The 144,179-nt window shown below is 41.7% G+C and overlaps 2 protein-coding genes across 4 annotated transcripts in view; one reads left to right on the top strand and one right to left on the bottom strand.

Annotated features, from left to right (window-relative positions):
- ctdsp1 (CTD (carboxy-terminal domain, RNA polymerase II, polypeptide A) small phosphatase 1) overlaps positions 1–44,484 on the top strand; it is a 49,608-nt gene extending 5,124 nt beyond the window's left edge. For all 3 annotated transcript variants that reach the window (XM_080752967.1, XM_080752968.1, XM_080752966.1), the window contains 6 exons: positions 15,796–15,944; positions 26,213–26,314; positions 33,476–33,532; positions 38,045–38,137; positions 40,091–40,276; positions 41,065–44,484. In XM_080752967.1, the coding sequence (XP_080609093.1) occupies positions 15,796–15,944; positions 26,213–26,314; positions 33,476–33,532; positions 38,045–38,137; positions 40,091–40,276; positions 41,065–41,193 (716 nt within the window). In that variant the 3' untranslated portion in view covers positions 41,194–44,484. The remainder of the gene's footprint in view (positions 1–15,795; positions 15,945–26,212; positions 26,315–33,475; positions 33,533–38,044; positions 38,138–40,090; positions 40,277–41,064) is intronic.
- Positions 44,485–52,002: 7,518 nt separating this feature from the next.
- obsl1b (obscurin like cytoskeletal adaptor 1b) lies at positions 52,003–135,257 on the bottom strand (the record flags this gene model as incomplete). The annotated part of the gene is made up of 28 exons (XM_080753464.1): positions 52,003–52,277; positions 54,064–54,330; positions 56,398–56,502; positions 63,331–63,492; positions 66,295–66,448; positions 68,231–68,343; positions 75,604–75,870; positions 78,726–78,992; positions 85,969–86,238; positions 87,799–88,065; positions 89,254–89,316; positions 89,732–90,007; positions 90,431–90,706; positions 92,460–92,735; positions 94,018–94,293; positions 94,762–95,034; positions 98,538–98,733; positions 101,215–101,510; positions 103,462–104,436; positions 105,847–106,095; positions 107,057–107,332; positions 107,801–108,043; positions 108,648–108,923; positions 109,059–109,325; positions 109,950–110,261; positions 110,957–111,217; positions 123,052–123,321; positions 134,243–135,257. The coding sequence occupies 28 exons, from the start codon at positions 135,255–135,257 to the stop codon at positions 52,003–52,005; spliced, it is 8,223 nt and encodes a 2,740-aa protein (XP_080609590.1).
- Between the last annotated feature and the right edge of the window lie 8,922 nt (positions 135,258–144,179).

Genomic DNA, 144,179 nt, shown 5'->3' with positions numbered 1-144,179 from the left:
ATGGGTGGATGGGTGGATGGATGTGGATGGATGTGGATGGATGGACGGATGGATGGATGGATGGATGGATGGATGTGGATGGATGTGGATGGATGTGGATGGATGGATGGATGCATGGATGGATGTGGATGGATGGATGGATGGATGTGGATGGATGGATGGATGGATGGATGCATGCATGGATGGATGCATGGATGGATGGATGGATGGATGGATGTGGATGGATGGATGTGGATGGATGCATGTATGTGGATGGATGGATGCATGGATGTGGATGGATGTGGATGGATGGATGGATGTGGATGGATGGATGTGGATGGATGGATGGATGGATGGATGTGGATGGATGGATGGATGGATGGATGGATGTGTGGATGGATGGATGGATGGATGTGGATGGATGGATGTAGATGGATGGATGGAAGTGGGTGGATCACTGCTGCAACGTAGCTGTGAGCGCCTGCGAAGCAGGCGCGATCTCTAGATGTGAGCGGCCCGAAGGGCCGCGAACCTCTAGTTCCAAGCAATTGACAGACTCTTCCTCCAAAGCTTGAAAGAGGTATAAAAACACCTGTTATGTAATCAGAATGTAGCTAAAGTCTGAAGCAGCTCCACAATGCATGTTTTGTGTAGCCTGCCCATAGAACTGCTGTTTGTGTTTTTGTAACCTACACAAACAGAATTTTACAGACATTGTTATAATCAACTATTTATGAAGAATAAAACATATCTTTTATCTCCATGGAAATCACACCTAACATTTATCTTAGCTTCTTTTTTTTTCTTTTTTTTTCTTTTGTTGTGGTTGTGTTGGTAGTTTCTGAGTATTTGTCTTGTTTAACAATGACAGTGAGATACTTGTTGCACTAACTAGCATTGACTGCTTTGGTCTCTTTTTTGTAAGACACTTTATGTATATATACTTATATTTAATTCGCCCCCTCTATTGATGCACCTTCTCTTTATTGGTACTGTACTGCTCTTTTTTTTACTCTTATCTATCTTTTCCTACTTCTCTGTAACTTTGTAAATAACTGTATACTGCTGTGCTACAACGGGACAACTGAATTTCCCCCTTGGGATAATAAAGGTATCTATCTATCTATCTTAGCAGAAGCAGCTTCAATTGTTAGATTCTTGACTTTGGATTTGGCCTATTGAAATTGAACTTTTATTTTGTAGGCTAATCAGCAAAATAATTCAGTGTTTTTAATGGCAGCTGTTTTTTAAAAACCTGTGATCATGCTGAAAACATAAAACAATTCCCCCTGTCAAGGAGAGACAGAACATTTTTTCGGGGGCACGGTGGCGCAGTCGGTAACGCTCGCCTAGAAGCTAGAAGGTCCCTTGTTCTCTCCTCCACGTCATCAGTGCCCATACCCTAGGTGGGGTTGGCAAAAGGGTCTTTCTGTGTGGGGTTTGCATGTTCCCCCTGTGTCCCCTAGGGTAGATACTAGATACCATCACAAAAACATGCAGTAATCCTGGTCTCTATACTTCCGCACATGATAGAGGGGAAAGGAACGGTTTGGAATAACGTGTTCCTCTCACTCGCAACGTCCTACCGGGGAAACTCCCTCCGGTCAGGTGATAAGATGTGGTGTGCTCACTCCTCATGCACTGAAGGAAGCATGAGCTCAGTTCTCCTCAGGTTGGCAGAGGAAGCAGCACCCAGGATTACAGCTTATAGGCAATTGGCACTGGGTGAAAAATTGGTTACAAAATCGTAGGATAAAAATTTAGAAACATAAAAACGAACATGTTAATTTTGAAGGATATTGTTTCGCTTGTGATACCAAATCAGTCTCCTGCTCTGAGCAGGGTTTATGTGCAAGATTGTGGTGGGCTGTATGTAGGGATGAAGTGATGAAATGGACAATAATAAGGCTGGGTGTGGGTGACATTTTGGTGAGAAACAGCATTTTAAAGCCAATTGAAAAGCCACATTATATTAAAGATTACGTAGAAAATGTTCCTGGAACATTCCTGGATTGTGGATTCACATTTTAACTTTAAGTACAGTGGATTTATTATTTGTGAAATTGAGTTGTGTCCCCCATTTGTATTTCTTACTACTCATTAAGCACCGTAGGCCTACATACGAATAGATGGGAGCTTGTACATCAGGTATTTTTGCTATTTTGCACGCTTATTTCCACTAGGTCAAGGAACAAATGCCACCCTTTTCACATGGCCTGTTTTAGTGCCACCAGGCACAATAACATACCTGACCTGGAGAAGACCTGTGCTTGGAAGAGCACTGCTTCTAGTTTACCAATCATTTCCCTCTAGCCTAGCAGCAGTTATCAGGCACTGAAGTGTGTGGTGGAGTTTACCTGCAACGCACTGCCCTCTCGCTGTGTTTTGACGTTTTCACTGGTTGCTTTGGTAGACCAGTGGTTCTCAACCTGTGGGTCGGGACCCCCTCTCCAAATTATTTTCAAGGGTCCCCAAATGATTAACTTAATGTGCAACATTGTTTTCTCACTCAACAGTAAACAAACCAACATAAAGGTTAAGTGATCTGCACATTTCCAAAGTGACATTAAGGACCTCTAAAATGACAAATTAAACATTGGTCAAATTGTCAAATGTTAGAGGCAGAAATAGTGAAAATAGCAGATCTACATGGCATGCTCACAACGCCTCGCAACGGTCATGTAGATCGGCTATTATCTATATACTGTATAATAGAATCGCGCGTTATAAACAAAATGTAATGCCTCCCCCAAAATGTAATGCCTCAACTCTTAGTGCTCGTCAGGGTGGGGGGTCCCCAGTTAAAATATTATTGGATATATATTATTTTGGGGGTCAGTGAAAACACCAAAATGTAGCGAGAGGACAGTGTGTTTCTGCAGCCTAACACCACCACACTACTCCAGTGGCTGATGTAGAGGTAAATGATGGATAAACAAAATATGTATTATGTAAACATAGGGCAAAGTTACATACAGTACAATGCCTTTTAAAGAGTACCTGCAGCCAGTTGCGTCTTGTCTGAGCTTGCAGTTATTCCACACAGTAAAATCCCCAGTGTTAGTTTAACTCAGATGGAGAATGCCGCATTTGGCTACTTGTAGGCTACCTGTATGAGTGAGTGACGAATAAATGATTATTGATTCATTCAACTTTATTTAGGGATTTTTATGCCTTTTATTGATAGGATCGTAGTTTGACAGGAAATGGGGAGAGACACGCAGCAAAGGCCGTCGGAATCGGGACTCGAACCCGCGACACGCTGTCAGGCTTCATTGAGCCGAGGTGCCCGGACGGAGTGTGATTAACATTTTTATTGTGGTATCAACACCATTTACTGTATTTTGACGGTATCAAAATAATTATTGACCAGATTGATTTATTTGACTTTGTACACAGTAAAGTTCAGAGTGTTAAATTATCTAGTTATAATAGAGTATACAATGTAACCAGATGGACCTGTAGAGATCTACTGTTGTACCCTCTGAGTTAAATGAACACTGAGGATTTTACTGTGTTCAGGTGATAGCTTGTGTGCTCATTTGCATATCATCACTGTCGGGCAGAAACCTCGTATCTCCAAGTTTCAAACTTGTACGTTTTTTCGTAAAGCCCTGCTTAACCATAAGACTGTCGCACAAAACGAGTGAAAATAGCAGATCTGTGTGCTTGTAGATCGGCTCTACTATTCTAAATCTCTACTATTCTAAATCATTTTATAAAATGATAAGTACAAAACGAACGGCTTTGGACATACAAGGTTTCCACTCGACAACAACGACATCGTCCCTGAAACGGTATTGACTTTCAGCTACTGGAATGTTGGCGCTGTTTGATTCAACAGGGTAAATATTGCTTATCGTCAGACAGACAGTGTGGTGAAATGGTTAAGTCATGCAATGGAGTCAGCAGACCACAAACTGTTGACAAACAGACAGACTGAGAGAGAGAGGCCTGCGCACTTCTGTAACTACCCACAAACCCTGTGTGACACAAAAGCGGTTGCCTAAAGCCACGTTAGATAAAAGCCCCTGATACGCGTAGCAATCTTTTTCATCAATATCAACCAGCAACGACCAGAGGCATCAATTGGCTAAAGGGGAAAAAAATAAAATGTACGTCCTAAAACAAATTCATGCCTGTTGATAAGGTATGGCAACATGACTGGTGTCTTGCACGCGTGAAGGCACAAAAAGATTAATCCAATGACGCTGCCAAAGGCCATACCCAATTCACCTTTTGTCAGCCTTCTGATTGGTCCATGAGACTCCCTGACTGGCCAACCAGAAAAATACATTCACTTTTTGCAAGCGGGGGTGGAGTTCTGCAGTCGGAGAAAGTGGGAGCCGTCTTTCACCGGCTGTCCGCACTGCGGAGCACGGCCAGGCCGCTCGCGACCATAGCGTTTGCGATCATTGTAATGAATAAGCTTCAACAGACTAGTTCACATGGACCTTATCAATGGTCTAACTTGTTACGTTTGGGTACATATATTTTAAATGGGCAGAATTACGAAAAGCCAGCCTATTATGTGAGGAGATGTTGGAGGAGAACAGATTATAGTTCTCCTCTTCCTACCCAAGATGCAATGCGCGATTTCTATTCTCTCTCTGATCCAGAGGATTAAACTAATTAAAACATATATTTTCGGGGGAAAATTACTGTTTTGCTATGTAATTACTGTACCTTTTTCTTCCCTTTTTATTAATATCACGTAGATGTGTTTTTTTTGGTACTTTATATAGCTGTAATGAGGCTATGAAGGAAAAAAAAATCCCATCCACTTCCACTATAAAAGAATCTGCAATAGTGATTCTGTCCCACTGGGATTAAACAAATTAAAACATATATTTTCGGGGAAACCCCCTGTTTTGCAATGTAACTACTGTACCTTTGTCTTCCCTTTTTATTAATATCACCTAGATGTTTTTCCTTTGGTACTTTATATAGCTGTAATGAGGCTATGAAAAAATAAAAAATCCCATTCACTGCCACTATAAAAACAATCTGCCCAGGGTTAATGTCCCAGCCTAGTAACAGGGCAGAATGGGGCGGGATTTGCAAACTAGTGAATTGATGCCTCTGGTCATTGCTGGTTGATATTGATGAAAAAATTGCTGAGTGTATCAGGGGGGCCTGCTTGTGACCAAAGTTGCAGGTCTGAATCCCTGACTCAACCAAGGTGTCTTTGAGCAAAGGTACAAAACCACCAACTTTGGTTGGCTGTTATTTCCTATAGTTTTGTATTGGGCTGAACCCGATGATGCTTATTGCTATGGGTTCCCTAACCCAGTGTTTCTCAAATGTTTTTCATTTCAAGGACCACCAGTTTGATATGCATTTGGACACGGACCGTCGGACCCCCAGTTGATTTATTTTTTTTAATCTATGGAACCTCAATCTTCTACACTGTGCAATCCTCAATGCTGTGTAAAAATCAATTTGGTTACATTCTTACAACTGTCAGACTTAAAGAGCTGTAAATGTCCATTTGGTTCCATCCTGACTATCAATTATTTAGCAGGGGACACTTTCAAGGACCCCTGGGGGTCCCATGGATCCCGTAATGGAAAAGGGAAATACTCAACTTAAACAACCCATTTAGAACGGGTACACATTATTGTGTATCATTATTTTATGCTTTAACTATTGAAAAATAGCAGATATACAAGCTCATAGCGCGGCACCGAGTGCCGCGCTGCGAGCTTGTAGATCTGCTATTTTTGAAGAATCGTGAAAATTAGAATTTTGACCCGATTTTGACCCGATTCTTCTTTTGAACCATTCTAAGGTTTTTTGAAAAACCTTTTCACTGGTTAAAGCATTCAATAATTCTAGGCCTAAATGGGTTAAGTAAAAGTACCTCAACATTGTACAGTACTTGAGGAAACGTACTTGGTTACTTTACACCGCCGACCCCTCCTTTCTGCCCCGTTCTACACTCTCCTGTCCAGACAGAAATTAAGACAGACCTCGCGCTTCTCATTTCCTGACTTCAAAATGAAAACAGGGGGAGCATCTCTGAGTGAATGATTTTGCAAACAAGGATGCTAATGAAAAAGGATGGTAATAAAAACCACCAGAAGCACATTCCACCACCATAACACATTCATGTCCTATTAGATCACACATGCACACGCAAACGCGCACACACACGCACGCACGCACGCACGCACGCACGCACGCACGCACGCACGCACGCACACACACACACACACACACACACACACACACACAGACGTGCATGCGCGCGGGCGCGCATAATGTACACTACACAATGGCCTCGCAGATGTTGCCTGAAGACAGAATCTGGTGTTGTTGATCTCCTTATCTCTCCTTATATGGGCATAAACGGGATTTGTTCCCCCTGGCATCACAGGGATCTCTCTAACAGGGCATCATTAATATTGATGACATCAGGGAACTCCATATATGGTTATAAAAGGGATTCTGTTTTTGTGACATCACAGTGAAGCCAGAGCGTGATGTCAGAGCTGCAAATCCATTCCGGTAGAGTGGTTCCCCTGACATCACAGTGACGTCAGAGCATGATGACATCATGATGACCAGGGGCGCTGGAACTCCCAAATCCCAAGGGGAGCTGAGCCTGGAGGAGTTCATGCGTGCGGCCAAAGGCCGCACGCTGAAAAATTCACGTTTTTTATCCGGTTTTGAGTTATTTTTATTACGGTTTCGGGTGCTTATTCCCCGCACAACGGTGTAACAAGGAGCTATATAGTTACTAGTTATTTTAGCACACAGTGCAACACACAGCACGCATGCACACACACAGTCACTCACGCACACACTACAAAATCAGGTATTATTTTTGTAACAGTTTTCTACTGTTTTTTATTCCCCATATACAACGGTGTTAGTTTGCAACAATGAGCCTATAGACAGTTTCTAGTTCTCAAATAAATAGACTTTGGTGTGCCATTAGTCTCGCGTGGCCAGACGGTTGCCTCCGCGATTTGGTCAAATGCTCCCAGCATACAGTCTGGCAGACTGGGGAAGAAATGATGAGTGCGAAGATGAAGCGGAAGTGAAGCCCCCACGTCACTTCCGTTTCCGTCTCACATCACACACATTTATCATTATATAAATAAAAATCATATAAGCGTGTTTAGCTTGCTGCTTAGCAGAAATTACATTTTAAAATATATATTTTTGAACGTTAATGCCCGTTTTCGATACTCGCCGTTTGGGAGCTGCTGTTCCAGACTCTATATAGCATTCGTAACTCGCGCGGCGCTCCGCCGGCCGCGCGGCCCTGGCCCGCTCTTCGCAGCCACTCGCGCCTGCGGCGCTCGGGGGCGAAGAGCAGGACCAAGGTCCGCTGGCCTTCGCGCCGCTTGCAATGTCGTGGACAATCGAGCGGCTCCGCCTGGAGGACGACGTTGTGGCGAGCGCTTGCTCCGCCCCGTGCGGCACCACGAGTGCTCCGTTTCTCGACCGTCCTGTTTCTCTAACAAACCGTGACATATATATATAGACTTATTAAAAAAAAGGAAAAAAAAGAAAAAAAAAAAAAGAAAAAAAACGTTTTTTTTTTTTTTTTTTTTCTCCCCACCACCAGGGGAGCTGCAGCTCCCTCAGCACCCCACTTCCAGCGCCCCTGATGATGACACATCTTTACGGTCTATGGGTTTGCCCATAGAAATGTGTACGCGTCTACACGGACATGGAGAACCTGTGACATTTCTCATGGTAAACTGCAACCTTTGGCCGCAATAAAAACATTTAAAAGTAATAATTCGACCATCAGTGCACACACCTCTACTTCTGTTCCATTATGTTATCCAACTGTTGTGTCTGCACAGTTGTTGTTTTTTTTTGTTTCATCATTTCCACAACTCCAGAGCTTGTGTATTGTTCCCTTGCCTCTTTCTAGTACCTAGTTTGAGCAGAAGGTGGCAGCACTGTCAAGGTAACCTGCACAAGCCAAACTCAGCATGCCCTTAGATCACTTCCTATTGGCCAAGGGTCATGGGCCCAAGACATGGCTGCATTCCAGACTTGAGGAGCCAGAGAGAGACTGGGGGAAGCTGTGTTTGGATCTTTTATTTCACACTGAAAGGCTCCACGCAAATGGAGGGCATTACAGAATCAGAAACTTCATAAAACAATCCATACAGCTTGGAATAGTTTCATCAAATATTTCTTCACACTGGGGATTCCTTGGAAATGTATTCCAGACAATGAACTAGGAATGATTCACAAGTAGAAACTACATACAGCCTTACTGTCGTGTAACCAACATAATTGTCCTATTATTGTGTTTTCCATATTTTATAAGATTGATTTCCTTATCCTACTTAAGATGTAGTTACCCTTTGCACCTAGTGTCAAATTACATTCTTGGTGCATGTAATGGCCTACAACTCGGGTCATTCTGAAATGGAATACATTACACATGTATTTGCATCACAAGCATGTACTGTAGATAGCACACAATGTGGGGAAATATTGAATTGCATTATTCCAGGAAGTGGAGTTCAGACCATTAAGTGACCTTTAATATGTGATGCTTCAATTCAGTCAAAATACATTTATATTTAAAGGACCATACAGTGTTATTGCATGTTTAGCCCACACATTACTATTCTACAATGTTTCAAAGAATACCCAGTTGTAGCTCAAACTTGCAGATGATATGGGAAGCCCACCTTAAATGGATCTGCTTCTACAGCTAATATTCATGTCTGACGAAGTTTTGAAATTGTGTATTTCACAAGCTTTTCTTCAGGGACTATTTTCAGTAAGACTGAAGAAAAACGAATCCACTCCTTTAACTGCATTAAACAACAATAATGTAATTATGGGAGCTAAACATAGTATATTTACCGTATGTGTATATAACATCATAGCAAAAACGTATTTTCCTTTTTTAGGTTATGCATTTCACACGCACACCACACACACGTACACAAAATATTTGGATTTTTTTAGCAGTAATTATCAAAATGTTTGAATCAGGGTGTTGACTACCCATATCAATCTCTGCACCATGAACCTGTCATTCAACTCGCCCTGGAGGGTGAGAAGCATTTTGTTAGATTGTAAGTGCGTATCGAGTGTCGAAGTGGCAGAAAGTCGTCTGTGGGAAGGCCTCATTCTTTCTCCTGTCTGCTCTGGATAGGAATAGAAGTAGCCAAGTAAAGATATCGCATATAAGATATATCACATCCCAAAAAGAGGTCATGCCTACCGTCTATTCCCTCTCAGCCTTATGTTCCCTTAGGGTTAGGCTTGAGGTTAGAGGTTAGGGTTGGGGTTGCATTTGCGTTTAGGAAACATGGGGCTGAGAGAACATACTGTATGTATGCTGCCCCTGAAAGTGACCCAGCACTTGAGTAATATTGTGTGGTATTTGTACTTGACTTGAGTATTTCCAATTTCCAATACTTTCACTTCTACTCCATTACATCTCAGATCCAAATCTTGTATTTTTACTCCACCACTTTTACTTGAGAACTTTGTTAATTTGTATATTGATTGTTACTGTAATAGCCTACATACATTAACCACTCCAACCATTTATACATTTTGGCCATTTGAAAATGGCACAACTGTGAGCTCCTATTTTCAAAAGGTTTTCATACATTTGAAAACTTGAAATGGGACATTCAGCATAATGAGTAGTACTTTTACCTTTGGTACTTTTAAGTACATTTTGATGCCAATACATTTGTACTTTTACTCAAGTACATCTTGAATTCCTATGTCTACAGTATGATATAGTGATATGATATGATATGATATGATATGATATGATATGATATAGTACTTTATTGTCAGTTCACACTGAAATTTGTATTGATACCGCCAGGCAGGATAAAATACAGTGTGTGGATCTGGTGCAATTGTCACTTTCCCTCAAAGTTTGTCACCTCACTGTGACAAACTGTCACTAACTTTACAACTTGGAAGAAGTCGTGTGAGTGATTTTTCATTACTTATGCCCCAAGCACTTCATAAATCGCTCTGAATTAAGAGCGTCTGCTAAATGCCTAAATTGTAAATTGTTCATTGAACAACATAAAGAAGGTATTTAGACTTACAGTAAGGAAAATAATGTGTTGCATTGCATTGCTGTGCCGGTTGTAGATCTGCTATTTTCGCCAATGTAAAAAAACAGTGGCTAAAATGTTGTTTGCCATTTACCAAAAATCAAAACCGTACAATCCAGTTTGGCCTGGATTACATTCACAGGCTGAATGTGGAAAAAGAAAAGAAATATATAAATAACAAAAGAATGAACATACCCCGAAGAGGTTGCAAACTCGCCTCACACCAACTGTCCTGTCTTTCCATTCCTGGGATATATATTGATTGGCATTTTGACCGTGACCTTGACTGTGACCTTGACATTTGACCTTTTTGAATCTCGTTTGGCCAGCATACTGCCCATCCATTCTCAAGTTATTTTATTTACACTCACTCGCACACGCACACGCGCGCACACACACACACACACACACACACACACACACACACACACACACACACACACACACACACACACACACACACACACACACACACACACACACACACACACACACAGATGCAAGCAAAATATGACATCGTCTCTGAAGATTTTGCTACTTATTTCTTGTGAGCTAGAAACGAAATATGAAAACAGCTTTCATAGCCTGGCCTGTATTTTTTTTACCGCTTTCCTTTGGACCGTTGCGGTTGCACACACCAATCCCCTGGGTTTCTGTTGTAGTTGACAACTGCAGTGGCAGGGAACAAAACGGCAGAATGTTTTGATTCTTGATTGAATGAGATGTGATTGAAATGTGATTTTTGGACCCAAAGTCACTGCTTCTTTACTGAAATTTGCGTTTAACCACCATCCCTATTCTGGTGTGAACATTCTGCGAAACAGCAGATCTGCGAGCTCTCAATGAGTCAGGGTTTAATTGCGGTTCTGAATATAGCATTGTCGACTCCCTATTGATTTGAAATTTATACCATGACAACCGACCTTGATACTTGTTTTAAATGTAATACTGTCTTTTTAATTTCCATGTTATAATAGCAACACTATTAACAAAAGGATAGTCCATGCATTCCAGTAAAAGAAAAAGAACACACCAAATGAATCGGGTATCATGTAATTCAGCACACAGCTTAAAGAATCCAGATGAAATATAGATTCTATATTTACAGGCTCACAACGCATCGTGCTGTGACACTTTGTGAGCCTGTTTATCAGCTATTTTCTGTGTACGACACGACAAGCTACAAATCGGGTGTCCGTGTTGCACTTTTTGACCTCTCTAATTCAGACACTCACTCAAAGTACAAGGGGCCAGTGTCGTCTGGGCACCCTGGATTGTGTTTATGTTGACATTTGCGATGTGGACTTGATTCCCCCCCTCTGGGAGCTCCCGGAGGGGGGGAATCAAGTCCACATTTCAAGTCCACATTTAACACCAACTTAAAGCTTAAGTTAAAAAAAGCGTTTATCTCAACGCTGACACTTCAGTGTTCATGTGCGCTGGATCAACGCGCGGCTTAGCAGTTCCTTCCTGTGGTTTTGTAGGTGACATACATTTTTTTTTTTTGTGCCTCCGTTTATGGCCTGATGTGTGTGTGTGTGTGTGTGTGTGTGTGTGTGTGTGTGTGTGTGTGTGTGTGTGTGTGTGTGTGTGTGTGTGTGTGTGTGCGCGCGCAGAGGCGTCAATTGGGTATGGCAAGCTATGGCAGATGCCATAACTTGGCTACGGGGGGAAATAATAAAATGTACTTTTCATTGTGCCTGTCGCTAAGGTATGGCAACATGACTGAGGCGCACGTGCAAGACACCAGTCATGTTGCCATACCTTAGCTTTTTTCAGAACTGACGCCACTGTGTGTGTGTGTGTGCACGGGGGCTATGAATACACAAAGATTCCCAATCATTAACCGCTGTCAGCAGCTGCCGTGACAAGCTATTTTAAGCACTCTTATGTGTAATATCAGAAGAGATGATGCGGAGGCAGCGTGATGTTTTTGAATGCTGCCCCAGTCTCACCTGCCCAGTTCCCTCACCACCATGTTTTCACACAAACCTTTCAAGTAGGGACCAAGACAAGTATGCCGGACAAGCACGGCCCGGGGACATGACTATACTCCAGGGGCCGTAGTCCACTTTTGACCCCATTTGAATGTAGCAGTCATCACCCCCAACACATTGGAAATGGGTCAGATCCTGTTTTGTGGATGAGGGTAAAGCCGCACAAAGCTGTAAAAAAAAAGAAGACAACGTAGTTTAAAAAAATAAATAATAATACGTTTGACTTTTTTATTTGATTTATTTTCACTCTACAGTCATTTGTATTTTTTTCTTCTTCTTTTTTAAGTTTGACTTTTTATTTTCCCTCTACACTCTACAGTCAGTATTTAAAGGACAACTTTAGTTTTTTACTACAAGGGTTCATATTTTAGATTGTAATTAGATAAATTAAAAGATGGGTGTTAAAATGTTTTCATTTACTGCTTTCCATCATTTTAGACATTTTAGTATTTTGATTTCAGTGGGTGGGGGCATGCATACGAGTGGCTAAATATGTATTTTTAGACACATTAAGATGACAATTTCTTTGTTACTATTTACACAGCCCCCATAAGTCACATATCTGCCCATGAAAGATTGTGGTGCATCTTGGGAATGGGCTTGTTGTGTCTACAAATACATATTTAGCCACTTGTCACTTGTCACATCAAAATTGTTAAAATCACTAAAATGATAGAAGTAAATGAAAACATTTTAACACTCGTCTTTTCTTTTCTCTAATGACTATCTAAAATATGAACCCTTGTTGTAAAAAAACAAAGTTGTCCTTTAAGATTAATAGGCTAACTTTGAGGCTACAAGCATCTCTTGGCTACATTTTGCAGGATATAACAAGAATATAGAAGAAGGCAACTTCTGTTACCTTTGTAACTTTGTAGGTCGGCGTTGATCTATGCAATTCATTTAGTTGGCGTGCCATTTTTAGAGTGACTTATGGTGACCTAAAAAGAATCATGTTTCATCAATTATTTAAACTTATTTAATAGTTTTGCATTATTTTTCTTCAAATGGTTTTATTCTTCCTTATTTTTTTTAGCTTTAATTTTAGTTTTTTTGTTCAATGTAATATACAGAAAAGGTTTCTTGATTTTTTTTGAACTCCTGGTTTTTCATTGCCAAACGAGCCTAGGAAATTATTATGTTTCGTTACTGTTACTAAATTATTCAAATGAATGTTTTGTTTATTAATATTTTAAGACCGTATTAATAAGCCATCTCTTTAACATTACGCTTTATTTTAAGCTTTATTTTTCATGTACACACAAAAAAAACTGTACAGTCTCAGTACGGTAATACATCATTATCTCAACAAGGTAGATGTTATGTAAGCAATTTACCCCGAGTGAGAGGACATTATGCTCTGATAATGTCCTGTGTTAGGGTGTTATCGGACGAGGCGAAGCCGAGTCCGATAACACCCTAACACAGGACATTATCAGAGCATAATGTCCGACCCCGAGTGGTAAATAGCTTTTCTACCACTTTTTCCCTTATACATGAAAGAAAACACATAGTTGTAACTTGCAAGGATCTTAAGTTACAATCATTATTGCCTATAAAACTTCCGCGAGACAGCAGATAGTTCCACCAACAACATCTTCTACTCACCAACAGATGGCGCCAACTCCATACTAATCCATGCGTCTAGCTTACAGCTAAGCTAACGTCAGTTAAAAGCACCGTTCCGGCCGTAAATAGAGGCTGTTCGCTTCCAGAAAGGCATAGGTTCAGAGAAAAGGGGCTTTAAAGTTGGCGGATTGCATTGGATCCAAATAAATCGGCGACGATAGTACGCACGTTAGTAAACATAGGACCGCTGCGACCTTCATTTGTTGGTTGGGGGAAAGGTGTTCCGACTACCTCCTGAAGTCCCCGGATGTACACTGAGGCGCATTGATCTCGGACAAGTCATCACACAACTTTGCGGCAGTTGTCCTCTCATAACCTCCGGAATTTAGCCAATCAGAATCCAGTATTTGAACACGTGACTCGAAAAAGTGGTAGAATCTTGAATATCCCAGCAATTATGGCACATTTGCAGCACAAAAGCAGGCTGACAGGTCTGTGATAAGTGTCATGCTGAATTCTGATGCCACAGGTTCAGCGATGTGTGGGCTGCATGCTAATCCTCCATGCTGACAGCTCTGACCTGCCATCCTGGCTCAGCTAATCTGTCAAGATTTTTTCCTGCAAAGAACAGCACTCGTCACTCATCTTGTCACCTGATTTGGGGCCCCCCTCCTCAGCGAATGTGCCATGGAAATGTTAGTTAATTGGATTGTTGCTCTTGAGAACTATATTAGCCACTTTAATATACTTCGTCGCGTGTGTGCATGGCCAATCTACAAGATCAAAACGCGTCACGGTGTGACATGTCGTGAACTTGTGGATCTGCAGTTTACGAAAATGTAAATGTAATACTTGGCTTATAATGACTTGCCCCAAATAGGGGATGCCAGGTTGAATGTGGTCAAAATACATTCCTGGCGATTATTTCCTTTTGTATTATAGGCTACATATTGATTATTGGCAAACATTCAAGTGAAAGATGAACCAGTAGGGTCAGTTGGGGCTGTTGGACCAGCTGGATCGGATACCTTGACCTTGGAAGGACTGAGCGCTAGTTCCCAGCATGTGATGATGATGTTGCGGTTCACTGGCTTCCCTGTTCACACATAACTGGTTGCATAATTGGACTTGCACCACATGAGTTTGTTTTTCCAATATATAATTTCAAGACGGGTCTGCTATGCAAGTTGAAAAGAAACTTGCGAGTTTATTGCATACCAAATGGCGGCGCAGAGTGGAAGTAACATTAGAAAAAGTGTCTGATATTGTTGGTTACTACTAAATGTATTTTATTGATCCCCCCCGTTGCGAAATTCAGGTGTCATAGGGGCAACTGCAGATAGCAAAAAACAGGATAGGTACAGGTCAGAGTGAAGAGCTAAACCCAGATAGATATACCGGTAGGAATAAATACAATTGTTTGACTTCAATTAATGGCACACATTATAGGTACTGTAGTGTAGATGTTACATGTCTAACCCAAAGTTAAAAAAGAATGCATAAATTCACAATATATTTAGGTAGGCAAAAATCTGCATACATAAGCATTTTCAATTTTATCCTATGTGTCACTCTTTGAAATGTCCCCTGTCCGTGGCAAGGTTATTTGTGACTGAAATATACACCTTTTTTAAAATCTGTTATGTCATTTCTTTTTACCCCTTGCTGCTGCACTGCAGGAAATAACCCCAGACAGACAATATGAGATCAATTCTGGCAAGGTGTGAATAGAGCTGTCACAATTATTGCATAATCGTCTAATCGCAATTATTTGAGGTAATCGCAATTATTTTGCATAATCGTCATAATCGTTTCCATGTTAAGAAATGTTAATATAGTTACAAACACTTTCAAAAAGTAGTGGAAATAGCAGATCTACAAGCTCACAACGCGACGCGTTGTGAGCTTGTAGATCGGCTATTTCCACTATCAATGTTCTTTTTTAAGTATACATTTGTCAAATATGTCAGTAATTTCTTTGTATATTTAGGTTATGTGCCATATTGCCATGTGCAACTTCAAAGCCTAAAAGCCAAACAGAAATGTAATTGTCAACGACAAAAAACACAATTAAATCGTTAATCGCAATTATTTGAGTGAAAATTAATCGTCATGTAAAATGTCATAATCGTGACAGCCCTAGGTGTGAATATTCAACTCTCACGTCTGTCCTCCAGGTGCCAATGCAGTGTCTCCGTCGAAGAAGCCCCGCAGCCGAGGCATCTTCCACAGCCTCCTGTGCTGTCTGTGTCACAAGGAGACCGAACCGCCTCCGGTCAACAACAACGCCCCCTTGCTGGTGGAGGAAAATGGGAGCGTTTCAAAAGTAAGTGCCGTCCGTGGTGCCCAGCCCACCTGGCAGACACTGTGTCTGAAGCTTAATTTATACTCGAGACAAGCTTGCCAAAAAGAACTAGTTTTCAAGCCAAGAACGCAAGTTCCTTCTTTTTTGGCAAGCGAAATGCCGTACCATGAAATATAAATTAGGCTTTACTCTTGCCCTTTGGTGGCGATATCATCTATCTCTCGCCGTCCCTCTGCGTGGTCCTTCGCGCCGCAGGTGGTCGACCGTGATTGATGGCCGCATGGTCGGCAGCACATGGTTTCACTGCACAAGACACTTTCATGTTTACAAGAGTGCCGTCGGGAGGCTATATTGCGTATCACTGTTGAAAAGTCCTGAATGTCCATATATCAACCCAGTGGAGTGTGATTCACAGGAAAGGTGAATGTGGCCTCCAGATCAGTGCACCAACCTAAAGTCTAACCTTGTGTACATACTTGCTGCTGTGGACCTACCGCTGAGATGCTACTCTTTCGCACCTTATGTCATACGGGTTAAAGTTCTCAGTCCTGGGGACTGATTTCAGTCTTGAGGATTACATAATCCTTACATAACATACATTTCTGAGATCAGCGCAGATCCGCAAAAAAAATAAGGTGTAGTGATGTAGCGATGGCCGCGGCGTGAATGACAAAGTCCTCAAAACGCTAGTCAAGTGATCTCCAAACTAAAAAGCAGTTATAATTTCAAGATATGAGTATTTGAATTTGGCCAGACTAGCAATAGAAATTCAGAAGATACTTCTATAAAATAAAAAGCATGGATTGGCACACACACATTCAGTGAAGGCAGTGAACTTCAGGGAAACACCCCAAATATTGGTGTGTTTCTAAAATCACATATTGGGACATGATCTGAAAATAAATGTCAGCCTTTTTGGCTTTAACCCCTGTGTCTAAGTAAAGGAAGTATTCTGGTCCCATCCTATTTTACAGTACACTTTAAGATATAATAAGACATAACTAGTAAGACACCTGAGGGTGGAATGCGACCTCATGGTGACATGCGACCTAAGGGCGAGGTCGCGCCAATTCTTGACCATCTGGCCAACCACAGCGTTTCTCTGACGATTCTAGTTGTTGTCATTCTGGGGGGAGTTTGTTCATGTTTTTGTGAGGGTATCAACCCTAGGAGACACGGGGAGAACATGCAAACTCCACACAGAAAGGCCCTATCGCTCACACCCTAGGTTGGGTTGGCGATAGGGCCTTTCTGTGTGGAGTTTGCCTAAACATGGAGATGTGGTACAGAAGGACTCATATATGGGCATAAAAAGTATGTCATGTGACATCACTTCCTGTACAGACAGTCAGACAGACAGCCATTGACTCCGACCTAACAATGGCTACTGTCTATGACGGTAGTTCCATATGACATATTGGACTAGACTATCTCCATATATAGTGTTATCCACATCTCCATGTTAGGACTCATATATGGGCATAAAAAGTGTCATGTCATGTAACATCACTTCCTGTACAGACAGTCAGCCATTGACTCCGGATTAACAATGGCTACTGTCTATGACGGTAGTCCCATATGACATATTGGACTAGACTATCTCCATATATAGTGTTATCCACATCTCCATGTTTAGGCCAAACAGATTCGCTCCATTTCTCCATGTATAGGTCCAAATGCCTAACGTTGAGCTTGACAACGAAACGTTCTTAACCCTTTGCCGTCCGAAATAGAATGGTGGTTGGTAGATTAGCCGTGAAATTTCTATTATTGTATTGTGATCTGAGACATAATATTATGTTTATAAACATGAGCCCGCCGCCCCTCCTCCTTGGACAGCGCCGTTGTTTTTTCTTCTTTTTTTCCCCCCCAGGTCATTAGCTCACCTTGATTTTCTCGATCTCCGTTGGGATAAAGTGGTGGTTTTGGCCGAGCATCGATCTCCCCGTGCGTTTCGCGTGCGCGATCCGCGCGCATAACGATCCATGCATATAGTCCAGGAGTGACTGAACAGTCGATGTGTCCACTTTGGATAGCCTAGCACCTAGCACTCCAGCTCTGCTAGTGCTAACGTCCAAACAACAAGTGGGTGGGAGGAAGGAAGGCTGAAGAAGGAGAGGCCATGAGAGTCACTTCTGTTTCATGTCAGAGCAGCCACGAGCCACCGATGGACGAGCGGTGACTAGGGAAGGTTAGACGATCGCCGATTTTCGGATCAAAATCATTTATTCCGGTTTTAATGACAAAGTCCGGGAAAGTACGGCGTGGCTGAGACTCCTTGCTGGGATGTGCGATATACTACGGTTTTAACATTAAGGGGCTCCCCGTGGCTTACAAAGTGTTAACACAGCCGCCCCCATATTTACTTTAGAAAATATGTTAAATTCTAAGTACGTTTCGAGTACCGGTTTGATACATCGACTTAAAGTTGGATCCAGGCCTAATAACTTTATCTGGCCGCCCCGTTGCCACCTCCTTGTTACATTTTCTTTTCTCCAGGTGGATGGACATTCTTTCATGGACATCCTTTCATAGGTGATCTAAGTCCAGCCGCCCGTATCAGCCATTGACTCCGGCCTAACAATGGCTACTTTCTATGACGGTAGTCCCATATGACATGATGGACTGGACTATCTCCATATATAGTGTTATCCACATTTCGTGTAGCCGCCCCGTACAGGAAGTGATGTCACAACTCGCTGACATCACACTGACATCACAGAGGTTACGGAAGGACACTCAAGCGACACGGTTCTTCAGAGTATATGCAACCTTCGGTCGCAATAAGACAGAATAAAGCCATAATAAGAAATAATGTGTTGGTAATTAGAGCTAATATATTTTATTAGACAGAAACAAAGACAGAATAGTAGAAAGAGCGAATACATTCTCTGGCACGACACCTGCCGCAGAACTGTCGCAGCAGACACTGCCGCACGACCGGCAGTTCGACCAGCAGTCGCACTGCATCGCCGGCGATAGGACCAGCAGTCCCGCCAGTAGGACCGGCGGCTGCCGCACGGACCGGCAGGTCCCGTAGCGGTAAACTGCCCGTCCGTGCGGTGGTGGCTGCTGCGGCAGTTACCAGTGATGCCGGTCCTACCTACCGTTCCGTGCGGCGGCCGCCGGTCCTACTGCCGGGACTGCCGGTCGAACTGCTGGTCCGTGCGGTGGCCGCCGGTCCTATCACCGGCGATGCAGCGTGACTGCCGGTCGAACTGCCGGTCGTGCGGCGGTACCTGCCGCTGCCAGATAATGTATTCGCTCTTTCTGCTATTCTGTCTTAGTTTTTATCTAATAAAATAATATTAGTTCTAATTACCAATACAATATTTCTTATTATGGCTTTATTCTGTCTTAGTATGTGTTATTATGTCTTAAAGTGTACTGTAAAATAGGATGGGACCAGTATTCTCACATCCACTTAATTCGGATGCAGTTGCGCTGGACAGTTAAAACTGATGCAAAATGAAAAAATAAATAATATAATAATAAATAATAATAAAAAGTCTCGCACACTGCTCTTGCTCAGCAGCCATTCTATTTTTTTTTTAAATTGACAGATGTTTCGGCCCTCACTGGACCGCACTTTGCTGCTTTTTAATGGTGTGTAAATATGTAGATATCTTTTGATCTTTCTTTACATGATTGTTCTTGATTTACACGTCTAAACCTGTGATTTTGTGGTGTGGGCACGAAAAGCCAGGATAAATTGTTCTCTGTCATTGAATGGCACATTTCATTAGGCTATATGCGCAGCAGCCGTATTGGAGAGAAGTTGGGTCTCTTCTCACTTCCTTCAAAGGTGTTACCAATGATACTAATGAAGGCTCTGTTCCAGTGGTTCTCAAACCTTTTATTTCAAGGACTCCCCTAACTCTGAGAGCATACCGTATGCTCTCAGAGTTACACACCTTTTAAGGAGTCATTTGGAACCCCCAAGTTACCCTGGACCACACTTTGTGTAGCAGTTTCCAGTGAGCCAACATGCTCAATATCAGCACCCTGACTCTGTTTGACCAGAATGGAACAGAGCCTTCATTAGTATCATTAGTAACACCTGGGAAGGAAGTGAGAAGAGACCCAACTTCACCCAAAAATGGCTGCTGTGCATATAGCCTTGAGGTGATCGGGGTATCGGGGTTAGCGTCACGCGGGAATGGGTCACTGAATACAAGCATGTGTGCTTAGGAGACCTTTCGTAGCTAAATAAAGGTTAAATATAACCAGTTGTAAATCATTGCTTACTGTTAGTGCAGTGATATTGAGTGTAGCACTCTGTGTGAGTGAATGTAGAGATTCTATGTTTCACACCACTGCCTGCTAAGTCACGGATGATCAGTGGCCAATTTGTATACGGAACACCTACTCGGTCAATTGACAATGCCCCCCGTGGTTTTATTGAGCACATACCAGGCAAACAACATGGCAGCTAGCAGTCACAGGCCCGGGGTCAGGTGGCCAAGACGCTCTCGGGTGTCAGTCTCAGATTTATGCCCTACTTCAGCTTTTTATAGAGATTTGATCTTCCAGGAGGAGTTATTTGTCACGCCTCCCAAAATAAATTGGTTGGTCTCCCGTGGCTGGGGGCAGGGGTGTCACACCAAATTCTGTGCCCTGGGTACAAGGGTTCACTGTGGGCCCCCTATGAATTTTGAGCTTTTAACTATTGAATTTATTTATTTTTAAATCTTAACTCTTTGAATATTTCAACTGGCTGTATTTCAACTGGCTGACACCTGCTCGTGAAAAAGTTTGAGCACCACTGACTAGAAACATTAGAAGGATTCTAATGTTTTTAGTCAGTGGTGCTCAAACTTTTTCACGTGAAGGACCCCCAAAATTATATGTATTTGGCCACGGACCCCCATCTCAAAATATTTAGTTCCAGGGACCCCCCAGAAGCAAAACCTTAGTTACAAATGTAACGCTTAAAAAAATATTCAAAGATTTGCAAAAATGTTCACGAATTTTCAAAAATAGCAGATCTACAATCTCGCAGCGCAACACTCGGTGCCGCGCTGTGAGCTTGTATATCTGCTATTTTTCAATAGTTAAAGCATAAAATAATTAAGGCCCCTCCACATTCGGCCCTAGTATCTCAGTCCCACTCCCCCCCCCCCCTGTGACGCCCCTGGCTGGGGGGTTGGGGGTGGAGGGTTGTTTGGGGGTGTATTTGGTGCTGTTCTCAGTGTTGGTTGTGACAGCCCTCACCCCTCTCCCCCCTCACCCTGCCATGTCAACGTGTTGCGCTGCTGCTGCTGCTGCTGCTCTCCCAGGCGAGCTGTGTGTCTGTGACTCCCCCCACCATTGGTCGCGTGAACCCTGCTCTCAGTGGAACCTCGACAGACACCTGCTTGCACTCGGACACTGTATCTGATCTCTGGAGGAAGCACTAGTGGCCTCTGACAGAATGTTTTGATCAGCGCAGAAACTCTGAACGATTAAAAAAGCTTTCTTAAACAAGAGAATCGCAGCTCCTGCTCCTCCAAGTGCCTGGAGTGCATCTGAGCAAATTACAAGCCTCTTCCCGCGAAGAAGAGCCATCTGGTAAAATCATGCCTGCCGAGCACTGCAAGGTCGCCGAACCCATGGAAGTGATGGATTTGACCAAGCCTTCAAAGGGACAACATGTTGAACCCGTGATCAAGGCCCTTGTGGAGTATGCGGAGCAGCAGCTTCTCACAGGAGGGATGGACCCTTCGGTGCACTATGCTGATCACCACAACACTGATCATTTAGATGAGACAGCGTCCTCCTGTGCACACTACGACGGGAATTCGGAAAGCTTCGAGTTGTGCTCGACGAGCGAAGAGTCGTTTGAATTTGACCAAAGTCTAGATCGGTGCGAGGCTTCCGAGTCGAGCGAAGTATCCGGTGAATGTGCTCGACACTGTGAATGCTTTAAACCCCCTGAGTGCTGTGCTAATCGCGGCTTGGCCCCGGAATGTGACCCGTGCTGTGAACATTGCACAGGACACCTCCGATTATCTCAGCAATGCAAGCCATCCAATCAACAGTTTGAGTCGTTTGAGTCAGAGCCAGAGAAATCAGAAGCGAACTCTGAGGCTTTTGGGCAATGTGAAAAGTCTGATTTCCAGCCTGGCTACACTGACCCCCTCATATTATTGAAGCAATGGGAGGCTTGTGATCAGCAATCTCAATATTTTGAGTGTGAGCCAGAGCCAGAGAAATTAGCAGTGAACTGTGAGGCTTTTGGGAAATGTGCAAAGTCTGATTTCCAACCTGGCTACACCGACCCCCTCACATTATTGAAGCAATGGGAGGCTCATGATCAGCAATCTGAATATTTTGAGTGCGAGCCAGTGACATCAACAGAAGACATTGAGACTTTTGACGCATGCAGTAAGGCAGAATTCATACCCGACATCTCTGAATACACTGAATCAATTGCAGATTCATTTGACTATGACCCTGGGCTATGTGAGTACTATGAAAATCAAGGTGAAATTGATTACGGTGCCGACAGTGAAAGCTATCCGTCCGAACAGGAGGACGAGCAATTTGAAATGTGTGAATGTTCTGAGGAAACCGACAAACAGTCTTGCATGTTATCCGAAGAGAACAATCCTTCCCATTTTGGCCCTGGCATTGACCCTGACGAGAGAACACTCACTCCGTATATGACTGAACAGTGTGAGGAAAGCCAGCTCGTTGAGGAAAGCTTCCACCGTGTCACTGAATGCAATGCATCCACACAGTTCTGTGAACTGGCTGAGCACAGTCTTGATGAAGCTGATGAAACAAGTCAACATGAAACAATTGTACAGTGTGACACAAATCAGCCATTTGTCACAAATCTGCAGTTTGGCACAAATCAACAAATTGAGACAAATCAACAGTTTGAGAGAATTGAACAGTTCGAGACAAATGAACAATTTGAGACAAATCAGCAGTTTGAGACAACTGAAGAATCAGAAGAATATGAAAGCAATCAGCAGTTTGACACAACTGAAGAGGATGAAAGCATTCAGCAGTTTGACACAACTGAAGAGGATGAAAGCATTCAGCAGTTTGACACAACTGAAGAAGGTGAAAGCATTCAGCAGTTTGACACAACTGAAGAAGATGAAAGCATTCAGCAGTTTGACACAACTGAAGAAGGTGAAAGCATTCAGCAGTTTGACACAACTCAACAATTTGAGACAAATCAGCAGTTTGAGACAATTGAAGAATATGAAACAAATCAGCAGTTTGAGACAATTGAAGAATATGAAAGCAATCAGCAGTTTGAGACAACTGAAGAATATGAAACAAATCAGCAGTTTGAGACAACTGTGGAAGTAGAGACGAGTCAACAGCATGAGACTTTGGAGCAGTGCAACTCTAGCGAGACCAGCACCGGTCATTATGAGGAGACTGATGAGACCTTGTTGGACCACAGCCCTGAGGTTTGGAGAGAGGAGGATGTCTACTCTGAATGCTCCTCCAGTGAGTCAAAGTCCTTCAAGACTTGCCCTGAAGGCAGCATCCCTTCTGAGCCTTGCTCCCAGGGTTCAGTGGAATCGGACAAAGGGGCCGACGAGCAGACCGAGTGGGAGTCTTTCGAAGAAGACGAGGGAGAAGAATGCCACGGAAGCAAACCCGCCACCAGTGACGTCGTCATTGAGCATTACTTTGACTTTTTCGACCGATCGGACGATTACAGGAAGCATTTTGTCCAAAGGCGGTCTTACACGTCCTGTTTCGATGGGGGAGACGTGGATGAGCACCTGCATTTTGAAGAATTGAAAGCCGAGGTGCAGAAACCTGATGTCCAAGAGATGCGTCCCTCTGAGAAAACCGATGAGGAGCTTCCTCCAGTGGAAACTGGCGTTTCTGACAACACCACTTTTGTTGAGGTGTCCTCATCACACAAGTCGGAACAGAGAGAGGGCGAATGGAATCCACAGAATGAAGTGCAACAGTTCTCTCATGAAGAAAATGAATCTGAGGCTGTGGATGGACAGGTGTTCTATGCAGAGCTCGGTGCAACAGAGAAAGGCGAAGAGAAAGGCAGAGAGACTTTTGTCGAGGAAGCGACCACAGAGAAAAGCGAAGAGCCTTTTGTCGAGGAAGCGACCGCGACTGAGAGCTGTATTGGTGAAGGCGAAGCTCGCGAAAATGACGCCCATCAATTCTGCCTTGAGGAGAACATGTCTGCGCCACGTGCAAACGCCATTTCTGTCGGAGGCGATGCCTATGAGTATGAAAGTCCTGATGCTCAAAATGATGATCATGCTGATGACAACATCCCTAGTGTTAATCTACCCCAAGATGCCGTTACAGAGGGCAAGACGGATGACATAAGTGTTCAAGTGGAGTCGAGTGAGGAGAAACATGATGAATTATGTGACAGCGAAGACATTGTGTTCATGCTGTGTTCAGAAAGGGAGCCGTATTGGTCACTCATAGATAATGGAGAGACTTATGAGCCAGGTGTGGAAGACTACTATGCTTATCAAATAATAAGTATCCAGTCATCTATTGACCGATGGGCTCATAGGAAAGCCAGCAGGGATGCTTCCAAGAGTCCTGTCCTTGCAGAGGAGACAGAATCTAAGGATGGCAAAGATCCAGGTCAAGGCCTGGCAGAGAGCAAAACGTCAAAATTTGGAATTCTCGAAGTCATTGATCTGAGTGAGAGTTTAGTCCCGGTGTCTAATGAGGAAACAACAGCCAACAAACAAAGCGAGACTCCGACGCCTAGCGATCAGTCTGGACTGTCACTGAGTGGCTTAGTGAGGCCCGTTGTTGATCTTATTCACAGTGTATCACAACAGGAGGAAAGCAAGGGCAAGGACACATGTTCACTCGTCACCTCTGAGCAAGGCAGGGATTCAGATGAGGAGCATAGTGAGGATGAGTCCACTGATGCCTGTGAATGCGAGTACTGCGTTCCACCCTCAGAGCAGGTATTACAAAGACTTTGCACCATAGCTGCAAAGCACACGTGCCCCCTTTTTGGTCCATGTTTAGGATGGCCGTGACACCACAAAATAAGTATTAACATAACGTTGTTGCCGGGTGAAAACCTTGTATGTCCAAAACCGTTCATTTTGCATTTTTAATTTTAAAAAGGATTTAAACTAGTGAAAACAGCCGATCTACAAGCACACAACGCCTCGCACCGCGAGGCGTTGTGTGCTTGTAGACAGCCTGTTTTGACTACTTCTGTGCGACAGCCTTGTCTGATGAAGCAGGGCTTTGCTTCACGAAAAAACGTACAAATTTGCAACTTGGAGATATGAGGTTTCTGCCCGACAGTGACGATAATTATGCTCCCCCAAAAAAGGAAAAAGTTGCATGAGTATTTATTTTTCCTCCATGGGTACGTTGAACATAAAACTGCAATAGATTGTGGTTCAGTAAAACACATCCTCAATGTTCTTGTCCTACTTCTGTGACATACATATTTACTACCAGCCTGGGCAGGATTGCAGGCTATCGCCTGGCACACAGACAGCTATTCTTGTTAACCTTTAAAAGATATCTCTGCTATCCTCTTGACCTGATAATTTGCTCTACGGGGATACACACACACACACACACACACACACACACACACACACACACACACACACACACACACACACACACACACACACACACACGCACATGCATTCCATTTTCAACCCATCTGTTATTCGTAGCCGTGTGCCGTTGTCCTCACAATTCAAATTCTACTATACTTCTGGGGACATTTGCACGCACACACACACACACACACACACACACACACACACACACACACACACACACACACACACACACACACACACACACACACACACACACACACACACACAGTGTAGTGGGTAACGCTAGCCTGTTCATTCATGCCAGCTCCTTTCAATAATGGAGTCGGTTTCACCAACACTGCTCTGAACACTTGTTGAGGGAGGAGACAGGCTGTAGTTAGGCCCTTGACACTACTGTGATATTTACACACTCCATCAACAGAGAACAGCTGCTGTGCGCCCCCTCATGGACACACAATCGCACCAGTGTTGTCTCAGGCAACAACAAACACAGCAAATGTATGTCGTGGTGGCTCTACAAATTGAGCCGGTAATTCCTTGTGGCTCAAAAGCAATTTTCAGTCGTCATGCCACATGTTTGTTTTTGAAGTAGGCCACTGCGGCTGTTCTTGAGAGTTCAAATATGAGTTCAAATACATTTTTTAAGTGGGTCACTGCGGCTGTACTCTTTGAGAGTTCATGTGTTAATGTTATAACCTGTTTGATATAATGCATAATAAGTCCGTTTGTTGGTTGTTCTGTGCTCAGGTTCCTGCCAAACCACTGCTCCCACAGATGAAGTCAAAGGATGCGGGGAAGATCTGTGTGGTGATTGATCTGGATGAGACACTAGTGCATAGTTCATTCAAGGTAAGATGGCTGGCATGACCTTTTTTTATCTCCCCACCCTGGCCTGTGGATGGTCTGCCTGCATGCACATGCTGGCACTGGTCTTTGAATGGCCACTCATTAACCACTTAACCCTACAGCAGGGGGTCTTCAACAGGGGGTCTGGGACCCCTAGGGGGTCCTCAGAGTTACTACAGGGGGTCCTCCAAATCTTTGTGAAACTTGAAACTTTTTTCTCTTTTTTCATATTAACCACTTGAACCCTAGTGTCCATATTCTGAGTCGCACTGCGAGGCGTTGTGAGCTTGTAGACCGGCTATTTTCGGCAAAAATAGAGGGGTAAAAAGAGCATACTAAGTACAGAGTGAAAGGTCAAGTTTATTAAGTATTGAAGGTTCAAGTGGTTAAATATCTGAAAACACAAATTGACATGAATACAAAATACACTGATGATTGTGCTGTCAAACGATGAAACTATATGGAATCTATGAACAGGTTGTGGGGGTCCCTGCTTCATCTCTCTCTCAGCTAAGGGGTCCTTGGCCTGAAAATGTTGACCCCTGCCCTACAGTATGTTAAATGAAATCTACGAACTCATCGCAACCCATCGCGTCGCCACATGTTGTGAGCTTGGATATCTGCTACTTTCGAATTATGGAAACTACTGTACTTTTTGCCCATAACAAAAATGAGGGACGCCAGGTTGTTGGTTGTTTAACTAGATCAGTGTTTCTCAAACCTTTTTGACTCGGGGCAGCCCTGTAAATAACATTTTCATCCACGGCTCCCCTGAATTACACTGTTAAAATCTTATATGATTACACTATGGCATCATATGCAAATCTTTCCCTTCTAAGATACAGTATGTCACAAATGAATATCTGTTTCCATTAGAACAGACTGAAAATAACTTTATACTTAACGTTTAACCACTTGAACCCCAGCATCCCTAATCTAGGGGCAACGTTCACCAAAAATAGCCGGTCTACAAGCTCACAACGAGTCACAACGTGGCCTGTTGTGAGCTTGTAGATCTGCTATTTTTGGTGATGAGAGTTTGGGTAGATATAGTCATCAAGTGCAGTGCAACCCCGGTCTGTTTTCCTAAGCACAGAGGCCAGGGTTTAATTATGTGGTATAACTGAAGAGAGATGAATGAACTCCAAATATTATCAAAGTATTCTGCACCCCTGGACCTGCACCACAGCACCCACTTTGAGAAACCCTGTGCTAGAGTACAGTTTACTGGTTTGAGGCCATATTAACCCCTTTCAAAGTGAAAATATGTGTTTGTCTGCTTTGGTCTATAATCACTCTTATTTATAATTTGCACGTTTTGTTTTGCTAAAATGTTTCAAAATGCACTTCTATTCCTTCATGCATATTCTTCAACTCTACTGCTCTTTTTTTATTTGTAAAGGGTCTCAGCGTTATTTTAACTTTAATTTAACTTTTCATGAATCATGACCAAGATTACTCATACACAAACATCTTTGTGCATGGAAAGTAAAATGTCAAACACTCTTCGCTCTCTGAGAGAGAGAGAGACGATCTGCTTCCTTTTGGCATTGATTTCAGCAGATGATGGGGGGGGGGGGGAGTTATTAATAACTTTTTAGCAGCTTTCATACAGGTTATATAGGCTACTGAATGTGTATGTTTTCACGTACGTATCTCTCTGTGGTGCCAACTGTCCTATAAACCTATAGACCTGGTTTTTCAGGACAAGGAACCACTAGCTGTGAGAGAGTTGAAGCAAGTACCCCCACTACATATTGTTTAACATTGTGTTCCAGACTTTCATAGATTTGATAGCTTGTTTGACAGCACTATCATCAGTTTGGATGTTGGATTTCATGTTGGTGTATTTTCAGACTTAAAAAAATAAAAAAATACAATATAAAAAAGATTATTATGGTAGGATTATGGTCCTTGTTAACAGGTACCTCCCAGCCCGTAGGATTACATAAAGTGACAATTATCACCCTCCCTACTCGGCTTCCCTCCCTCGAACATGGGCCAATTTTGTTTGTGTGTTTCTCTTTTATTTAGCTATGAAATGACTTACCTTTTTATTTAATCATGCTTTTTTGTGTTTTTTTTTTATATTTTGAAATAATAATCAAAAACAAAATGTAGGAAACGAAAAAAATGGCCGCGACCCACAAATGGGTCCCGAACCAGTGTTTGGGAACCAGTGGTCTAGTGCATCGTAAAAGGCGACAGAACACAGAAGCCCTCGTTGCTCAGCTGATACTGACAATATGTTCAGATGGTTGGGCAAGCGAAGCTCACCAATGCATAACTAGTGTGCTAAATCACACAAGTCACCCAACATATGTACAGTCTATAGATTTTCTATCGCCACCTGTTAAGTGTGCCTATCACATAAATAAGGCTGAATCTGACCCGAGGCTCCTTGTCGCATACTATCACCCCTTCCCTCTCCTGCCTTTCCAGTCTCTTTCTGACTGTCATTGGCCGGGTTTCCCAAAGCGATTTTAGCCCCGATCGTAGCTCACGCATGGCCGTAAAGACAGATAGGGCTGTCACAATTATTACATAATCGTCTAATCGTGATTATTTGACATTATCGCAATTATTTTGTCATAATCGTCATAATCGTGAATGTTGAAAAATGTCCGAAATAGTGGAAATAGCAGATCTACAAGCTCACAACGCGTCGCATCGCGACGCGTTGTGAGCTTGTAGATCGGCTATTTCCACTATCAAAGTTATTTTTTAAGTAGTAAGTTGTCAAATATGTCAGTAATTTCTTTGTATATTTAGGTTATGTGTCATATCTACCATGTACAACTTCAAAGCCTAAAAGCCAAACAGAAATGTAATTATCAACAACAAAAACACAATTAAATCGTTAATCGCCAATTATTTGAGTGACAATTAATCGTCATGTAAAATGTCATATCGTGACAGCCCTAAAGACAGAGCCCTGACCGTCATGTTCCCGGGTTTACATGGGTTGGGGCAGACCGACTTATTTAGCCTCCTACAACTACACCAACATTCTAACCTGTCTAAATACGGTACGGCATTCTATAATTGTCTATAATTGTGTTCTTTAATAAGAAGCCTTTTTATCGGATTGCTTTCTGTTTTCCCATGTATTTCCTGGTGTTCCCCATGCACACCAACCCCATTGAGATAAACAGAAAGCGATCGGATAAAAAGGCTTCTTATTAAAGAACACGGAGGATACGAGTAATTATAAAATGCTGTACCGTATTTAGACAGGTGTGAGACTTTATTAAGCACTTTGTTTGTGAAATTTAATGTTGGTGTAGTTGTAGGGGGCTAAATAAGTCACTCTGCTCCAACCCATGTACACCCGGGAACATGACAGTCGGGGCTTGGTCTCTACGACCATGCGTGAGCTATGAAGGGTTTAAAATCGCTTTGGGAAACCAGGCCACTATCAAGAATAAAGCAGCATGATTCAAGTTCTATTAACACTTTACATACACTGCACATTGCATATCAATTGAGTAAGTCTGTGGTAATGTAAATTGTTTGCTTGGACATCACGTGGTTTGCTTATGCTCGGGTCAACCCTGATTTTACCTTCAGCCTACAAATAACCAACCTGGCACCTGTTTAATCACTTAAACCCTATAGGCCAATACTTTGTTCACTGGGGTCCCCCAGGGGTCTGTACTTGGTCCCCTTTCCCTCGACACCAAATCTCCTGCGGACAATAGCCTATCTACAAGCTCACAGCTACGTCGCATTGTGAGCTTGTTGATGGGCCATTTTCATCAAATGAGTTACTACAGGGGGTCCTTCAAATCTTTGTTTTAACCACTTGAACCCTAGTGTCCATATTCTGAGAACTTTAGCCAAAAATAGCAGATCCAGCGCAAGGCGTTGTGAGCTTGTAGATCGGCTATTTTCGGCAAAGAGGTTTGGTGTAGAGCGGAAAAAGAGCAGACTAAGTACAGAGGGAAAGGTCAAGTTTATTAAGTATTGATGTTTCAAGAGGTTAAATATCTGAAAACAAAAATGTACATGAATCCAAAATACACTGATTATTGTGCTGTCAAACGATGAAACTATATGGAATCTATGAAAAGGCTCCCTGCTTCATCTCTCTCTCTCAACTAAGGGGTCCTTGGCCTGAACACGTCGAAGACCCCTGCTATATAGGCTTCATGCGTTCAATCGGTTTGATACCTTTTAAGGTAGCGGCTCAGCGAACAGTAACTCATCGATACCATTAGACCATGCTAACAGGTCACGGCAAATGATGTAAGGGATGCCATGCCTTCATCCAGCTCGGGTCACAGTCTGCCTCAAAGGATGTCATTGGATATCACACCCAGCCAAGTGTAAACGGGGTCAGACCCTGTAAGCTCCATGTTTGGTACAAAGAGCCTCATAAAACTGATTTGAAGGCTGACATACTTACTAAACATAGCATGTCGGGAAATGTGGCATTTCTGAGCACCTGAGACGAGGTTATCAGGAGAATGAAAGGAAGTTGCTGTAGGTCATGGGTGTCCAAACTAGACCTCCTGACCAGTGGCGTCAGTTCAGAAAAAGATAAGGTATGGCAACATGACCGGTGTCTTGCACGCGCGCCTTCGCGCGCCTGCAAGACACCAGTCATGTTGCCATACCTTAGCAAAAGGCATGATACATTTATTTTAAGAAGTACATTCTATTTCCCCCCCCCCGTTTCTACGGTTTCTTGGGCTGGATATGGCAGCCTGGAACGGTTGTTCAAGTGCAGCTAAACTTGGCATGTTAGTAAACGTGCCACAATTAACAATAATGCATTGCACCTGTGCAGCTGACCTGCGGAACCTGGGAATATACCATTTTGTCAAGATGGGGAGAATACAAGAGTGGAGAATATAATTATAATACCTTGTTAAAGTGACCATTTTGTTAAACTTTGCCTTTGTAGTTATTTTACTGTAATTTAACAACATAATAACCAGAACAGATAACAGACAAAGAGACATTCATGGATTTATATTTAAAAGTAACTTTTATTTACCCCCCTGGACCCAGGGTATGGCAGCTGCATACCCCTGCCATACCCAATTGACGCCCCTGCTCCTGACATAATGTACTTTCGGTCGGACCATAACAAATTCACACACATGCATCGGATTTAAACTATCATCATCAATATTTAATATCAAAGGTCTTTTGTAAGGTGTGTGCTCTGAACAAAACACTAATAACTCAGCCTTATTTCACATTACCAAATGTAACCTGACGTGCAAGGTAAAAAAAAAAAAACAATAAAGTAGCCTTTCTTTGATCCCGTCAGAATGAGATAACAGGGAACAAGGAATCCTAACAAATTATACAATAAAATGTTCTTGTTTGACGGTGATGGTGGGCTGTTTATAATACAATTTGGGAATGAAGCCGTGGGCTGTATAAAATGTGTCCTCGGGACGCATTTGCTCTCCGGGCTGCATTTGGTCGCGTTTTTTATTTATTTATTTCTTATACATTTTCAAACAAAGAAACAAACACACCTAAGAAATTCTATAAATAAAATATAGTAGGCCTAATAATAATTGAGAAGAAGTGAAAATTGTCGATCTACAAGATCTCAACGCGGTGTGAAGCGGCGCGTTGTGAGCTTGTAGATCGGCTATTTTCACTAGTGTGTGTGTGTGTGTGTGTGTGTGTGTGTGTGTGTGTGTGTGTGTGTGTGTGTGTGTGTGTGTGTGTGTGTGTGTGTGTGTGTGTGTGTGTGTGTGTGTGTGTGTGTGTGTGTGTGTGTGTGTGTAATTTCTCTGGCTCAAAGGTTAGGGAACCGCACTGCTGTAGGTCATCATGTTGCCCCATGGTTGTCAGAGTTTATTTGCACAAATTAAAAATCTGAATAACATGCAGAAGCAATAACACAATACTTGTTAATTCATGAAAAGGAAAACATACTGTACATCAGTATATCCACTCAATGAACTTGTGTCGTAGTAGACTGCAACAAACCATAAGCATTTTGTGTGTTCATGTTCCTGAGATTCTCTTGGTCGCGTAGCCAATGGCATTAACAACAGCAATGTTCAAGACATTAGAGACGGAGAAAAAAATAAGTTGTGAGTGACATTATTATTACTTTTGGTACACTTTTGATGTCAAATTGGAGTTTTTATTAGTTATTCTCCCAGAGACAATGGTTTGAACTTCCGCAGTGGGGGCGGGGCGGGCAGGGGGGGGGGGGGGGGGATTCATTTTATTGCTTACAATATACAGCATTTCAACTTTACTTGTGCGTGAACGCTCATCACGTTCTCATTACTGCACAGTTTGAGTGTATAATGCTGATGTAGGTCACGGAGCATGTTGTCAGCATGTCTTTATGGTGATCTCAATGTTTTAAGAGGCTTACTTTACGTGCCGGATCGACCACTAACTAAAATAAATGTGACATTTTATGAGTGTTGTCAGATAGCCTGCAGACCGTATATTATAATGATGAAAGTCACCAGAGCCGGGTTATTTACAAAGGGTCGTGTTATTTACAAGACGCTGAGGCAGCGCGGCTGCTCTTTGGCACCATAACACAGCTCCACATTTTGTTTTTGCCAACGCGCTTCACTGTCTCCATTGGAAAGATCAGATTTGAGCTTCTTTTCAGATGGATAAAAAGCAGTGTTCATTTTGACCGGTTTTAGTCATAGTCTTTTGAATAACATTTCATTTAATTTTAGTCATATTTTAGTCATCTGAAATGTTTTAGTCTAGTTTTAGTCGATTAAATATCATATGATTTTAGTTGACTAAATCTACAAAAAATATATTTTGGCAGGCCTTGATGGTGTAGTAATGCCTGATTTTACACTTGGTTTACATGCTGAAAATAGACGATCTACAAGCTTGCAACACGTCGCGCTGCGACGTGTTGCGAGCTTGTAGATCGGCTATTTTCAGAGCGCAACACCCGGGCGCAGCCAAACATGCAAAGGATTTGTCTTTTAGTTCTACTTGATCTCTTCTCCACTATAGTAGTCCCTCCCTAACATTTTAGTCTAGTTTGTATTTGTTGGTGAAATTGTCAATGTATTTAGTCTTAGTTTTAGTCATTATAGCTTAGTTTTTATTTCAGTCGTTTTCGTCCGTAAAAAAAGGTAGTGACAGAAATGAACACCGGATAAAATAAATATTAAATTGTGTGGTTGATTCTCATTTTGACAGCCGGTGAACAACGCAGATTTTATCATTCCAGTGGAGATTGATGGAACGGTTCACCAGGTATGTACAGTGCACTATATACACGATAGGGCATTAACATTCTTGTGATTTTTGCAAGTCGACTCGACTCAGTAAAATGTTGAGTTGAAGTCGACTTTATCGTTTTATGACGTCATCATATCACACACAACCCCCCAATTATTTTGGGGGGTCCCCAGATGATTAACTTAATGTGCAACATTGTTTTCTCACTCAACTGTAAACAAACCAACATAAAGTTTAAGTGTATAGAGCGTATCTTCACATTGTGCCAATTTAAGGACTTTTTAATACCTCTAAAATAACACATTAAACATTTTCCAAATTGTCAAATATATAGAGGCAGAAATTGCGAGGCGTTGTGAGCATGTAGATCTGCTATTTTCACAATAGAACCATTTTATACCAAATGTAATGTTACACTGTAATATTGGATCATTCCATCCTTGACAATAAGCAATCCTACTGTTTGAATGCTGTACAGACGCACACATGGAGCCAAAATAACGATATAAAAAAATACAAAGGATTTTTTTTCAACTTCGACTTTCTCTGGTGAGAGTCGACTTGTGTAATAAAGTTGACTCAGTCAACTTGTCGACTTTTTCGTTAATGCCCTAATACACAACACTTCCTCCTCCTCATTCATATTGTCTGCCTGTTATGCTTCATTCAGGATAAACAATATGGTGCAATATATCCACCCAACGACCCAAATACAAATCGCTTTCCTCGCTATGCTTCCTGTCTCACCTTCAATCAAAATAGTTTTGAAATCCCTGCAGTTCCAAAGCAGGGTGGGTACTGTAGTTATCCATTATTCACCACTTCTGGTGTTCGATTTGTGTAAAAGGATAAAAGGTGGGGACATTTTCATAAACTTCAACCTTCTCTTCATATGTTTTAGCACTAATACTCATTATAAGATGACAACATTTCTGTCTACTCGCTCTAGTGTCCCAGAGGTGGGCTGTGGTCAGTTCAGTGAATGAGAAGAAAGAGGCCGCACAACTCTGTGGTCAGTTCAGAACATCGATTAGGATTCCAAGTTAACTCTTTCTCAGCCTGAACGCACATATACGCATTATTGCGCAAGACTGGCCCAGCCTGGTCGCACATATACGCACTAGGTGATTAAAAACGCAATAAATGATAATGATAAAAAAAAAAATATCGGCACACCTTTTTTATCACCAGACCGGCTTACCCAACATATCGGCACACCCCATCTGCGTGCGAGGAGGAGGGGGGAGGGCCCAGAGGGGGATGGGTGTTTTTTTGTCATGGACTTACTGTGTACACAGCAGCCACTAGCTTAGCAACATTGACGGAGCCGATTGAAACGAAAATGCTTGGAGTTACGGTACATACCGAGATCATTGATTGTGACCACATTGACGTGCACGAAACGCGCACGCGAAGCTTCCCGGGGGGGGGGAAGGCTCCGCCAAATCGCCACTTTATTCCAATGGGGAGCTAGAATCTTCGCTGGGTAAGTAAACATTAACCGACGAAAACAAAACAAAAAGAGACACGTGGGATGTGAAGATGTGCCGATGGCCTGAATGAATGAATGCACTCTAGATCATAATACAATAATAAAAATTCTCGGCTAATCTGAGGACAAGCCATTTTAGCGGAGACTGGGAAAGAGCTAATACAAACTTCCCGGGAAGTCAGCATGCTGTAATAGTCTACAATCTACAAGCTCAGGACTCATTGCGCTGTGACATGTGAGCTTCTAGATTGTCAATCTTTGCCTTTTTTTTAAAGAAATGTGAACATTTAAAAAAACAATAATAATAATATTTTTACACATTTTGAAAATTGTGATATCAAACACATTAATGTGTGTTCTACTGATGTAAGCAGATTTTTGGCAATGGCTTATTTTTATTATATTCAGATGGCTAACAATCCTTCCTAAAGAAATCTAGTCACTGTGACACTTCCAGGGGCCTCAGTATGCCTCCTAAACTATTATTTTATCTGTGAGAAGCTCTGTCAATGGTCGATAAATGCAGGCCTGCAATGATTAACCAATCGGGGCGCCTCTTGTTCGGATTGGTTAGACCTGTCTGTCAATCATTTTAGCCCCGGTTTGACTGGTTAATGCACCAATGGTAAATGGTAAATGGTGCATTTATATAGCGCTTTTATCCAGAGCACTTTACAAAAACCATGCAAGGCACCAACCTGCTCACCGGGAGCAACTATGGGTTCAGAGTCTTGCCCAAGGACCCTTCGACATTCACTCAGGGGGAACCCGGATTCGAACTGGGAACCCTTCGGGAACCCTTCGTGCTCTAACAACGGTTTCTCTACCCCTGAGCTATGCCGCCCCGATGACCCCTGAGCTAGCACCTATGAGCTGCTAGTGACAGAGACAGACTAAGGCCCCTAGAAGTGTCACAGAGACTAGATCTCTTAGATCTCTTTATGGAGCATAGTTAACTGTCTGAATATAATAAAAAAAGAAATTAAACAAAATAAGCAATTGCCTTTTTTCTGCTTATGTCAGCAGAAAACTACCTATAGCAGCTTTAGACAGACTCAGTCTGACCAGAAGCAGGGATAAAACATATCCCCGCGAGCAATAAAACTGAAAAGCGGAGGCATGGACCCCTCAACACCCCAACCAGGGGCGTCACAAGGGGATTGAGTTACTAGGGCCCAAGGTGGAGGGGCCTTAATTATTTTATACTTTAACTATTGAAAAATAGCAGATATACAAGTTCACAGCGTGGCACTGAGTGCAGCGCTGCAAGCTTATAGATCTGCTATTTTTGAAAAGTCGTGAAAATGCATGCAAATCTTTGAATATAGGAATTTTGCTTCTGGGGGGTCCCTACATGAAACGGTTTGAGCACCACTGACATAGAAAGTTCTTCAAAAAGCCTTAGAAGGATTTGAAATATTCAAAGACTTGCACAAACTTTCACGATTTTAAAAAAAATAGCACATCTACAAGCTCACGGCGCGGCACTCGGTGCCACGCCGCGAGCTTGTATATCTGCTATTTTTCAATAGTTAAAGCACACCCCTGACGCCAACCCTCCCAACCCCCTAAGCAAGTCCAACCCTGGACTACCCTACATCTGGTAACCAAAATACATATTACGTACGTGTGTCTGTGACTATACGTTAAGATGGTTGGTGCCCTCATTGGTATAGCTCTAGTTTACCTGACAGTAGCCGTAGCTCTGTTGACGGCTTCCAGCAGCAGGGAACTATTTCCGTGGCCTGACGACATGACGAAACCCGGGACGGCTTCTCAGAAATCCACCGGCCATCAATCTCAGGGCTGTATAGTGCATAAGCGGCTCAGTGGCCCCGGGGGAATGGGGCAGCATGGCGAGCTCTTAAATGGTAACTGCGACCCCTGTTGTTGTTCTGGTGGCCTCCCTCAGGAAGACAGAAGAGCCTTGTTGTGTGGAGGGTTTGGGTCTGTTTCAAGTAATCCAGGATAGGCTTGTTTTAAAAAAAGGTGGGAAAGCCTATTCGGGATGACTTGGTTCAGAAACAAGACCAACGGCATCATAGTGGCTGCGGATAATAAATAACAGGAAATATCCTTTCATTGAAAGTTGGTTATGTATTATTTTTCTTTTTCTTTTTAAATAAATAAATAAATAATAAAAGATAATAAAAAAAAAGTGTATGACTTGAAAAGGAGCCAATAGGTGATTACATCCATAAAACATCACCATGAAATTAGTGTTAATTATTTTAATTGAAAATCTGCTAGATACATACTAATTGATGTTGGATGATATCAAAGAGAGAATCAGGCATGTTTGTCAGTGGTGGAAAGGAGATAAGTAGATTTACTGTACTCAAGTACAATTTTGAGGTATATCCAATACTTCTATTCCACTACGTATCAGATCCAGAGCTTGCAGATCTGCTATTTTCAAAAGATTTTTATCCACAACTTTCCAACGTCCCATCGTGCATTGCGCAGGAGGCGAGCGTCGCAGCCGAGTGTGATAAGCTCACAACGGTTGCATCTGCGACGCGACGTGAGCTTGTATGTCTGCTGTTAACCGGAAGTGTCCCGCAGATAATGCTACAGTAAAGTCTTGCAGAAACAGGTGGATACATTTGAAAACTTCAAATGGGACATTCTGCGTAACGAGTACTCTCTACTTTTGGTACTTTAAGTACATTTTGATACCAATACTTTTATACTTTTTAGTAACATTTTTTTTAATCCTGGACTTTTACTAGCAACAGAGTATTTCTACATCGCGGTATTGATACTTTCAATTTAAGTAACAAACTTTAGTACTTTTTTCCACCACTGATGTTTCGTAGGACGACCGCAACACATCCCTGTTGATGGATGCTTTGAATGTAGCCTCGTGAACCAGGCTTTTATTTTGGCGATCGGGAAAAAAATAAGAATGAGGTTCATAGGGGGTTTACTGATGTTGACGATGTGTCTGCTTGCAGGTGTACGTTTACTAATGTTGACGATGTGTCTGTTTGCAGGTGTACGTTTACTAATGTTGACGATGTGTCTGCCTGCAGGTGTACGTTTTGAAGAGGCCCCATGTGGACGAGTTCCTCAAGAGGATGGGGGAGTTGTTTGAGTGTGTTTTATTCACCGCAAGCCTGTCCAAGGTGAGATGGATGCAGGGGTGTGGCACCAAATCCTGGGCCCTGGGTACAAGGATTCACTGCGGGCCCCCCGTGAATGTTCTTCATAGGGGGAAGGGGTTTATTTTGTACTTTAACTATTGAAAAATAGCAGAGTGCCGCGCTGCGAGCTTGTAGATCTGCGATCTTTCAATAGCTAAAGTATAAAATAATTAAGGCCCCTCCACCTTGGGCCCTAGTAACTCAGTCCCTTGTGACTTGGATGGCTGATCTAAATGTGATCTAGGGTTGGGACCCGGAACCGGGGGATTGGGTTCCGTCACTTTTGGAACAGTTTCCAGAACAGGTTTTATCACACTACTTGCCAGAGCTGGTTATGTGGACTTCACGTCTGCTATACAATTAGAATACTGGTGGTTCTCAAACGTTTTAATTTCAGGCCCCACCATAACTTTGAGAGTGTACCATTTGTACTCTCTGAGTTACAGACCTGTAAGGGTCCGTTTGGAGCCCCCTATACGCAGCGGTTCCCAAACTTTTCAGGTCGAGACCCAAAAGAGAAGATGTTTGCCCTGGGACCCAAACTAGTGAAAACTATTTTCACTACTTCTTAAAACATATATTTTCAGATTTATGGAATATCTTAAATTTTTCTTAGAATGTTTCGAAATGATAATAATAATTAAAAACGAAATGTGGGAAACAAAGAGATGAAGGGACCCATAAAACCGTTAAGGAATGGGACCGTTAAGAGGGAATCATTAAGGAACCGGAATCTAAAAGGATCCAGACTCTATACATAACGCAGCCAGACAGTCTTTAAATATTATATATATATGCTGCTGCTTTTATGTTATGCTTTGAATTGCTGGCAGGCAGGCTATTTTTCCCCGCTCTAATTTACTACTGACCTACTCACACGCACGCACGCGCTCATGCGTGTGCACACTAGTTGTTGTTATTCTAGATGTGAGTCCACTGACTTTGCACTGATTTACAATCATTCCCTAACACCATAACCTAACCTCCATCTTTAACATGTGTAATGCTAAACCACCACTTACCATGAACCTTTACATTACCTAAAGCTAATTTTAGAAGGCTTTTTTTTTTTAAATCTCAAAACCTCCTTCAGTATATTAGTATGTATACCTAACTAATTCTAAATCCCTAAATTACGGTAATTAATATTTTTCGTAACTCCTTTCTTTGTGAGATAGACCCTTGAGGACTCATTAGTTTTGTTGTAATTAGTTTTCATTATCCTACATTGTTGTTTTTGTTAAATTTTAATTTCTTTAACATGTCGCCTACAAAATCGGAATGTTTCATCAATTTTATACATGCACGCAAATACACACACACACACACACACACACACACACACACACACACACACACACACACACACACACACACACACACACACACACACACACACACACACACACCCCTAACCCCCTAACTAATCTTCACCGTTAACTCATGTAATGCGAAACCCCAGCTTAGCCTAATTTTAAAAGGCTTTTTATTTAAATCAGTCCTGTAAGACTAATTATGCAAAAAAAAAAAAAAAAAAAAAAAATAGGCCTTCGAGGTCTCCGTTTTGTTACTTGTTTTTTGAATCCTCTAACATCTCACATGCTCAATCGGCATTTTCTTTTCACGCTTCAGCAATTGTAAATAAACCTCAAGCTCCAATTTTAGTCATACAACACAGACACACACGTGCATGAACACACACTTATATAAAACCATATAATATAACACACATGCACATGCACATGCACACACACGCACACCCACTCGCACTCGCACACACACACACACACACACACAGACACACACACACACACACACACGCACACACACACACACACACACACACACACACACACACACACACACACACACAAAACTCGAGGATACTATTTAAAGACGGTTTCACATGATGTGTTTGTTTTCCCCCGGTGGCAGTATGCAGATCCAGTGTCTGACCTGTTGGACAAATGGGGAGCATTTCGGAGTCGCCTCTTCCGTGAGTCGTGCGTTTTCCACAGAGGGAACTATGTCAAGGACCTGAGCCGCCTGGGTCGAGACCTCAACAAGGTCATCATCATCGACAACTCCCCAGCGTCCTACATCTTCCATCCGGACAACGCTGTAAGGCTGACTTTTTTGTTTTCCTCCAGTACTTTGACACAGAAGTATTTGTTTAGAATACTCAAACCTCTGTGGGGTGCCTGCTGGCCTACTGGCCCGGGCGCAGACCACATAGGCTGTGTGTAGCCTGCAGCGGGTCGCTGGTTCGATGACCGAGCCCGACCAGGTCACTACCCTTCTCTCTCCCCGTTTCCTGTCAGTCTACTGTCCTGTCAATGCATAATGCATAAAAGCCCAAAAACATATCTTAAAAAAAGATTGTGCTTGTGCTTTAACTAATGAAAAATAGCAGATTGCAAGCTTGTAGATCTATTTTGGAAAAATTGTGAACATTTGTGCAAGTCTTTGAATATTTCAAATCCTTCTAAGGTTTTTTGAAAAAACAATCTTTTTATGTTAGTGGTGCTCAAACCTTTTCATGTGAAGGACCCCCAAGGCCCCAAAATGATATGTATTTGACCACGGACCCCGATCTAAAAATATTTAGTTCCAGGGACCCCACAAGAAGCAAAAACTGAGTTACAAATGTTCGCTTAAAATACATATAATATACATAAAATACATATATTCAAAGATTTGCACACATTTTCACGACTTTTCAAAAATAGGAGATCTACAAGCTCGTGCCACACTGTGAGCTTGTATATCAGCTATTTTTCAATAGCTAGAGTATAAAATAATGAAGGCCCCTCCACCTCGGGCCCTAGTAACTCAGTCCCACTTTTCCCCCCCTTGTGACGCCCCTACATGGAGTAGTTTGTAATCCCTGTGTTTCCCGCCTCCTCCAGGTTCCCGTAGCTTCCTGGTTTGATGACATGTCGGACACAGAGCTCCTGGACCTCATCCCGTTCTTTGAGAGACTAAGCAAAGTGGACGACATCTACGATATTCTCAAGCAGCAGAGGACTTCCAGCTAACACAAGCAGAGCTAAAATGTATGGCGAAACGAAAATATTCACCAGCGACTCTTCGTCACGGGGCCACTGCAGCTGGGAGTGGCGGACACGTTGCTTCCCACCACAAGGACCACAATGCAAAAAAAACAAAAAAAAAACAAGAAGAAAAATTATAAAGAAAAAGTGCATCTTAACAATGCCGTTTAACCACTTAAATAAAGCCCATATACTTAGTTATCTGGTGTCCCCCAGTGCTCTATACTAGGTCTGCTCCTTTTTTCAATGTACTCTTTGTCAAAAAATAGCTGATCTACAATTTCACAACACGGCAACGCAGAACATTGGTAACTTGTAGGTCAGTATTGTTGCCAAAATCTAAATATCAAAATGGAGTGAGATGTGCAGTGTATTAACTTGTGGCCAAGAAAAGAACACAACACGGTTTCATGTGCCTTGATCCGAAGTCAATTTCTCTCACTTTCTCACTGGCTGTTTTCTTTTTTTTATAGAATAACATTTTAAGACTGAAGAGAAGGTCAAATGACTTCCTAAGAATGACGCCTATTTGCAGTGCAATGCAGCTGGCCGGAATCTTGGTCAACTTTCACTATTCTATTCCCTCAACAAAATTTGTGGCAATATGGACTTTTTAAATGGTGGCACAAACCTGGAATGTGTAAAGGCGTTGTGCCAATCATCATGTGCAACTGAACTCTCGCAATCATTTGTATTTCCCCCCGATAGTACAGAACATTCTAGCGATCGTTTTGTTTTTTGTCATTAACATTTGAATCCTTCCATAGACAGCACTTTTGTGTTATGGAAGACTAAAGTCTGGATGGACTGAATTCTGTTTCTCATACTTTTTAGTCATTTCAGGCAAATGCTTGAAATACCTAAAAGATGTACCCTAACCCTAAATGTATTTAAAGACAATCAACAGTTCAAGAATAGTTAGATAAATGAGCTTTATTCAACATGTCATACTTCACTACATATGGACATGTTGATGTACAGCAAAAACACTATATGCACCTTTTTAGCAGCATTCTGTGCCAAGCAATGAACAACACACCTTTTGTGGCCAAAAATGCCATAATTAAAGATAAGAAAATTTGACATGAACAAAAAGGCAAGCAGACAGTAAACCACCATTGTTGAATGTAGTTCTTATCAACTACAATACAGATCATTTACCATAATCACTCAGCCCTGAAAATCTGGAATAACAATATTAAGGTATTATGACCATTTCAGCGATTATTAATCTGACTCTCAGATTAGGTCATGATCTTGACTGATCGCTTTTTAATATAGACTAGACTTTTTTTGTTGTCGTTGTTTTTAATCTTGTCGACTACATACTTGTCAACACGTCCTGGAGGAGCAGTGTTATAGACTGGACATTCAAATCACTCTGAAGCTGAACTGCCAGCTCTCTCCAGACGCTACGACTGCAGACCTGTTGGACTCAGCATGTCTGAGTGACTAAACAAAGTGCCATTTTGGACGTGGTGAGGTTATTTTTGTACATATATATCAGGATTTTAGGCAAACTTATTTTCTTCTTTTTTAAATGAATGCCACGTTGAAAAGATGTAATGTTTCCCGTTTTTTGTTTTTAGATGAACAGATGTCTGCAAAGGAATAAAGCGGTTCACCCATTGATAATGCAATGATGACGATTATGTCTGCATGGGGAGGTAGAAATGGTTTGCAAAGTGCAAATAGAATATTGTCGTTGTCGGGTGAAAACCTTGTATGTCCAAAACCGTTTGTTTTGCATTTATCATTTTAAAAATGATTTAAACTAGTGAAAACAGCCGATCTACAAGCACACAACACCTCGCGTGTGCTTTTAGATCAGCTGTTTTCACCACTTTTGTGCGACGGCCTTGTGTGATGAAGCAGTGCTTTACTTTGCGAAAAAATGTACAAATGTGAAACTTGGAGATACAAGGTTTCTGCCCGACAGTGACGATATCTTTGAGGAGAGAGTGTGTGTGTGTGTGTGTGTGTGTGTGTGTGTGTGTGTGCGTGTGCGTGTGTGTGTGTGGGGGGCATTTTGGTTTCAAAAGACAATTTGTTTTGTGTACCAGCAGTTACTGTAAGTGTACTCACAGCCTCATCATCAGTTTGATGGGTGAAAGTGTGTAGCAGACTAAATTATTGTGTGTTCACTTAAAGGTGGTGGAAGTGATATTTCTTTGACAAAATAAGCCTTAAAGAGCTCTTTATTGACCATATTAAAGAGCTTTTTATTCCGATCGTATACATTGCTATGCAGTGCTTCTTCAGTGGGTCTCTCTATCTCTCCAGCTCAATGGGGGAAATGGAATTGGGGTCGGGATACCAATTTTATCCAACCAAGAGAGAGAACTCAAAGCGATGAAATAAACAATGAGTATAGACAAGCCGGTAAATTATCTTTGTGGGGTTCATTCGCCTGATTTGGATAAGATTGCTATTCCTGCCTGTCCCAACAAATTACATTTTCTGTTTGTTAAAGGAGAGATGGAGAGACTCCTCAAAAACACTCAGTGATTAGACCGTCACAATATGCCCAACCATCTACCTACACCTGTCTTCAACAGGGGCTCCAAATCTTTGTGTGATAGAAACTTTTTTCCCTGAGAATTTGAGCCAAAAATAGATCTACAAGCGGCGTTGTGAGCTTGTAGATCGGCTATTTTAGGCAAAGGGGTATAGTGTAGAGGGGAAAAAGGGCAGACTAAGTACAGAGTGAAAGGTCAAGTTTATTAAGTATTGACGGTTCAAGAGGTTAAATATCTGAAAACACAAATTGACATGAATCCAAAATATACTGATTGTGCTGTCAAACGATGAAACTATAATGGGATATATGAACAGGTTGTGGGGGTCCCTGCTTCATCTCTCTCAACTAAGGGGTCCTTGGCCTGAAAACGTTGAAGACCCCTGACCTACACCGTCTTTTACCAAGAAGAATATCACTAGCACCACATTTAACTCTTGAGTGAGCAAATATACTCTCTTGGGAGTTACAGATGGATAAATTAACACATAGGATGTTGATGTTTGTATGAATGGATGGATTCCAGTGTCTTGGGTTTCAGTGGGACTGTGTCAAATGTGAGTATTTCCCTGGTTAAAAAAAAGAAAAATCACTTTGAAAATGCGTAACTGTAATGTAACCTTTTATGAAATAATGATTTAACCTTTTTTTACTGTATGCAACGAGAGTATTAACTTTAACACTCAAGTAAAGAAAGTGGCCTAAGATAATGTGTTTTGAATTTTTAAGTGGCTACTGATGAATGTTTTAAGTTTGAAAACAAGACAACTGGAGGCGAATTTGTACTTTGCATCAATAAAGCGTGTTTTATTGAAAGAGGACAGATTTTCACTACATTAAACTATCCATACAACCCTAATGTTCAAGACAACATGATGCATGGGCAACGAGTACCGTAAAATGAAAAAAATGGAATATAGAATAGACTTCGTATGAAAACATCTTTCGTTCCCCTTAAGTTGAAATATCAAGACCCTTCGCCTTTAAGTAACCAACAACTACACAGTAAAATTCCCAGTGTTAATTCAACTCTTGAGAGTACAAAATGGAACCAAATAAATGGACCCATTAACACTCAGGATTTTCCTGCAAAGTCATATTCAACCACATCTCTTTTGTAAATCAGATGATTTTGGCCCAATGTATTTACATTACAAGCCTTTTTTTTTACGAGACAGCTAGAACACCTTTCTTTCACAAAACCTTGAACCTTGACTCATCAAAAAAAAAAAAAAAATGTAAAAAACAATGACTATACAATGGACAAATGATGAAAAAATACACAGACACTTTTAAAGATTTACGGTCATTCGTCGCAAACCAGGTTAAATTCCAAATTCTCTCAAAAACCTAGTGGTTGGAATCCCCTTTAATTTAAAACTCAGCGAAATCTAAGCTTGAGATGCAGGGACAGCTGAAAATTATTAATGGTAACGGCTGCTGTCTAGAGAAGATTAGCATGGTATTTTAATATGGTAATAACCACAAAATTGTATCCTCTCTTACTATAAATAAAATAAATCAGAGACCCACCACAACAGCCACACAAACCCATGCTGTGACATAATGGAGTAATTGCACAGAAGGAAGAGATACGACACAAAATCCTCAGCTAATTTAATTAGCTAGAAGTGCATGAATGAACACTTGAGGACTTTACGGTGTACAACGCTTGGACAGAAACCTGGTGAATAAATATGTAATATGCACGCTCTAGTAGAGAGAACATCTCAAGTTTAGCTTCTACCCTCAGCAACCCTGTAATCAATCATTCTTAAAACTACATCTAATGCAAACTGGGGAAAGTGGACAGCAAAAACTGAGAATGAAAGTAAATCTCAGAGTTAACGATGAGGATTTTGCTGTGTGTCACTTCGCTTTTTGAACCCCATTAGGAATTAACTTCAACATGACACAGAAGCATGGGCTCCTTTTACTATATATATATATATATATATATATATATATATATATGCGCACGCACGCACGCACGCACGCACGCACGCACGCACGCACGCACACACACACACACACACACTCATACACATGTATATGTAGTATTAATGATAAAGAATAGGAATAATTCTTGCTTCTTGAATAAATCCATACTTTGTGTATATATAATATAGCCAAAGTGCCACTGAATTTCGTATAAAGTCAAAAGCCTTTCAAGTTCACAACTTAGGCTATATTCAATACTTGGTACTTCTAGCCTTTGTTCTTTTAAACCTGGAAAGGTGTCGGTTAAATATAAATTGTAAGCTGACATTTCAAATCAGACAATGCTGAGTGTCAATTTGTTTTTAGATTGGATGTAAGAACTTTTTATGTCCACTTGTTGAAAAAGAAAAAGAAAAGAAAATTAACTTCCATTCATAAAGTTCTCAACCTTGCTTTCGACTACTGTAACTTATGATATAGTAAAAACATCTTAATTTTAGCCACTGCTGCAGTGCCTCTTCGGTTTCACATCTTGAAAAGTAAAAAAAAACTAAGAATCCCTTTTAATGAGGTGATGACACTTTGAAGATGACACCGTCACTCAGAGGATCACCTGCGAAATAAGAGCAGAGAAGAATGATCCTGTCAGCCAGAGAGCATTCCATCAGTATGCCTGGCCTTATTCTGTCAAAACACACACTTGTTTATCATCGTTGTCGGGTGAAAACCTTGTATGTCCAAAACCGTTTGTTTTGCATTTATCATTTTAAAAATGATTTAAACTAGTGAAAACAGCCGATCTACAAGCACACAACGCCTCGCGAGGTGTTGTGTGCTTGTAGATCAGCTGTTTTCACTACTTTTGTGCGACGGCCTTGTGTGATGAAGCAGTGCTTTACTTTGCGAAAGAATTTACAAATGTGAAACTTGGAGACACGAGGTTTCTGCCCGATAGTGACGATATGTTGAAAGTTTTCCATTACACAATAGTCAAAACATGTGGAAATAGCGTTGTCCACTGAACCCCTGATGTCATTATTTTGGGTACGTCAATATAGGCAAACATTTTCAAAATGTTATTTTTTTTTTTATAAATGTACAAATGTTTTCCATTTTGTTTTAAAATACCAGATCTACAAGCTCACAAGGCATCACATCATGAACACTTTTTTGCTATTTTCAAGAAAAACATATGGCTTGACCTGAATAGGCTATTTTAGCTATTTTTGTGTGTGACACCGTTGTACGACAATTTGAAAACAAGGCTTAAGTAGTGTTGTGTCAGACATCTCAGCCTGCTGATGTCAATGAATGAGCTAAAACTGGGTGGGGAAAAAAATAGCTTCATAGAAGTAGTCATTTTTATATATATATATATATATATATATATATATATATATATATATATATATAATGTATATAAAAATCTCGATTACTTGATGAATCGAAAACGTAATCGCTAGTCTCTGCCCTATTTCAAATCTCATCACAAACAATAGATGAATAAATGAGGCCATTTAGGGCAGAGGGCTCAGTATTGCAGAAAAGGAACCCTGAATTTTGGTCATTAGGTGGAATTCAGCTTCTACAAATGCCATTCTTGAAATCGTTGAAGGGTCAAGTACTGTGTGATACTTTTCCAATGGCTCGCATAGCGAGCTGCAAGGCCTGGGTGGGGACGGGACTCGTTTCATCTTTGGAAGGGAGTCAGAACACTCTCTGCACCATACCTCCTCCTTAGAGCTGTCTGTCGCACCGACATAACTGACTGACGTTGACTCTGCACGTTCACTTACTGGTCGGTAGTCACTGATCATTTCCGTGCCATTTATTTTTCCGTTCAATTTATAGTACAAGTACTTTTGTACAACAACAAGTGTAACCCCCTCCCCCATCCCCCGAGTCAGATGAATTAACCTAATACTCTCGTTAATTTTCAGCATAATAAAACTAAAAATAGTTTTACTATCTTGGCCTAGACGCATCCCTGGATATCTGTTCCATATCACTTGACCTATGCCCATGAATAGAGTTGGATCATAAATAAAGAATTTAGCACATACAGGAGCCAGCCAATGTCAATCTTGTCTCAGGCTTCAAGAGAAATGTTGTGATGCTGCACACTTGGCTGTCTGTGATGATGGTGATGATGAAGTCAACCATATTTCAGAAGTGGCAAGAGCACCAGATAGCAGAATTCAACCATAATTTCAATGATGTTATATTTCCATCCCGACGTATCTATCAATCAATCAATCAATCAATCAATCAATCAATCAATCAAACTTAAAGTATTACATTAGAATACAATATACCGTTCCTTTTACATTAATGGAGCTATAGTCAACTTTTTCTTGAAAAACGGATGCTAAAATAAAAATAATGATTCGAAAATATTTTATAAAAGAATAAACTTCATATACGTGTTTCTATTAAAAAATGACCACAAAAAGCGTAAAATAATGATAAAATAATCATTTTGGCCATTGTCAGACCGACACTTTGTTTACATTCTAGTCAATAGACTAGGATGTAAACAAAGTGCCGGCCCTACAATGAAAAAGTTGACTATATCTCCTTTAAGTGGAAGTTCTCAAATGAAATGTAAAAAAAATGATTGGGAAAAAAACACACAATAAAATGATTTAACAAACATAAAAAAGGGAGAATGAATAAAATAGTGGTTTAGTTTAGTTAATTTAAAAGGAGAATCTAGAGAATCGAGTGCAAAAAGGGCTTGATCTAAGGAATAGTGTTTTTTCCCCCCCTGGGACATAACTGTATTATAGCAGCAAGTTAACTAGGGAAACTAATCAGAAGCAAGTCCATGTTAATATTTATAAGCAAGTGAAAGAATATTAGAATCTATCGATCTAACCATCTGGCAGACAGACGGTGCAGGGACTTCAGGGCAAGAGTTATGTTAGCACTTATCTGAAGTTATCTCCAGTAGAAATAGTGAGATTGAGTATGGTTAGTTTTTTAATTATATTAGTCTATTATTATTTGTATTATTATTATTATACATTTATTTGTAATTACCATCATTTCAGATACAGTCTGTTTAGACAAAGAATATATATTAATTTAGTAGCTGTCAAGATGTGTTGGTATGACTGTACAGCTTCTTGTATCACTAACCTCACCATCCAAGGCAAAGTCCTCAAATAAACTTCATGAAATAAATCATTCTGATTATGCAGCTGATGTAAAAGTTAATATTTTCCACCATCTAGTGGTGAGTCTTTGACTTACAGGAATGGAGTGACAAAATAGTACAAAACTGTTTTATGTCTTTTTCAATGGCTGTATTTTACACACATTCAAAATATATGGTGGCTATCAGACAATCCTTTAAATATAGCATTTTATCATTATATATTATCACTATATCCTTTTAGCTGGCAGAGGGGTTTTCTTTCATGATCACAGCCGTTGTTACCAATGTAGCAAGCAGGGTCTTTCCAGCCAACATGCACACATAAGTACTTAATGCACTGTTCATGTGTATGCTTTTTCTGATTGGTCATCATATATCATCATCATATTGTGCTACTCGAACCCACACTGTTTCTTCAGGAACAGTACTTTCTAGAGCATTCACAAATATAGCCCCATATAGAACCTCACCCGTCGCTGCATACTGTTGTGCTCCGAGATGAGGTCCTAGAAACATGGCCGCTGGAATCGTGCGACAGCCTCCACATCACAGTTGGAAAACACACAAAACGAAATTTTGCCTAAAAAGTAACGGCAGTTCCGAGCTCCCAGACTGTGAAAACCTCACCTCGGTGCATAAAACATGAACCGCGGCATGAAACAACCCCTTAAAATCGCTAGTTTTGTCAGCCGGTAATGTTTACAAGCCTGGAAGTTGCAGCCGGAATGGCAGCATTAGCGCCCTCTCTGGTCGAACGTAGCCCCAACCGTCGCTGCATTCGAACAGACATTCGACCAGAGAGGGCGCTAATGCTGCCATTCCGGCTGCAACTTCCAGGCTTGTAAACATTACCGGCTGACAAAACTAGCGATTTTAAGGGGTTGTTTCATGCCGCGGTTCATGTTTTATGCACCGAGGTGAGGTTTTCACAGTCTGGGAGCTCGGAACTGCCGTTACTTTTTGGACAAAATTTCGTTTAGTATGTTTTCCAACTGTGATGTGGAGGCTGTCGCACGATTCCAGCGGCCATGTTTCTAGGACCTCATCTCGGAGCACAACAGTATGCAGCGACGGGTGAGGTTCTATATGGGGCTATCACAAATAGTGATTTTTAGTATTCAAATTATTTGACCTCAAAGTATTTGAATAGTCGAATATTCAACAGGACTGGCCAAACTGGCAAATATTAAGTAAGCAAGAGGCGGACATTGTGAAAATAGACGATCTACATGCTCACAACGCCTCACGTTGCGAGGCGTTGTGAGCATGTAGATCTGCTATTTTCACAATATTTATCTGCGGAACCGAGTGCTTGTCAGGGTGGGGGTCCCCAGTTCATACATGTTTATTTTGGGGGTCACAGCCTAAAAAGGTTTGAGAACCCCTGGTAAAGAGCATTGACAAATTCATCCACCAGGGGCATTGACAACTCATTCTTATGACTTCCTATCTAGCCAAGCTTTATAAACTATATCTTTTTTAAAGAGAAAACAATAAAAAAATATATAATAATAAAATAAAAAAGCGAATATTCAACTTCAGTGAACAACGTCGAATAGTGACTTTGATATTCGAATATTCGAATATTTGGTAAATGCCCTAGTACTTTCTAGTGTTAAGTGTGAAGTGTGATTTTTTTTTGTTTCCTAGATTAGTTTTCTTTCCACCACAAATGTACAGAATGTGATTTAGATAGCATGTTGGTTAGACCAGTGGTTCTCAAACTTTCTAGTGCCAAGGACCCCCAAATCGATATGTATTTGACTGGCGGGGACCCCCATCTGAAAAGGTTTGTGCCAGGAACCACCATGGGTAGAAGATTTAAGATGTATGTAAAAAGTAAAGAAAATCAAAAATATTCAAAAAACATTTTCAATAGGCAATTTTTCTAATATTTTCCCAAAATAGTAGATATACAAGCTGTGAGCTTGTAGGTCTGCTATTTTTTAATATCCAATCATGGGTTGCATTTGTAGTCCTAAATGGCCATGTTGAGGACCAACACAGGTTTTTCAATTTGTCTGATTGGCATAGAACTAAGGTTCTATCCCAATCAGAACACATGTGTTGGTCCTCAACATAGCCAGTGTAAAGGCAACCCATGAATATAGATGGATAAAGTGGTTGAAGTGATTGTGATGAATATATCTTTTTAAAAGCGAACATTTTGAACTCATATATTTGCTTCGGGGTGGTCCCTGGTACAACATATTTTGAGATGGGGGTCCACGGCCAAATACATGTAATTGTGTGGGTCCTTTACATGAAAAGGTTTGAGTACCACTGATTTGGAAGAAGGATTTAGAAGACATTTATCCACAAGTAATCACCATGCAGAGATTCAGGTGCCACAGCAGCACAACAACCAATCATATGAAAAAGCTAATAGGACAGGAAGGGATGCCCACCTTTCATGCAAAGGCTCATGGGACATGGGAAACTTGTGGATAGAATTGGGTCAAAAATAAGACTTGCTGACATTTTCACGATTTTTCAAAGATAGTAGATCTACAAGCTCGCAGCGCGGCATTTTGTGCCGCACTATGGGCTTGGATATCTGTTTATATATATATATATATATATATATATATATATATATATATATATATATATATATATATAGTTAAAGCATAAAATAATGGCTAAAGTAATAATGCGTAATTAAGCGATATTACACGAGAGGGTGTGCATTATCACAGTATATCTTGCTCGACAGTCTTGCTGCAGGAACGAGCCGAAGGCGAGTTCCGTAGGAAGGACTGAAGTGGATTATACAACTGTTGCCCTTAAAAAAAACACGTCAACTTCATTTCATTGTAATTAAGATATTCGATAGGAATTTGATTTTTTTTAGCTACTATGCCCCTGAACTTCACATGAAAACTGCTAGCCTAGCCGCCTAGCATAGTTTGGGGAGAAGGAGAGCGCACAGCTGAATTCTTTGCTTGATGAGACAGTGCAGTAGTGCTCGTTATCTGCACTGTTGGAGAGCCTGCTTTTCATTGAGAGCCCGACTATACCGTTGTATAATAATGCATTGCGTTCCAGGTCTTAATGGGTAATTTTCGGACAGATTTAGCCTATAATGACGTCCCAAAGACAGGGATGCCAGTGGTTAACATCCACTAAAAAACAGGAAGAAAACATAACTCTGCGTTTCACTCACTCAGGACATTCAGCGCACCAGCAGCTGTGCGCTGCTGGTGGCTTTTCCTAAGGAGAACTCCACCCTGCCGTTCATATCCAGAGAGGTGTGTCGCAGGGTCAGCCTGTGGACCGTTCCCATCCTCTCCACGCGGACCCTCTGGCCAGGCTGCAGGGGGGCCCCGTTCAGGCTCCACACCGGCCCCTTCAGGATGGGCACCGACACCTCGCATTCAAAACAGGCCTCTTCAGGGGCCACCACCTCCACGTCTTCCAGCTCCCGGACCATCGTTAGCGGAGACTGGGCTGTGTTTTGGGTGAGAGGAAGAGGGATAATAAAGGGTAAGTAAATCCCTATTCGAATATCAAAGTCACTATTCGACGTTGTTAACCGAAGTCGAATATTTGCTTTTTTTTTTGTTTTTGTTTTTGTTTTCTCTTTAAAAAATATATAGTTTATAAAGCTTGGCTAGATAGGAAGTCATAAGAATGAGTTGCCAATGCCCCTGATGGATGAATTTGTTAATGCTCTTTACCAGGGGTTCTCAAACCTTTTTAGGCCGTGACCCCCAAAATAAACATATATGAACTGGGGACCCCCACCCTGACAAGCACTCTGTTCCGCAGATAAATATTGTGAAAATAGACATTCTCACAACGCCTATGTAGATCGGCTATTTTCACAATGTCCGCCTTTGCTTACTTAATATTTGCCAGTTTGGCCAGTCCTGTCAAATGTTCGACTATTCGAATATTCGTTTGTGGTGAAATGTTAGTGAATTTTTTGACATGCTGATATTTAGTAGGTTGTTTTTCCTTTGTTGGAGACGAGACAACATGAACCCTAGCAGTATTGATAATAACATGTTTCTGCATCTAGTGAAATAAGGTTTGTTCCTGGATTTAATTTGTCGCAATGCAACACATTGTGAGCTTGCAGATCTATTATGATATGCCCATGAAAGGGACACTGCCTGCAGTTCATGGATCATGGTTAAGATTAACAGCAACATGCAATATACAATGAATGCATTAGCACCAGTGTACCAGTAGATGGCGCTTAGACATTATTTGGTGACTTGGGTTTGTCTCATGTTGATTTGTGGAATCTATTCCCTCTGTTTAACTTATAGAACAGTGTCCAAACCTTTTTTTTAAAGGTGGCCGCTATGGAAAATATGAAAATACCTTCGGGCCGACTACATCTCTAGTAAATTTGAGCTACTCATCAGTATTATGAACAAAACAAAAACAAAATGTCATTCTTAATTTTTTTTCTCAAATGCATGCACTGTATTGCTATTATATTTTAAATTGTCTTTTGTTCAAACTGCAGTGCAGCCAAATGTTACAGGTGTGAAAAAATCTGTCAAAAATAAAGAGAGAGAGAGGGGGGAAAATAGGATGAAATGACCCAAGGAACAAGCAGATAGGGATCCTTACAAGTTCTCATGAGAAATAGCCTAGCTACTTGCCCAGGCTACACCAAAATGTATGAAGTTCACAAATAATACATTTTAGGAAGGAAGTCAGGGGTTGTATACGTGGAAATATAGGCTGACAAACAGCCAAAAAGGTCATGCATATCTAGCATATCCATATAGAGCCATATAGGCTTGTTGTATACAGCCAGGCCATGATTGGATGCCAGCCGGGACTTTGGACATGCCTGCTACTTAATTTTGTTGGCTACCTGTGACCATGCATTCATCTAACTGCTGTATTTTTGTAAGACAGTTGGAAGAGTTTCAAGTTAATTTCACAGGTAAGTACAGTAATAAAAAAAGGGAAGAGGGAAAAAAGTTTCAGTCACTTTAGATTTTAACCACCATTATTTCCTTAGGGCATCTTACTGGTACTTGTAGATCTGCTATTTTAGAATATATTTCTTTAAGTGAAAAATGTTAACTCAAATCTTTGCTTCTCCGGGGTTAGGGTTAGGGTTCTGGGTTCCCTGGAACTAAATATTTTGAGATGGGGGTCCACGGCCAAACACATCATTTTGGGGTTCAACACACGTTTTTCAGTAAACCGTCGGGGTTCAGAAAGGCATTTGCGGAATCGGGCCTCAGGCAAACCAGAAACCTCCTACCTTCTACCGTGAGCTTTGCGGAGCAGGAGTACTCTCCGACCTGCACGCTGTACGTGCCGTCGTCCTCCAGCGCCACCTGCTGGATGATCAGCTTGCGGATGCCGCCCTCGCTGCTGATCTCGAAGCGCTCGCCGGGCAGGACTACGTTGTGCCCTTTGTACCAGCGGATGCTGCAGCGGGGGTTGGACACGGTGCAGTCCAGGAGCACGCGGCTCTTCTCCACCGCCGTCTGGTCCTGCAGGGGCTTCACGATGCTCACAGGAAGCTCTGAGGAGGACAAACACCCTCGGTTTAGTCAGGAACACTCACGTCAGAGGGGATTTAACCATTTATTGCAACAAATGGAATACAGTACAGTTAAACTTGGCGTTAAAGCCCCCCCCCATAAAACATGATTATCTACTATTATGATTATACTAGGAGGAAGATTTCTTTTCCAAAAAAGTGTACAGAAAGAGTTAAAATTATGTTTGTATGTGGCCACATCCACCAGTTCATTGGTATGCGTGGTTGTCATGGTGGGTGGTGACCCAGCTGAAGTCAGCCACACCCACGTATGTTGGGTGAATGGTAATTAGGGGAGGGGTTGATTCTGTGATGTAATAAGTATCTATGTTTTTGGACCGGCACGTTTGACCCCACAAGGTGGCAGCCTACAGCTAAAACCCAAATAGAAAGGCAATACATAATTGCTCATATCAACCACACCAGGGGGTCTAATGAAGTTCTGTCAACCTCCTAGAGTAGACACATGAAAACTAGAAAAAGTACAAAACTATGGCACCGCCTCTTAAAAGGGCTCCGCGTTCGGAGATGCTCCCTGAATTCTGTTCATGCTTGCTTGCTTACTATACAAAATCAGGGAACTAGGGCATTCACCAAATATTAGAATACCGGTACTCGAATATTCGAATATCAAAGTCACTATTCGACGTTGTTCACCGAAGTTGAATATTCGCTTCTTTTTTTTCCTGAGTTGTCAATGCCCCTGGTGGATGAATTTGTTAATGCTCTATACCAGGGGTTCTCAAACCTTTTTAGGCCGCGACCCCCAAAATAAACATATTTGAACTGGGGACCCCCACCCTGACAAGCACTTGGAACTGTAGGTATTACATTTAAAGGGACTCGGTTCTGCAGATATATATTGTGAAAATAGCAGATCTACATGCTCACATGTAGATTGGCTATTTTCTGAGCGAGAGCGAGAGCTCTGATTGGATTATGACAGTGTGATGTAATGATCAGCAGATCTGTGAATGAGCAGGGGCGTCAATTGGGTATGGCAGGGGTATGCAGCTGCCATACCCTGGGTCCAGGGGGGAAAATAAAAGCTACTTTTAAATATAAATCCATGAATGTCTCTTTGTCTATCTGCGCTGGTTAATTATGTTGTTAAATTACAGTAAAATAACTACAAAATGCTAAATTGAACATAATGGTCACTTTAACAAGGTATTATAATTATATTTTCCACACTTGTATTCTCCCCATCTTGACAAAATGGTCTATTACCAGGTTCCTCAGGTCAGCTGCACAAGTGCAATGCATTATTGTTAATTGTGGCACTTTTACTAACATGCTAAGTTTAGCTGCACTTGAAAAACCATTCAGGCTGCCATATCAGCCCAAGAAACCGTAGAAACCTGTGTAAAAAATTGACAAAAGTTTTTTTTTTTTTTTCAGACATTGTGAAAATAGAACCGTGTTATCCAAAATGTAATGCCTATTTTCCATGAGGACTCCCATCTTTGCCATACCCTAGCTTTTGCTGAACTGACGCCACTGTGAATGAGGAATAGGAAAAGGATCTGACTAGCGGGCAAGATTCTCGTGTCCTGCATGAACTAACGCTATGCTTCATTTTATGTTCATGTTCACGCACAGTGGTCTGCTGAAAAAGTAATTACAATTATTACCTTTTTATTATTATTATTATTATTATTATTATTATTTACAACAGTGGTTCCCAAACAGTGGGTCGGGACCCATTTGTGGGTCACAGACCAAATTTTATTTTCTTTTATTTTCCATAACAATATTTATATTTCAAAGGAATTCCCGCCCTATACATTTTAAAACAAACAAACAAACACATCTAAAAAAAATCCACGAATTTGAAAAAAAGAAGAAAAAAAAACGTCTAATTTCTCTTTTGGGTCTTGAGATAAAAAGCTTGAGAATCACTGATTTACAAAACATGACATTTAGACAAAATGTGCTACAATAAGTCTTACTAGAATGCAAACATATTTCTTTGGGTACATATACAGTACATTATTGAGATGAAATTGGAACACGCATGGTATAAACCATTTCACAGTAGAATAGTACCTTCCACCTCCAGGCAGGCTGTAGATTCAACATGCCTGGCAACAAACTTGATTTCTCCTGAATCCTCTGCCCTCACGTTGCATATGAGGAGAAAATGTTTGGTCCCTGGAATGACAACAATGAATTAGGGATGGGACGATATGAAAATGTCATATCACGATTATTATGACAAAAGAAATCGCTGATAGTACAATATGTTATTGTTGTTTAACATGGTATAGATATCATTCTCAGTGTTAAAAGTCAATGCCATGATGTTTTGATCTGATAACTAATGCACGAGACGAGAATCTGCCCCACTCCAGGGACAGAAAGATTGACCAGCGAAATGTCAAAGTGTCCCGGACACTGGATAATGAGAAACCAAAACATTCTACATCCTTGCTTCTGAGTTCACGAGACTCAGTCACAACACCATCTCATGATCCATTGTTATGTTTAATGGTCCAATCATAATGTGACTAATGTATTTTATGCTGTACACATTCAACTATATATGTGGAATCATTATGCTTTGTACTCAGAGAAACTATGGGTGAGAAAATGCTCTATACTGTACTTGTACAGTACTTTGAACTCTGACTAAACTTCAACACAAAAACGCATATTCTCCGGTGTGGTCTCATTCATTGTGTGGAGTATTTTATTATGATTGGGGGAAAACTGTTTATCCATATGGAATATGATCCAAAATTCCATCAAATGGCCCATTCGATTGCCGGATTAGCTCCGAGGAGATATTGGGGACTCAACGTTGTTGAACTCATTTTGTCTTCTCCGCTGCTAGAACCAGTTACGGATTTCTACTGATTTGACGTTTATGGATTCGATACAGCTGGACAGTTTGTTTTGGAATCCCACTTCGTTCATCTCTGCTAGTAACAACCAGCCGAGGATATTATCAGACGTTTCCCCTGACTCCCACGGAGTAACACTGAAAGGACTCCCTCCACGGTTTTTTCCTCCTGCGCACGGAGAAATTACCATGGGACTTGAGAAGTGTGTATAAAGCACACAGTGTAAGTTTTGAGTTTATTCATGCCTTTTTGGACTGAAAATCACAGATGGGTACTTAAAGATTTGTACCGGCTAAGTTAGAGAATTGCTACCTCTAGCCCAAGCTGCGTTTTTATCATTTTTATTGTTTAATGTTTTGTAGTCTATTGTTTTATCGCTTTTCGTTGCACGTTTGAGTAACAGAATAGGGACGGCGGTTTCCTGTTCTGAGGACATAGCAGACTGTTGGTCACAGATTCATGCTTGTCCATATTATTAGTTGGTGTTATTTAGCACGAGACTCCAGTTTAGTGTTGCCAGGACGAAAGTTATTTCTGTCCTGAAGGAAATCTTTACACGATTTTGTTTAGTGTACCCAGAACAAAAGCAATTGTTCTGAAGGGAGAATCTCTTGGCCAGTGCATAACCCAGCCACTTAACCACATAACAAATCGCGTGGTTATTTTATTAATAATAGCTGTTTCCAGCTACTTAATCACATAAGAAATAGCGTGGTTATTTTAATTGGTAGATTTCCTTTATGTTCCAGAACAGAACGTTCTGACGGAAATCTTCATGCTTTACGCTTACACGTCTTTGTTTTCGTCTCAGTCTTATCTTATTTTATTTTATTTAATTTCCGTCTCAGGCGACTCTGAGATGTTGAATACAGGAGCTTTTTATCTCAGCGCTCCTAAGAACATTTTTAAGAAACATGACCATTCAAGCTAAAAAAGCCCCCTGCTCCGAGAAGCAGTGTTTTTATCGTGTAAAACCTGGACCCACACGGATGAAAGGTTACAATCTGAACCCAGAACCTCTTTTTAACCCGGACCTCAAGTCATTCTGGAAGATCATCGGGGACTCCCAGTTATCAACACTGCCTAAAACTTTTCCTGGAACATGTCAATGGATATGTGCGGAGCTGTGGAGAAATCGGACATTATTTGCCACTGGATGTTCGAACCTCATCAGGAAGGAACAGAGGACGCAAGCAATGTTTTCAAGATGCTGAAGGGCTTGACAGAGCCCCCCCCCCCCCCCAGCCGAACCTGGCTGGCCTTTCACTCACAACGCGATGGGGCGCGTTGTGAGCTTGTCGATCTGCTACGTGACTTTCATGGATTACAATGTCCTGAAAAGAACAAACACTCTTGACCCTTGGGACGCCCCGAGATAATGGTACTATATATTTTGTTTACTTTTGACTAAGAACGACTTCTGGAAAGAAAAAAAAAAGAAAAATCAAGTTCTGACTGACAAACCTGTGTGTTAAATGTTTTTGATAATCTATCTCTGTCTAATCATCTCTAATCCAATTTTCCTCCCCTGGTTACATTTCGGTTTGTCTATTATGAAAGCAAGAAAATCAAACCAAGTATCAAGTGAGCGGTGCTACTTCTGTGTACAATATGGTACAATATGTGCTTGGCTTATGCTGCTTGCTTGCTGCTTGCCCGCGCTCGCTTGACCGATGCTTACATTTTGGTTTATTATTGTTTTATTTTGGAAAAAAACTATGAGGGGATTGCTGGAATTGTTTTTTATTTCATTTTTCTTATTTTTACCTTGAGAGGCCACGAGCCGATTCAGTTTCTGTGTGACCTTGCTCTCTCTCTTTCTCTCTCAAAAATGGGTTTCATTCGCTCTTGTTCTGTATAATCTACTGTTTACATTCTAATACAGGGCTTGATAACAATGTGCTGGGGTTATATTTGAATCTGTCTTATTTGAATCTGTCTTGGGTTTTTCTCCCTCTGTTGGTGTTCTAACTCACTTGCCTGGTTTGCAAAACTAGGAATTATTTACACATATGACTGTCTCTCTCTCTCTCTCTAAAAAGGGATCTCATTCACTCTTGTTATGACTACACTCGTACTGATAACAACCAACGCTTGGGTTTATTTGAATGTTGCTATGTGATGCCCCTAACGTCTTAATAATTTTTTTTTCCCATCAATGACAGGTGGGCTTTATTTTATTTTAGGGGACAGGACGGACTAATGACATGGCAGAACAGGTATAGTGGAACTAACTCCACTAACTCGCTACCAACTTAACTGACTGATTATCAGTGACTGACTGACTGACTGACTGTTTTATTTCAATTTTATTTTAACCAGTTTTCTCCTGTCCTCCTGTTTTGTCGTGAAAAACACTATTTCCTGTGTAACAACTGAACCTTGTTCTTTCAAACCACACCTTATGGACATGAACCAAAAACATTTACTTTTACCATTCTTAACACATAAACTGCAGTATGGGTTAAGGATGGAAGAGGCCTAGCCCTGCTTTACTCAACCTTTAATTTCTCATGTTGGTTTATTTTTGGTAATACTTTATCCTCTTTACTTGAGTAAAAGCAGGCTGAGACGGTTCCAAAAACAATTTAGATGGCTGGGCTCCATTCAAACCCGTTCAGTCAAATTCCACAATTATTACAACCCTACTGGGCTTATACGGGATTACACATTATGGAAAAAAAAAAAAAAAATGACATTATGATTATGTTATGTATTTTTATTATTATTATTTTACTTCTTTAAAGTCTCTCTCTCTGGGACACTTTCAGTAGAGAGCCTTTCAGCAGGCCTCGCTAACTATTGTTTTGGGAAAACCTTATCTTGTTATGATACACTTCCCCCCTCACAGGCCTGGAAGCTCACTAACTCTGACAGTGAGCAGAATCACTGTCCATCCACAAGGTTTACTGTACCTCTGGACCATCTGTTTCTCATTTAACCATATTGCCTCCAAACATCAACAAAACAATTTTTGTCACACCCAATATTTTTGGCTGTGGCAAACGGGAGGGAATGTGTTTGGAGAATTAATATTTAGAATTAATATTTTTTCATTTATTTTCTGAATTCATATTTCATTTTCTGATTTCATATTTTCATATTTCATTTTGTTTTCATTTCATCCCATTTAAATATATTTCACCTTATTGAAGTTGATTCCAATCCTCAACAGGGTTAATCTGTTTCCCCTAACAGAACAAACTGACACAACTTGTGTCCTCTTTTGGTGATGTATCTAAACATTTCAATTTAATTTCTATATATAAATACCTTATTGCCTTACATTATGGATTGATTTGTCCCTGTCTTTTCCCTTGTCTTACAGATAAAGATATTTTGAGATGATAATTGAGAATGAGTTGACAGACACATACTTCACTGCATGTCTGTCCAAAGTGGAAATGTCAAAAAGGATGATTGAAAAATCCATATGTATTTCGTGAGTATGAAACTGCATCACACACGTTTTCCCGCTGTAAAGTTTTTTTTCAGACCTTGACTCGGACAAAAGCCAGTAAGGAGGAATAGACAGTTGGCTTTAAGGCGGCTCCGGTTTGACACCTCACTATAAATGTCCCCAACCTGCAGGGACAATTAAGACCACTCATTACCTAAAGGTAACCTCGGAGGTGTACGAATTATGACCGCCAAACGGCTGATTTTCGGATGCTGTCTAAATACATTTTGAATGCTTTTGTCTTTAACCTAAATTATGGTAAAGAGTCAAGTTCGTCTTGTTTTGACTAAAATCGGCCCCAAATTGTAATAACCACCCGGGAACGTGATGCTGATGTGTTTTTATCTTGCTTGACATGGATAATTTCCAATCAATCTTCGACACATTGAACCTTTGTAAAATACATATATATAATAATTAATAATTAAGACAATAAAAATCTTTTACCTCTACTTAAAAAACAAAAACAAAGTTCAATTATGATATTCTGATTTAAATACCTTTGGAAATATACAGTTCTTTTGACTCTACTCTTCAAAAACTATCGAAATGTTTTTGACTTAAATTGTTGTTTATGCTGCCTTGACATTTAACACTTCAAATGCTATCTCAGGAGGGAATTGATAGTACAATATGTTATTGTTGTTTAACATGGTATAGATATCATTCTCAGTGTTAAAAGTCAATGCCATGATGTTTTGATCTGATAACTAATGCACGAGACGAGAATCTGCCCCACTCCAGGGACAGAAAGATTGACCAGCGAAATGTCAAAGTGTCCCGGACACTGGATAATGAGAAACCAAAACATTCTACATCCTTGCTTCTGAGTTCACGAGACTCAGTCACAACACCATCTCATGATCCATTGTTATGTTTAATGGTCCAATCATAATGTGACTAATGTATTTTATGCTGTACACATTCAACTATATATGTGGAATCATTATGCTTTGTACTCAGAGAAACTATGGGTGAGAAAATGCTCTATACTGTACTTGTACAGTACTTTGAACTCTGACTAAACTTCAACACAAAAACGCATATTCTCCGGTGTGGTCTCATTCATTGTGTGGAGTATTTTATTATGATTGGGGGAAAACTGTTTATCCATATGGAATATGATCCAAAATTCCATCAATCGCGATCTACAGTATTATCGCGATAATCAAAATCCGTTATCCTGGGGCAGAACATTTGCCAAAAAATAGCAGATCTACAAGCTCACAATTGATAGAGAGTGAAAAAAAGACTGTATCAAGTACGTATAAGTACCTTTTACCAAACGTTTTAACACTCACTTTTTCTTTTCTCTAATTACAATCTAAAATATGAACCCTTGTTGTAAAAAAACAAAGTTGTCCTTTAAGTGATACCGGAGAGAGAGACAACAATCACGCATGCTGTACTGTAGGCCTACATTTGAACTGTGTTCTAATTGTTTTGGCATTTTTAGCACCCTCTGGTGGATACATTTGGTGGGCATTCAGTACAGTAAACATACTCTCATAGGAGCTCAGAACAATTTGGGATTGTTATCAGGGATTATTGTAGCTCTGGTCCATCGCTTTCACCTCCCGCATTGCTCCCGGTGAAGCTCTGACAGACCCGTCGGGAAACGCATGGACTCGAGATTGTCGGCCCCGCCGAGCGCTCAATACTAGTGAAAATAAACAAAACCGTTTCACTACTCACCAAACCAAAGGTCGTTTTGCGCTGTTGAAAGTCTATTCTCCGCGGTGGTGAACCCCTCAGCACCCCACCTACTCTGTAAAATACATTATTTTTGTCAAGAAAAAAAACGCACCCACCTCGAGCCACCTAGCGGCCACCGCAGATACAATGGTTCACAACCCGGAAATAAGCGGCGGTCGAGTTGGATGCACTTTATTTCATGACAAAAATAATGTATTTTACAGAGTAGGTGGGGTGCTGAGGGGTTCACCACCGCGGAGAATAGACTTTCAACAGCGCAAAACGACCTTTGGTTTGGTGAGTAGTGAAACGGTTTTGTTTATTTTCACTAGTATTGAGCGCTCGGCGGGGCCGACAATCTCGAGTCCATGCGTTTCCCGACGGGTCTGTCAGAGCTTCACCGGGAGCAATGCGGGAGGTGAAAGCGATGGACCAGAGCTAGGATTATTGATGCATTCAAATATAAATCACTACCGGTGGTGTAAAGTAACTAAGTACATTTACTCATGTACTACTGCACTTAAGTACAATTTTGAGATACTTTTACTTCTACTCCACTACATCTCAGAGGCAAATATTGTACTTTTACTCCACTACAATTATTTGAAAACGTTAGTTACAAGTTGCTTGGTAGATTTAGATTATCATTACATTTCGGCCATTTGAAAATAGCTGATCTACAAGCTCACAATGCATTGCAACACGATGCATTGTGAGCTTGTAGATCGGCTATTTTCAAAAGAGTTTCATATAATTCATATATTTGAAAACTTTCTGCATAATGAGTAGTTTCTACTTTTGGTACTTTGAGTACATTTTGATACCAATACTTTGGTACTTATACATTTTTCATTCCAGACTTTTTACTATTTCTATTTCTACATTACAGTATTGATACTTTCACTTAAAGTAAAACTTGTGAGTGCTTTTCCCTCCACTGATCATCCCTATGGGTCCTCCACATACAGTACAGTACAGTACCTTCTTGACGGATCTTTACGGTGGTGGTGGGTCGTATCTTCTCTCCGTTCTTATACCACTCCCCCGGAACGTCCTCGATGTTGATCTCACAGACAAACACAGCGTTCTGGTCCTCCTGGATGTCCAAGTCCTCCAGGCCCTGCACGATCTGCAGCTCACGCTCTGTCAAACAATGGGTTATTTGGATCAGATAGACGTTGATTTCGTAGACCAGGGGTCTTCAACGTTTTCCGGCCAAGGACCCCTTAGCTGAGAGAGAGATGAAGCAGGGACCCCCTCTAAATATTGTATAAAATATATAAATATAAATGTGTGATGCAGATTTACATCGATTTCACAGATTCATAGACTTGTTTGACAGCACTGTCATCAGTCTATGTTGGATTCCTGTTTTTAGTTAACTTGACCTTTCACTCTGTAATTGGTCTGCTCTTTTTTTATTTCTACACCAAACCTATTTGCCAAAAATAGCCGATCTACAAGCTTGAGAGCTTGTAGACCTGCTATTTTTGGCTAAAGTTCTCCTCAGAATAGTGATGTGAGGGTTCAAGTTATTAATTTAAAAAAATGATCCTATCACAAAGATTTGGCGGCCCCCCTGTAGTAACTCTGAGGACCCCCTAGGGGTCCCGGACCCCCTGTTGAAGACCCCCGTCGTAGACTAAAACTATGACGAAAAATGCTCCTTCATTGACTACCTTATTTCACTGAAACTAAATAAAGACTAAGCTATGATGACTATAACTATACGGCTAAGTATGTTGACAATTTCGTCAACAAATTAACTTAAAATTAAACTAGACTAAAATGTTAAGGAGGGACTAGTGGAGATCCAGTAGAACTAAAAGACACGTACATCATTTTATGATTGGTTGTGCTCTGAAAATAGCCGATCTACAAGCTCACACCGCGGCGTGCTTTCAGCATGCAACCAAGTGTAAAACCACCATCAACCAAGTGTAAAACCACCATCAAGGCCGGACAAAATACATTCTAGACACCACACACACGCATGCACGCACACACACACACACACACACACGCACGCACGCACACACGCACACGCACACGCACACACACAGCTCATAGACAGCTAGACCCTTGAGGTGCAGAGCCATGGTACTACAAATGGAATCATGTGGATCTATGATGTACTGTATGTATGATTTGATCTGAGCCATATTAACTTCCATGATAAGATTAAAGTGAAACATTTCAAAACATATAGAATATGTGTGGGGAGTAACTTGCTTGGCATAGCATACTGGCAGTGTGTACAAGGAATCTGCTGTGCTGCCTCCGGGCGACTGATTTCCCCCCTTGGGATAATAAAGGTATCTATCTGATCGGACCAGCAGTATGAGATTACACAGACACAGACAGACAGAATGCTGAACAAGACACACCCATTTCCACATGGCTTAATTACCCCAAAGGAGCCACGCCAAAAAACGTAATCGGCCATTTTAAAGATTTTCAGTCTACTACACTGCCTTCAAATCCAGTCCTACTGAATATCCATTGCTGAGCATTGGTCACCAAGTTATGGCTGTTTTAAATGTTAGACACTGCTGTAAGACTGCTGTAGTGCCCCATACTGTATGTGTGCAATTTACGGTTTTCTTTGGTGTGACTATTCGCATGGATGGACGGATTGGACTAACGGTGTGCATGTGGCCCCGGGGGACCCTGAAGTGGCCCCTGGGGTGACTGTTGTCATGACAGACCCCTGAACAGTGTGTGTACCAAGTTTGGTGCGGACAGGAGAGACGGTTTGCATGTTACATTTGTGACGTCCACCGTCGGTCCGCCCAACCGCCTACCCACCCTCTACTAGGCCAGTGGTTTTCAACCTTTTTCGTATCAAGGTCCATTTTCTATTCAGCATTTGAGCCACAGACCACTATTTGATGAGATGTAGCCTCTCAGACTCAACACTTAGAAGATTTTGTCTACAGTACCATGCTGTTTTGATGTGGTGCCATGGGAGAGATAACAGGAAACGTTGATCAACATAGCAATTATTCTACATTCTCTAATAGTGTAGACTTTACTTTAAATTAAGTAGTGCAGATGTTATAATTTAACTCTTGGAAGCGTAAAATAAAACCAAATGGTTTCATTTTACACTCTCGAGCTAAAGCTCTATAAAGGTCCATTTGGTTACCAGCTGGGGGCCACCTGGAAACCCCTCAAGGACCACTGGTGGTCCCCGGACCACCCGCAGCTAACTCCTGTACCTATGTCTATGTCTTAAATGTAGACATTGTGTTGTATAAATGGCTGTGTTTCCCAAAGCAATTTTAGCCCATCGTAGCTCACGCATGGTCGTAGAGACCAAGCCCCGAGTTTACATGGGTTCGGGCAGAGCGACTTATTTAGCCCCCTACAACTACACCATCATTCAGATTTCACAAACAAATTGCTTAATAAAGTCTCACACCTGTCTAAATACGGTACGGCATTCTATAATTACCCGTATCCTCTGTGTTCTTTAACTGGGAACACATTTTTGTGTATGGGAGGGGCTTACAGTACATGTACAGTATGTAGCAACATATTTGTTTTTGTAGGCTAATTTCTGATTTAGGCCTAACTTAGGCCTAAATGGGTTAATAAGAAGCCTTTTTATCCGATCACTGTCTGTTTATCTCGGTTGGTGCGCATGGGGAACGCCAGGAAATACATAGGAAAACAGAAAGCGATCGGATAAAAAGGCTTCTTATTAAAGAACACAGAGCATACAGGTAATTATAGAATGCCGTACCATATTTAGACAGGAGTGAGACTTTATTAAGCACTTTGTGAAATCTGAATGTTGGTGTAGTTGTAGGGGGCTAAATAAGTCGCTCTTCCTGAACCCATATAAACACAGGAACATGACGGTCGGGGCTTGGTCTCTACGACCATGCGTGAGCTACGATGGGCTAAAATCACTTTGGGAAACCCGGCCAATGTCCTTACCATAGACCTCCACTGTGCAGGCGGTTGAAACCTCCGCAGAGTCGCAGGTGTAGATGCCAGAGTCACCGACGTTGCATTTCATGATCTGGAGGAAGCGCTTTCTTCCCATAGCATAAATGCGCACGTCCTTGCATGGCTTCACTTCAGCCCCATCCTGGAGATGAAGAGAGGAGCAACCATTCGAATGTTGACCACATTAACGCTGGCGTCCCTGTTAGGCCAGTCACAGTTATTACACAATCACCTATTATTTAATTAGGCCTAGAATTATTGAATGCTTTAACTATTGAAAAATAGCAGATATAAAAGCTCACAGCGCGGCACCGAGTGCCGCGCTGTGAGCTTGTAGATCTGCTATTTTTGAAAAAGTTGTGAAAATGTGTGCAAATCATTGAATATTATGTATTTTTGAAGCGAACGTTTGTAACTCAAATTTTGCTTCTGGGGGGTCCCTGGAACTAAATATTTTGAGATGGGGGTCCGTGGCCAAATAAATATCATTTTGGGGGTCCTTCACATGAAAAGGTTTGAGAACCACTGACATAGTAGTTTCTCAAGAACAGACAAACTGAGCTCCAGTTAAGTGAAAAGGAACTTTTCTTTGACGATGGCCGGCCAGATTGCTGACATAGAAACATAGGTTTTTCAAAAAACCTAAGGTTTCAAAATAAACTTATCGGGTCAAAAACTATCGGGTCAAAATTCAAATTTTCACAATTTTTCAAAAATAGCAGATCTACAAGCTTGCAGCGCGGCACTCGGTGCCGCGCTGTGAGCTTGTATATCTGCTATTTTTCAATAGTTAAAGCATAAAGTAATGATACACATTACACAATAATGTATACCCGTTCTAAATGGGTTAAGATAATCACAATTACTTTTGCATAATATTCATAAAAGTGTTGAAAAGTGTTCATACATTTTCTAACACGTTTAAACATTTTGGAAATAGACGTTCTACAAGTTGAGGGGGCGCAGGCAATCTGACATCTAAAGCAGGGGCGGTCACTTTAAACTGTCGACTCGCCCTTGTCAAGAGTTGAATTGTGTTGAACTTATTTCTGCGTGATGCGTAGAAGCGCGTCTATTCACAGTGCAGGTGCAGCCTAGCTCTTCACTTACAGTAACATAGCTTGTGGTTTGTGCACTAATTGGCTGTGCCAACCAGTGGTGTAAGTAACTAAGTAAATTTACTTAAGTACTGTACTTAGGTACAATTTTGAGGTGTTTGTACTTTACTTGAGTATTTCCAGTTTTCAGTACTTAATACTTCTACTACATCTCGGATCCAAATATTGTACTTTTACTCCACTATAATTATTTGAAAACTTTAGTTAATAGTTACTGCAGATATAATATAATATATAATATATGCAGATATAAATCATTATATTATAAAACAAACATTAATCCACTTTAGCCCTATTCTATGCAGTATTGAGAGATGAAGCCCAGATTCCATATAGTTTCATCGTTTGACAGCACAATCATCAGTGTATTTTGTATTCATGTCAATTTATGTTATCAGATATTTAACCACTTGAACCGTCAATACTTAATAAACTTGACCTTTCACTCTGTACTTAGTGTGCTCTTTTTTCCCCTCTACACCAAACCTCTTTGCCGAAAATAGCCAAACTACAAATAGGTCCTTCACATGAAAAACTTTGAGCGCCACTGACATAGAAACATAGGTTTTTCAAAAAACCTTAGAAGGATTTGAAATATTCAAAGACTTGATCTTTGAAAAATAGATGTAGCCTAAAATAGCAGATCTACAAGCTCGCACTGTGAGCTTGTATATCTTGATATTTTTCAATAGTTAAAACACAAAATAATGAAGAACATTCATGGGGGCCTGCAGTGAATCCTTGTACCCAGGGCCCAGAATATGGTGAAACACCCCTGTTCTGGCTTACAGAGATGCAGTACTCGCCTTGCTCCATTTGACATCCACATTGTGTCTTGACAGCTCACATTCAATAGAAATGACTGATGCTTCAGCACATCTTTGGTCCTCCAGCTTTCTGAGAATCGTCACCGGGGGCTCTGGTTGCAGAAAAACAAAACAAAACAAAACAAAACATGATGGTTTATTTAACAGAAGCTTAGTTTCGTACTTGAGTGTCCATAGCTTGACGAGTTGACGTGAATATAGCTGTTCCAGGCAAACATGCTGTTTAATTGTAAATGTATTTAAAGGACAACTTTAGTTTTTTACAACAAGGGTTCATATTTTAGATAATTAGAGAAAAGAATAATTAGTGTTAAAATATTTTCATTTACTGCTTTATATTGTTGCATGCGTACAAGTGGCTAAATATGTATTTTTAGCCACTTTAAAATCACTAAAATGATAGAAGTAAATGAAAACATTTTAACTCTCATCTTTTGTTTTCTCTGATATGAACCCTTGTTGAAAAAAAAAAACAAAGTTGTTGTTTAAAGAATGATTACTGAAAAGGCTTGAAACCCAATATCCCACATCAGAGACCATGAGATATTTTGTGGCAGTTCTACTTGTTAACCAGCAGGTGTCCTACCTGCCACTTGGATCTACATTTCTCGATGCATGCACAGGGTGACCACCTCCAAACACTGTTCCTTCCAGGGGTGTAGTTGTCCCCATTTAAAATGAAGCAAACACGGAACTGAAAGTATGACTGGCCGGTAGTAGCGCTGTTCTGGCACCAGAAGCAACATGTTCTCCATAGGATTCCATTCATTTCCCCCAAACTTTAACATTTGATTTTCTTACCTTAATAAACATTGTCATAAATACTTTATGGTTCTTTTCGCTAGTTTAAAGCCTCGTTTCAATCACCATGATGTGCGTTTTGTAAAAATAATGGTCCAATTTATGTTATATTTCATGTTATAGCAGGGCATGCTGTAGGAGGGGCTTGTGATGATTCTTCTTCGTGTGCTTTATTTTTCGGCAAGCTCAAGACAATGTCCCTGCGGTTGCACGTGACCGTAACATTCGAGATGGTACCATTTCTACAATGAACGTTGATTTCTACAATGATGGTGGCACCCATACAACGGCCAAAAAAAGCTTCATTTGCGCAGCATAGAAACCAATGGCTTTCCACTGTCCATATTTGTTAACAGTCTATGGTTCTTTCCCACAATCTGAGTCTGGACTTTGGCCTATAGGCAGCTTGAAAAGTGGGCGGGAATACTTGCCTTTACAGACAGACTCCTCTAACCAATCAGCGTAGCAAAACATCTGACTTCATCTCTGACTCTCTCATGATACAAGGATACTAACTAACCTAACTAACCTAGTGTTATTTCAGAGTTACATCGAGGGCAGCCATTGTTGTTTTGAAAATGCCGCAGCAAGCGGCAGCATGTATTCTGCGTCACCATCTACACATGGACCAATCAGGGGAAGCTTTTCACTTGTTGTGCGGACAGCAGTTGAAACGCAGTCACTGATTGGCCCCGATCATTTTCTGATTTCTCATACTCGCTGCCCATAGGCCTAAGTCCAGACCTGATACTGGGGAAGGAATGAGTGAGCACAGTATCAGGGCTGGCTTGCCAGGCTAGTATTTATCCATAATGCAGGGATGTCCGATATTATCGGCCTCCTGATCTTACCATCATCACTGTAATTCCTAATATTCCATCATTTCCAAGGGCTTTTGGTGAGAAATGAGACAGACAGTGTGTGTGTGTGTGTGTGTGTGTGTGTGTGTGTGTGTGTGTGTGTGTGTGTGTGTGTGTGTGTGTGTGTGTGTGCGTGTGCGTGTGTGTGTGTCCAACTGACGATCGTTGACGCTCATTCATTTTATAGGCATGAAGGCAATTATGCTTCTGCACTGTCAAATAGGTCAACATCTAATGTAGGAGAAAAGTCTGCATATATCGGTATCAATTGATATTGGTATTGGAAATTAGGAGTGTGACAATATTGTAATATCGGATATCGGCAAAAAAGTCAATATCAGATGCCCCTACTATGTAATAACATACTTGCAACATGCAGATTGGTTAAAAGTTCTGAATTGTAGCTTTAAAGCGATATTTCACTTTCAAAACAACTTTTTGTAATTTTATCGTCTAATCAGGCTTTTATGAACACCCTGGACAGTTTTTAATTTGCTTGATTCAATATTTAGATATTTAATGTAAATGTTATCAGGCCCTGCCTGCCCACGCCTCCTCCCCATACACACCCATTGTAACTTCAAACTCCATTTTAACCATGATAGATTCATTAAAAACACCATTATTTTTTATGGAGCAAAAAATAATGGGTGTTTTTATTGAATCTATCATGGTTAAAATGGAGTTTGAAGTTACAATGGGTGTGTATGGGGCCCTCCTCCTGGAGGAGGAGGACTGAAGGCATTTACAGCAAATATCTAAATATTGAATCAAGCAAATGAAAAACTGTCCAGGGTGTTCATAAAAGTCAAACGTTTTTTTTTGTGTGAAATATCCCTTTAAAAGAAGAATTGAACAAGATGAAATATTGATAGGCTTAATAGGCATAATGTTATTTGCTTCTTTATGTGCATTTAAAAAAATGATAAAACAATAAATTAGCTTTTACAGTATCTACATTCTACTTACTCTAGGCCCGATGACGCTCAAACACTATTAGTACTACTTGACAAAGGCATTGGCTACATACTGTACCAGCAGCACCAAACATTTCTAAATGTATAAAACTTTATTTCCCATCTTGGTTAGCCAAGCAGCAGAATGAGGTCTGCCAGGAACCAAGTGTTTGGCTATGGTGTACAGTGCTTTTAATTGAAAGAATCCATGTGTAGCGATTCGCGATGAGCTGGGATTGAACCCGAGGCTCCCACTCGCCAGACCGATGTGCAACCTGTCGTGCCAATAGGACTGAGCCCGATTGGCAGGGCTGTTGTGCCGCCTGGTCTTAGCTGTACTAACTACAAGGGCTGCACATTTCATTCAAATGCAGTATTAGCTAATTGTAGTAGTGTAGCGTAGTTTTGGCAACTTGATAATGCATGCTAAGGTTTCGACAGTGTGATGTTATTGTGTAAATATAGCTAGCTAGACTGCGTGAGGTTCTCAGCCTGCTGACATTGCATTGGTAGTACGTACTGTAGAATGGAGCTATTTGCAGAACCCTCATCATGAAGCATTGTGCAAACAGACAGACATGCATGTTTCAGTGTTTAGCAGTGGTGTAAAGCAGTGGTTCTCAACCTTTTCAGGCCGCGACCCCCAAAATAATCATATTTTATGGGGAACCCCCCAGTTAAAATGTAACTGAGTCATTACATTTTGTATAACACGGTACTATTGTGAAAATAACCGATCTACATGCCCACAACGCCTTGTGTTGCGAGGCGTTGTGAGCATGTTGATCGGCTATTTTCACAATTTCTGCCTCTAATATTTTACACTTTGGCCAATGTTTAATTTGTCATTTTAGAGATATTAAAAAGTCCTTACATTGTCACTTTAAAAATGTGTATAACCTATACACTTTGGTTTGTTTACTGTTGAGTGAGAAAACAACAATGCACATTAAGTTAATAATCTGGGGACCCCCCAAATAATTTGGGGCGCCCCCTGGGGTTCCCGACCCACAGGTTGAGAACCACTGGTGTAAAGTAACTGATCACACATTTACTCAAGTACTGTACTTAATTACAACGTTGAGGTACGTTTACTTCACTTGAGTACTGGTATTTACGTTTTCTGATAATTTATACTTCTACTCCCCTATACGTCTCAGAGAAGCAAATATTGAACTTTTTTACTCAGGTACAAGCATTTGAACATTTTAGTTACAAGTTACTTTGCAGAGAAACATACTGTAGGCCTACTGTACATAACCACATAAGCCAGGGATCTTCAACCTTTTCAAGGACCCCTTATTTGAGAGAGAGATGAAGCAGGGATCCCCACAACCTTTTCATAGTTCCATAACGTTTCATTGTTTGACAGCACGATCATCAGTGTATTTTGGATTCATGTCAATTTGTGTTTTCAGATATTTAACCACTTGAACCGTCAATAATCAATAAACTTGACCTTTCACTCTGTACTTGGTTTGCTCTTTTCCCCCTCTACACGAAACCTCTTTGCCAAAAATAGCCTCGCAACGCGAGGCGTTGTGAGCTTGTAGATTAGAATATGGACGCTTAGGGTTCAAGTGGTTAATATAAAAAAGGAGGAAAAAAAGGTTTCTATTACACAAAGATTTGGAGGACCCCCTGTAGTAACTCTGAGGACCACCTAGGGGTCCCGGACCCCCTTTTAAAGACCCCTGACATAAGCCATTATTGGAGAGATAGATGACGGTCAGTTGGAGCGAAACATTGTTTTGTACTCAATAAAACTACTATTGTAAGTGAAGACCGTGTGAGTTTTCATGGTTGTAGAATTGTTAGCTTTTACTGTAGCTCTGCTGTTTTTGAAAAAGTTTGAAAGATTTAGAAAATAAAAATATATAAATAGCTTTGATATTCGTTTGCCTCAGCTCTGCTCAAGTTTTGTGACCTTCAACAACTGTGAGTGCTCCTGTCATTATGTGTTCCCTGTAACAACGTCCTGGTTTTAAAACATGAATTCATAAAGTAATTAAAAACTAATTTAGGCCTATGTAATCTGAATTACAAAAATAACTATAGTATAGTAACAATACAGTAGCACCTGTGTTACCTGTAGCCAGTGGTGGAAAGTACTAAGTACATCTACTTAAGTACTGTACTTACTGTCAAAAATATTATATATTATAATATTCGTACTTTACTGCAGTATTTCCAATTTCCAATACTTTCACTTCTCCTCCACGACATCTCGGATCCAAATATTGTACTTTTAGTCCACTACATTTATTTGAGAACCTTAGTTACTAGTTACTTTATATATTGATTATTGTTACAACACATACTTTAACCACTTCAACCCTTTAGACATTTTGACCTTTTGATAATAGCCGATCTACAAGCTCACAATGCGTTTTCAAAAGATTTTTATACTTTTGAAAACTTGAAATGGGACATTCTACATAATGAGTAGTACTTTTACTTTTGGTACTTTAAGTACATTTTGATGCCAATACTTTTGTACTTTTACTCAAGTACCTTTTTTATTATGGCTTTTTAGTTAACAGTATTGATACTTTTACTTACAGTAAGTAAAACATGTGAGTACTTTTCCCACCACTGCCTGTAGCTATCATAAAATATATTACTGTATTCTGTATACTGCTCCAGGTCATTTTAAATGGTTTAGTTTGATTAAATGTTGTACCCGTACTCGTGGCCCACACAGTAGCCTATATGTGTACACTACGGGAACTCCCAATGTACAGCGATGACATTTTCATCCAAGTGCCAGCCCTAGTCTTTCGACTCCCAGCTCAGCGGGATGAGACGTACTGAATGACTCCGCATGGCATGGATCAGGGGTGTCGCACCAAATTCTGGGCCCTGGGTACAAGGATTCACTCACAATTTGTGCTTTAACTATTGAAAAAAAAAGCAGATCTACAAGCTCGCAGCGCTTGTGAGCTTGTATATCTGCCATTTTTCAATAGCTAAAGTATAAAATAATGAAGGCCCCTCCACCTTGGGCCCTAGTAACTCAGTCCCACTCCCCCCCCCCCCTCTTGTGACGCCCCTGGGCATGGATTATCTTACGGTATGGAGGTTAAACTGGTGTCTGACAGATAAAGACTGTGAAGACGACTTTGCATGGGGTCGTGCTGGGCTATTTTATATTGACTGTGTAACGTGAGCCCGGATAGGAGCAGCGGTAGCAGAGCTGTCACTGCGTTCTATTATCATGCTGCTGTTTTGGCACTGGCTTTACTCGGAGTGTCTAGCCACCAGTCTGGGCCCACCGTGAAAACAAATGCCACGGTAAAATGATATCGCGGCTGATATTTAAATGTAAAGTCTCATATCAGGCATGGCGAAAGGAGCAGGGGCCAAGTTAGCCTACGGGCTGTGTGCAAAGTGACTGAAATTGGTTGCTTAAAGCTGCAATCTGGAACGTATTTTAATGAATAAAAAGACATTTTCGATACCTAAAAAAAAAAAAGGAGGAAAGAAATCTACAAACTATACAATAAAAACTGGTCAAATGTCCTGCGAATGCATTTTTTCCACATGTTTCTTTCCCTGTTTTGCCTTAAAAAATGTTATGGAGAATGGAGCGTATTTTTGCATAACCATGAAATGGCAAGAAACCACTCCATTCCCATTGAAAAGCAGAATCCATCTTCATAGGTAGATTTAAACCTCGATGGCGTGAAAATAGCAAAAATAGCTGATCTACAAGCTCAATGTTCTGCCGATTCACTGGAAAGCTACTGTCTTGCCAATGGTAGGACGTGAAATGACACATCTGTATGTATCTGTGGAAACAAAAGTAATGCCTCTACTACAATTCCAAGGGATTGCCAGCATGGGGGGTCCCTATTTAAAGGACAACTTAGTTTTTTTTACAACAAGGGTTCATATTTTAGATTGTAATTAGAGAAAAGGAAAGATGATTGTTACAATGTTTTCATTTGCTTCCTTCTATCGTTTTAGCACGTTTAGCGTGCTAAAACGAGGGGCATGCGTACGCATGGGGGCATGTGTACAAGTGGCTAAATGTCTTTTTAGACACATTAAGCCTGCAATTTCTTTATTGTTTTTTTTTACAGTAACCCCAGAAGTCACATCTGCCCATGAAAGATTGTGGTGCATCTTGGGAATGGGCTTATTCTGTGTAAAAATACATATTTAGCCACCTGTACGCATGCCCCCGGCCACTGAAATCAAAATAACCAAAGTCTCTGAAACGATAGAAAGGAGTAAATGAAAACATTTTAACTCTCATCTTTTATATTCTTTAATTACAATCTAAAAGTTGTCCTTTAAATGTGATTATTTGGCTCTTCCTAGATGGAACACCGGCTTACCATGGCGAGATATAGAGCTAAACTTCTTTGCCTTTTTTTTTTTTTTTTTTTTTCCTATTTTGAAAAACATTTTAAATCTACAAGCTCACAAAGTGTTGATGTAGATCGGCTAGTTAGACTATTTTCAAATGTTTTTTCAAAATGGTACAAAAGGGCAAAGACGAAAATATAGCTCAATATCTCTCCATGCCAAGCCGGGGTTCCATCTAGGAAGAGTGGTAGAAGTTTGTCTACCACAGTGGTTCTCAACCTTTTCAGGCCGCGACCCCCAAAATAATCATATTTTAACTGGGAACCCCTCACCCTGATGAGCACTAAGAGCTGAGGCATTACATTTTGTATAACACGATCCCGACCCACAGGTTGAGAACCACTGTTCTAATTGGCTGTACCTTTCACCACAAGTCTCGCAGACGTCTTCAGATTCTCCACGCAGAACGTAAAGGTCGCGGTGTCTTCGACTGCGAGGTTGGGGATGGTGAGGCTGTGGACTTGTCCCTTGGCACTGATACGCCAGTGGTTAGAAGGCTTTAGCTGGACTCCGTTTTTCAGCCAGGTGCCGGCGACATTAGCATGAGACAGCTCCACCTCGAAAGATGCCGTCTCTCTCTCTATGGTTCTGATGTCCACCAGTTCTCTATTTATCGCGATTTTCCTCGCTGTGAAGGAAATGGAAGGACATTTTTAACATAATGCTGAAGTGACTCTGACTCTCTCCTTGCTTCTGGGAGGGGGAGGAATGGGTGAGACCTGTCTCTATGACCGATAACTAACAGTCAGAGTGGTATAATGGTATATTATTTCACCAAAAAAAGTCATGGAAGGGGACATTTCCGGGGAGAGTTATTACACTATGCGATCTCAAAATCGGTCAAAATGACCTGTTAGTCACCCGTGTGTTAAAACCTTCCCTAAAACACCCTGGGCAATGATCCACATGTCCTCTTTTTTCTCCCCTGCATGAATCCCAAACTGCGGAATAAACGACCCCACACCATCAGGACTGCAGTCTGACACTGAACACCTCTTCATACTCCACCTCACTCCCTAGCAATCCCCTCTCCTTGTATCGTTTCCTATTTTAAATAATTTTTCATAAATGGTAGTTACAGTATACTATGCAGATCTATGTTGGTTACTTGCACACGTCTTATTTGGACTGAGAATGCTATATAAATAGCATGTTGTTTTAGACAAATTCAAGGTTTACCTGGTATCCTAGTTTCTCTACAGCACTAAATTGTTTTCTTTTCACTCTATTTATGTGACTATTCAGTATTTACCCTGTTGTTTGTTGATAATAGAATTCATAGAATTCTTTAGTCTGATTTCGTACACTTGTAAGTCGCTCTGGATAGTCTGTCTGCTAAATGCCTAAATTGCATTGTGTGCTTTCTCACGTTGACCTGCAGACTTCTGTAGCCAGCATGACCGACTAATATTTAACTGCACACTCATTTTGCAGACTGGAGGATGAGGCGATATTTTTGTCATTTCAATAACAGGCTTAACACTTCAAAACTGCCAACATTCAAAGGTGCCAACATTTTTCATTTACCGGTAGGCTATACCAAGACGGACAAGCATTCCCTGTGGAAAAAAAAGAAGTGTTTATTTTGGAGACCTGATGACAACAACCTTAGTTTTGAAGGCCAGCGGGTAAATTTAGACGCAATGAGAAAGGAGATCCAAATTCAGAGGAGGTGCCAACAGAAGCCTGAAGTCCAGACTGTTCCCTTCCCCACCCACGCTATAGTGTTGAAAGAACAGCCTCTAACTCACCCACGAGCCTGCAAATCAGGGCACTAAGTCACCTACGAAGCATGCACGAAGAAAAACTTACATGTTCAGTGTGCACGTCTTAATCCCCAGATGATGCCCAAACTAAGTCCTTTATGGGGTGCAAAAAGCTAGTAGTAGCACCCCTGAACAGCATAGAGGGCTGTGTTTCTGGAGCCATACTGCATGTGTGTAAATGGATTTGTGCAGTGGTGGAAAAAGTACTAAAATGTTTTACTTGAGTAAAAAGTATCAATACTGCAATGTAGAAATACTCAGTTACAAGTAAAAGTCCGGAATTCAAAATGTACTTGAGTAAAAGAACTAAAGTATTGGCATCAAAATGTACTTAAAGTACCAAAAGTAAAAAAAAAAAAATGTTTGAAAATAGCAGATCTACAAGCTCACAACACGTCGCATCGTTTTCAAAAAGCCAATCTTCAAAGTTACTAGTAACTAAAAGTTCTCAAATAAATGTAGTGGAGTAGAAGTAAAAGTATTGGAAATTTGAAATACTCAAGTAAAGTACAAATACCTCAAAATTGTACTTAAGTACAGTACTTAAGTAAATGTACTTAGTGACTTTACACCACTGATGGTATCCACATAATAGTTGGACATTCAGCCAAAATAGCCGATCTACAAGCACACAATGTGTCGACACATTGTGAGCTTGTAGGTCGGCTATTTCCGGCGACGAGATTTGCAGTAGAGGGGAAAAAAGGAGGGGGCCATGTACAGACCCCTGGCAAACGAAGTATACAGGGTTTAAGTGGCTAACGGCCAGAAAAATAAAAACAGGCTTGAAGATTAACTCAGCAGGCCCTTCCTTTGAACCTCCAATCCATTGGCCTTTTGACGCGCTTCATTAAACCATCAGGGCTCTAGTGATCTTGCGTCAATACATTCACAGCTGAAAAGTCAGCTTGGGCTGTGGAGCAAATCACCTGTCGGTAGGCATCATGTCGAGGTAGAACAGGAACCCCCCCTCCCCTCCCCCTCCCCCCATCATCGCTCATATTACTCTTACTCAGTCAACTGAGTTTGCCTTAAAAGAAACAGCGGTGAAACAGTGCGTGCGTGTGGGGGTCGTTGGACAATGGAAGGTAAACAAGCGGCAACAACAAACAGCGCATAGTGACAACCAGGGGTGTCGCACCAAATTCTCTGCCCTGGGGGTACAAGGATCCACTCACGTGTTGTGCTTTAACTATTGAAAAATAGCAGATCTACAAGCTTGTGAGCTTGTATGTAGATCTGCTGTTTTTGAAAAGTGAAAATGTGTGCAAGTCTTTGAATATTTCAAATCCTTCTAAGGTTTAAAAAAAAGAAAGAAAAAAAAACTATGTTTCTATGTCAGTGGTGCTCAAACCTTTTCACGTGAAGGACCCCCAAAATTTGGCCACGGAACCTCATCTCAAAATATTTCGCTCCGGGGACCGACCAGAAGCAAAATTTGAGTTACAAATGTTCGCTTAAGAAATACATATACAGTATTCAAAGATTTGCACACATTATCACGACTTTTCAAAAACAGCAGATCTACAAGCTCGCAGCCCGGCACTCGGTCAGTCTCGGTGGCGCGCCGTGAGCTTGTATATCTGCTATTTTTCAATAGCTAAAGTATAAAATAATTCCAGGACACTCCACCTTGGGCCCTAGCAACTCAGTCTCAGTCCCACTATCCCCCCTCCCCCTTGTGACGCCCCTGGTGACAACACGTTGCAACACTCACGTTCCACGGTAAGCTGGGCCGTCGTGCGGTCGTGGAGGCTCTCGCAGCTGTAGGTGCCCCGGTCGGCGAGGGCCAGCCTGTGGACGGTGAGGCTGCGCCTCCGGCCCTGCTGGTTCAGGGTGAACTTGGCCCCGGGGCTGATCAGGACCCCCTGCCTCATCCACTGCACCTCGCCCGAGTCCACACTCACCTCCACCTCCAGCGTGGCCTCGCTGAACTCCTCCGCCGTGACGGGCGCCATGCACTTAGTGAACAGCACCTGTTGCTCTGAACATGAAGTTTGCAGAGTTACTGGACTGTGGTGTGCTACAATTAGTTCGGCTGCCAACAGGCCTCTACTGGCTTAAGTATGAAATTTGGTATATCGTTTTTTTTTATTGGCCCTAAAATGTTGTCTATATCAGGGGTCTTCAACGTTTTCAGGCCAAGGACGCCTTAGTCGAGAGAGAGATGAAGCAGTGACCCCCCACAACCCCATAGATTCCATATAGTTTCATCGTTTGACAGCACAATCATCAGTGTATTTTGAGTTCATGTACATTTGTGTTTCCAGATATTTAACCACTTGAATAAATTTGACCTTTCACTCTGTACTTAGTCTGCTCTTCTCCCCCTCTACACCAAAGCTCTTTGCCAAAAATAGCTGATCTACAAGCTCACAACGCCTCACAGCGCTAGGCGTTGTGAGCTTGTAGATCTGCTATTGTTGGCTAAAGTTCTCAGAATATGGACGCTAGGGTTCAAGTGGTTAATATAAAAAAGGAGAAAAAAAGTTTCTATCATTGGAGGACCCACTGTAGTAACTCTGGGGACCCCCTAGGGGTCCCGGACCCCCTGTTGAAGACCCCTGGTCTATATAAATGCATTCATGAAACCAACTGCTGCCTGCCTGTCAGCATTGAGCAATTTATTTTATAGGGGCTAAAAGTTTTGTGCCCATTCACTTACTATACACTATTAAGGAAAAGAATACCCCCAAAATATCTGCTTTAAGTAGCATGTGAGGGGTCAAACTGGTGTTTTTTAATTATTCTGAATCCATTGCAAGCATTTGTTTTGCATGTGAATGCAAAACAAATGCTCCCCACAAAATTGTGAAAAGTGATGATTCTTCACTAATCCATAGTTTTCTGGGTCTGTTTTTAGCCCAAGGAATGTTTTTCATGCAAAACAAATGCTTGCAATGGATTCAGAATTCTGAATTTTGGGGTTATTTTTTCCTTTATAATATAGTGTATAGTAAGTGATGGGCCCCAAACTTTTACCCCCTATAAAAGAAATTGCTCAATGCTGACAGGCGGTCAGCAGGTGGATTCATGACTGTATGTATATAGACAATATTTTAGGCCGATAAAAAAACTATATACCAAAGTTCATACTCCACCTCAGGGGCAGCTGGACTAAATGTGCTGTAATGTGCTACGGCGGGTGCTTGCTGTGAAAGACCAACATTCACAGCAATCACCCACCGTAGCACATTGCAGACTTTTTGTGTACAGGATTTGAGTACAGGCGAGAAAGCAGTATTGAAGCAGCATTGGCTGACAATGTTTTTAGTGTATTAACAGTTCTAGGTTCGAAGAATGAGGGCTGGAAAATAATTAGGTATATTTAATTTAAAGTATAGTTTTTTCTCATATGGAACCAAATCATTTCAACCTACATTCAACCAGAGACGGAGACAATTTGTACAGTAACCTCTCACCAGCCCTGCATCCTGCATCCCCCCCCCCCCCCCCCCCCCAAAAAAAAAGAAACACTGTGCCACTTGTCTCTGTCAGTTACCAGAGGAATTCTAACAGGAGAAGCCGCTAAGCGCTAGCCGTCAAAGGCGCCTCTTCAACAATTTAAACATGTCTGACGGGGTCATTATTTATCACATATACGCTGAGGTGGTACAATACTACAATGCTAGACAGGCTTTTGAACGACTTGCTGTTTAGATTTGATTGCTCTTCAAACAGTAGAATAACAATTCCTTTATTCTAGAGCCAGAGCGATGTACAGTATGGGTCGGCATTGACTTCTCAGATGATTGGTATCGGCAATTAGATTGCAGCCAATGTGTCCCCAGTTCTATTCGGCATGAGCTGAGATCATCTTTTCTTTCTTTTCTTTTCCTTTAATAGCGCTTGTATCTAAATTATTTCTTTATTTATTTGTTTGCTTATGAGTTAAATATTCGCAAAATAGAAACTTACGTAAAATAATCAAAGTTTATAAAGTTGATTTGAAACCTATTTGACAAAATATTGTCTAAAACTAGGGGTGGGCAATATAATCGATATGGCAATACATCGCGATAGTTTATTTGCCAATACTGTATCGACAGTGATCGAGTTATACCCACAGAGCTATGGGAGAATAGGGCTCCCATAGCTCTGGGGGCCTTTCGCCGCCGCCGAAAATTGCGGATATAAAGTCGCCTAAAACGGGTACTTTCCTATATTAAATCATATTAAATCGGGTATTTCGCGGATATAAAGTCGGCTAAAACGGGTATTTCCTATATTAAATCATATTTTTCCTTTCACAATATTAATTCGGGCTTCACATTGGCTATGTTGACAACTCCAGGCAGTCTTTTCTGTTCATATTAACTCACCATTATTGCTCAGCCTCCAGTTCCCAATTCCTCCATCTGATGATCTGAGCTCTGAGCCATCCAGCCAAAAGTTCCCGTTCTGGTAGCATAAAGTCGGCTAAAATGGGTATTTTTCTTTCTCAAAACAAGGCGGGTCGGGTTCATATTTATTTACTAAAAAAAACATTGTCACGGGCACAGGCACACTAAGGCTACAGTCTTGCTAAGACAGCGTTGTTTTGTTTGGTTGTTTTGTTGCTGTCCGGCGTGTCCGCCTTCCTTTGCCGTCCGGGCCGTGGCTAGAAGTGCAAAGACTCTATGCAGTGGTTCCTAGCTTAGCCTATGCCCAGGCCATGGCGAGACCACGCAGCTGGGTAGGTCTGCATCCAGGGCCTCCTCGGCCCTGGGGGAAAGGTAGGAACCATTGCAGCGAGTGTGTTATAACCCGGACGGTAAAGGAAGACTCACACCCCACATTAAATGCGCCTGATTTATAATAATAAAATGAATAGTAGGATTAAACGGTGTGATGTCATTGTTCAGTCTTACTGTCTAACATGTTTATTTAGTATATCTAGTTAACATAAATAATATAAATTCTTCCAATGGAACATAAAAAATAAAAAAAAACGAGAAAAAAAAAAAAAAAAACACACTTAGAAAAAAAGAGACCCCAAAGGGGGTTGTTGACTATGGGGTCCCAGACTTTAACTATGGGAGCTAAGACCCCACTGGCACCCACGTAACTCGAACTCTGTGTATCGATACTTCAGGCCGTAGTATCGCAATACTTTGAGGAAAATTTAATATGTTCCCATGCATAGGAACCAATGGTCTCTTGAGAAAATGGCTGCAAACGACGAAAACAACAACATTAGAGCAGCGCCTTCAGCTTTTAAAGCTGATACATCGCAATAGTATCGTATCGCAAAGATTCGCAATATATTGTGATATTATTGCATCGTGACCCAAGTATCGTGATACATATTGCATCGCGAGATTCTTGCCAATATCCACCACCCCTATTTAAAACATTGGTAATTGGTTGTGCTAGACCAAAATTGGCATCAGACTCAAAAATCTGTCATCGTCAGGCTTTACCATTTATATTACTGTTTGGGCTTGAGCTGAATCGAAGGTCTGTCTGAGGAGGGATGTGTACATTTCCTACAGTACATAATATATCGTCGTTGTCGAGCGGAAACCTCGTATCTCCAAGTTTCAAATGTATACGTTCTTTCATAAAGTAAAGCCCTGCTTGATCATACAAGGCGGTCGCACAAAAGTTGTGAAAACAGCAGATCTACAAGCACACAACACCTCGTGGTGCGAGGCGCTGTGTGCTTGTAGATCGGCTGTTTTCACTAGTTTAAATCATTTTTAAAATGATAAATGGTTTTGGACATACAGGGTTTTCACCCGACGGCGACGATATGTACTACTTCCACAATCTTCTGTGGCCTATACAACGATGCGGCTAATCTAAAGATTTTTACAGCTAACTGCCATTAGGGGCGGTTTAGCAGGAAGCAGGAAGGACACCTGCGGCTTATATACAGGTAGTCAAGTGTGACCTGTATACGTACACATTTTCTGCAGGAACTACTTTTCTAAGCGTCCTGCCAAGTTTGGTGAATGTGACAGAGTTGAGTGAGAGGGTGAATAAATACTAATATGTCATTGTTGTGAGGTCATAGCGATGAAATTGCTTTCCTTGATTGTGATTGGCGTAATACATGCGCTTGGCCAATGGCAAGCTTTGCGGACATATACATGTGACCATGGGCGTACAAACAGAAAGGGGGAAAACGGACAAAAGCCATGCTCACTTCACCTAGTGTGAAGTGAGCCGTGTTATTACTTGTGGCGTATCTGTTTGCGTCTTCAAATGGGAAAACCCTTGAAAAAAACACAGGGTGACGTAACCAACTTAGTGTGACCTAATAACAAGGTGCGAGTTGGCACCTTGACAGAGTGCCAACTTGCCCACCCACATGCATACAGACAGCACCGAACAGCACCGATCGCAATACTTGCGCGCTCTGTTGGCGCACAAGTAGGCCATATATGGCCACGAGTGCACAAGAGGCAAGGTGGCACCTCGACAGAGCGCAGTCTAGTTATTAGGAGTTAAATTCAGTAAGCCAGGGTTTCCAAAAGTGGGTGCCGTGATGTCAGTCCAGGGGTGCCTGAGAATAATCTGATATTTGGAATACATATATATATATATATATACAGTATATATATGTATATATATATATATAAATTCATCAATTTGCACTGTACTTGTTCTTTTTCCATCTACAACCAACTCTCTTCACGAAAAATAGCAGATCTACAAGCTCACGACGCGTCGTGAGCTTGTAGATCGGCTATTTTTCATGAAACATTCCTCCCCAGAACAGGGATGCTGGGGTTCAAGTGGTTAAACGTTAAGTATAAAAGTTATTTTCAGTCATTTCTGATGGATTTCCACGTTGCTTATAATAATGTAGATTCTAAAACAGTAATTCATGGGTGCCGTGGATGAAAAGGTTATTGAGAGGGGTGCCCCGAGTCAAAAAACATTGAAAACCCCTGCAGTAAGCGTCCCACGAAGCTTGGCCAATGTGACCCTGAGTGTACCACAAACTGTTTGGGGGCTTTCCCCAGGTTGGCAGAGGGAGAGTGGCGCCCAGGATTACAGTTTAGTGTGCTTGCTGTTTATGACGGGGTAGGGTGCCGTCCGTCTGTCCATCAGCCTGTCTTCCCGTCCGTCACTAATCTTGCAGGCCACTGCCCTGATTAGTGCCACATGTTTTATACAAACTGTACTTTTAAATAGTATAATTTAATCTAACTATAAATTAGGGAAATCTACGTACGTCCGTCTGTTGAGTCCGCGCTTACGTCATCCAATGGGAAAACCCTTGAAATAACGCAGAGTGACATCAACGGGGGTGATGAGGTCACCATCATCACCATCAACAGCCAATGAGGGACCATCAATAAGTGTGTGTGTGTGTGTGTGGGGGGTATTTTATAATTGAAGTCAAAGGGGGTTTGATCACACTGAAACTTTGCCCAAATTTACCCATAGATATATCTATGGGTAGACATTTAAATTTACCCATAGATATATCTATGGGTAAACATTTGGGCAAGGTTTCAGCGTGATACTTCACAGATAACTGGTGTCACAGTCTGAAATCCACGCAGTTCATACTGAGATCCATATCATTTACTAGTTCTATTTTAGCTTGTTCTTCTGTCCAACAATCGGGATTTTATCGTTTGGATTAGGCTATTTATGCTTTACCTTAACCAATGAAAGGTATTAATGTGAGCTTGTGACCAAATGACTGCACTGTATCTATTGGAACACAGTTTCTTTTTTCCATTTCCTGAAAAGTAACAGTTTGGGACATTACAAAGTACAAGCTTTCTACCTGGCAATATGCTACTACTGATCTTGTGTCTCTCCACATGTACTTATCGCCTTTTCAGATCCAACTTCCCTATCACTTTCTTCCTGGCCATACGATGGCTCCTCACTCTCCTTGTCACATGGTGGCTGCCACATTCCCCATCTCTCTAGTAATGCTGTACAGTCCAGGGACGTGCAGAGAATGTTAGAGAGGCAGGGGCTGAAATTTATAAGACCTCCAAGTTCACAACACATTGGCTATTTTTGGTGATTGATCCTACACTGAACTAAACATAATCAAGTCAATACTGGAGATGTGGTGTAACGGCATGGATTTCTACTCAGAGAGGGCAAATCTTTCAACATAAGATGCTGCATTCAGTTCAGGAGAGTTTGGACAAGGCAATTATCTTGAATGCTGCCTTCAGGTATGGCAAGGAAAGAGGGCATTTGCCTTTTTTTCACCTTAGTAAAAACTGCATTCATGTTGTGGAGAGGGCACTTTTTACAGACGGATGAAAAGGGCAGGGGCTCAAGCCCCCTTTGATGTCTATGTGCCTGGTAACAGTCCCATCCACTCAAGTGTTTCACAGCTTTGTGCCATGCTTGAGTGACGGCAGGGGCGTCAATTGGGTATGCAGGGGGATGCAGCTGCCATACCCTCGGTCCAGGGGGGGAAATAAAAGTTACTTTTAAATATAAATCCATGAATGTCTCTTTGTCTATCTGTGCTGGTTATTATGTTTTTAAATTACAGTAAAATAACTACAAATGCAAAATCTTACAAGATGGTCACTTTAACAAGATAATATAATTATATTCTCCACAATTGTATTCTCCCCATCTTGACAGAATGGTATATTCCCACGTTCCGCAGGTCAGCTGCACAGGTGCAATGCATTATTGTTAATTGTGGCACGTTTACTAACATGCCAAGTTTAGATGCACTTGAACAACCGTTCCAGGCTGCCATATCCAGCCCAAGAAACCGTAGAAACGGGGGGGAAAATAGAATGTACTTCTTAAAATAAATGTATCATGCCTGTTGCTAAGGTATGGCAACATGACTGGTGTCTTGCACGCGCGCAAGACACCAGTCATGTTGCCATACCTTAGCTTTTTCTGAACTGACGCCACTGGGTGTTCCATTTCACGATACCACACCTCACATTCATCTTGTTTACTCTAGCTGTAATACGAGAATCCTGAACCACTGAACGCGGTGTCAGCAGACGGGCACAACGACAACTCACCTTGCACCTGGAGGTTTGCCTCGGACAGCAGGCCCTCCGCATCGGCCGTCACCCTGCCGCTATCTGGGACCTGGCAGTTGTGGACCCACAGCATGTGGCACAGGCCATTGCTGGACACAACGAATCGCTCGTTCCTGGGCACCGGCTTGCCTCGCAGGCGCCACACCAGTTGAGTGTCCTCCGGTGAAACCACGCACTTAAACGTGGCATCTTCCCCCTCTCGTACGGTGATGTTATGGAGCTCAGCGATGAACTCCACAATGCGTGGTGCTGAGGGCAAAAAAGATCCCTTGAGTTAGAGATACACCATGATGTTTCTTTTTCCTTAACTTCATTGAGAGAGGTTCACATGACTAACGTTCATCCCTTGATGAATTTGATTTCTGCTGTGTTAGGCCTATATATAAATTGTCCATTACATACCTGCGATACTTGGATCTGCAGTGAGCATTAGCTCCAGAGTCAGCTGTCAGTAGAAATGGCGAGCTCTTGTTTCGTGACTGTTGCTGCTAATGAGCGTTCCAAACAGGGTAGCAAACAGGCTTTTCAAAATAGATCCCAAAAAGCAAGTCTCCACAGCCTCAACTCCACTGTGGAGCCTATAAATGTCTTTTTAAAAGTTATTTTAAAATACCCTGGTACTTGTTAGCTGCAAGATGCCAGAAATGGTAGCCTGCCGTTTTCCCAGCGACTGACTGGAGCTAATATTTTTCAAGAGTCCAAGTATTACAAGCATGTACTTACAGATCTACAAGCTTGCAACGTGTTATAGATCTGCTATTTTATCTGCATAACACCGTTGTATGATGACGAATAATATACGGCTGAAAAGTAGAGCAACACATAAGACTTAATACAACTTATTTTTTAGTAAGATCTATTAACATTCTAGTCTATAACTAGCAACATTATCTCTTTAAAAATAGTTTATATACTGTATATACTAGTAAGACGCCTCAGGGCGACTATAGCATCCTAAAGGGCGAGGTCGCGCCAATTCTTGGCCATCTGGCCTGTGATGTATATCGGACCAGTTACCCATATACAGTATGGAGATTGGAGACCCCTGGTACCCATATAAGGAGATTGTATATAGTACATCCCTTTTATGCCCATACATGGAGATCTCTGTCTGAACCAGCCACACAGATATGGGCTGTCTTCCTCCATATATGGGCATTCACATATGAAGTCCTGTTAGATATGGGCTTAATATTGATGACATCAGGGATCTCCATATATGGGCATAAAAGGGATTCTGTTAGAGTGGTTCCCATGACATCACAACATACATGTTATGCCCATACATGGATATCCCTATCTGTACCAGCCACACAGATATGGGCCATGTCTTGGCCATCTGGCCAGTGATATATATTGATGACATCAGGGATCTTCATATAGGGGCATTAAAGGGATTCCGGGGAATACCCATATATGGACTTTTACATAGGTGTCACCTGTGATATCACCTGTGATGTCACAGCGATGTGTCAGGGGAACCACATTGTCAGGCGTGACCTTCAGAGATACAAGGATACGTGGACAAGATTTTTTTTTCATAGTAAACTTGTGACCTATGGTCGCAATAATACTTAAAATATTTTAAAAAACATTGCACCTTTGTCCGAGATCCCCCAGGTGTCTATTCATGGCCCCCTCATCTACAAGGCAAGCTCTCAAAAACACGTTGCAACGTGTCATGGGCTTGCAGGTCTGCTACCTTGGGGTGAATGTTTGCCGTATTTTGAAGAATGTCTGCCTATAACATGGCCAGAATAGGGACACTATAGGGTTCAAGTGTTTGGAGTATACAGTGAATGGACTTACTTTCTACAGTGACGGTGGCAGAGGTCTTGTCGTCTGTTGATTCACAGGCGTACTCTCCAGCGTCCTCGTCCACCAGTTGGTGGACGGTAAAGCTTCGCTCGCGACCTTGTGCCCTGATCGTGTGTCGACGGCTAGGGGAGATTTCCCGGCCACCCTTTAGCCACTGGACATCTCCTTTGGGCTTGTTGATCTCGCATCGTAACGTCAGGCTACTGCCCTTCAGAGCTACGACATTCTCCAGAGGACGGGTGAACTTCACTTGCATTTCTGTTAAATGGAATGCGTGGTATAATATGATATGTATGAAAATAAGGCTGTTTCAGGGATATACAATTATTTAATGTGTGCATAAAATCAGTGCAACATAGGGCTGTCACAATTATCATCATTATAATTGATAATTATCATTTTACATGACGATTAATTGTCACTCAAATAATTGTGATTAACGATTTAATTGTGTTTTTGTCGTTGACAATTACATTTCTGTTTGGCTTTTAGGCTTTGAAGTTGCTCATGGCAGATATGACACATAACCTAAATATACAAAGAAATTAAGGACATATTTAACAACTTTACACTTTAAAAAGAACATAGGCCGGGTTTCCCAAAGCGATTTTAGCCCATCGTAGCTCACGCATGGTCGTAGAGACCAAGCCCCGACCGTCATGTTCACGTGTTTACATGGGTTCGGGCAGAGCGACTTATTTAGCCCCCTACAACTACATCAACATTCAGATTTCAAAAAGTGCTTAATAAAGTCTCACTCCTGACTAAATACAGTACGGCATTCTATAATTACCTGTATCCTCCGTGTTCTTTAATAAGAAGCCTTTTTAACCGATCGCGTTCTGTTTTCCCATGTATTTCATGGCGTTCCCCATGCGCACCAACCCCATTGAGATAAACAGACAGTGATCGTATAAAAAGGCTTCTTATTAAAGAAAACGGAGGATACAGGTAATTATAGAAAGCCGTGCCGTATTTAGACAGGTGTGAGACTTTATTAAGCACTTTGTTTGTGAAATCTGAATGATGGTGTAGTTGTAGGGGGCTAAATAAGTCGCTCTGCCCGAACCCATGCAAACACGGGAACATGACGATCGGGGCTTGGTCTCTACGACCATGCGTGAGCTACCATGGGCTTACAATGGGCTAAAATCGCTTTGGGAAACCCGGCCATTGATAGTGGAAATAGCCAATCTACAAGCTCATAACGCGCCGCATTGTGAGCTTGCAGATCTGCTATTTTCACTATTTTTGAAATGTTTGAACATACTGTATACAAATTTTTCAACAGGTAAACGATTATGACAATTATGTCAAATAATTGCAATTATGTCAAATAATTGCAATTATGTCAAATAATTGCGATTAGACGATCATGTAATAATTGTGACCGCCCTAGTGCAACAGAACTGTGATTATGGAAAGCGTTGTGGGATGATTCCTTACCTTTGACAGAGACAGTGAAATACATCTCATCCGTGTTTACGTCACAGATGTATTTTCCACTGTCTGAAACACGCAGGGGATTAATAGTGAGATTATGGTTTTTACCCTCACTTGAGATGTGAACGTTGTCTTCGTTCAATAATCGTCCGTCTTTCAGCCATCGGACATTGGCCCTTTCTTGGTTTACTATTGCGCACAGTGTAACACTCTCGTTTTCATAGGCAGACACGTTGCTATTGGCTTGTTTATTGACAAACTGGACCGGTAACTCTGTGGGCAAGAAAGAGAAAACATGTCATCATCATCATAGAAGTTAGAACCCACAAAAGGTGAAATTCTTGTGAAATCTTCATTTCCAAAAAATTGCAAAATGTTTAAACATTTGCACAACACATCGCATCACAGCACAATAAAAGATGAAATATAGTGAATACAACATTTCTGGACGAGGGCGACAGTACTTAGAAACAAACACTACCTTGAACTTCGACCAACGTTATCATTTTGTCATCGATGGCATCGCAGATGTACTCTCCTGAGTCCGAGGGCCGAAGTCCTGAGAGAACGAACTTCCGCACAACATCGTGGCTGTCAATATGAATGCGATCGTCTGGTTCCAGTAACTTGTCGTTCCAGAACCACCGCACGGTGGCGTCGGGCCGCGACACCTCACACTGCAAAATGAGGTCCTCTCCTGTCACCAGGATGTGATGCTCCGGGGTGCCAGAGTTTCCAATTATGCATACGGGAGGCTCTGGAGGTGGAAGATGAAGATACATATCATTTTGGGGGTCCTTCACATGAAAAGGTTTGAGCACCACTGACATGGAAACATAGTTTAAAAAAACAAACAAAAAAAACATATATTTTTTTGAAATATTCAAAAACTTTGAAGAAAGATTTTTCACGATTTTTCAAAAATAGCAGATCTACAAGCTCGCAACGCGGCACTCGGTGCCGCGAGGTGAGCTTGTAGATCTGCTATTTTTCATATCGTTAAAACACAAAATAACGCCCAATAATGCGCTCCCAGCTCTAAATGGGTTAAACCCCCTCCTCCCCCATATGAAGAACATTCACGGGGGGCCCGCAGTGAATCCTCGCACCCAGGGCCCAGAATTTGGTGCCACAAACCACTGTTTGAACGCAATCGTGCACTGATGAGTGATGCAATAACCTTTGACGGTGATGTGGAACACGATCTTGTCGTCCACAGCATCACAGGTGTACTCTCCTGAGTCCTCCAGGCCAGCGTTCAGGACCACTAGTGAGCGGAAGGTCCCTTGCTCCTCGCTGCAGTAGCGCTCGCTGTCATCGATGAGCCGGCCGTCTTTGTACCAGCTGACTGGCGCGTTGGATCTGGACAGCTCGCACACCAAAATGATGTCGTCTGAGACCAAGAACTGCTTTGCCGTGTTGGCCTCCGTTTTCCCCTGGATTTTCACCGGCAGCTCTGAAACAAGAGGTGCAGCTTTCTGTAAAAGTGATGTTCTCGTTTTGGGCAGATTTATAATCCTTCTATCTGTCTATCTATATCTATAAATTCCAGATATTCTGTCTGTGTTTACGCCCGTAGCCAGCCACAGGCCACGGGCCGTGTATGCCCCAATCAGAGGTTGCCATCATAATATCAAGGCATATATAAGATCGAATTAATTAAATTAGGGAAAACTCTGCCAAGGTGCCCGGTCCACAGAACAGTGGCGTCAGTTCAGAAAAAGCTAAGGTATGGCAACATGACTGGTGTCTTAAGAAGTACATTCTATTTTTCCCCCCGTTTCTACGGTTTCTTGGGCTGGATATGGCAGCCTGGAAAGGTTGTTCAAGTGCAGCTAAACTTGGCATGTTAGTAAACATGCCACAATTAACAATAATGCATTGAACCTGTGCAGCTGTCAGCTGACCTGCGGAACCTGAGAATATACCTTTTTGTCAAGATGGGGAGTATATAATTATAATACCTTGTTTAAAGTGACCATGTTGTTACATTTTGCATTTGTAGTTATTTTAATTTAACAACATAATAACCAAAACAGATAGACAAAGAGACATTCATGGATTTATATTTAAAAGTAACCTTTATTTCCCCCCCTGGACCCAGGGTATGGCAGCTGCATACCCCTGCCATACCCAATTGACGCCCCTGCCACAGAAAGCCTTTTATGAGCCGAACGTTGTGTTATTAGCACACAAACAGCTTAGCTGAAACAATGTAGGACTTCTCATGGTTGTCAAAACGATTTAGACAGGTAAATGACCGATTTGTTACACACAGCCGTGTGTCCAAAAGTTTAACTATTAATACTAAGTCTTCAAATGCTTTGACTAGTCTGGACTAGTTTATATAAAACAAGACTGACATGTCTTGCCATGGGAATTCGCTGTATTGAAGGATTTTGCACATTTTTGAAGTTTTTTGTTTGGTTTGTGTTCTTTGTATTTCCCCCCAAAATCTATGAATTTATATTAATGGATAATTTACATGTATAATAGTTTAAATTGATTAGTTAGATTAACTGTTGCACCTACTTCTACTAAACCCCTCTCAATTGACTTTCCCCAAGATCAATATCACTCTCATCTCTTTAAGTAAAATAGCTTATAAGATAAACTTGTCATAAAAAGGTAGTGTGTTTTTGCTGAGGTTGCATCCCATCTCTGGGAAGTTGCAGCCCATCACTGGGAAAGCTTAGCTCAAAGGTGTCTCCTGTCAAAAATTGCGATTTTGCATAGCAATGATGATGTCCTGTCATTGGTTGCAACTTGCATAGCAACATCCATCCACTGTAATTTGGCTAATCTCTTTTCTCAGGCTCTTTTCTTGTGATTTCAATTCAGGGTATACAGATACACACCACCCTCTCGTAGATGGCTCGTCTCTTGCAGAGCCACAGCAATGTTTTTTCTATATGAAACTTATCGTCGTTGTCGGATGAAAACCTTGTATGTCCATTGTCCAAAACCGTTCGTTTTGCATTTATCATTTAAAAAAAGAAATAAACTCGTGAAAACAGCCGATCTACAAGCACACAACGCCTCGCGGTGCGAGGCGTTGTGTGCTTGTAGATCTGCTGTTTTCACTACTTTTGTGCGAGGGCCTTGTATGATGAAGCAGGGCTTTACTTTGCGAAAGAGCGTACAAATTTGAAACTTGGGAGATACAAGGTTTCCACCCGACAACGACGTTATGCTATACTTATACTTGCCTTTCACTTTGACCTGGAAATCCATCACGTCGTCCTTGGCATCACAGACATATTTCCCAGCATCTGCTAGTGTCAGTGAGTGAATGGTTAATTGGCGCATGACCCCGTCCTCGAGGATGGTGACCTTTCTGGAGTTTTCAACTTCTTCGCCATTCTTCTTCCAGGTCACGTCAGCATTTGATCTGGACACCTCGCAGTCCAGCACCAGAGGCTCTCCGATAAACAGTTCCACGCCACTCGCCATCTTCCTTGGACGCACAAAGCGCACAGGAGGCTCTAAAGGAAATCGGCATCAAAGTGTGACATTATCAGACCTGGGGTTCATTTGGTGTACAGCAGGGGTCTTCAACGTTTTCAGGTCAAGAAGGACCCCTTAGTCGAGAGAGAGATGAAGCAGGGACCCCCACAACAGATGGTTTTGTTTGACAGCACAATCATCAGTATATTTTGGATTCATGCCAATTTGTGTTTTCAGATATTCAACCACTTAAACCGTCAATACTTAATAAACTCAACCTTTCACTCTTTGCTTGGTCTGCTCTTTTTTCCTTCTACACCAATTCTCTTTGCCGAAAATGCTATTTTTGGCTAAAGTTCTCAGAATATGGACATTAGGGTTCAAGTTGAATGAAGAAAAAAGTTTCTAACACACAGACATTTGGAGGACCCCCTGTAGTAACTCTGAGGACCCCCTAGGTTCCCGGACCCCCTTTTGAAGACCCATGGTGTAGAGAGAAAAAAGGAGGTGGGCAGTATGGGGCTGTTAACACATCGGGTGCCCACGTGGTGCCCACGTGGGCGTTCGACGCGTTGTACAGTAAACTATACTGTACAGTAGCTACTGCACTTGGCTACCGCGGTGATGAAACAAACTCCATTTCCCAACATACAGCGCGAAATTACGTCACCCGGACGTGCTGTCTGTCTCGTTGACTTCCTGTTTAGCGGCTGCACAAAAATGCTGTTTTCTCCGGATTATCTTCCTTTTTTCTTTTTTTTCTCAAAACGGCAGCCTCTTCTACCGGCCGTAACACAAACACTGTGGCTTAGAATTGATAAAAAACGGTCCTGACTGAAAGAAAAGATTTTCGCGAAATAAACAGGACATACTTACTCGGATTACTTTTCTCGCCAGTACTTCGAAGGTAGGTAAAATGACGCGTTGCCATGGGCACCAGCAAATTAAACGTCGAATAATTCGGGGCACCCGATGTGTTAAGTCTGACATCATTTTGTAGGCAGAGGAGAACTTTTGGCCCCAAAAAAAGCGAATCTTTTTACTATTTTTACTATTTACAAATTTTTCTTCTCTTTGTTGTTGAAAGGAAAGTGGTAGAATTATACTTTAGTCGTTATCTTTGTCTCGGATCTGTTGAAATAGCGAGGGACAGATATTGACAATAAATCTGCTTGGAGGTCTGACTACAAAATGATGTCACAGCTTAAAAGCCCCATAGACCCCTGGGCCATCGCAGTCAACTGATTGGTGTACAATGTCAACAGCCATCAACCTATTTTTTTTGTGTGTTTTTAAAGAAGTGTCCATTAAAGTCTGTACCTGCTATGTTTACAAAGAATGTCATGGAGTCATCGGCCGTGTCACACACGTATTCCGCGGAGTCTTTGACGGTGGTCTCTGGTATGATGAGCCTCCTGTAGACCCCGTCGACCTCCAGGATGAGGTTGGCGTTCTCCTCCACCTCCAGCCCATCTCGGTACCAGCGTACCACTGCATTGGGCCTGGAGATCTCACAGCTCAGTACCATCCTCTCAGACGTCTGCTGGCACAGCTCCATCTGAGACTGGCTTGGAGATACAATCCGTACCGGAGGTTCTGGAGAAGAAAGAAATGGTAATAGGCCTACACGTTAAACCCTTGTTGATCACATGAACCATATAGCGTCCCTATTCTCGTAGGCCAACCATTCTGGCCAAAAAGGCGAACATTCTGCTAAAATAGCTTATGGGTCGGCTATTTTTTTAGCAGGTTTAGGTGGGGAAAAGGAGAGGGAAGAAGTATGGACCCCTGGGGGTCCCCGGCAAACGATACAGGGAGAAATGTATGCCATATTTTTGATTACATATCACATCCCCTGCCAATATCATTTTGTATGAGACATTGAAAATATTGGTTAATTTCAGAAGAAAATATTTAAAAGATGGAAAAGTTACCCTAAGCACCTTAAAGAGACAACAGACAACAATCCCTGTCAGGATTGATTGATAACGGGTTCAACCAATGACCCTCAAGGGACCACAATATGGACGTACTAAATATCCACAACAGATACAGGACATTTACCTGTAATACTAAGATGAAAGAATATGGAATCATCAGCCGTGTCACAGACATATTCCCCAGAATCCTCCACGCCACTGCAGAGAATCTTTAGCCTCCGATATGGGCCTTCAAGCTTGAGCTTAATGTTTTCGCTGTCCTGCAACTTTTGGCCGTCCTTGAACCAGGTGACAACACCATTCTGACGAGAGAGCTCACAGCTGAGAATGATCTCCTCTGGGACGTGGCGGTCGAGATGGACATCTTCTTTGGGGTACACTATTGTCACGGGAGGTTCTTTAAGGGGGCACATTCAAAAGGAGGTCAGGTCACCCGTACTGAATTCCAGAACAGTTTTCAGGACATAATTGTTTACGAATAGCCATGAACGCTTCTCACCTCGTATGTTAACCTTGAACATTAGCGCGCTGTCTCCGGCACGACATGTGTACGTCCCCGCGTCCGACAGTTGAGATGAATGGATGGTCAGAATCCTTGCAGTGCCATCTGCTTGCATTGTAATGTTGTCACTTGGCTGTAGCTCAACTCCGTCTCTGTACCACTGGACAGTGGCATCAGTCCTTGACACTTTGCACGACAAAACAAGCTGCTCGTTTTCCACGGCACTTTTGAAAAGCTCCTCCTCCGGGATATCAATGAACGTTACCAGTGGCGCTGTGAAGAACAGTACATCAAACAAATCAGTGATTTCGAGTTATTACGCTCACACGCTCATAATTAGGATCCTAAGGACTGGTTTCCACAGGTTAGCCATGCTGGGCTCAATCAAGGCCTTTTGATTGTCTAGGTAGCTTAAGACAGGACTGCAACATTCACTGTTGAAGCAAAGTGAAACGGTTAATAAAAGCTCTGTGTAAGGATGTAGTGTGATTAGATTTTGCGAGGGAAAATGAAGCGTCATCACATGCCTTTTTTCCGCTGATGGTCTAAAATATTTAGAATATAAATGAACAGCATTAACATATTAGATGAAAAACATTCAAGAGGGGAAAGATGACTTATGAGCGAACATCGTGGACAACAATGCCTCCTGTTAAATTAGAGGAATGGTTTTGTGGCTCCGAGCAGCAAAATAAAATGAACATGTCAATGGAGGATCACTTCAATGGAATCTGAAAATGGCATTAGTGGCATCTCAAAGTTTGCATCTATGGAGAAGCTGTGCGTGTCACCTTTCACCTCCACATAGAAATCCTTGAAATCTGAACCATCATCTGATTTACAACTGTACAGCCCAGAGCATGATGATGTGGTTGACTGGATAACCAGTGTCCTCTTACTGCCATCTGATTGGGTGCTTATTCCATACTGTGGCAGAAGCTTTATTCCATCCTTATACCAGCAGATGTGGCTTGCAGGGTCTGAGATGTCACACTGGAGTATAACAGGGTTGCCCGCTTCAATGGATTTGGGCCGCCCAGTCTCTGAAACAGCTGGTAGCCTAATTGGAGCTATAGGTGCTTGAATTAATTTCATGTTAAAGTGATCCCTGACTAATACGACAAATATGCCTTAATACATTATAATTGTCCTCTATAACTACAATGTAAAATTAAAAACACCTCAATTATTTTATTTCTTCTAGAAATAGCTAATCTTTCACTCAATAGGGGAAATGCCCGTCGCAAGTTGATGATGTCATAAATGTCAAGTGTGATCTATCCCTATGGAATTTATGGCATGCATGTGAAAATAAAAACAAACTTAATACTTCCTATAGTTAATATGAGCATCAAATCAATATTTCAAATGTGTTTGTGTTTTGTTTTTTTGCACATGCATGCCATAAAAATGACACATGACATTTATGACATCATCAACTTGCGACAGGCATTTCCCCTACTGAGTGAAAGATTAGCTATTTCTAGAAGAAATAAAATATTTAAGGTGTTTTTAATTTTACATTGTAGTTATAGAGGACAATTATAATGTATTAAGACATATTTGTCGTATTAGTCAGGGATCACTTTAATCAAAAGGTATTCAAATCTAGTAGGTCAGTGTTTCTCAACCTTTTCTCTGCATGGGCACACTTTTCATGTCCCAAGAATCCATGGGCACACCAACATAATACGGGGGTGTAAATATCGTCACTGTCGGGAAGAAACCTTGTATCTCCAAGTTTCAAATGTGTACGTTTCTTCGCAAAGTAAAGCCCTGCTTCATCATACAAGGCTGTCGCACAACAGTAGTGAAAACAGCAGATCTATAAGCACACAATGCCTCGCACCGCGAGGCGTTGTGTGCTTGTAGATCGGCTGTTTTCACTAGTTTAAATCATTTTTAAAATGATAAATACAATACTGGCTTTCAAGCAGTTTCAAGGGGCACAATTGACCCTTCTCAGGGGCATAACAAAGTTCCCCAGGCACAGTGGTTGAGAAACACTGTAGTAGGTAACCTTCGACATGCTGGAATTCATATACAAATGAAAGATGAATTGCTATGCATCTACAGTTAAAGACATACTGTAGGACCCTGTAGCACTGCCATAGTTTTTAACAATTTAAACCCTATAAAAACGTCATTGTACGTCAAATAGTGACAACTGGCCAAAGCTCACAACGTGTCACAAACGTTGAGTTGTGAGCTTGTAGAGTGCCTATTTTCACCCGATGTTCACCTATTTTTGCTGAATGTTGACCTATTTACTCTGAATGTTCGCCTATTATGACATGCTCAGAATAGGTAAAGTATTCGTTTCGTATATGTACAGTGCAGTATGTCACAATTATTTGAAGTGCAAATAACCACACAGCATTTTGTTCATGTTCATGCCACATTGTATCCACATTACAGTAAAACCACAGAAAGCCAGGTCAGTAAAAGGCAGCAAGTTGAATTAGCTAATAGCTTGCACAAGACTCGACCAACAACAGACATTTATGACTCAGAAAGAGCCGACACGTACTGTAAACGACACGAGTTAGTGATTCTGTTGACAAAACTCAAAATACTCAGATCACCTGCAACATCCACCTTGAATTCTATACGGTCGTCTGTGGCTTCACAGCTGTACACTCCAGAGTGTCTCGGTTCTGCTGATTGGATGACAACTGCCCTCAAACTCCCTTTTGATTGGATGTCAGTATCGCTCTGCGGGAGAAGATCGACTCCGTCCTTTGACCAATAGACTTGGGCAGTGGGCTGTGAAACCTCACATTGCAGAATGATCGGGCAGCCCGCTTCAACAAATTTGTTTCTGGCAACTTCTGGAAGTGCGGAAAACCTTGTGGGTGTGGCTGCGGATTTTTATCAAAACATTATTTTTCTTTTTAATGTCAGAGACTTTTGTTGTTCATGTATTGAAACAAATCAAATCAGTTGTTAAAAAAGGTCACACCTAATGTGAAGTGAGTGGTGCTAATTATGAGTTAATTTCATTAAGGGTCCCGCGAAGCTTGGCCAATGTGACCCTGGGCGTACAACAAACGTTGAGCGCTTTGTACCAAGATGTAGGCCAGATGTAGGCCACGTTTCAGAGCCCGGACATTTAGTGGGCGTACAACAAACTTTGAGCGCTTTGTGCCAAGATGTAGGCCAGATGTAGGCCACGCTTTGCATCCTGGACAAAGCCAGATGTTGGAGCTTAGCTCCTTCCAGGAGCACTGCTCAAAAACCCTTTTATTATTTATTTTACACATGTAAAATTTACGCTCCAGATTTTGCTGTCTAGTTACAGAGAGGTTGACAGTGTGAGGTGAAAAGGTTAATTAAAAGTCATGTTCATAAAACACTTTAAACACTATTAGTAGACGCAATCAATTCACTGAAATCACCTTGGACATCCACCCAGAATGTCGCAACATCATCTGCAAGTCTACAGCTGTAGAGGCCAGCGTCAGACAGCTTGGCAGCATGAATCACTAGTCTCCGGCAGCAGCCGTCTCTTTTCATATCAAGGCCAGTTTTGGAAAAAAGCTCCACTTCATCTTTAAACCAGGAGACCTGGGCGATGGGATCTGAGAGCTCACACTGGAGGAGAATCGGGGAACCGGCGATAATTGATTTACGACTTTCGGACGCTGGAACTGGCATGATCCTCGGCGATCGGCCTAAAAGGTGTTGGTGCAGGGGGAAGATTTTGAAGAAAAAAGACAATTGGTCAAAATTGCTGCTGAGCAAAGGTTTACCAGCCATTTTGTGTCTGAACATTCAAAACGAAGCAAATTCCATTCTCACCACAGAGCAAGATGGATCAAGCATTGCACAGCAGATTTAGGAATGATGAAGGTTAGTATTAAGCCATATGTTTACATTCGCTACACCCGTAGTGCTCAAGCTTATTTCATGTGCAGAAATAAGATATGTTGCAGGACAGGAAGATAAGTAGCCTACAGCACAGGACACACACAAGTCACCTTCAATGTCCACTTTAAATGTGACGCTGTCATCTTTGGTTGAACATTCATAGGTTCCGCCATGTGTAAGATCAGCGGAAGAGATGAATATCGCCCTTGTCAGACCATCGGATCGCATCTCTGTTCCACTTTGCGGTTGAAGACGAACCCCGTCCTTGTGCCATTGGACGTGAGCAGAAGGATTGTGAGAGAGCTCACAGTGGAGGACAATAGGAGAGCCTTCCTGGATGGACTTGTATCGCTCTGTCCCCGGAAGCTCTGAGAACCTCACAGGGAGATCTATAGGTTTCATTGATTGCAAAAAGAATGTTTTATAGGATCATACACAGTAAAGTCCCAAACATCAACAGTGTTTAACACTCAGGATTTAGCCGTGCATCAGTTCACTAACTTTAATGAACAAATGAACAAATCAAACTGAAGAAAAATGTATAATAATCTCAAGTTACAAGTAATCAGGAAGATGGACAACGTCCCACAGAGCAAAGCAGAACATAAAACATATGCGCGACCAGACACAACAAATATACAATTATTAACAACATTAAGAGCAGGAAGAACAAGAGTCAAGTGGTGTAGTTTTAAACACATTGGCCACACTGACATGATAGCACTGCAGACAAGATACAAGCAGGGAGTTATGAAGAATGGTTTTCAATGGGCTAAAAGAATGTGTTTAACACACAGGAGATGGTGCTCTTGAAAAAAAATAAGATGGATCAAGTGTTAATGTACTGAACACATTCAGCCAGGCATGCAAAAGTACTTTATGTTTTACCATAAATCTGTACTTTGCATTTACTGAATCAAAATGCAGCATCAACAACATGGGGTGCCTGGCCTGGTGGCTCAGCCAGTTAGTGCACAAATTATAATGCTCCTGCGTGGACCTGGGTTCTATGTCCTGTGTCACACGAATCTCCTCTCTCTGCCCTTTGGAGGTACAGCTCCTCTATACCTCCAAAACCTGATCAACCCCTACAACCCCACCCGTTCACTCAGATCAACCAACACAGGGATGCTGACAGAACCCTCGCTAAAAATCCCAGGACAAAAATCCACTCGTCCTTGACAATTTGCCCTCCTGGTCCCCAAACAGTGGAATAAACTCCCTGTCGCAACTACAGACTCACTCCCTAGCTTCCGCCGTGGACTGAAGACTCACCTCTTCAGACGCCACGTAAACCCATAACATTACTGTAACACTGCCCTTCCCTCGATGACCACACATGAAGCTTTTTAGGGTTTTAGATGTTTTTAGAAGGTGCGTGGTCTACCTATGTTAATATTATTTTTTTCTAGATTAATATTCCTATGCATTTGTTGTATTGTTGTTGATGTACTGACACATTATCTTGCTTATTATATTGATGTATTACCTGCTTATTGTAAGTCGCTTTGGAATAAAAGCGCCTGCTAAATGCCTAAACTGTAAACTTTAAACTGTAAGCATGTTATTGAGGATACATGCATTTTAAACATGTATACCCATGTTTATATGAGTTTAATAAGCCAAAGCATCAGTTAATTGGTACAATAATTGTACAATACAAAATCATTTTATTTTATATTGTACAAATTAAGGGAAGCAGAGGTGAACTTCTGTTAGGTAATCAGCCAAACATGAATGAAACAACTGTGGTAGTTAGTTGCCAACGAGTGCAAAACACATGATCTATTGCATTGGTTCTCAAAGTGGGGTCCGGGGACACCATGGGGTCCTTGAGGGAGTTCCAGGGGGTCTCCAGCTAAATGATAGTTGGGAACCAAATGGACCCTAATGTGTATGTAACTCAGACTACAACCAAATTGGTTCCATTTGTACACTCTCAGAGTTACATTACCATTACAATATAAATTGGGGTCTCAGAGATAGAAATACCATTAAATGTGGCTCCGTAGCCCAAATGCATGTCAAAGTGTGGGGGTTCTTGAAATTAAAATGGTTGAGAATCACTGCTAGAGCCTTGAAAATCTTCTCTTATGTGGGTCCCTGGCATATCTTTTCAAATGGGGGTCCGTGGGGCTAATAAGTGTCAATTTGGGGGGCCTTGACACGATAAAAAGTTTGAGAACCACTGATCATATTGTGTACCGGTAGTTTCTGAGGATCACCTTTTACTTCCACAGTGAACTGGATGCCGTCATCCCGTGTCTCACAACGATATACTCCAGAGTGAGACTGGCCTGCTGACTGGACAACTACACGCCTCATGACTCCATCCGATTGGATGTCTACTCCACCTTGAGGTAGGAGCTGTGATCCATCCTTGTACCAGTCCACATGGCCAGTGGGGTCAGAGAGCTCACACTGTAGAGTGATAGGACAGCCGGCCGAGACCGTCTTTCTCTGCTCAGCCTCAGACATTGCTGAAAACTTCAGAGGTCGAGCTACAGGATTAAATAAAGAATATTGGTTACTTAAAATGGCTACTGTTTATGTTCCCCCAATGAAGCAACTGATCCAACTTGGGTTTGCTTTAAGCAATTCCCGTAGATTAGAAGATAGTCTGATCATGATGAATCGCATTGCTGTTTACAGCACTACCTTCAATAACTTGAAAAATTACTCCTCTAGGCCAATATATAAGAAAGATCCTGAAAGCAAAGACCTGAATTCATCTAGAACCTTGAAATAAATGAATATACAGATAGACATTTTAGATTTTAGTTACAGTGTATGTATATATATATATATATATATATATATATATATATATATATATATATATATATATATATATATATATATATATATTGAGGTGTAAGATGTCATTTTTAAATATTTAATCATTTATTTGTTATCACCCCTACAGTACGATAAAATCCTTGGATATGATCCATTAACAACCTCAATCTTAACTGGCTTTAAAGGAGCTATAGTCAACTTTTTCATTGTAGGTGTACATCCTAGTCTACAGACCAGGATGTAAACAAAGTACGGGCCCTGTAAATGTAAACAAAGGGCCAAAATGCTTATTTTATCATTATTTTACGCTTTTTGTGGTCATTTTTTAATTGAAACACATATATGAAGCTTATTTTTTTATAAAATATTTTCGAAACATTATTTTTATTTTAGCATCCGTTTTTCAAGAAAAAGTTGACTATAGCTCCTTTAAGTCAAACAATTCTATTTTTTAAATGTATAGAGAATGTAAAGAATGAATCAGTTATCCCAAGTAATCTTTTTTTCCAGTTGAGAACCTACCTCTCTTTGTTTTCCTGAACCAAGGTATACTATACAACACTGCACTGATCAAGTATCAGCAATAAGTAAACAGTACAATACAGCTTTTCACCTTTAACGTCCACATGAAACTGCACTGCATCATCGGTGGTCTTGCAGCTGTAAACCCCTGCGTGAGCCGCCGTCGCTGAATGGAAAGCCAGTGTTCTTATGGAACCTTCTGAACATATGTCTTGGCCTTCTGCTTCAAGCAGCTCAACTCCGTCCTTGTACCAGGTGACTTGAGCTTTGGGAGCCGATATCTCGCAACGCAGCACTATGGGATCTCCGACTTCAACAGACTTGTTCCTCTCTGCCTCGCAAGGTGTTGTAATCCTCACAGGCAGAGCTGGGGGTGTTTGAGGTGACATCAAGAGAGAATTGTGTGACTGTTATTAGCTACGACAGAAATCACGCTTCCAGTTGTAGGCAACAAGAGCAAAATCTCACTACGGAGATTAGTCATGCCAAAGCCCCTCAAGAGTTAAATTAATTAGCACTAACAATGTCCATCAAACAAATATATCTTGATACACAGAATTGTAATATTAGTGTTTGAACAAGAGGATTGTTTGGTTAGGTTTGGGATAATTATGCATTCAAGTTAGGATTTGCTTCTAATATTAACTGTATTCATTATATTTCAAAATGTTGCAGACCACCCAAGCTCAAAGTCTAGCACATTGACTATCTTAAGTCATATTTAGTATCAACAATCTAAGTAAGTAAATGTAGAAATTGCCAAAATGTCAAGAATTGCGATAAGCAATCTCTTGATTTTACACAATGTCAACATTGTGCCCATCCATTTTCTTGTTTGATAATGCTAACCATTTAAATCACCTTCAACATCCACCTTAATTGCAATGACATCGTCATCCCAGTGACTGTCGCAAGCCCTTGACAGATAGACATCTTCTGATTGGACAGTGGATGTCTGCTTGGTATAATAGACATCTGCTGACTGGCCAGATGTTCGCTGAATAGAGTTAATGCTGCTGTTTAATTTATCTTCCGCTGTCTCCATGATTTGATCCACCTCTTCAGGTCCAGCTATTATTGCCTCCCTGGATTTATAAAGCTCAGCTGATTGTACCTGCACCATTTGCCTACTGTAATATGTGTCCTCTGCTTCCACAGTTGCAGTCTGCTGCAGGTTGTAGGGCTTGCCTGACTGACAAGATGCAGTCTGCAGAGAATTACAGAACTCCATTGACCCATGTGACGTTTTCTGAGAGGGGTTACGCAGCTCTCCTGATTGGATGGTTGCAGCCTTGAGGGAGTTGCAAAGCTCCTCTGATTGGCCAGATGCAGTCTGTAAGGAGCTGTAGAGCTCCTCCGATTGGCCAATTGTTTTTGGGGAGTAATAAAGCTCCTCTGATGTGACAGTTGCCGTCTGCAAGGAGTTACAAAGCTCTTTCGATTGGACAGTTGCAGTCTGTATGGATTTATTGAGCTTGTCCGACTGTGCAGTTGCCTTCGGGGAGTTACAATGCTCTGCTGAACGGGAAGTTACCGACTTGAGGGTGTTGCATAGCTCCTGTAATTGGTCAGTCGCTGTTTGTAGGGAGCTGCACAGATCTTCTGATTGGACAGTTATTGTCTTGAGGGAATTGCAAAGCTCTGTGGTCTGTAGGGAGTTGCATAGCTCCTCTGACTGGACAGTCACAGTCCTTAGGGAATTATCAAGGACTTCACATCGATCTAATGCAGGCTGTCTGTAATTAGCGCTGTGTTCAAGTTGTGCTTCTGCATATTGTATAGAGGGATGGTGCTCATCTGACTGGGACACCACTGGTGGTGGAGAGTAACAGAGCTGCTCAGAATGAGCACTAAGGCCTGATCCTTCTTGATCGTTGGAGAGATCTTCTGAATGGACAGTTGCTGTCCAGTCAGTCCCGTGCTCACAAGTTGGCTGAAGAGTTGGCATTTGCCCGTAATGTTTGTCAAATATCCGATGAAGAGCTCCACTCTTGCTGCGGAAGGTCTGGGAATTAGGCTTCGAGACATCATCTTCCACAAGGTAGACCTCTTCCTTGGAGTTGTGCAGCTCGGACTCTTGGTCAGGCGATAGCCATGGCGATGTAGCTATAGGCATTGTGATGTACACAGAAAAAGGGTTTTCAATTGTTGTTTTGCCTCAATAGTTCTTCTCAAAATAGTACTGCACATCATTGCGGGTTAGCATGAAGGAGTTATGGGATAATCCATTGCAAAGACAAACACTTAAGAGGGGCGACCAGCGTTGGTCTGATAATGAGGAGAATCATTCCTGTTTTACCACTAAATAGACCCCCAAAACTGTAAGGACAAATCTGGTGCAGTAATTTCCATTCCATATTTGTTTTAAATTAAATATCGAAATAGTTTCTGAGAAGAGTTCATTGTCATTGCAACGGGGAGAGAATCGGGGGCAGCAAAGTGAATGAGAGGATCTGGTGATGAACAAGACATAAGATGGGCTTCCGGAGTTGAAAGCTGCTTGTTACAAGCATACAAAGATGACTGTTAAAAGATGAAGAATGACATGACATGACATGACATGACATGACAGACATAAGATGGATGTTAGTATGAAGAGGAGATGCTCACAAAGACACCCACAAGGTTGATTAAAAGCCAACACCAGCAGGAAATGAGGTCATGAAATCAGGAGTGAAAACATGATAAATCATACTGGACAATAAAAAATATCTATATACAAACACACACATATATATATATACACAGTATTGTCTACAGTATGCCTCAGGGGACTGGTCTAACATTGACATCTACCACCATTGTTAGTGGTATGTATGTGCTGGGTTAAAACGATGACTCTAATGTTGAAATCATTGTATCACCTTTGACATCCAAAGTGCAGTGGGTAGTTGCATCTGCTATCTCACCAAGCTCATCACCCGAGTGACACTGCTCTGCTGTTTGGACAAAGCCACAGAGAAAACAATGAGCTGGGCGATAGCTTCAAGGCATGTACTGTAACTAAATGCTTTTGACTCATTCTTGAATTGAGCTGATGCGGGCGTGTTTTGCGGAACACCACCTTTGACGTGACCACTAAACTGTGCGTCGCCAGTTCTCTCGCAGCCAAACCTCCCATCACAGGGTAAGCCGTCTGACTGGAGAGGCAAAGTCGGCGCGCTGCTCTCTGATTCACTGTCAACCCGCCTTTGTGGGTAGATCTGCCTTCCGTCTTTGTACCAGCATGCTTTGGCAATGGGATCTGAGATCTCAAATTGCCGAACAATTGGACAGTGTGCTTCTACGGGCCTCTTGACTTCAGCACCAAGATGTGATTCGGGTGGAGCTACAGGTGATCATGGGGGGGGGATATCTTTTTAGTATAGATTATTCTGAACATTTTCAAAGAAAATAAACAAGTATTAGCACTGTACACTAACAACAGGTAAGAGGCCAATCGAGAAAGCTACATAAAGAGAGTTAGTTGCAACTGACACGTAAGAACCACAAGCATTTTGACATTCAAAAAGTCACCTTGGTTTTGTACAATTAACTGTGCAACATCGTCCGCTGTGGCACAATAGTACGCCCCAGAGTTGGACGGGTGAGTCGGTTCAATAACAAGGGTCCTCCTGGTGGCTCCCATGTCAAAGTCAGGCTCACGTTTAGAATGGGGTTCTTCATGCCTCTGCTGGGACACCTGGACTGCAGGGTCTGAGATCTCACAGGGCAGCTCAACGGGGCTGGCGGTGGTTACTTCAAGCGATTGGCTCTTCACAACCTCTGGTGAGGGTGCCAATGTCAACGGTGGAGCTAAAGACGAGTATCCATGTTATAATCGTGGACTATAAAGTGGATAACTGCATTTTGATTGGGGAAGGGGGAGGGGTAAAAAGTGCAATGTACCCAAATGGACTAATCTGTCATTTCTCAGACCATCCTTAAAGAGGTAATGTCACAAATTCAAACATTACAGACAAATGTAACTCAAGAAATGACGTACTGTACAAGATTTCTTCCATCATTTAAGAGATATTCGCAACATCACACACAAAATGTTATTATAGCACACAGACATTTAAAGACAAATGTTAGTGGCATCTACTCTTCAAAGGGGATTACTGTTCAAGATTCAGTTAAGTTAAATAAATAAAAACAGTCACCTTTGATATCCACACTGAACTGGATAATGTCATCAGAGGTCTCACAGCTATACAGCCCTGAATGGAAGACCTCCGCGGACACCACAATGAGTCTCCTGAACGTGCCTTCAGAATGAATATCCCACCCATTTTGCGGAATGAGCTTTACCCCGTCTTTGTACCAGCAGACTTGAGCAACGGGATCTGTAACCTCGCATTCCAGTTCAAAAGGTCTGCCCGCTTCAAGTGACTTGGTTCTCTCAACTTCAAAGATATCTGAGAACTTCACCGGTAGAGCTAGCAGTGGGGAATTTAGGACAGATTTAATACAACAAAAGCTGTTGAAAGGTGGAAGATGCAATGGACACTAGAGTCTTCCAATTACATAGGGTAGCGGCGAGCACAAATTAATTGATTATAATACAGTAGATAGCAATGGTTTTAAGATTGCACAGTTCTGTGAGATAATGCTCATGTACTGTAGCACTATAAAGGCCATTTCCCAACCATCACACGACAGATAAAGCAGGGTTTATTAGTGGCATTTAGAAAGAGGAAGTGGGGTTACATCACTAGGGCACAAGTAAAAGATGTAAAGTCACCTTTGATGGTCACTTGAAATTCCATGGAATCATCCTCTGTGGTGCAACTGTACACGCCAGCATGGGACATCTCTGCTGACTGAACCACCAAGGTCCTTGTGTTGCCCTCTGATTCAATTTCTAATCCCAAGTCTGAAAAAAGCTGTGTCCCACCCTTGTGCCAGCGAACCTGAGCCTCAGGCTCCGACACCACACACTGCAGTACAATGGGGCATCCCACTTCGATGGACTTGGCTCGCATATCTTCTGGGATTGCTGAGAACTTCACAGGTGGAGCTATAGATATGTTTAAATCTTAGATGATCAGCCATACATGCCAAACCTCAAGATTGATAGCTAAAAGTCCTTGAATGCAGGACACAAATTGTTTTAGCAAATTTGCTAACATGACAATGTGACAAAACAGCTGTACTGTCAAGTTATGAGTTCAAGCAATGATCAACACTCAATATCATCATAGTTAGTGGCAATGCTGAGAGTGAATGGTTAACCACTTAAACCAAACACTGTCATGCGCTGAAAATAACCAATCTACAAGCTCACAATGTGTCACTTCTTGACGCTTTGTGAGCTTGTACATCGGTTATTTTCACTGTGCGACGCCGGTGTACGATGTGTATAAATTAACTACAGTATATTGTAGTAATATGGCTATTTTTGAGAATTGTTGTGTATAACGACATGCCCAAAATAGGGATGCCAGGGTTAATGTTGTCAACTGCTCAAAACAAAACTTGAAATCACCTTTTACATCCACAGTGAACATGACGGCGTCCCCCTTTGTCTTGCAGCTGTACAAGCCAGAGTGGAAGGATTCTGCAGACTGGACTACCAGTGTCCTCCTCATGCCGTCTGATTGAATTTCTACCCCGCTCTGAGGGAGGAGCTTCGTGCCATCCTTGTACCAGTGCACTTGTGCAGAGGCGTCTGAGATCTCACAATGCAGAACCAAGGGGCAGCCTGCGTAGACTGACTTGTTCCTCTCAGCTTCCGGTATTGCCGAGAATCTTACAGGTGGGGCTATGGATATTTAAGGTTCAAGGTTCAAGGTTTTACTTTATTGTCACATCTTGTGTACAGGTACATAAGAGTAAAACGTATTCCTTACTTCCTTTAGACAATGCAGCAGCATATAAAATAACAATATCGGAATAAAAGATTTTTTTTTTTTTTGGAAAAAGAAAGAGAGAGTGTGAGAAAAAAAGAGCAATGAGAGAATAAAAAGAGCATCATCAAATCAAATGTACCTGTGCAAAAAAATAATTTAGCACTTTGTATAAACAGCATTTTTTCCACAGTATATTCTATGTGCAACAGGTTAGTATATTGAACTTAACAGCATATTCTATGTAAAGTAGGTGCAGTTTGTGCAAGATAGGGACGGATGGGGGGGGGGGGGGGGGGTTGTTTTTCCCTGGATCATTCTCATTTAGATATAATGATTGCTCATTATGCCTTTGCTATCTTTAAAGTACTGTTTTAATTAGATTTCAAATTGCAACATGAAATAAGTTCAAACTAATTGTGAACTTCACAAGAACTGTCAGTCAAATTTGTGTGACGGAAATGACAAGAAGCGCTTGCCACTTACCCTCAACTTCCACGTTGAATCTGATGACATCATCAATGGCATCGCAGCAATACACTCCTGAATGCGAGAACTCTGCTGACTGGATGACAATCCTCCTCATGGTGCCTTCTGACTGGATGTGGAGACCCTCCACTGTTTGCAGCTCCACCCCATTCTTGTACCAGTGGACTGGAGTTACAGGGTCCGATATCTCACAATAGAGGACGATGGGGTTCCCAACTTCTACAAATTTATTACGATCCATTTCCGACAGTGGGGAAAACTTCACAAGAGGAGCTGTGGAGTGAGGAATTTAAATCTTGAGTCGTGTCATTGTTGTACTGTATGTTGTGCATTTTATCCAACAGTGGTAAAAACACAAGTTGTAAGAGAACACAACTTGGAAAAAAGTGACATGTACAGTGCGTATACCTTGAATGTACAGTGCTGCAGAATCACGGATACCATAGGCGATGAATGTAATCTCGGCTCCATTGTCTGTGTCTCGCACCCCTCGAATTCGAAGAGATTGGTGCGTTCGCGACCGCCTCATGGAGTAGCGATCGTCCTCCTGAAGCTGAGTACCGTTCAAGAACCATGTTCCTATCACAGACGCTGACAGCTCAATAGAGAAGCTAGCATCTTGTCCCTCTGGCACCAAGGCATCTTGTAGAGGGGCTTGGATTCTGGCCACTGGGACTGGAAGAGATATCAAAGCACTTTGATTCAGATGTGATGCTAACTCTTCATTGAATATGAATATATTCATATCGTCACTGTCGGGCAGAAACCTCGTATCTCCAAGTTTCACATTTGTAATTTTTTTCGCAAAGTAAAGCACTGCTTCATCACACAAGGCCGTCGCACAAAAGTAGTGAAAACAGCTGATCTACAAGCACACGACGCCTCGCGGTGCGAGGCGTTGTGTGCTTGTAGATCGGCTGTTTTCACTAGTTTAAATCATTTTTAAAATGATAAATGCAAAACAAACGGTTTTGGACATACAAGGTTTTCACCCGACAACGACGGTATAATATATTTGTAAACAAAAAGCATTTGCTAATAATTGTTAATGTGTGCTTAGATATGTTTAAATCTTAAATGATCTGCAATGCATGCCAAACCTCAAGACTGATAGTTTAGTTAGCTGTTATGGTCATTCAGGGCTAGCTCTTTACGTGTTTCTAATAGTAATATTATTGTCCACTCATTTTGTATGTCCGTGGCAAAAAAGAAATAAAAAATGTTCACCACAAGCCAGCATGGCGATGACCCCTGGTTTGAATGAACACAATAAAGACCGGACCCTACACAGCATCTTACCTAGGTGAACTGTTCTCGGGAACTCTACGTTGTTGCTTCTGCCGTATTTGTTCAGGCTGCAAATGCGAAAGCGATAATCAGCCTCGCACGGGACGCTGTCGCCAAGGATCTCCACAGACGTGGCCGAGTCAGTGGTGAGGCACTGGAGCCACTCCTGTGAGCCAGTGCCGACTTCCTGCCTTTCGATCACATAGCCAGACGGGGGGTTCTTCCGCGACTCCGGAGCAGGAACCCAGGAGAAAAGGACAGCATTGGCACGCTCTGTGTTGATCTGTACACCCACCGGGCAAGCGGGTGGACAATGCCTGGCCGCTGGAGCAAAAGGAAACCAAATGCTCATGGTCAGGAATTATGCATGGGTCAGGGCCACACTTCAGCAAAAATATGTGAACATTCAATGAAAATAGCAGATCAACATGCTCGCAATGCAATGCATTGTGAACTTGTAGATCGGCTATTTTTGGTAAAGAGATTTGGTGTAGAGGGGGCCAAGGATAGACCTTGGGAGACCTCTGTCAACGAGGTAATGGTGGTTTAAAGGGGAACTAGGCAAGTCTGTGTGTATACAAACACATTTACCCCTCCCCCTCCCCTCTATGACAGGCATCAAACAGGTAGTTGTCTTTGATGCTTTCATTGATAAGAAAGATCACTAACGAGCACTTGACTCTTTTATGGCCCAATCAATTACCTCAGTGCACAAACCCTTTGAAGTTCAAAGGGAGCAATTAAGAGCTCTGGCCAGCTCCCCCTGACAAAAACGTCCCTCCAAGGGATGAATGTCAACATAAACAGTGGAATAGAACCAAAATACAGCCAGGGGGATGTGTCTTTCTGCAAGGAAACACCCCAGCACAATAATATAGTGACTGAAAAATGTATATACTGTACAAACAGTATATATTAAAAATAGTCTTAAAGTTACCTAGTTTCGCTTTAAGTTATTAAAAAGCCACAGTTTTCATGTGGACAGAGATCATACTGTAGCTGCCTACACCATACTGTACCTTTTACCCTAAGCTGAGATGAAGTCTTAGATCTGCCCACAAAGAACGTGACCAGGCCGGCGTCTTGAGGCATCGTGTTGACAAAGACCAGGATGTGAGTTCTGCCAAAAGACTTGAGGATGGTCTGGTGTGTCTCACGCAGCTCCACGCCGTCCTTGTACCAGTGAATGTCCATCTCCTCCTCCTCCACCTCAACACAGAAAGCAGCGTTCTCCCCCTCCAGGACGTCCACTTTCCGCGGAAGCTTCCGCATAATCGTGCCTGTTCAGCAGCCATGGGGGAAAAGAGACATTCAGAGGAGGCTTCAAGCAACAATACTTAACTTTTTAACTATATATATGTACCTGTAGCATAGCATATTATGTCCCACAAGATTATAAAGTTAAATGCAATAACAATCATACTTCCATTAATGTATAGACTCATGGGGGCGTCCCTGCTAGGAGCTTGACTGTATTACTATTTATAGGGGAGACAATTGGCCCTCATTCATCAATGGAGTGTTAAAACGTTGAAGTGAGATTTATCAACAAATCCTATGCAGTCAATCCTAGCGTACATTTGATCTCAGCGTATTGATAAATTCGCCCGCTGAAACCTAGCGTAATTTAAATAACATGCCCTAAAATATTCTCGAAACACCCAGATTTTAGTACCCAGAACAACCGGAATACGACCAAACAACGTAGGGAAAGACAATAAGAAAGACTTTCCCCCGCATGCCTCACTCCCTTTCATGTCTGCGTCCGATAGACTACACACACAAACACGCACGCACGCACGCACGCACGCACGCACGCACACACATGCACCCACTTTCAATCCCAAGCAGTATTTTGGTACGCTGTGGAAACAGCAGTCTTTGACAGTGGTATTACCATTTATTATTTTACAAGGAGGCTAGCAGCCTACATAAATGACACCAGTCACATTGTCATGAATGGAATACGTTTGTACATTATTTTAACCCATTATACATACACTGTGCATATCCGAGTTGGTTACACTAAAATAAAGCAATCATGTATTCCCCATGAGCTGCGCTGCTCTGGTCCTGACTCCTGAAAATGCTCTCACATAAGCGCTCTCTCCTAAGGTTTGAGCCAGAACCGCAATCTTATCTGAATGACTGTTAAAGCACTTTAAATGGCCAATAAGCGATGTTAGATTGCTTCCATATCATAGCGGGCAGAGCAACAAGCGAGCACACTCCCTTTAAAGATGTTAATTTGTCAAAATCTTGCAAAAATAGCCCAAATAGTAGAACTACAATCTCACAACACATTGAAACACCCTCATTGGAATCTCCCGAATACTTGTTAACACACTTTTAAAGTAGGCATTGTAGGCTACCTGAGAAACTGCACAGCCTTTACTTCTCAATTAAAATATCAGAAACTGTTTTTATAGGACTGTAGAGGTAAAGTAGAGATAGAGTCCATTCAGCATCCGTTAATTAGTATTAACTTTAATGTTGTATATCCGAATGGGTCCATTTGGTTCTCAGAGTTAAATTAACATTCACGATTGTACAATAGATTGGGTCCCAGAGACTAAAATCGTTTCCACCGGGGTTCTGTGGCCTAATGCATATTAAACTGAGGGTCCTTGAAATGTGGATTGTTGGACGTTGCTATGACTATACATAAATATGTAGACGCCTTATTGGCCCCTGGGGCCGTACTGTATGTCAACGCCACGCCATATTATCCAGGCCAGTTAAAACGAGCTATTAAAGGTGATACACCATGAAATTTCACTTTTCCTATTTTAAAACCTTTTTTTGGGGTCCTACTAGCACCTTCTATCCTCACAAAGTCCCATTTCTGACCGTTGTGTCTTTCTCTGGTTTTGAGAAGGCGAAGGTTAAAAGTATCCCACAGGTTCTCAAAACAGGCTATCCAGATTTGCTGCTGATTGTGACGTCATCTGCCGATTGTGACGTCATCATAAAAAAAAAATCAAAAACATAAAAAAAAAAAAAAAACTTAAAAAAAAAAAAAAATGTTTCAAAAAGATTTGGGAGGGGGTGGCGCAGTTCAGGCCAAAGGTGGTACTGCAGCTGAAATGCTCTGAGAGCCATTCAAAAATGAGAGAGGCTCTCTATTCAGGAGTGGTAATTTAGCCTCAAACCTTTTGAAAAAAGTTTTTGGGACATAAACAATATGACATAAATACTTTTTAAATGCATGGTGTATCACCTTTAAACTAGCAAGAAGGCCTGTCCATACTTTGAACGAAACCGAACTTTTCGGTCAAAAGGTCTGGTTCGACTACAAAATGACGTCACTCGCGACTTCTGAAAAGCATTACACCGAATGAGAGTTCGGAAATTTGGGTCAGGGTACTAAAGTATCGTTCGATTTTCAATAGGAATTCAATTTTAAAAAATCATTTTTCTCTCAATTTTTTAATTTTCCAGCTCCCCATAAAATCAAATATTGGTTCATTTTTCCAATTTTCTAGCTTGCAAAAAAATCAGGAAAATGCTTCAATTTTGCTTCAATTTTTTAAATGTGTGATTCGTCTTTGTCATTATTTGATTTGGAACCGACAAAGGAAAAACATCTTTAAAAAAGGTATTTTTCATTTTTTACCACATTACGAATATCAAAAAATTGACCAATTTTTTCAATTTTCTAGCTTGCAAAAAAATCAGGAAAATGCTTCAATTTTTTAAATGTGTGATTCATATTTGTCATTATTTGATTTGGAACCGACAAAGGAAAAACATCTTTAAAAAAGGTATTTTTCATTTTTTTACCACATTACGAATATCAAAAAATGGACCAATTTTTCAAATGTTCTAGCTTGCAAAGAAATCAGGAAAATGCTTCAATTTTTTAAATGTGTGATTCGTCTTTGTCATTATTTGATTTGGAACCAACAAAGGAAAAACATCTTGAAAAAGGTATTTCTTAATTTCTTACCCCATTACAACAATCAAAAAATGGGCCCATTTTTCCAATTTTCGAGCCCACAAAAAAGTCAGGAAAATGCTTAAAATTTGCTCAATTTTTTGAATGTGTGATTCATATTTTGGCATTATTTGATTTGGAACCGACAAACAAAAAATAGGCCCATTATTCAATTTTCAAGTCCAGGAAAGAAATCGTCATCATGAATGTCACGTGACCACGTGTCAAGTCACATGGTACACAACTTCAAAATAAAAGCTGTAGGCTAGTCTAACATCCAACAAGTAATAGGATCAACATGCAGGCAGGCAGGGGGTCCATGAGGGGTTTACAAGGGGGTCCATGGCTGGTTCCCAAAGTGTGGTTTGGGGACCCCCAGGGTTTCTATGGCTGGTTCACAACAGCCTGGTACACGTACAGCCATGGCTGGTTCCCAAAGTGTGGTTCGGGGACCTCTGGAGGTCCATGACGGATTTCCAAGGGGGTCCATGGCTGGTTCTCAAAGTGTGGTTCGGGGACCTCTGGGGGTCCCTGAGGGGTTTCCAAGGGGGTCCATGGCTGGTTAGCAATAAGTGTGTTTAATTGCGACCGTAGTAGGTCGCAGTTACTTTTACACTCTCTACTATCCAAACCTCCACCAGCCGTCAGCCTGTCCTTCCCTCCGTCACGTCACTCGTCACACGTCACACTTTCCCCCTACTCATATCTCCGCCACCGTTGCCCCGATCCATGCCAAAATTTCCATACAAACTCCTTGCCTGCCAAACTACAACCTCGAAGGACCCCCGGAGCTCCAGGGACCCCCAGGTCCCTGGGGGACCCCCAGGTGTAAAAAATGACCAAATGTGCAAAAAAGACCACCCCAAAGGGGCTGCTCACGGGGAATTCCCGGGGACCACCGACTCCTGGTGCTCCAGAACGGATGCAAAAGTGGTGGCGCCCCCAGTGGAGGACCCCCTCCACTGCAGCTCACATAAAATGCCTTAACTCGGGCTAGGAGCGACCGGGAGAGCCGGGGCCGGTACCTATTCGTCCGCCTCGGCAGCGCGGAGACCCCACCTCTCATTTCTCATATGGCCCTCTTCTAGCGCCACCATGAGGCCGATTCTGCAAAACACATTTTTGGACACTGCTCCTAAAATTTTTGCCCTAAAATCACACAAATCGGTACACAGTATGTCTACACTCATGTCATCAACTTGGATCTGTCCCATATAGCGCCACCTTCAGGCCGATTTTTTAAAACACATTTTTGGACACTGCTCCTACAATCTTTGCCCTAAAATCACGCAAATCGCTACACAGTATGTCTACACTCATCTCATCAACATGGATCTGTCCCATTTAGCGCCACCTTCAGGCCGATTTTTTTAAACACATTTTTGGACACTGCTCCTACAGATTTTGCCCTAAAATCACACAAATCGCACAGTATCTCTACAGTCATGTAATCAAAACGCATCTGTCCCATCCAGCGCCACCATCAGGACGATTTTGGTAAAACAAACTTTTGGCCTTTTTGTGGAGATAAGCGACCAACGGTCGCTTATCTCCCGATTAGGGAGTCTTACTGGTAGTGTAATAGGTGAAATAGTGTAATAGTGCATTCTTATCAAAACCTCCACCAGCTGTCAGTCTGTCAGTCAGTCTGTCAGTCAGACTTTCAGTCACACTTTTGCCCTTCTCATAGTGGTTTTGGCTGCCAAACCACTACCCCATTTCTCCCTCTTCTAGCGCCACCATGAGGCCGCTTCTTGCAAAACACATACTTTTTTGGACACTGCTCCTACAAATTCTGCCCTAAAATCACGTAAAGCGGTACACATTATGTCTACACTCATGTCATCAGCATGGATCTGTCCGAGATAGCGCCACCATCAGGGCATCCTAAAATCACGCTTTGCTGTGATTTTACGCTTTGCGTGATTTTACGGCAAAATCTGTAAAAGCAGAGTCCAAAAATGTCTTTGAAAAATCGCCCTGATGGTGGCGCTATCTTGGACAGTGTCAACCCAGTGTAGACATACTGTGTACCGCTTTGCGTGATTTTAGGGCAAAATTTGTAGGAGCAGTGTCCAAAAATGTGTTTTGCAAGAAGCGGCCTCATGGTGGCGCTAGAAGAGGGAGAAATGGGGGTAGTGGTTTGGCAGCCAAAATCACTATGAGAAGGGAAAAAGTGTGACTGAAAGTCTGACTGACAGACTGACTGACAGACTGACAGCTGGTGGAGGTTTTGATAGTAACTGCAACCTGACGGTCGCAATGACACTATTATATTATTACACTTATTACAATATTACACTATTACCCTTATTGCGCTTACACTACCAGTAAGACTCCCTAATAGGGTGATTTTAGGGCAGTGTCCAAAAATGTGTTTTCAAAAATCGGCCTGAAGGTGGCGCTATATGGGACAGATCCATGTTGATGACACGAGTGTAGACATACTGTGTACCGATTTGCGTGATTTTAGGACAAAAAATTTAGGAGCTGTGTCCAAAAATTTGTTTTGCAAGAATCGGCCTCATGGTGGCGCTAGAAGAGGGTCATGTGTGAATTGATGGGTGGAGGTTGTGGTTTGGCAGGCAAGGAGTATGTGTGCAAAATTTGGCATGGATCTGGGCAACGGTTGCGGAGATATGAGCAGGGCAAAAGTGTGACGTGTGACAGACAGACAGACAGACTGACTGACTGACTGACTGACGGACGGACGGACGGACGGACGGACGGACGGACGGACGGACGGACGGACGGACGGACGGACGGACGGACGGACGGACGGACGGACGGACGGACGGACGGACGGACGGACGGACGGACGGACTCACAGCTGGTCGAGGTTTTGATAGTAACTGCGACATAACGGTCGCAATAACATTTATGCTATTTCAATATTACAAGTAATGCACTATTACACTATTTCACCTATTACACTACCAGTAAGACTCCCTAATCGGGAGATAAGCGACCGTAGGTCACATGTATACACAAAGAGGGCTGTAACTGCCATTGGTTCCTAGTTGTGTGGGCAATGTGTAGACATACTGTGTACCGATGTGCGTGATTTTAGGGCAAAATCTGTAGGAGCAGTGTCCAAAAATGTGTTTAGCAAGAATCGGCCTCATGGTGGCGCTAGAAGAGGGCCATGTGAGAAATGAGGGGTGGGGTCTTCGCGTTGCCTTGGCGGACGAATAGGTACCGGCCCCGGCTCTCCCGGACGCTCCTAGCCCGAGTTACGGCATTTTATGTGAGCTGCAGTGGAGGGGGTCCTCCACTGGGGGCGCCACCACTTTGGCATCCGTTCTGGAGCAGCAGGAGTCGGTGGTCCCCGGGAATTCCCCGTGAGCAGCCCCGTTGGGGTGGTCATTTGGTCATTTTTGCATATTTGGTCATTTTTTACATCTGGGGGTCCCCCAGGGACCTGGGGGTCCCTGGAGGTCGGGGGTCCATGGAGGTTGTAGTTTGGCAGGCAAGGAGCGTGTGTGCAAAATTTGGCATGGATCGGGCCAACGGTTGCGGAGATATGAGCAGGGCAATAGTGTGACGTGTGAGGTGTGACAGACAGAGGGACAGACAGACAGACAGACAGACAGACGGACAGTTTGTGCAGGCTGTGATAGTAAGTAGCGACCTACGGTCGCAATTACACTTATTGCTAACCAGCCATGGACCCCTTTGGAAACCCCTCAGGGACCCCCAGAGGTCCCCGAACCACATTTATTGCTAACCAGCCATGGACCCCCTTGGAAATCCGTCATGGACCTCAAGAGGTCCCCGAACTACACTTTGGGAACCAGCCATGGCTGTACGTGTACCAGGCTGTTGTGAACCAGCCATAGAAACCCTGGGGGTCCGCAAACCACACTTTGGGAACCAGCCATGGACCCCCTTGTAAACCCCTCATGGACCCCCTGCCTGCCTGCATGTTGATCCTATTACTTGGATGTTAGACTAGCCTACAGCTTTTATTTTGAAGTTGTGTACCATGTGACTTGACACGTGGTCACGTGACATTCATGATGACGATTTCTTTCCTGGACTTGAAAATTGAATAATGGGCCTATTTTTTGTTTGTCGGTTCCAAATCAAATAATGCCAAAATATGAATCACACATTCAAAAAATTGAGCAAATTTTAAGCATTTTCCTGATTTTTTTGTGGGCTAGAAAATTGGAAAAATGGGCCCATTTTTTGATTGTTGTAATGGGGTAAGAAATTAAGAAATACCTTTTTCAAGATGTTTTTCCTTTGTCGGTTCCAAATCAAATAATGACAAAGACGAATCACACATTTAAAAAATTTAAGCATTTTCCTGATGTTTTTGCAAGCTAGAAAATTGGAAAAATTGGTCCATTTTTTGATATTCGTAATGTGGTAAAAAAATGAAAAATACCTTTTTTAAAGATGTTTTTCCTTTGTCGGTTCCAAATCAAATAATGACAAATATGAATCACACATTTAAAAAATTGAAGCATTTTCCTGATTTTTTTGCAAGCTAGAAAATTTAAAAAATTGGTCAATTTTTTGATATTCGTAATGTGGTAAAAAATGAAAAATACCTTTTTTAAAGATGTTTTTCCTTTGTCGGTTCCAAATCAAATAATGACAAAGACGAATCACACATTTAAAAAATTGAAGCAAAATTGAAGCATTTTCCTGATTTTTTTGCAAGCTAGAAAATTGGAAAAATGAACCAATATTTGATTTTATGGGGAGCTGGAAAATTAGAAAATTGAGAGAAAAATGATTTTTTAAAATTGAATTCCTATTGAAAATCGAACGATACTTTAGTACCCTGACCAATTTGCACGTCGGAAATCGCAGCTCACCGAACATTTCAGAGATGCTATGGACAGGCCTTTAGAAATATGCCCGAGTTCAAGTACCTGAGACTAAAACTATTTCTGTTCTACGATCTATAGGCCTAAGTTGTTTTGGTGTGAACAAGTGTAACAGAGTTAAAAGTTAAATACGGTAATTGAATTTGTCCACTATTGAGCAGCACCAGCCAATATTTGTTTCAAACTAATGTTATAGTATTTTAGGTCACTGCATATCGCACTGTATGTCCTAGAGGTGTTTCCGTAGCTGCTGCACTGTGTGTCCAAATAGTGTTGCTGTAGCTACCCTGGCAGAATGATTCCTGCTCTGCTGCTTTTATTCCTAGCGCTGCTGGAGGTAAGCTGTGCTCTGCAAACACAGTAAAGTTATTTTATGATTTTGCAATGAAAAACAGCTCATTTCAACGGTAAAGTGAAGCACACAGTGGGTGCATACGTATTTTGTGATGTGGATTCATTGTGATGAGATCGAACATGGTTGTATACTATAGGCATAAAAATTAGAATGATTCCTGCTCTGCTGGAGACAGTTGTGGTGATATGCAGTGGCCATCCAAAAAGACAAATGGTGATGTTTGTCTGTTTCCTACAGAATAAACTGTCAAAAGATGTTCCTGCTCACAAGCATTTTTTTTTGTAACAACAGAAACAAACTGATATTTGCAACAAGCCAAATCACGTGAACATCGGTTGAGAAGTCAGCGAGTTATGATGATTTACATTCTGTAGTGGAGAGACCTCTGCTTCAATAGACATGCATGGGGCAAACATGCGTTAGGAGGCACGAGCTTATGCCAATAATGGAAGCCGAAATTATGCATTGCTCCAATGAACGGAAGCGCCCAATGTAAGATGTCTACGTGTACACTACAGTATACCATAGAAGAGAGGGTCCTATCTGCAGTGGAAAACAAAGTAAAGTGAGTCGAGTGGAATTGAGCTGCGACTGGGAGGACCATCCAGTGAAAAAGCACCATAGCAACTCTGTGTTGCTTGTGTACCTGTGATACCATGTGATACCGTCGTCTGCATATTGCTTGTCATTTAAATGTTAATGACCTTCAGGCTGTGGGTTATGGTGCAATTAGTCTCGCATGGCCAGACTGTTGCCTCCGCGATTTGGTCAAATGCTCCCGGCATACAGTCTGGCAAACCGGGGAAGAAATGATGAGTGCGAGATGAAGCGGAAGTGAAGCCCCCTCGTCACTTCCGTTTCAGTCTCACATCGCACACATTTATCATTATATAAACCAGTAAGACTCCCTAATCGGGAGATAAGCGACCGTAGGTCACTTATCTCCACAAATAGGGCAAAAATGTGTTTTGCCAAAATCTTCCTGATCCATGTTGATGACATGAGTGTAGACATACTGTGTAGTGATTTTCGTGATTTTCGGGCAAAATCTGTAGGAGCAGTGTCCAAATATGTGTTTTTAAAAATCGGCCTGGAGGTGGCGCTATATGGGAGAGATTCATGTTGATGGGATGAGTGTAGACATACTGTGTACCGATTTGCGTGATTTTAGGGCAAAAATTGTAGGAGCAGTGTCCAAAAATGTGTTTTGCAAGAATCGGCCTCATGGTGGCGCTAGAAGAGGGCCATGTGAGAAATGAGGGGTGGGGTCTCCGCGCCGGCAAGGCGGACGAATAGGTACCGGCCCCGGCTGTCCCGGTCGCTCCTAGCCGGAGTTACGGCATTTTATGTGAGCTGCAGTGTAGGGGGTCCTCCACTGGGGGCGCCACCACTTTTGCATCCGTTCTGGAGCACCAGGAGTCGGTGGTCCCCGGGAATTCCCCGTGAGCAGCCCCGTTGGGGTGGTCATTTGGTCAGTTTAGCACATTTGGTCATTTTTTACATCTGGGGGTCCCCCAGGGACCTGGGGGTCCCTGGAGCTCTGGGGGTCCTTGGAGGTTGTAGTTTGGCAGGTAAGGAGTGTGTGTGCAAAATTTGGCATGGATCGGGGCAACGGTTGCGGAGATATGAGCAGGGCAAGAGTGTGACGTGTGAGGTGTGACAGACAGACTGACTGACTGACTGACTGACTGACTGACTGACTGACTGACTGACTGACTGACTGACTGACTGACTGACTGACTGACGGACTTACACTTTGTGCAGGGTTTGATAGTAAATGCGACCTACGGTCGCAATAAAAATCATATAAGCATGTGTAGCTTGCTGCTTAGCAGAAATGACATTTTAAAATATATTTTCTTGAACGGTAATGCCCGTTTCCATTACTCACCGTTAGGGAGCTGCTGTTCCAGACTCTATATAGCATTCAGAGATTGTGGAATAGTTGTCTGGCTACGCGAGACTATGGTGCAATGCTGTCACCTGTTGCTGCTGGCCCTCCTCCACTCCATGTCAGTCGCAAACAAACACCTGTGGTCATATTGCGTAACCGTCTGCCACAAAAGTCATTATACATTCTGTACAAATGATGTCAGAGTTTTGAGACCCACACACCACCACCAAGACCACCTTAACCACCACACTCGTCTCCACCCATCTAGTACACTCTAGTCAGAGTGTACAAGCTGTGCTGCTGTGTAATTTGAGGAGAATGAAGTTAATAACATGCGTTTTCAATTGATCTCTTCATCTTCTTTTAGCTAAAGTGACATGCCCTAGTACGCTGGTCCCCAAACAGTGGGTCGGGACCCATTTGTGGGTCACGGACACATTTTTATGGGTCACGACTCAAGTAAAAATCCCATTTTCATTTTAAAATAAAATAATACGCCTGCTGGCCTACTGGTCCAGGCGCATACCACATGGGCATTGCCACATACAGTAGGCATTGATGCCTGTTGATGGCGTCGCCGGTTCGATTCCCGATCCGGAAGACCTTTGCCGCATGTCACTCAGTCCCTTTTGCCAACCCCACCTAGTGTGTGGGCACTGATGACGTGGAGGAGCGCTACCAACTGCCCCCCACATAACATTTTCTATCGAATCAATTTGAGAAACTTAGATTGATTCAAGTTTAAATTTTAGACAATTTTTTTTTTTTGCAAAAAATAAATGCAAATAAACACAAAACGTATTGGTAGAATAAAAGCAATGACGGAACTTTATTTTAGGTAACGATCGTATTCAAAAATGTAAAAAATAAAGTGAGCCGTGCTATTTATGAGTTAATTTCATTAAGCGCCGCGCGAAGCTTGGTCAATGTGACCCTGGGCGTACAACAAGCTTTGTGCCAAGATGTAGCCACGCAAGATGTAGCCACGCAGGATGTTGCGGCGCTCGGGTGGCGCAGTGGTAAAGTCCCTGCCCACCACCACGGAAGGTTGTGGGTTTGAATCCCCTGTGGTGCAACCGGCCATGTCGGGCATCTGTGCGAACAATTGGTCCGTGTTGGGGGAGGGAAGCCGGACGGGGATGGTGATACAGGTCATTGCATGTATTCCTATGGGCTGGGGTGGCACCTATCAGCAGGGAGTGTTCAGCGGGATGAGTAGGACGAAGGCTCTAGTCTACGTCCTCCTGGTGGGGGCTCATCACTGGCAGGTGAGTCAGTAGGATACAACAGCAGTGACAACACAGAAATGTGTGTGGGGAGGAATCAATTGGTATAACGACTAAATTGGGGGTTAAAATAATTGGCTAAAAACCTTCTGAATGTAGCCACGCTTCAGAACCCTGACAACAAACTTTGAGCACTTTGTGCCAGTGTAGCAGAGTGACTCACTGCCTTAGCCTGATGGCCTCAAACGTCTAGTATCTCCCCCAGTCCATAGGGATGTCCCTTTGGTCTGGTGCTTAAGTTGTTAGACTTTCACTCTGGAGACCTGTGTAGGAATCCCGGGCGTTGGTGTTGTGGTGCCGTGACCCGGATCGGGTTTCCCCGTAGGAAGAGGTCAAAAGGGGAGTGAGTGTAGCAGAGTAACTCACTGCCTCAATGCCTCTGATGGCCTCAAAAGACTAGTATCTCCCCCGGTCAATAGGGATGTCCCTTTGGTCTAGCGGTTAAGCTATTGGACTTTCATGCAGTTAATCCCAGGCGTTACACCAAGATATAGGCCACGCTTCAGAGCCCGGACATTTTTGGGGGCCTGGACAAAAATGGGCAATTTACAATTTACATGCTTGTATAAAAAACTTTGGAGATTTCTTTGCCTACGATGACATAACCAAAATACGGATGACAGGTTCAAATTGTTTCAAATCAGGACACATCGGCTATATAATAGCAAAATAAACGTCAAATAATGACCAATATATCGACGGTCGGGCTCTGGTCTCAAAGAATACCACCAAGAAACTAAAAATGTATTTCTTGCGTATAGCCAGGAAAGCAATGCGGATTCAAAACTGTGCTTGAGTTACCTTTCACCGCCACCTCCGCAATGCTTCTACCCCCGTCGGGCATCTCGCAGAGGTAAATCCCGTCGTCGTCCACACCAATGTCGCGGATGGTCAGCCGCCGTTTTGTTCCCCACTCTTCCATCCCATATTTGGCCCCGGGCTGGAGACGTCTGTCCTCCAGATACCATGTGATGGGACACGAGTCCTCTGGAACCTCACACTCCAGAACCGCCAAGTCCCGCTCCCACACCTCCAGATCAATGAGCGGCTGCTTGAACCGCACCGGTGGCTCTGAGGAGGAGGGGGGGGCAAAGACGTAATTTCAGATAGACATAGAGCAGGGGTGGGCTACTTTGATGATGGAGAGGGCCACTATATTTTCACACTCAGTCCAGAGGGCCACAATGCATAATACAGGCACAAATAGGAAAAATAGCCAATCTACAAGCTCAAAACGCGTCACACTGTGACGCCTTTTTATGCTTGTAGATCTGCTATTTTTTCTATTTTTGAATCGGAATCCTGAATTATTTGCGCCATTCTTGTAATCGAATCTTGAAAAGTAACATTTTTATTTAATTTCAAATGCATTAATTTGTTGTTGTTTATGAACTTATATACAAATACATTGGAAATAAAAAATACTAGTAGTACTAATCATTAAGCTACTAATATAGACAGAAGTAATTAAAGTGGGTCATGTTTGCATGTTTGGAATTGTAAATCAATAATACAGTATACTATTACAGTATAGCATTACGATATTAACCTGAGGGCCGCATTAAGTGAAGGTGGGGGCCGCATGTGGCCCTCGGGCTGCCAGTTGCCCATGTATGACATAGAGGGTGGCACAAGATTAGCTACCATAATCCCATTTATAAAATAGCAAAACTGCCTGATTAAGCGTTTCTGACTGTATGTGTGTGAGTGGGCTGTAGGCTAGTCATACCATAGATGTGTGTTTTTTGTTATTATTATTTCTTTATTGTTAGAGTTACGCTTACATTAAGTGATGGGTACTTGGATGCCTCCTAGCTAAATTGGATTGTTATCAAACTAAAAGCTTGCAGTCTTGTAGTTTCACATATCCTTATCACATTATTACCTCACCGTAACATTTACAACTTATGCTGGACTCAGTTTTAACTGGGGGCGTAATCAGGTGTGGAAGGATACATTATTACTCTAGGAGGTGTTAGATGTATCCAACTCTGAACACTCGCGTACCTTAATCTCGGTATTTATGGTGTTTTTGTTTATTACTTATTTGTGTGTGTGCGTGGGTGATTGGTGTGAGTAGTTTTGCCTCTAGGAGCGTATGTGTGTCGGGGTTTCTATGCACTCATTTTCACGGTCTGGAATTCACTCCTCATCACTCGTAGTAGAGTGGATATCCAGCCTTTTTTAGTTGATCGGACTTTCAACACTTTGTAGTAGGGCGGATATCGCCAATTTGGGTAACATGGGGTTTTTTGTTTACTTTTACAATTTTATTTGTTCATGTATCTTATTTTTGTTTTGTATTCGATCCTTGTCCACCGGTTATCTGTGTGTGTTTGTGCGTGCTGGAGTATAGTTTTGCTTGGTGGTGGGATTGTTTGTCTGGGTTTTCCTTTTATTTATAATAGAGCGTCTGTTTTATTTTTTTTTATTTTTGTGTGTAAATCGGGGGCCTGGAGCGGGGGGGCGTGGGGGGCGTTTGCATCTTCTCGCGGGCGGCTTTTCAGTGATTGTGGTCATTTATTAGTAACAACATTAAAAAGTATATTTTGAAATTCACACATCGAAGCCTAATCCGTATTAATGTCTGGACGGAATGAACATATAGGATTGGATTGGGTGGCTGCGGTCGGTGGGGGGCGTCGGCCGGCGGGGGGGTGTGGGGTGTCGCTTGTGCCTTTTTGCTCCGGGCCCCCGAGATCATAAATCTTTCTGTAGGAGGGTGGCGTTTGCCATTTTTGTACAATGTTAGGTTGGATGGTGATTACACCTTCTAATTTGACCTTGAGTTGTTCTTTTACTTCCCTTCATTATAATTTATATGTTTTTATTTTTTTATTTCTTATTATTATTGATGCGTTTACTACTTTTGTATTATTATTTTTATCATCACTAGTATTTGTATTATTATAATCTCTTACCTCAATGTTAGCCGGGTTTCTGGCAGTTTAATTTAAAAATCCTATGTTATCAGAAACTTACTGTAGGAGTCCAAAGGGTAGTAGCTAAACGGATCCAGTCGACCAACGATTATTTAGGTGGAATGTTGTACATACCGGATGTGGTCAAAATGTTAACAATTTACGGGCAATAATGGATAACTTTAAATATTCCTTTTCTTACTTATTTTATAAGGTTTGGGGGAGGGGCCATTGAGGGAATCTCACTAACGTCTAGTACGGTGTTTGGGGATTTAGAGATGGGCTTCCCAGTGGATGGTCCCTCAACTTGGGGGGGTGGGGTGTCGGGCTATGGGTTTGTGTTTTTTGTTTTATGTTTTATGTACTGTCTGGCTGGTGGTGTGCGCGTGTTCTCGGGGGGGTGTGCGGCGCTGGGGAGTGTCACACTTGCGAACGGTGTCAACGACACATAAATCTAATAGCGGGTTACCTAACGGGGCGTTAAGATTTCTTAGCTGGAACGTAAAAGGCCTGGGTAATCCTGTCAAGAGGGCGAAAGTCCTCGCCCACCTTAAGTCCCTGCAACCCGATGTTATCTTTCTACAGGAAACCCATGCAAAGCGCAATGTGCAATCAATTCTTCGGGCAAACTGGCTGGGTCAGGCCTACCATGCCAATTTTGGTGCTAAAGCTAGAGGAGTAGCTATATTGTTTCGCAAAAATGTTCCATTCATCCACTCTGCAACATTGACCGACCCTGATGGGAGATTTCTTATTCTTAGTGGTCAATTGGCTTCACAAAATGTAACACTCGTAAATATATATGGCCCCAATTTTGACTGCCCTGACTTCTTTCAAAAACTTTTTAACTCAATCCCTAACATCCATGCTACCAATGTCCTTATCGCAGGAGACGCTAACTGTGTAATGGACTCTACTCTGGACAAAAGCTCCACGCTCTCATCTAACCAATCAAAGGCTGGAGGCCTATTGAACACCTTGCTTAAAAGCCTGAATATTGTTGATATTTGGAGATTGGTTAATCCTGCGGGGAGGGAATACTCATTTTACAGTCCAGTGCACAAAACTTCGAGTCGCATAGACTATTTCTTCCTAGACTCTAAACTCTTATCCGCGGTAATTGATAGCACATACCATCCGATACTTGTCTCCGATCATAGCCCAGTTACACTGGACTTACAATTTATGGATCTAGACAATAGAAGGAATAAGTCTTGGCGGTTTGATCCCCTACTTCTTAAGGACGAAGTTTTCCACAAAGAAATGGAGGGCCATATCTCCTTCTTTTTTGCCTCTAACGATAATGGAGAGGTCGATGACTCTGTCCTATGGGAATCCTTTAAAGCTGTAATGAGAGGTCACATAATTGCATTTTCGTCAGCCAAACGTAAGCTTCAAGAACAGTCTTTGAGATTAATAGAGGCTACTCTAACTCAATTGAATAAAGATTATCTAGACTCCCCCTCGTCAGAAATACTGGGCAAAATTACGAAATTGAAATACGACTACAACTCTATTCTTACTAAACGAGTTTGCTCCCAATTATTAAATTACAGACAAAAAATATTTGAATTTGGAGACAAACCACACAAACTACTGGCTAGACTGCTTCGACAATCCCAAGCCTCCCAGGCCATCCTCTCTATCAATAACAAGAACGGAAATCGAGTTACTGCCCCTAAAGAAATAAATAACTGTTTTAAAGAGTTTTACCGTGACCTTTATAGCTCCAAAAGTACCTCTAGTCAGGAGGATATCGACAATTTTTTGCAAGAATGTGATCTCCCCTCATTAAGTGAGGAAGCAGTGGCGGAGTTAGATGCAGACATTACATTAGGGGAAGTCAAGATAGCTATCCAGCAGGCTCCGAATAACAAAGCCCCTGGGCCGGACGGCTTTGGGGCGGAGTTTTATAAGGCCTACTCCAGCCTCTTAGCGCCTTTCATACTTCGTATGTTGAATAACTCTAAAGAATCAGGCTCTCTGCCGAAGGGGCTGTACCATGGTAGGATTTCCCTACTACTTAAAAAGGACAAGGACTCTTCACTAGCATCCTCATACAGACCCATTTCTCTTTTGCCAACGGAAACCAAAATATTGAGCAAAATTCTTTCTTCTAGGCTTAAAGAGCATATTTGCAATATTATTCACCCGGATCAGACTGGGTTCATGCCCTCCAGACATATACAGTATAATATGAGGAGGCTGTTTAATCTAATCTACAACCCTGCACGTAGTACGGAGGATGCGGTTGCGATCTCCCTTGACGCGCAGAAGGCCTTTGACCAAATTGAACATCCATATATGCTTTCCGTCTTGACTAAATTTGGCTTTGGGGAGTCTTTCATTAACTGGATTAAGGTCATATATCACGAACCATCGGCCTCAGTCCTCACTAATCAAAATGAATCGAAACCATTCAGGCTTTTTAGAGGCACGCGCCAGGGGGATCCGATCTCACCTTATATATTTGCGCTTGCGTTAGAACCCTTAGCTGCGAGGATACGGGCCTGCTCAGTAATCCACCCGATTGTGCAACATGGTACCTCGCACAAAATTTCGGCCTACGCTGACGATGTGGTCTTGTTTATTTCTGATCCAAGGGCTTCTATCCCCACACTGCTAAACCTCATCAATGAGTTTGGTTCTTTTTCAGGGTACAGAATAAACTGGGATAAAAGCGAACTGATGCCTTTATCAGATGTAGTGGACAAAACCTTTCTGTCATCCACCCCATTCAAAATTGTCTTGGATAAATTTACGAGTCTGGGAATTATAGTCACAAGTAAATTGAATAACTTACTGAAGGCAAACTGGGACCAAAAAATAAAACAATTGCAGAAAAACATAGAGTTCTGGAACACCTTACCCTTATCAATGGCTGGACGTATTAACGCCATCAAAATGGTGACTTTACCTAGATTTCTGTATGTCTTTCAATCAATCCCAACAAGCATTCCTCAATATTATTTTAAGAAACTAGACTCAATCATCTCCGCCTTTATATGGTTTGGCAAAACTCCCAGGATTACTCGTCTACATCTGTGCAAAAGTAGGAGCGAGGGTGGATTTGGTCTCCCTCAATTCAGACTATATTACTTGGCAGCTAACTTAAATTTTATTACTCAATGGTTTGACTGTTACCCAGGCTATAACCTTGAAAGTATGCCCTCCTGGCTAAGAATGGAACACTTGTCGTGCACAGGCACGTGCCTACCCGCACTGCTAAATAGTCCTGTTAAGTTTAAGAAGGATATCTATAGTCATAACCCTATAATTCAGCATTCTCTTAAAATCTGGTCTCAAATCTCAAAATTGATAAAAGCTCCCAAATTGTATATGTACACTCCCATTTGTGGCAATCATGCCTTTAAACCAGGCCTGACCGACCCAGTTTTTCGTCTCTGGAGGGAAAAAGGAATCGAATCCTTAAGTAACTTGTATAGGGATGACCATTTTGTTTCTTTTCAACAACTCAAGCAGTTGTGTCAACTTCCGGCATCACACTTTTTTAGATACTTACAGATTAGAAACTTTTTCAGAACTCATGTCCCACAATTTGAACAAAAGACTCGTCATCCGACACTAGAGAGCATAATGAGAGTCGATTCCTTTGGTAAAGGTGCAGTCTCGCAATACTATGCAACTTTGCAAGATTTGTCTAGTCTACCCTCTCTCCCATTCAAAGAGAACTGGCAAAGAGAGCTAGGTATTGATATCTCGGACGAAACGTGGGAGGAGTGTATTGACAATATTCATCACAGCTCTATTAATGTCAGGCATGGCCTCAGCCAATTTAAGATCATTCACAGATTACACTTCTCCCCGACTAAAGTGCATAAATTATTTAAGGATTCTTCTCCCCTGTGTGGCAAATGCTTTATTGAGCAAGGTACCTTAGCACATCAATTTGTTCAATGCCATAAGTTGCAAAACTTTTGGAACCAAATTTTTGACTTTCTTGGGAAAGCTTATGAGAGGGAACTCCCTCCTGCTCCGTTAACTGCGCTCTTCGGGGTGCTGGAGCCAGGGTGGGCCCAAAACAACCGGGAGAATCAAGTTGTTAGGCTCTCTACATTGCTCGCCAGGAAATTAATCCTTCAAGCCTGGAAATCAGTTAAACCCCCATCCATTGACATGTGGATAAAGGAACTAGGCGGAGTCCTGCACCTGGAGAGAGTAAGATTTGTCCTCACAGATAGGGAGCCCCAGTTCCAAAAAATATGGTCACCTATCCTGCGCCTTCTAGAGTCCCTGAAAAGAGCAGACAGTGCTTAGTCGCCCCCTAGGGTCACCTGCTAACTTTTACTGATCAAGTACAACGTGTGATTACTCTGTATGCTGTTCGCCTATCTCCGGGGACGCGTGCCGCCATCAGCCATTTGTTTGTTTGTTTGTTTGTTTGATTGTTGTTTGTCTTGTTTATTTTTTTCCTTTCTTGTTTGTTTTGTCATTATTGCTGTAGTATTATTTATGTTTTAACTGTCAATTTTGTTTTATTGTTTATATATGTATATTCGACTTTTGTATTGGTATATGGTTTTTTCTACTTTGTCATATGGTCCAACCTGTTTTTGTCATGATGTTTTCTCTCCATAGTTGCTATGGACGATATGTCTTTAAAAATGAAAAATACTAATAAACAGATGTTAAAAAAAAAAAAAAAATAGCAAAACAAAAATTACACTATTTTTGTTAATGCTTGTTTTTGAAAAATGTTAAATAGATTTTTATCTTCTGAAAATTTCTTATTTCAATTCTTAAACTGTAATCTCATAAAAATACAAAATAAAGCGAAAATTGCCAATCTACAAGATCAAAGCGGTCACGTTATGAGATTGTAGAGCTGCTATTTTCAGTCATATTCTTTTGAAAATATGTGGTCACCAATAGTTAGTAATCTTGGTACTCATATGTTTTGGGGCGACCAGGGGTGGCGCACCAAATTCCGGGCCCTAGGTACATTGGTACAAGGATTCACGGCGAGCCCAACATGAATGTTCTTCATAGGGGGAGGGGTTTTAACCCATTTAGACTGGGAACGCATTATTATGTGCTTTAGCTATTGAAAAGTAGCAGATATACAAGCTCACAGCGAGGCACCGAGTGCCGCACTGCGAGCTTTTAGATCTGCTATTTTTGAAAAATCTTGAAGATTTGTGCAATTCTTTGAATATTTTGACACGATTCTATAAGTGTCTTCTAAATCCTTCTAAGGTTTTTTGAAAACGTTTCTATGTCAGTGGTGCTCAAACCTTTTCATGTGATGGAGCCCCAAAATGATATGTATTTGGCCACGGAACCCCATCTCAAAATATTTAGTTCCAGGGACCCCCCAGAAGCAAACTTTTAGTTACAAATGTTCACTTGAAAAACACATATATTCAACGATTTGCACTCATTTTCAGGACTTTTCAAAAATAGCAGATCTACAAGCTCGCAGCGCGGCACTCGGTGCCACACTGTCAGCTTGTATATCTGCTATTTTTCAATAGCTAAAGTATAAAATAATGAAGGCCCCTCCACCTTGGGCCCTAGTAACTCAATCCCACGTTTCCCCCCCTTATGACACCCCTGGCTCCCAGGCCACCCATCTCTACATGTAGAAGTGTCACTGAGCATGACACTTAACCCCAAACTTAACCCCAAACATCTTAATGCATGAGGGGACCGCCATTTTTATTATTGTCCCTTTTTTTATCCTAATGTTGAACAAGAAATGTATGAAATTACTGTTTTCTTTTTTTTTTGTTCTTTCATTTTATTTTATTTACATATCTACTGCATCTACTGTCGTCTGTCATTCAATGTTATATGAGATACTTAAATGGTTTCCTGTGGAAATAAGCTTAGTCTTTTCTAGGATCTCCTTTTAGTAGACCTTGTACCAGTGAACTGTACCGTCATGAAACTGTACCTTTTCCTATGCAAACCTCTAATAAAGTCTTCAATCAATCAATCAATCAATCAATCAATCAATCAATGAAAATAAAAACGTCACAGTCTGAGGTGCTGGCTACACGAGTATGGATCTTTTTCTATACGCAATTGTTTGTGTGTGTTTGGTGCTTTCAGCCACGCGCAAACACTGATTTCGGCCGCTAAAACTGATCTTTTTGTAAACGGACAAATAAGTGAAGATTTACCAAAATATCCGATTCAGTGGATCTGTGTAGACACGCAAAACGGAGACCTGTGAAAACTATGACATGTGTGTGCGTGAGTGCATGTGTGTGAGAGAGAGAGAGACACACACAGACACACACACACACACACACACACACACACACACACACACACACACACACACACACACACACACACACACAACCAAGCATGCACTCACGCTTGTTCTTCTATGGTATTACATACTGTATCGCCAACCTAGATATTGTCGTGACTCGTGTGGAACTGGATATTTGTCTCCGCCAGGCCAAAAGGCATGGCAAGAGTATGTTTTTCGCCCCTCTCCGTCCGTCTGTCCGTGTGTGTGCCCGTGTGTCCATCCGTCTGTTACCAGCTAATCTCCGGCACCGTTGGCCCGGTCGCGGCCAAACTGTGCACACACACTCCCTGGATGCCAATTCAGAACCTCTGCCCCACATTTCTCACATGGGCCTGTTCTAGCGCATTTTTGGAACACAGTTTTGGAACACAATGCCTCAAATCATGCATGCAGTGTCCGATTGCAGTGAAAGGCCTAAGATTGGCGAAGAAGACATGGCACCCTTCTCACATTGGCCTATTATAGCGCCACCAGGAGGCCACAATAACCTACCTGACCTGGCGGAGACCTGTGCTTGGAAGAGCATTGCTTCTAGTTTTCTATACAGATATACGAAAATGTGCGTTTAGGAAAAGATCCATTCTTGTATAGCCAGGGCCTGAGAATGATTGTCTGAGGTGTACCCAAAATTCTCAATAGACATGAAATTGACCAAGAAGTGTTTTATAGTTAAATCACCACTATGTCACTTTTTCTTAATGAATAAAATGTAATTTTGTCCAATCTGTATGGTAGAGTAATACAATAGAAGTTATACAATTGGGGACATTCCCCCTTATCGGCGGCCCTGATTGGGGTGGTTGTATTTTGTCTCCCTGCTCAAAGGTCACACAGGATCACAAATTTTGACCTGCTGGTCAAGATTACATTTATCCCCTGAGCAAGCGGGCAGGCTCTATTAGCTCAATGGTAAAAATGTCAGCACTTGCACAGGAAACCAAGTTCAAATCCGGGGTAGTGCAGCTTTAAATTGATAGTTTACCTCCAAAATGACTTTTTTCCTATCGATTACTCACCCCAAAGAGACTAATATTTTTTTTTAGTTTTTGTCAGATGGAGACACAAATAAAGGTACATTTATTATACGATAATCAAATTATTGTCTTAGGAATGCGACAAAAACAAAAAAATATATATATATATATATTATTGAACTGAAGTCTCCATGGGGTGAGTAATCATGTGGTAGTAATACCAATGAAGCAACAAGATTTATATTTGCAGCTCACAAGTGGTTCATTTAGCTGGGATATGAAAAGATCATTATAGCCTCTTTCACAAGTAACGGTGCAAGTGTTGGCTAGGAATAAAAACTATTTGTAAGTGACTAATTTCTTTGGAAAATTTCACAATGTCAATACAGCTAACAGCTATGCATTGATATTAAAAAGAAAATTATGTTTGTAATTTGTACTTTTGAATAATTTGTACTTTTGAATAGTGATCTACTTTATGCTGCACAAATATGACTGGGCAACTTTCACTTCTATAATTTGACTCAAGTACTATTGAGTAATTTGTCCACCACTACTACTTGGCTATGTCTTTATTCTGTTAACACATTTCTTTTTTATGAAATGAGCAAACATTTATTTTTAAATTCATAGTTGTTTGTATATGGTCCCTGTCCTCCATATACAGAATATACTGTACTGTGTTTATTTCCAGTAGACAATTTCTGACTGATACAATACTTGCTATCAATGCATTTGGACTTTTCCCTGGGCCATGTGAGAAATCTGATCCCATCCCCCAGAGACTTCGATGTACGCCCCTAGACCTTTCACAAGCTAAGTGACTTCACAGACTTTGGTACGGCCACAGAAATGCACCTCAAGCTGAAAAACTTGGCTTAGCCAGATAGTTGGATATTATATGAGGTCAAATTTCAGATAATTAAGATGTTAATCGTCCTGGGGGGACTGGGGATTGGATTGCTTTTGACTTAGCAGATGGTTGCTTATTACAACATCTAATTGGCTTGTTAGCATGCCATTTTTTATACTAATGCTATTGACTGAAATATTTGATTTGGCATTTGTATGCAATGACATCCATTATTGTATGACAATGGTTGACAGATAGATTGCTGTAGGGGACATAGGGTTTAATGTGGTGGGATGAATGATCATTTTGTTGATAACAGGTTGATAAAATATGAAACAAGATTAGGTCAAAACCTACTATATGGCTGGACCACAGTGAGAACATATGATTCATGTTTATTTTATTGTCTTATCTTCAACATTTTCAATTACTATTTTTTGCCGTGTATGACCTGTTGCAGTAGATATATTTGCTATATGATGTTAAAATGTAATCAGAATATGAAAGATCGAGTTCTTTCAGCGCAAGCTTTTTTGATTCCATATACTGGCGGCTAGTTCGTTGTTAGGCTAACCAACTTCATCTCAGTGATTGTCTCAGTCAGTCAGTCAGCCAGGAATCCACAAGGCCAGCAAAAAAATAATAATAATAATAATAATTGCATTGTAACCATGAGAAACCATGTGATAACAAAATCTAAATCACAACTGAATTCCCTGTCATAAGATAAGACTAAAGGCCCTTTCCCACTGGGCTCTCCCATGTGTGTGCCTCAACTGTTTAACCATAATCACAATACAGCCATTTGGCTCTTAAAATGGCCACTGTGTGAATACAGTCTATTTCAGTTGTCTTTTATAGATCCTCTGGAGTGCACTGCAACCTTAGTATTCTATTTCTTTTACGCTCAAATATTCTGTTAAATCCATTAGAATGCCAGAGAAGCCTGTGCACTTACCCTTCACAGAGAGGTGTACAGCACTGAGCGTCTGTCCCGCAGTATTGGAAGCAGCACACACATACACTCCATTGTCTTTCTGTTTACAGTACAGTACTTTTAGTGTGAAGTAGCCTTCCCTGTCCTCATATAACAAATAACGCCTTCCAGACAGAATCAGCCTGCCGTCTTTCCTCCAAATGATTTCGGGTTTGGGCTTCCCTGTCACAAAGCAGCGGAATTTAGCGTGCTTGCCCTCTGTTACCGCGAACATCTTTACTTTTGTCGATTTGGTCACGGTGTCTTCCTTGAGGCGATTTAACATCTGCCTGCCGCTCCTCTGTTTGGCCTGGTGGGCCTTCCAGTGGCCGTTTGTGTAACCATTACGGTTCCCCTCGTCCTCGTGTCCCGGGCCTGCGTCTACAAGCAACACGGCCCCTGCCAGCCCTTCCCCAAATTCATTCCTGGCTTTGCATGTGTACACCCCACCGTCAGGTGCGCGGGTCTTGAAGATCTTGAGCTGGAACCATCCCCCGTCCTGGTAGCTTACGCTGAAATGTGTGCTCTCAAAAATCTCATTCAGTTTTCTACCATCCTTTTCCCAGACAACCTCGGGCCGCGGGTTTCCCCACAGCTTGCACGAGAAGACGGCATCTTCCCCACGGCCAACGCGGGTAGAGAGGGGCTTGATGAGGAACCGGGGCTTATTCTCCTCCCGTAGTTCCAACTCCTGCGCCTCGCCTTCCACCTTCAGCGTGGCTGCTGCGTAGGTTTCCCCGATACTGTTCTTGGCTTTGCAAATGTACTGACCACTGTCCTCGGTTGTCACAGATGAAATGATGAGATTGTAAACATTTCCGTCCTCAAAGACTCTGTACTGTCCCTGGGGATCAATCTTTTCATTGTTCCGCTCCCATATGACAGTGGGCCTCGGATCTCCACCGATCTGACACTTGAGGACTGCGTCGGTGCTGCTCTGCACCACCACGGTTCGCGGATAGGCCAGGAAACGTGGCGCCCCGCCGAACACATCCATCTCTGCTTCTTTGCCAGCCTCACCTCACCCTTAGGCAGGCCAGGAGGAGCAGAGTCAGTCACTCTCAAACACTGGGGCAAGGCCGTCAATGTTCTGTACTGTGCAACGTCCTAAACAAAGGAAACAATAGATAAATGTCAATACAACAATCGGCTTAGATCTTTCATCTGATCTGAAAGTACAAAAGAGTATTAAAAGCGGACACATAATTTTGTCAAAGCTTTGTATTGCATGTGAAATAACTTTGTTTATTAAATGGCTTGGTTCGTTGAATGCTTGATTATTTTTTTTAAGTTTTTTTTTGGGCTTCTATGTCTTTATTGATAGGACAGTAGACTGACAGGAAATGGAGGGAGAGATGGGGAGTGACACGCGGCAAAGGTCGTCCGGATCTGGAATGTGACAATGCCTAAGTAGTATGCGCCTGGACCAGTAGGCCAGCGGGCGCCCCGAATGCTTGATTCTGATTGGTCAATCACCAAATTCAGCTGTGTGTTATTTTTGAATAATGACCGCCGAACTCGGTGACAGACTAATCAAAGACTCAGAGCACCCATGGCTCATAATCATCTGCATTGCTTGATTTTGTGGGGAAGGGTCATTATTGAGAAATATTCTCCTTCGCGGTGATTGACCCATCATCATCATGTCAAGATTCACCCTGTCTTATTTTGACCTGCTCCCCATTGTTTATCCCTTACATAGGCTACAACACAGATGATTTATGAACATAATTATTCTTTCTATTACGTACATTGCAGTGCTTGATAGCTCTGTGGCCAAACTAATTTCCCCACACAGAAATTAAAATTCCATATTTTCTCTATAGGACATGCCTGGTGGCATAGCCAGTTAGTGCACAGGCCACATGCTCCTTTTGAGTCGGCAGTGGCATCAGTTCAGAAAAAGGTAAGGTATGGCAACATGCAACAGGCATGATACATTTATTTTAAGAAGTGCATTCTATTTTTTTCCCCCAAAATGTCTATGGTTTCTTGGGCTGGATATGGCAGTCTGGAACAGTTAAACTTGACATAATATAGTAAACGTGCCACAATTAACAATAATGCATTGCACCTGTGCAGCTGACCTGCGGAACCTGGGAATATACCATTTTGTCAAGATGGGGAGAATAAAAGTGTGGAGAATATAATTATAATACCTTGTTAAATTTTGCATTTATTTTAATGTAAATTAACAACATAACCAGCACAGATAGACAATGAGACATTCATGGATTTATATTTTAAAGTAACTTGTATTCTCCCCCTGGACCCAGGGTATGGCAGCTGCATACCCCTGCCATACCCAATTGACGCCCCTGTGAGTCGGGTGGACCTGTCTTTGAATCAAACTCCTGTCACATTTGCCCAGCAGCTAAGGGGCCTTTTTTGGGCTCAAGTGGGAATTTTGGTATATTGCTTTTCTTTTTTTATTGGCCTAAAATATTGACTATAGGCTATTCATGAGACCACCTGCTGCCCGGCTGTCAGCATTGAGCAATTTTTTATAGGGGGTATAGTCCAGGCAAACTAGCTTATTTTGGACCCAAGATTTTAAGTAATTGTAACAGTTGTTTCCATCACAGACCATTTCTATTAGTCACCAGAACAACATACTAAAAAAGTCCTAAGAAATCCTTGTTGTGGAAATATGTTTAATTGGCATCGATCCAAAATGGTGAGTCAGGTTCCTCTGAGATTTCACTTGACTCATAATTACATTTTGAGATAAGGAATTCAGATAAAATATATATATATCCCATGATTTTGTAACCCATTTTTCACCCAGTGTCAATTGTCTAATGTAATCCTGGGCCCTTGCCAACCCCACCTTGGGTATACACACTAAAAACGGCTGGGTTGAAAATAACCCGATCTGGGTTGTATTATAACCCACCCCTGGGTAACTATTGGCCCTACCCAACAGTAGTAAATCTTACACAGCAAAATGGGTAGGTCCTTTCTACCCAGCACCGTAGTAAGATATTCTACCACACCCTGGGTAGAATTTTTTACTCACTCTGGGTCAACCACTATTATTTAGTATATATTTTATCCATATGTGGGAAGTATATTTTACTCATCGTAAATGACCATGCTAATATTATTTAACAATAACATAAGATAAAATTTGTTTCAGGTTTTTTTTCTCAGATTATTTGTTCCAAATATCAACATAAAGGTCCATAATAGTAAATTAAGCAACAATGTTGACAAGTTATAATCAGAGAAGTTTAGAGTAGATCAACATAATATCCTCAAATGTATCATGAGTTCTTCTCTTTCAGAACAGCAGGGGGCGGGAGCTCAATCATAAGCTAGCAGCCTAGCAGTTACGGTTAGGGTTTTGCCTCATAAACTGACAAATGAAATTCTGACATATGACAGTCAGCTTGCCAAGGCAGACACATGGATATGATACATTTAGCATTTTTAGCTACCAAAAGCTTAGAAAATATCCCTGAAAACCTAGAGAAATGCTTTTCCCAGCATGCTTTGCATACCAGGTGACCAGCTTAAGTTTAAAACTACCCATACTGAGTAAAACAATTTTACTCAGCAGCTGGGTAATGTATGAGCTGTACAAAACAACCCATTATACATACAAACACCATTATAATAACCCATAATGGGTAAACCATTTTTTACTCAGATTTTGGGTAGATGAATCTACCCAGCAGTTTTTAGTGTGTACTATAGGCACTGATATAATCAATCAATAATCAATATTACAGAACTACAAGATGTTAGATAGTCTAGCAAGCTAGCATTTCACATCAAAGTATTGTAACAGAATGTTTTCACCATACATCATGGTGTCTAGAACAACATACTAAGAAATGCTAGTAGCTGAAATATGTTTGGTGAAAAAGGTTCTGTTACAATTACTTTGAAGTGAAATGCTAGTTTGCTGACTATCTGGTAATAACATCCTGCAGTTCTGTTATATTGATTCAAAAATGGCTCAAATTACTTTTTTTAAAAAATTCTCTATCTGAATTCCTTACCTCAAAATGTATTTGGAAGAAATGAAAACTCGACTCACCATCATTTTATATGGCTTTTTGACAATAATGTGGCGGTCATCGGATTGATGCTAATTAAACATATTTTCACAACTACGATTCCTTACAACTTTTAGCATGTTGTTTTGGTGACTTACAATAATAGAAATAGTCTGTGAAGAAAAAAATCTGTTACAATTACTACAAAGGTCCAAAATAATGTATATAGACAATATTTTAGGCCAAATAAAAAAAACATATATATATATATATATAAGGGCTGGGATGCGATTAAAAAAATTAATTGAATTATTTACAGGCTTTGTAATTAATTAATCACAATTAATCGCATTTTAATCACATTTTGTTTTACGAGTGAATCAACGAGTGAGTTTTTTTAATTTAAATTTCGCATCCACTGGGCCAAGCAAAGCGCTCTGATCGGCTACTTCTCCCTTTGCGTTTGTTGTCTCTTCTTAGTGGTGCATCGCTATGATCGGTATGCCCGAAACTGAAGGTTCTGTGGTGCAAAATCAAGTGCGATTAAAATGCGTTATTTTTTTTAATCGCGTTAATTTTCTGTAATTAATTAATCACAATTAATCAGTTAAAGTCCCATCCCTAATATATATATATATATATATATATATATATCATTTTTATATTAACCACTTGAACCCTAGTGTCCATATTATGAGAACTTTAGCCAAAAATAGCCGATCTACAAGCTCACAGCGCCTCGCACTGCGAGGCGTTGTGAGCTTGTAGATCGGCTACACCAAAGAGGTTTGGTGTAGAGGGTCAAAAGAGCAGACTAAGTACAGAGGGAAAGGTCAAGTTTATTAAGTATTGACGGTTAAGTGGTTAAATATCTGACAACACAAGTTGACATGAACCCAAAATACACTGATGATTGTGCTGTCAAACAATAAACTATATGGTATCTATGGGTTGTGGGGGTCCCTGCTTCATCTCTCTCTCGACTAAGGGGTCCTTGGCCTGAAAACATTGAAGACCCCTGCTATATAGCAAATATCCCACCCCATCTCAGCGGCTTCCAGAGTGCAAATGGACACGGTATGGTTATTACTTGTAATTGAATTAGCAGTGCAGCCTGCGTGCGAGAGAGCCACACTGGCTAGATGTGGACTGGAGGGCATGGTCCTATTGCAACAGCAGCCACACAACCCATAGCCAACACAGCTGGTGCTGTATTTCAATGGGAAAGAGCTTAATATAGTATGCCCTAAATAAAGACCTGCGAGGGAGTGTGTGTGTGTGTGTCAGGTATCACAAAGAACGCCCCGAAACCCGCGTGCTCACACAAACACACAGACCAGAACTAACAGCATGCCCACCCAAGAGACCTTGCAGTCAAAATATGCTACGCCTCCCTCACACCCTTTGTTGGCAGCCCTGGTATAGCATTCCATCTTAAAATGTCAGCGTTAAAATTGGTTTTCTCCTGTTGGTTTTGATTCCCAAATAAAGAGCAGTTGGAGCCGTCATGCCTTATTCAGAGTTCCCAGCACTATGCAAAGTTCCCAGCACTATGCTCTATTTTGCATTTGGGTTGTAATTATATTAGCATTTTGCTAAGACACAGCTCCTCGTGATTTGGTCCACATTGTTTTATTGGTTCGCTTCTCATATTTGGCTGCAGCAGCTAAAGTGTTGCCACCACGCCAGAAGTCATCCATCAGGCTAGTTTATGTATTTTGGGACAGCTCGCATGCAGTGATGAATTTCAGTCCCCTCTGGTGAGAAGTGGTCTCAATAAATATAATAAGGGTTGAATGTGTTTTTCAACCGGTCTTGTCCATCACCTGCAATGGCTTTGGGATTCTTCTTTTTGTTGTCAACACCCCCTTGTTTGTCTCCTAGCTGCTGATTTACATCACAGAATGATAAACTGCAGTTTTGTTAATAATATATTCAAATAAATGACAACCGTTATGTCATTATCCCCCTAAAGAAACAAGCTCCTTTGATGAGCTATATGCCAACTCATATACCAAAAGCCTGAGATGTGTCACTCCCACTGTGCTGTGCAATGTTGATGAAAAAGTAAGGACCACTTTGAAATGAAATGATTCTAGAGTTAGGTATATCTTTTTAAAATTATTTTAATAACTTATAAAGCATTACATGGTTTGGCCCCAATCTACATCTCAGAACTACTACACACAAAACCAAATGTTAGATCTCTTAGGTCCTCGAACAAAGGCCTCCTGGACATCCCCTCATCCAATCTTAAAACCAAGGGTGACAGAGCTTTTGCAGTTGTTGCTCCTACATTATGGAACAACCTCCCACTGCTTATAAAAAATGCTGAGTCAGTCGATTGTTTTAAAAACTTGCTTAAAACTCACTTGTTTCGAATGTATTTTACTTGTTGAAGCTGTATTTTTCTCATGCGCCCTTGTTGTATATTGTTTTAAGTGATTGCTTACATTGTTTGTATACTGCTTGTTCTTATTGTTTCTTATTGCTTGTTTTTAATGCTGTTTACTGTACAGCACCTTGTAACATTGTTTTGAAAGGTGCTTTATAAATAAAATTTACTTACTTACTTACTTACTTTTACAATCGTACATTTTTTGTATTTTATTTTGTGTTTTTCAGTGAAGCCCTTTGCAATCTATTGTGTTTCTAACATTATATTATATTGAGTATGTTCACTGTTGCACTAAAGTTTGTTATGGGTTCTACTGTAAATATCAGAGCAATGTTCATTGTTACTGAAATAAATTGCATTGGGTTGGCTTTATAACAATAAAATAAACTCAAACAGGCATTTCTCACTCGCCAGTCGGTTATAAGATATCAGTCACATTTTAGAGTTAAGTTAAGATTCACACAGCCATACATTTTATCAAATTGTTTTGGACAATGCGCTGAAAGTGGCTGGAATATTCCCCCTGGAGGTTTAAAGCGAGGAGATTAACCCCTGTGTTTACTCATCTGGTTTAATTGGAATGACCCCTGACCCCTGTGAAACTGTGCAGCATACCCCTCACATGACCTACCTCGCTTCAGTACCCAGGAACCAACGTCAACATACATTCCGCACTCGCAATCTCCCCTCGAGCTAAGGAGCCAAAGTCACCGTCTCCAAAGAGTAATGTCCCGGCCAAGTCACTTTCAGACATCAACCAAACACTCTCCTCAACGGTCCCGAGTGCTTTGTCCATACATCTTGACACAGTCGGGTCAGTCAACTGGTAATAGGAAGAAAATAAAAAACACTTTCTGCTTCCAGCTTCCTTGTTTAACAACTTTACAGTGGTTCCCCAAACTCCGTGGCGCTCAGTCCCTCAGACACCCCAAGTGTCATTGTTCATGGAAGACCGTTAAATGCTTTTGCAGCTGCTGCTGTCCCCTAAAAATACTGGCAGCCTCGATGACAGCAGTAGAGATAAGTCGGGCGCTTCCATTCACTTGCTAGCATGGGCTAAAGATAGTTCTAGATGCCCGGCCCAGGGCAGCCTGCTTAGCTTACTTGAGACCTTCCAATAAAAAGCTAAGGAGAAGAGCAAGCTTCTGGTCTAAACATCTTTAAAACCATCCTCAACTAATCCCCTCTGTTTTTGAGCGGTGGTTACACCGTCTCCTATACGTGGCCGTGTGTGTATGCGTGCGTGTGTGTGTGTGTGCGTGTGTGTCTGTATGTAGCCTGCAGGCCTGCAGTACCTTTTATGACCACACATGTTAAGGGAGGGGCGCTGTTGTTCAGGCCAGGCCAGACCAGGCACACACACACACACACACACACGCACGCACACACACACAGGGGGGAAGGGGGGGGGGGTAAACCACCGCTCAGTTCACACGGGTGTGATTTTTTGTATTCAGAAGTACCGTGATCTTCAGTACTGACATAAGTAAACCGGGGGTTGATAACACTTATGAATATGCTAAAATTGTCACGCTGGATAGATTAGATTTTCTCAAAGGTGGATCAACTGGGAAAAGGCCACCACGAGACTATGGTTTTGAATTCTCCGCTGTGCCTCTGGCTTGGCCGGGCTCTCCAACAAACACAGTTGCCTGTGTTTCAAGTTTGAGAGGCCGGTCGGGGAGGATCTCTGTTGTTGCACTAGCGAATCCTCCAGATTGGTCAGCAAGGAGCTAGGTTGTATAGCTATTCAAAGGATATGTATTGGGATGAGAAAACATATGTTTAAATTGCCAAAGCAAGTGTCAAAATATAATAAAAACAGTTGAAAATGGGGGAAAGCTTTTTGAAACAAATAGCAGCAAACCTTTGCAGTCACTTTGGGACAAATAGCAGCATTTCTTTCTCAAATCAATTTAAATAGTATTTATTTTAAAAAAAAACTCTTTAAAATGTGTATAAAGGTAGCAGCTCTGTTTATATGTGCAGTAGGCCTATAGGTCTAATCACCTTATTCCTGGCCACTCCCAGGAAGTAGGGCGAAACACCTGGGCTGTGCGAAACACCTGAGAAAGTGGTAAACAGGAACTCAATGATGTTGGGCTCTGGGTGAACCTGTGTTGCCATGTCTGCTTATAAGCAATATTTATTTTCTCAATATTTATTTTAAAATAGCAGATCTACAAGCTCACAATGTGTTGCAATGTGACACATTGTGAGCTTGCTGATCTGCCATTTTCAAATAGCCGATGTAAAGTAGTAAAACTGAGCATAGTTGCTTCTGTTGGGCTTATTTTTTATAGACCTGGCTGCTTGTTTCTTTGGCAAAATCTGGTAACACACGATTCTCTGTTCACTTCCTTATTAGGGAGGAAGTGAAAAGATGTTGAATGAAGCAGCACCAAAGAGGGCGATAGCAAGAGGGCGGATTAGACCCGTACTTCCCGTTTCTGCATGACGTAGGTGGATACCTTTTTAGGAGGGCGGAAGCATGTTTGGAGTCTATTCATTTACAATGAGAGAGCTAACGTGAACACAGAGCAAAATAATAGTTCAGAAGCTATGGTCACTGAACTAAATATTGGACCCGATCATCACAAGCCTCATAATATTAACACACACTCTAATCTATAGCACCAGTAAACAGGACGTGCGCGAGATTTGCGAGTTGAGCTATCTTCATAAATTAAATATCTTTGGCAGCACACAAAGGAAAAACTCAATGGCGGCACCCTGGAGAGGACCAGGAATAAGGTGAACAGGTCTACTTTATAGTACAGATAGTGAAGGACACTTAAAGGTTCCATTGGCTAGCCATCTTTTAACGCAACAGTTCACAAATCTTGCTGCTGTGTTCACACATTGTTGTATTTCTCCCAGTATTGTAGGTATACACATTTTTTGTCGTTGGTCATGTTTTCAAACTCACTTTGGTTGTGTGTAGTACAGAATGTGTCTCTGATGTCTTGGTGTAGCTCTGTTCCCACCACATTTTGTGTGCAGTGGTAGCATAGTCTGTCTTCCCTTGAGAGCGGGGTCTGTCTGTGGCAGCTTTCTCTATTGCAAGGCTGTGTTCCCAAGTTTTGCGTCATTCACCGTGCCCTGGCTGCCAATCTTTATATTGTCTTTTAAGTGCTAGATTCCATCTTGCTTTGGTTTTGGGATATCTCTTTCATAGCATATCGTATTTTTCCAAATAGTAGCCCGGGCGTTTGATTTACAAAATCAATTTGAACACCCGGTGGTTAATTGGTGCCCGGCTATTAGCGATTTAAGTCCATTTGAATGACAGGCGATTCGCACAGCGGTGTCATGTCAGACCCCCAGTGGGTATTTGGTGCCTGGTGGCTATTTGCCTCTGAGATATTATTTGGAAATATACAGTATTTACTATTTAACATTTATTTTTAAGTCATATTATTGATGTATTGACTATTAATTAAGAAATATTACACTCAAGGGTGTGGGTTAACGTGATTATTGTACCGCCTGCATTGCCGCAGGCACAAGCCCGAAG

The sequence above is a fragment of the Nannobrachium achirus genome (assembly GCF_963921795.1).
Source record: "Nannobrachium achirus genome assembly, chromosome: 22".
Taxonomy (NCBI): Eukaryota; Metazoa; Chordata; class Actinopteri; order Myctophiformes; family Myctophidae; genus Nannobrachium; species Nannobrachium achirus.
This window is presented reverse-complemented; position numbering and strand designations above follow the sequence as displayed.